Source organism: Peromyscus maniculatus, chromosome 16, assembly GCF_049852395.1.
Source record: "Peromyscus maniculatus bairdii isolate BWxNUB_F1_BW_parent chromosome 16, HU_Pman_BW_mat_3.1, whole genome shotgun sequence".
In the NCBI taxonomy this organism is placed as follows: Eukaryota; Metazoa; Chordata; class Mammalia; order Rodentia; family Cricetidae; genus Peromyscus; species Peromyscus maniculatus.
In genome coordinates, this window is record NC_134867.1 from 44,459,375 (window position 1) to 44,603,553 (window position 144,179).

The following is a 144,179-nucleotide window of genomic DNA, read 5'->3' on the forward strand; positions in this document are numbered from 1 at the left end:
ATGATAAGTACTTCCTCATGTGTTTTGCCTTCTATTAAGGTTCAAATTCCTTATGCATTGGATGGAAATTAGAATGATGTCTCCTTTCAAGAGCTGACATAATGATCCTTATAAAGGACACAGTACTAGCTGTCATAGTAAATGTGCAATAAATTTTATTATCATGCCACTGGGTGATAGGAGTCAATTTTCAAGTATGCTAAACAGTACCTTCAGTGAATATTTACTGTTATGCCAGGCGTTGCCTGACAACCTTACATCATATATTTAATCTTTGTGATGTCACTAATCCATCTTATGTGCAGGAGATAGTTATAAAGATAGGACCTAGCCCCAAGCATATGAAAGGGTAATATTTTTATTTCTTTCACATTTCCTGTTTTAAGGAGGATACTTTAACAATAAGACATATCCCATAAGCTTATTAAAAGTGAGAATATTCACTCTACTTCTGCCTGCTTTGAAGCCTTCACTTGGTTTGCTATTGTTCTGTGCACTTCCTGGACAAACTTAGGGCTAATTTACTTCATTATCATGATTTCTTAATAAGAACTGTCTTTGTTTATTTTTGCTGGATAGGTTGTTTAACTTGTAAATAATAGAAGGTTAACTGGTTCACAGTTCCAGAACAGATAAGTTTAAGACCCATGGCAACATCTGGAGACTCTTATTGCCACATCATGAACAGCAGAAAATGTCACAAATTAGAGCCTGTGAGCAATGGAGAGGGAAGGAAGTGGACATCCTTTATAAAGATGCCACTCCTGTGTAAATGAACTCATTCTCCTGATTAAGACATTAATGTATTCCTTAAGACAGAGCCCTCATTCTCTACTCATCTCTTAAAAGATTGTGCCTCTTAACACTATTGAACTGGGATTAAGTTTCCAACCAGGAACTTTGGAAGCACATTCAACCATAGAAAGAGCTATGAAATAATAGTCCAACACCCAGGAACAAGCACAGGTGCTCCTTAGCCACAAAGGGGTGATCTAATAAGTCTGTGTGACAAATCCATTGTATATTGAAAATATCAAACCAACAATGTATTTAAGGCCAGGCATGGTTGTTTATGTATTTAACACCAGTACTCAAGAGGCAGAGCCAGGTGAATCTCTGTGAGTTCAAGGCTAGTGTTCTAGGCCAACCAACACTATGCAGCCAGCCCCTGTCCCCACAAAATTACACCTACCCTCCCAAACATTGTAGGCTATATTAAACATGTTTAGAATACTTACATTTGCCTAGAGTTAGGAAATAAACATTTAATTTAGGCTTAATAAAAAGTTTTTTTTTATCACATATGACTTATTCAGTACAATACACTATAGATTATTGTCTTTTACCCCTGTGATCAAATGGATACAGACCTCTAGTTTGCTGCTCTTGTCTGGCATCAAGACATAGGGTGATGCCTCCAATTCAGCAAAAGCTCAAATTTTAATAAATATTTTCTACATAATGCATATAAACTTTACACAACTGTAAAGTAGGAAAATCGTATGTCTAACTATCACAAATCAGACCATCAACAAGTACCTATATACTAAGCATACAAAATCCAACAAGTAAAAAGAATTCCAACTCTAAATTTGAAATGAATACAATCTCACTTGTTCAAGTGTGGCTTTATGTATGCAATGGAAAAAATATTGTTTTGTCAACCATTTGATAAATATAACAGCTGTTATCATCTTTATCATTATAAAATATATACTAATGTAACTCTCCATGTCTAAGCCAAAAAAAAAAGAGAATTTTTGAGGGGCTGGAAAAATAGCTCAGTTGTTTAAAAAAAAAAAAAAAAGAAAGAAACTCTTACTCCTCTTGCAGGGGGCACAGTCTTGGTTCCCAGTGCCCACATGTGGCTCACAACCCATCTGTAACTGCAGTTCCAGGCAATCCAGTGCCTTCTTCTGACCTCCACAGGCACCAAGCACACACTAGGGCACATACATGCATGGAAGCAAAACCTCATACACATAAAATAAAAATAAATTTATTTAAAATTTAAATGCAGCCAAACTGTGATACTGTATTCAGAACTGTGCTCATTGTTAATAAACTTTCTAGTAAAAAGAAGATATAAATTTGCATTGCCATCATATGACATTGGTAACTTACAGAACAATGTTTTAGTAAAATGTTTAGGGAAAATTTTTTTGAAAGAATTTCATCAATAAATGCTTTCCATCCTTACAAATTGCCTGATTGTTATATCATAATTGTATTCTCTTTAACTCTAAATTATTAGGAATTCATGGATAATGTTATATACATGTCCCTTTAGTTTTAAGGTCATGAAAATACATTACAAGATATATGCTTCTGTTTTTATAATATTTCATTTATTTCTATACATATAATTCATATGTAGATGACTCATACAATCTTTCCTTTGTGTCAATTATCTTCTTAAAATCCTTAATGAGAAATATTCTGCATTGACCAGGGATTTTTAATTCCTAGGCCTTGATTCTACAAATTACAGTAAATGGGCATTAAATGATTTTTAAGATGATCAAAATTAATGTAAACTTTGTGCACACTGTGTGATTTCATAGTAAGTAGATTTGCAGCTTGCCTGGAAGTTGAGATCAGTGGTTGAAAGCCACAGCTGAATGTCAGTGGAGTAGTGGAGCTCACACTTTATGGTGTATCTGGTTTTCTATTCTAAGTTGTCTACATGGCAGGATAATCTTCCTTAAGTCACTAAATATAGCTGAGCATCAATTTCCCAACCGATAAAATAAAGAAACCAAGACCTACTTCACATGTGATCTTTCCATAAAGTTAATGAAGGCTAAAGACCAAATTTCTGACAATGTACTGAGGTTCTCATTGGATTTGTAAAATTGTGTTATCTTTTAAATAAAGATGCCCCACAATTTGGGCATCTTTATAACCTAGAAAATTGGATCCTTCTTTCATTCATTAAGAGTTTATACATAAGAAAAAAATTAAAATTACATATGCATAATTAAAATTAAGTATAAAGCTCTGGTAATAAGCTAGAAAATAGTAAACACTTAATAAGTGTTCATTATCATTCCTATTATCATATGCTATAGATAATTTGCTTTCATTTATTTTTCAATTGCTGTGTCCAAATGATTGTTTCATATCTTCAGTAGTGTGGGTTAGGAATATTTAAAGGGAAGCTTAATGTGCCAGCAAAGTCACCTTAATGTGTTTAGAATTCAACTTGGTATGAAGAACTCAAGAATTAAATATTTGGTATGGGCTGAAGAAAAGAGTGGCTTTTGGGATTTAATAAAGACAATGTTTATATTTTGCTGAAAATATCAAGATGTTTATTCAGAGAAAACTGTGATATCATGCAGAGAAAAGTGTCTGAGATCCCATAGACTTGTCAGTTGGCAGATGCAAGAACAAATGAGAACTTACCAGAATTATACAAATCTTATTACCTACACAGAAGCAGCCAAATGTCAAGAATTTAAGTGTTTACAAAAATGGTCATGCAAACATCTGAGTCATAGTATTGGAATTCGGAGCATCTGATACCTGTTTTACATATACAAATTCACATATTAACTTACAATTCATAATCAACTGTTATCACACTTTCCAATACTATATCTAGAACTTACAAACATTTCTATAAATTATAATTATATAAGGAACCATAAATATTAATGAACTATGATTAAGCTCCATTTTGGACTTATTTCAAGTTAATACATATATATACATATATACTCGCAATAAATAAAATCTACTCATCAGAATGATGTAATTTATATTTCAAATAATAGGTGTTTGAATTACCGAATTACTGACTCATTATGGAAATGTTCTCTATGATTTAGGATAAAAGGAATTTGAAGTAAATATGGCACAATCGCTTGTTGCAATGCCTTAAATCCTGAGGGAATTTGTAAATCAATGTTAGCAGAAGATATATGTGAGTTATGTGTGTTTAATATAGATGTCCATGGTGTAATGTAAAATTCTATTCAGAGAAAAATATTTGTCTTGTACTTGACTCCCCTGTCATGAAGTCATGAAGTCCCCTGACGAATTAGCTGGGGAACAGTATGAATGTGGAAATTATTTAGTTCTACTTTTGCTCAATAATAATAACAACAAAGTTTGTAAGGAATGTTTTTAAGAGTGGGTTGAGTGGCCTCCAATCACAGTGCTATTTCCTGCTTCAAGCTATGTCCATTTAGCAGGACAGAACTCGTCACCACGTTCTTTGTGTTGCTCTTCAGAGAAGTCATTCTCACAGCTGAAGAGCTGAGAAGGTAGCTGGTTGACCTCTCAGCATAGGCCTTCCCCCGGCAGCAGAGCTGACTGTTGAAGCGCTTCCGGAAGCTTTCGCTGAGCAGGTAGAGGGCAAAGGGATTGACGCAGGAATTGCTGAAACTCAGAACCCGGGCCACTAGGGTGACAATCATGTGACCCAGAGAAGGGTCGATCTCCTTGTAGTTGAAAGACCTGTACAAGTAGAGGACATGGTTGGGAAACCAACAGAAGACGAAGCAGGCCACGAAGACGAGCACAATCTTAGCCAGGCGTTTCCGGGTCTCCATCTGTAAAAGCAGCAGAGATGGCCGTGGGTCCATGGGAAGCAGAGAGAGCCGTGGCCCAAACTCACCTCCCAGAAGCAAGGAAGCTTATCAGGGCATGTGGTGACTCCCAAATACACAAACTGTTGCTTTACCTCATCAAAGTGTTTGCTCTAACAGCTTGACCAAGACTATTTTGTCCACCACATTATTTTCTTTTAAGGATATTTAAGATTTATAAAACGTCAGATGATAAATTACACATGACAGTCTTCATGTCAAAACAATAGCATTAATGAATACCTTAAAATGCTTATCTTTTACTTACAGTAGGGCCATGTTAGTAAAAATGCAAATTATTTTGCTTATAATAAATAAACTAAATTACTTAAACATAGAATACACACAAGTGGACATATTTTCCAAATATCATGGTATTTTAAACAAGAAAAAAAAATGACCTATTGAAACAGGACTTGACTTTTTTTATAATTCTCACTATTTCTTCTCTCTTCTTTGTTTCTCTCTCTCTCTCTCTCTCTCTCTCTCTCTCTCTCACACACACACACACACACACACACACACACACACAAGTAAATAATAAAAAATGAACAAACAAATAAACATTGATATTTAGGCCCCTGGCTCATATAATAATGAAAATTTTCTGGGATTGGAAAAAGAGCTCAGTGGCTAAAGTCATATGCTGTTAAGCCTAGTAAACTCAGGACTTCCATGGTAGAAGAAGAGCAATAACACCAGGAAGTTTTCCTCAAATTGTCACACACTCACTATGGCATGCCCATGTATGCACACATTATAAATAGATAAATAGATGATAGATAAATGATAGATATGTAGAAGGATAGATGGAGATGATAGATAGATAGATAGATAGATAGATAGATAGATAGATAGATAGATAGATAGAGGTAAAATAATTTTTAAACTTCTGTAATAACTATCAACCCTAGTAACATTATTAAACTGGATTATATTTTAGGGTATTTTTCATAGAATTCATGCTATGCTTACTGTTTTATAAGAAAATCTTCAGGTCTGTAATCAATAGAACTCAAAGTCAGACATTTATTATTTTAACTTAAGAATGCTTTGGTAGAAATCTAGAGTACAAAATTTAGATCTTATTTCCCAATTTTCCTAAATGCTTAAGTACAACAATGTAAGTAGGGACACAGTTTATCAGTAGATACTAACAGCAATCTTCACATTTTCTAAGATGGAGACATTGGTCAGCAGCTAGAGTACTTAAGAAAGAACTAGAAAGTCTGAACGCCCAAGTATAGCTGACCTGGAGAAATAGAATGCAGTGGTACTAATGATACATCTTGGTGCCCTAAGTTAGACAACCCAACCATGTTAGAAAGTATGAATATGGAATGTAGAGCACTCCCTGTGTCCTCCCTGGATGACATGGCATGGGCGTAAAACTATCATGGCAGTCTTAAACTGAAGATCCAAGTCCATTAAGTTGGGCTTTGAGATGATGTCCTGGAAAATGTTAAGAATTGGTTATCCAATCAGGGCGTATAAATCTACAATTGGAAATTTAAAGAAAGTAAGGCAGAACTGACAGCACTAAAAAAACAAGCTGTGGGTATTGAAAAACTCAATTTAAAGGAAATCAAAAACCAAAACTCAAACATGCAATTATGATACAAGTTGGATTACAAAATACCGAGTAAAGTGTCTAGTTATGTAAAGGGTACAATGAGCTTGTGGCATAGATGTTTTGCTTCCCTGATTCCAGATACTTAGACAACAAATGATTCATTTGTCTGAGACATTGGTTCACTATCTGAATCTCTAAAATGAATGTCAACTCTTCATGTTGATAGTCATTAATTAATGAAGACTACTCTGCACCATGGAAACCTCGGCCAGCTCCTGCTGCTGACTGGTGGCTCAAAGCTCCATTCTCTCGCTCCATCTACACCTGCCACTAACTCTAGTAATCTCAGATTAAGTTTGTTTGCCTTCACACTGGCAACAAGCATCCATTGCCTCCCTGTAAGATTTGTCATTATAGAAGTTCTAGCCCATTAGAGTATTTTTTTTCTCTAGGACTATAGAAAGACACAACTGGAAAAACAATTCTTTCACTTTCACAAGAATAACTTTAATTGAAATTTTTATTGCATGCTTTTTAACAAAAAAAAAATTGTAGCTACTCTACATGTTACCAATTTTTATTTTTTTTGTTTGTTTATTTGTTTGTTTTTCTTTTTTTAACCCTGGCCTGGGAATTGAACCTGGGCCCTCAGGTCATCAGTCAGTGCTCTCTAACCACTGAGCTACCTCCCTCCTCTCTGTTACCAACTTTCCACTAATGTGTGCTGTCTATGGGGAAGGTTGTACAGTTGCAAAAGGCCAACAGTCCCAACCACCAGCCCCCTTGGGCATCACATTCATTCCCTCTGCATCTCTGAAGTTCCTAGAGCCTCCCATTCTGCTACCCACTCAAACCCCATGCCCAGCCCTAGGCAGTGCCCTATTCTCTTTACAGAGACATCCTCCTTTGCATTTCCAGTTACCCTTACAGGGATACCAGGAAAAGATAGTAGTCAATTTACGCTTAAAATGTGAAATTTTCAGATTGATGATCTTCATCTTTGTGAAAGTATATTCATATAAAATATTTTAAGAAACAAATAAACATCAATTTTTATTTATTATCCATTCATGTGTATATGTGTGTGCATCTGTATATGTGTGTGCATATGCACTTGTGTGTGGAAGCCAGAGGCCAACTTAGTGTATCCACTATCACTCTCTACTTAATCTTTTGGACCTGGTTCTCTCTCTGAAACTTTTGTGCAGATAGTAGTGTCACTGGCCAGCAAGCGCCAAGGAATTTCCTGTCTGTACACGCCCCCCTCATGCTGTTAGTTACAGCCCATACCCGACATTTTTACATGGCTCAGGGGATCTGAACTCAGTCCTCACACTGCTATGCAGGCTCTTTACCAACATAACTGTCACCAAGCACAAAGACATTAGTTTCTACTGATAATATTCCAGTTCTTGTCAGAGGCTCAGATGCCTGATAAATGGGATCAAAGTAGATCCCATTTATATGGGACATAAACACATATAAGAAATTCCCCAGGAATCCTTTCAGTTCAGGCAAGTGAAAGCCCAAAGGCTGCCTTTGTATGTCTTGGGATTAACAACCCATAAAATAACACACACACACACACACACACCCTGACCCAGCTTACCTGCTTTTTGGTATGTTCATTGTATTCTCCCGGAAGATTGTGTGCACTTTTAATTAAAGTCTTTGCAATGTGGTAATAATAAATGCTGATAATAACAAGAGGTATGAGGAAATAGACAAGAAAAATGAGTATGGAGTGAATCTTTGGATGTAACTCATCTGTTTGCGGGTAGGGTATGCATGCTGTGAAACTGTTGTTTTCCAAGCTACCAATTCTTGCTATTTCCGAAAACACAGCTTCAGGGACAGCCAACAACATGGAGACTACCCAGATGCCCACAGCCTTCACACTGGTCCACAGCACCACGCCAGAAGTCTGCATGTCCATGGGGTTCACGATAGCTCTGTACCTAGAACAAGAGGCTCAAGTTACTCTTTAGGAAGGAAGGAGGAAGGAAGGAGGAAGAAGGGAATGGGGGATAAATGAAAGATAGAAAGGAAGGAGAGAGAGAGAAGGAGAGAGGGAGGAAAGAAGGAAATAAATCTCGCTGGCAGTAGAAATACCAACATTTCTTTCTTCCCTGGCTGTTTCCTAATGTATGGAAGACACAAATTCCCTGGCATCTCAGTGTCTCCAATTCATTCCAGGGCTTATTGGCACAGAGCACAAGCAGAGAGAGGAAAATATTTTAAAGTAGAATCTCCTAAGCAGTGGTGGTTGGCTCTTCCACAATGATTTTTATCTTCAATCAATGTACAGTATATGTATCATTTTTCAATTGAATTTGATCAGCTATTAGATTTTTTTTATTTAAATTCTTTCATTTCCAATCTATCATTATACTTGCTATCAAAGGAAAATAACTGAGTTGTTAATGGTCTGCAAAGCAATGCAGTTAAATTTTACCTTGATTCTGGTCTTATAGCTTCCGAGTTTGAGACTCGCAACATTTTTCCTTAACAGTTTCCTAAACAATAAACCCTAGATACTAGTCCAGAGTGGGATTTTTTCCTCCACAATCCAATTGAAAAACTGAAAATTGAAGAGTCCTCTGGTTTTATAGATCTATTTCACTTTGTTGGACCAGATAGAAGCCCTACCCTCTCAACTCTTGTATATTAGCGGCAATGTATAGGATTGACAGGGAGTCACATTCTGAGACGCAGTGTCTTCATCCTTAACTTTTCACAGCCAACTCCAAACTTTAAATGAAGTAATGATAATGCAAACAAACCAAATTATATATAAGCATGCTGTATTTGTCTTTAAAGGATCTGAAGATATAATATATCTAAGAGATAAATAAGAAAATGTAATAAAAAGTGATTTCAGTCAGACTAATTCGTCATTGTCTATATTATTTAGAAAAGTCACTTAAGGTCTTTTTTATTTTCACTCTAAAGTAAAGATAAGAATATCTCCCTTCCAAAATTTACATATTTATTGACTTATAATGGTTATCAGATATCTGATAAGGGCAAATTACCAATAAATAAATAAATAAATAAATAAATAAATAAATAAATAAATAAATAAATCTGCTGATTGTAATTTTTTGATGGAAGAGGATGGATAACACAGATAATAAAGATCCATAACAAACCTTCTTTTAGGTAACCAAGAACCACAAAGGACATTCTAAATATCCTTGATATTTATAAAAAATAAAAGGAAGATGTCCCTCTCCACGCCATCTAGTACATACTGTTGCAGAGACATAGTCTTAGGTAATTTGAAATACTAAATCAAAGTAACCTAGACTGGGTGATTTATAAACCCTAGAAAGTTATTTTACAGTCCCAAAGAGGAGGAAGACCAGGATGAAGACTTTGACAGATTCAGTGTCCAGTGAGAGTACCCTTCCTGGATGGCGTGTGTTAGGTACAAAGCAGGCTCCCAAAACATCAGTGCTGATGACAGTGTCCTAAACAGAAGGACTCTGCCTGTGTAAACAGGACTTTCTTGGGTAAACAGAAATCTAAACTCAGCATTTCTCAGGAGTTACCAGGAAAGCCACTGCCTCCCTTATCCATCCCAGCAGTCAACTACCTCAACTGCCTGGGCAAGGACATCTAGTTTCAGAATGGTCTGAACAGCCTGCTCAGCTCTAAGACCCCCATCCTGATGACTATCATATAACACCCATTTGCTTTCTCAACCAGCCACTAGCCTCTATTCTCCAAGGCAGCCTGGAAGTTTGTTCCTCCAAACGTTTTTCTTTCTGTTCAGAGTGCTCCAGTTAGTGGTTTCACTGTGCCTTTGTTTATAAGCAGTGTCTTCTACTGGGCCCTTCTGGAGTTGTTTCCACCATGACCCTACTCTAAAGACCTGATCACCTCACAATGTTTCCACTACCTGTTACCATTGTTTTGTGCGAAAAGATTTCAATTTATGAATTTTAGGAGGATAACAAACCTCCAGATTATAATGGGTATTATGCCCCTAAAAAGAAGACAGAGAAACTTAAAGGGTTAGAAAATGAATGAACTTTTCATTGTGTTAAGATTACTAGCAATAGGTCAAATTCATTTAAGAAAATAAACCTAGCTGGAGAGTATGGTAAAGATGAAGAAGACCTTTTCAGCAGGGATGATTCTTGTCACCTTCTGCAAGAAAAGAGGGCTGTATCTCAGGGGAAGGGGGGGGGTCTCTAAATAATACACGACTGAATGAAAAGACAACAGTACAAATTTGATACACAAAGAATTATACTAGAAAAACTACAGATTACCAAAGCTGTCAGTACTGTAACATAGTTTACAACTATAAATGAGTATTTGTTTGTTTGTTTGTTTGCTTGCTTGTTTGTTTGTTTGTTTGTTTGTTTTGTGGAGGAGAAGGGAGTACTAGGAAATAAACTCAGGGCATTATGCATGCAAGGCAAACACTTTACCACTGAGCCATAGACCCAGCTCTGAGAGAATATTAATGCTGCAAGTATATCTTTGGAAGAATATAAAGCAATAAGTAAAGTCTTCTAATGCATATTAAAGTGGGCCTGCTTTATCATGCCTTCTTCAAATATTTACATAAAACATGAGAAAGATGTCCCTCAGCATAAAACCTATTTAATTAAACTCAGCAGCATAGCAGAAATGTGTAAAATGTTACATTTTCCCTTACAAATAGTCTCAGAGAGATATTCCTAATTGAAAACTGAATTAAGGAATAACCAATCAGAAGACAGACATAGAGAATTATATTCACCATCCATATATTAAGCATCAATGAACAGATTTCTACATCAACTTGAATCTCATTTATGATATCTATATGTAGTATAAATTTGGTGTAAATATAAAACTGAATTTAATCATACTATAAAATAAACAGAAAATTAGATCATTTTTATTTCTTGCAAAAAATCATCAGAACGTCTCAAAAATCTCTTTCTTTAAGCATGTCTGGTTAAACTAGCATCTCTTTTCTTATCAAGCTTTATGGTGCAGAAAGGATGCCAACAAGGAGTCCAGGTGTGAACCACAGATTAACAGAAGCAAAGCTATTGCTCATTGTTGCTTCACTAGTACCCAGTATAACGTCCAGAGCACACAGTGTGTTCTCAGTAAATGGTTATTGGTCTGAGTATTAAGGATATCATTAATTAAAATCAATTGTGGTGAGTGGAGCTGCGAAATAGTGGGCGGAAATAGGCATGGTGGTGTACAATGGCGATTATCTAGTGACGTCGGAGTGCATCAAGCTTCAGAATCATCTGAAGAACTGGGGGTGGGGCAAGAAGGACGAATTGAGTTTTTCCAAAAATTGAGTGACAGAGTGAGTCTCTAGGATGTGAATTGAGAGACTCTGCCTTTATTCGACTATTATGTTTTCAAGGCTGCATGTAGGTAGGTCATGATTAGAAACAATTAGCAGTGGGTATCATTGCCTCAGGTTTCCTGCAAGCTTACTGGAGTAATGGGTACAGAGCAGCAGGGATTTCTGGGATCAACCGAAGTCTGGTGTTTAGAGAATCAGATGCCTTCTCTGCAGGTTTTCGTCTTGTTTTTCATATTAGGTAAACACTACCTTAGGGGCATAAGTTTTGTGTTATGTTGTCACCCTTCTCTAGGTAAAATATGTGCTTATAAGGGCTTTCAATGAGGACCCAGCTGCCACAAAATCCAGCCTGGCGATTCCCATCTCACCATGTGTGTCACAATTAGACAAATAATCACATAGCTCTAACTGAATTGTGGAAACAGTATTAATACTCAAGAATAACACAGTGCATTTTAAGTCAATGATGCTACTTCTAATGAGAAGGAAAATGGAAGCGATCTAGCAGTGATTGAAATCAATTGAGTAAAAGACATAATTTACTGCAGTCAAATATAATATAACACACTTTATTTAATACAGATGTAATGAATTAGGTGCAGAAATAACCATTCATTCTGTGATAATGGTTCTGTAGAAATCACAGCTGGGTTCTTACTATAAAAGGCAACTTTTCTTTTGAGATGACAACTCAGAAGCTCTCAGAAAAATTATTACCTTTTGTGAAAGTATGGGTCATCCTATATTTTTCAACTTTTCATTTTCCCTACACTTGTTCTCCTCCCTTTTTATCCCTGTTATGTTATTGACATTTCTATTTAAGCTTTGTTAATTGGACCAAACTGAAAACAGCCAGGGTACTCAATGGTCCAAGAGAGGCGATGCACCAGTCTTTGTCTTTATAATGTGAGTATCATGCTGACTCCATAATTGCTATGGTATGCATATGATGCACCCCCCCCCAAAAGTCCTAAATACAGGAGGCTCTTCAGTTTTCTGCCTCTGGTCAGGGCAAACGTACTTGCTTCCATGACAATAGATTGGAAATAAACTTGTGTGAGTTAAACTCAAGTTCTGAGTCTTGCTATTATTGCCATGCTTTAGAAATGAATGCTTGGTGTCAGTTTCACCTACTGTAGTGGCTAATCATCGTGTTTGGCTCTAATTAAGCTTATTTCTTTAGCAGTCTGATTAGAGTAGCTCGCTTGAAGAAGAGCAGTCAAGATCAAACGTCATATTTTAGATTTGAAGTTCAAATAAAACTTTTTTTAAACAATAGTAGAACTGGTGCTGAGAAGACAAAATAAAGTTCGTAAGTTCTTTAAAATTTTAATCACCTTTCCACGGGTGATTTAAAATAGTGTATTATATAAACTAAGTATCTATTTAACAACAGCATCAAAAACTCACCCCTGAATATTGTCTTACTCCCAGTATATATTAACTCTGTGACTCCAAATTAGTGTAAGTGAATATAAGACAGTAGAGAGAGCTCCTGGAAACTCAGATCCAGACTCATTAATAATTTAATACAAAAAATTAATAAGGAGGCCAAATACCATTTTTATATCCAAGTTAAACTGTTTAGCTAAATAACTTCTGTCAGTCCTTCATTCCCAAGAGAATGAGAGCATAGGTCCAATAATGATGCCTAATTATAAACATTGTCCCCCACCCCCCAGCCAACAACCCAGACATTTCCTCCTGCATAAGAGACCTGATAGCATGATGCAGACAGCCTGGGATCAGCCTCCATTCAGGAAGCCTGGATTTTCTGCCCAGCAGTCACAGGAGGGCTTACATTTTCTGAGCTTCAGGATCCACACATGGAAAATGACGAAGTTGAACCAATTGATCTGCCAAGTCAAATAATGGATACTTCACACTGCTAGAGTATGTGAAAGTGGATTTGATAGTGAAGACTGTGCCCACAGTATTGTTTTAAGACATTAAAATTTAGCATTATCGGGGGGGGGGTCACTTGATTTCAACAAGAACTAGAAGAACTTAAGATTTTCAAACAAGAAGATGTGAGAGCCTAGTTTTGAAGAACACGTATAGTTCTAATTGCTTTCACTTAGAGGAATAGTATCTATTTCACATTGTAAATGGTGCACAGTCTAAACTAAACAGTTTCCTCAACTTAAACTTAGTGTTCTAACATACCAGAATGCCACCCTACTGAATCAGGAAAGAGCCTGCTCAAGTTCAGACACACACAGAAAAAATAAAATAAAATCCCAATTGAACTTTAATTTGTTTCCAAAGTGTGTGGGGAAATGCAGGCACCAGAGTGTGCAAGTTTAAAATTAGTGCAATTTTAAGTATTATTTAAATAGTTTTTTATATGTTTTTAAACTTCTGTTCTCATGTTTCAGCTCGAGTTACTAGGTTTCCATTTTATACATATACTTTCCTTTCCCCATCTCCATTCCCCAACCTATCCCAACATCCTTTCCTTGGCTAATGCATCCCAATTCCCAACCATCCTAGCCCCCTGTCCCTATCCATCACTTTTCCAGTCTATCCCTTTGCTACCTGTTTACTCTTACCTGTCTGCGCTGAGGGCGGTGAGGGTGAATACAGAAACCCCCACAGAGGTGAGCTGGATGGCGGGGATGAGTTTGCAGCCCAGCTTGCCAAACACCCACTCATCAAAAAAGTAGCGGGAGGCGTCCACTGGAACGCAGGTCAGCAGCAGCAGCAGGTCCCCAGCCGCCAGGTTAGAGATGAAGATGTTGGGGACGCTCCTCATGGCGCTGTTGGTGAGGAATATCTTCACCAGCATGATGTTGCCCAGCAAGCCCACCGTAATGATGATTAGGTAGAGGGATGGGATCACACAGCGGATCACCAACTCCGCAGTGGTCCCATCCGAGCCAGGCAGGAAATCTTTTTCCCACACCTCAGGAACCGCCTCGCTCTCGTTCGCCTCCAAGGGCAAGGAGAGGTTGGCAAGAGACCTGGGGGGCATGATCTCTTTTCCCAGAGAACCCGCAGGAGTTTTCATTCACTCGAACCTCTCGAAAAGTACAATGAGCACGACGTGGATTTAGTTGATGTCTCTCTAATCCTGGCAAGTTTGTGGCTCCTGGGACTGAACCACCGCGCTGGTCCCGCAGAGAAGTCTGCGCGGCGCGCTCGGGAGCTTCGCCCTGGGAGAGGTTCCCTTCACTACTGCAGGTTTGCAATTTAAATCAAACAAACAAAAAAAAAAGCAAAGCCGTTGAAGCTTTTCCCCGTCTTTAAGACTTAGTTCCCGCTCTTAGCAAGCGGGAGAATAGAGGTCAGTCCCTGTGGGACCAAGAACCCTACCTGTCCTACTGGTCCACCCCAGGAACGGAAGTCATCCAGGAGCTGTCCAGCCAGCGGCAGCTGAAACGCTGGCACTAGCGCGGGTCCTTTTGTGTTCACCCCACAGCTTTGCTCTTCTCTCTGCCTTTCCTGTTGTACTGCTGTGTGGAACTGAAGGGGAGCTGAGTCCTTTTTATTTTTTTCATTCTGCGTCCCCATATACATCCATCCTCAACCGCCTCCGAGCAGGAGGAGCCCACGCAGGAAGTTTGTGAGCCTCTGAGGATTGAAGATTTGAGCTGGCAAGTCCCCAGTGTTTGAAACACTGAATTTAGCAAGCCAGCCAGGGACAAAGGACAAAGTCAATGGAAATGGCTCTGCACTTTATTCTATCATCCTCTGGCCACCCCACCACCACCACCCCAAATCTGGAAATTCTTTCCTACAGTTGATGTATTGTTAACGTATTTTATTGGGATATAGCGTGCATAAAGTGCACATCTCTTAGATGTGAGCTTTGCTATCAGAACAAGCAGTCTGGTAGAAAGTACCACTGTGCATCCCTTCACCTCAGCTGGCTCTCTCTTGAAGATCGCAGGAATAGAACTTTTCAGAACACAAACATCTAACTTCTTCCCTTCTTGTCTGTAGGAGCTATACAAGCTTTGTGAGGAGTGTATGTGTTGTTGCCTCTTGTAAACACACAACTCTTACCCATCCATTCTCATGTTCACTAACATTTGGAAGTTTCACAACTTTAGCTGATTTAAATAAAGCTTCTATGAACATTTTTGCACATGGCTTCTGGTGCACACACTTGGATAAATTCCAGACTTGAATTTGCTAGTCTCAGAGCGTATGTTCACATGTGGTAAAACTTAAGTGGTTTTTTTTTTTTTTTAGTGAATTACCAACTTGTTTTTCTTTTTATATTAGTGTGATATTAACACTATGTATCTGTTTATGCATGTATATATATGCCTATAGCTGATAATGCCACTCATAAATTTAAACACTTAAAATTCAATATATCCATTTTCTGAAGCATGATGTTATATGTCACTCAGAGTAGTCTTGAGTTCTTGGGCTCCAGTGACTCTGTTGCTTCAATTTCCCAAGAATCTGGAACTATTGGACCTAACTTTGCACCCAATTCACAATCTGTCAATAGGAAAAAAAAATAATTTCCTGAATCATCACCACCATCAGAATTTTGCAAAGACTGCTCAGGGCCAATGAGTTGGCTCAACATAGAAAGTAGCTGTAGAATAAGACTGGCAGCCTGAATTCATCCCTGGAGGCCACATATAGTGTGGAAGGATAGAAGCAAGTGGAATGTGCTGTCTCAGATTTCCTCGTGCAAACCACATTACACCCATACATAATAATAATAAACACAATATTTTTAAAGCTTTCCAGATATAATGGCTCCAAAGTTAGATAAATAACACTCTTGTCGTTGGAGAAAATGTGTGTCTTGGTTTGAGCATTAGAAGATAAAATTTAACAACTGGAAGTCAGTCAAGGATCACCTTTAATGATCTAGCCATGAGCTGATAAAATGTGAGTTAGGTGCAAAGCCATTTGTTGATTAAGCAGCTTTTCAGACATCACCTACCAAAGGACATTTCACACAGCAAGGTGGATATTGGGATTATAGTCAATTTTTTTCCAACTAAATTTCAAGTCTGTGTTGTACTCTTGAATTTCACTGTAAGTCCATTGCAAAGTTTAGATTAGCTAAGTGAGATTTTCATGTACATTTCTTTGAATAAACAAATATTCTTGCTATTTTTGCCCATTATACTTTGGCAAGATAACTAATATTACTTATCAATCAGAATATGTCTTTAGAAATTTTATCTTCAAGGTTAAGTTTCTCTTATAACATTCAATCTCATTATGCAAAATTATTTTGTTTTGTTTTTTTGAGACAGGGTTTCTCTGTGTTGCAGCTCTTGCTGTCCTGGAACTCACTTTGTAGACCAGGATGGACTTGAACCCACAGAGATCTGCCTGCCTTTCCTGAGTGCTGGGATTAAAGGCATGCACCACCAAGCCTGGAGCCAAGAAAAGTTGTTTTTTTTTTTTAAGTCTAAATCCTGAAAGGTCTCAAACTTTCCAGCTCAAAGTATTCTATTTTATTGATTCTGACTTTTTCATGTTTTCCCTTACAATAAAACTGTGTCACTGCCTCCCGCTAGTTGCTCCCATGCCTCTCTCTGGTTGATAGGCTCTTTTGCTGTGGGGTAATGCCTTTGCACACTGGTTCAATAAAATGCTGATTGGCCAGTAACCAGGTAGAAAGTATAGGCAGGATAAGCAAACAAGGAGAATTCTGGGAAGAGGAAGGCTGAGTCAGGAGATGCCAGTGAGCCACCCAAGAAGCAACATGTAATGGGATGCAGGTAAAGCCAGGGAATATGTGGCAATACATAGATTAATAGTTATGGACTAATTTAAGATATAAGAGCTAGCTAGTAAAAGGCTTGAGCCATGGCCATACAATTTGTAAACAATATAAGCCTCTGTGTGTTTATTTGGGTCTGAGAGGCTGTGAATTGGGCAGGACATGGAAAAACTTCCAACTACACTCTTTTTATTCTATTATATTTGTTACATATGTGTCTGTGCATGTGTAAATATGTATCACTTGCTGAATCTGTCTTTGTTGTTTGTGTGTACATAATTTCAAGACTGACCATTCTGTGTTGGAAAACCAATAAGGAGGGGCTCAACCCTGAAAGAAACTAATTATGCCTGTCCCAGTAATCATTGGTTACCTGTAGTTCTTTGTCTAGGGGTAAGACCCTGTGAGGTATTTCCCTCTTCCACTAATCTTAGCAGGTCTATTGGTACTGCCATTGTTCTAGTACTATTTATGCAGCCATTTTTAGGAAAGACTACTTCACAGAAGACACTCTGATATTCTGGTTCTTACAATATTTCTGTCACTCCTTCCTTGATGTTCCCTATGCCACAGGGAACTATGATACAGGAGCTGTGATGTAGATGTATCCACTGGGACTGCACTCCCCATGATCTCTGCATTGTGTCCAGTTGTAGTTTTTTGAGGCTTCCATTTGCTATGAGAAACTTCCTTGATAAGGGGTTGTAGCTACACTTGTCTGTGAATATAATGATAAGATTTAGAATACAATATGGAATTAGTGCTGATCTATCAAAGTGATTGTAATAGATTCTTTCCTAAGTCCATGACCTTACAACCCCTGAGAAGCTGCCTGTTAGTACCAGGCATGAGTTCTCTCTATTGAGTGGGCCTTAAATCCAATTAGACAGATGTTTGTTTCCACATACATGTGAGAGCTACTTCTTACACCTTACAACTTACCATGCTGGTAATTGCCATGGTTCATAGGCACTACAGCTGGATGAGACTATTTAACTGATTTAGTCTCTTCTCAGCTTACATAGTATTTTCTGGAATCAAGGAATATATACTATAGGAAAGTGGCTATAAGGTCAGATCCAGCTTAAATTATCTGAGTTGTGTATCATAACTATATGGTATCTTCAGCAATAGAGGCCCATGCTCAAATCTCAACCCCTAAGAGGCAACCTAGGGCTACACCAATAATCTATATTTTTTTGGAAATCATATGGACTACCCTGACCAAACCATCAAAAGGTTTCTTGTGCCTGGTACAATGTTATTCTATAGTTATCATAGTTCAATGTATGTATATGAATGTATGTGTAAAGCTAAAGTATAACCTTCTTCTGATTGCCTGTATGTTCATAACCATTTAGATGAGAAAAGTGTTTAGTCCAAAAACTGTGTTAGCAAATATTCAAGTGATGAGACTCATAGAAAGAAGGAATTTATATTGGATGTTTTTTTTGTTTTTGAATAAATCTCTATGTATATTTATTTAGAGGTTAAGATTCATGGTAAAGGTGATTTTAGAGAATATATCAATAAAGACTATTATGAAATTCTATTAAATGATTATGGCTATGTAACAACTATTAGACACAACACAAAATTCAAAGTAGAATATGAATGTTATTTTACTTTTTAACACACATCAGAAACAGGCATGCACTGAAGGAACAAATTGTTTATTTTATTCATGTACCATCCATCTGCTGATATTCATATCTCACTAATAGCTATAAATATTCTTTGATGGGAGTACTTAAGTCTTACATTTTACATCAGAGAACTAAATGATTGAGGTAAGATGGCTTACTTAATTCTACAAAGAACTCAATAAAACTGTATTCTGAAGCTTATTTTATGAGTCTAATGTCTGTTGCATCTCTTTGTTCCCAAAGGAAAACAAATACATGAATTGTGAATTGAAGTGTTTTGCTTTATAAGCATGGGGACCAGAATTCAGAACACCAGCACTATGCAAAACCTGGGCATAAAGGCACATATCTGTAATACCAGCAGTGGAATGACAGGGATAGGCAGATCCTGGGACCTTTCTGAAGGAATAGTTTGGTCAAAATGGAATACTCTAGTTTCAATGAGAGATCTGTCTCAAAAATTGGTAGAGAGTGATGAAGTAAGATAACTGAAATCATTGCAGCTTCCACATATTTATACACAAGAGTGAAGACACACACACCACATGTAAATACAACACACAAATGATGGATAAAGATTAAATAAGATTAAAAAATAAAATGTATGAATAAATGTAATTCTAATTTAAGTAAAGGGTGAGTTTATAACTGTGAGATATTGAATTCTTATAAAATATGCATTGTAGATTTTATGTTCCTAATAAAAAAATAAAGAACCATGTCCTTGTCTCAAATTTGTTAATATCATTATTCTATAAGTGAATTGGAACAATTTGAAGTTCATAGTACTCTGATAATCTTTATCTCTCACAATGTATTTCCCTTCAAAGTATTATGAAGAAGTCAAATTATATATATATATATATATATATATATATATATATATATATATTACAGCATTTTACAGTTTCACATTGAAGAGCACTGGAAACAAATGTATCTATAATTATCATTGCTATTTGATAATTTTAGGCCTTTGCAACCAATGTTATGATAACAGAAAGGAAAATGTATAAAGTTTGAGAAATGAGAGAGCAATACAATGTAAAAGCCTGAAAGAGTAGTGAAACTATCAGACTAAGAATTAAAGTCAATGGAAGACAAAAGAAGGTTCAAAAACAGTTTTGTCTCTATGAAAATATGTATTTAAAAGTATGTTGCAACAAATGAACACAGAGAAGTACAGACTACTTAATAGGCAATGCTTGGAAAACCAGTTCACATTATGAGAATGAGTCTCTACATAACACTAAATATGTTAGAATTCCAGTGAATTAAAGTCAATACGGTCTGAGAAAGACAAGAGAAAATAACTTAAAAGTATGTTCATTTCCATTGGAGGAGTGAGTGCTTTATACTTAATCAAACGTATGAAATAACTATCCAAAAATAATAAGTTAACAACTCATGGGACAATATGTACTTTAAGTAAATTACATTCTTAGCCGTTTACAGTATAAAAAGCTTTTGAAAAATCAGAGCATCTGGTATATTACTCTGCAAAGTATTGTGTCCAATGTTGGAAGAATTAATGAGACATTTGGTGGTTTGAAAGAAAATGGCTCCCAAAGGAAGTGGCACTATTAGAAGGTATGACTTTGTTGGAGTAGGTGCGACCTTGTTGGAGGAAGTGTGTCACTGTGGGGGTAGGATTTGAGGTCTCCTATGCTCAAGCTACTCCTAGTGCCACAGTTCACTCCCTGTTGCCTTCTGATCAAGATGTAGCCAGCACCATGTCTGCCTACACTCTGCCATGTCCTGCCACGGTGATAATGGACTGAACCTCTGAAACTGCAAGCTGCCACCTCAATTAAATGTTTTCCTTTGTAGGTTTTGCCAAGGTCATGGTGTTTCTTCATAGCAATAGAAATCCTAACTAAGATAAAACACTATGTATAGGCTTTTCTTATCTATCCTTCCAACCAGAAAACTGTTAATAATGGTCTAAAATTCAGCTCATTGAAATTAAACCAATAATTATACAGCTGATATAATATTAGATTAATAATAATGAAAATGAATTGTGTTTCATTTGGTCAGAAAAGGAAAATGCATTCTAAGGAAAGACATAAAAATAAAACATAGATGTATATTGATTTCAGAAAAAAATTTCTATTGTAAAAAATAAACTTTATACAATTAGCAGTAGAAAAAAATTGCAAGAGATAACCCATAGTAAATTTCAATACAGAAATATATACTACCTAAAATGAAATGCAAACAGGAAATTTAATCAAGTGTTAATGTACCATAGGATATTTAGTTAACCTAATATCACTTTCATGGAGTGCCATAAGGTGAATGAAAATGAAAGAGAAGAAATATTACTGAAGAAATACTGCCCCCAGTTTTGTGTATTTATTAAAAGCTTAAATCTCTGGTAATACAGGAAGCTCAATAAATCCCAGATAGAACAAAGGAAGACAGTATGAACTGTCGTTTTCTCACTAAGATCAGTAATGAAGGAATGAAGTTCCTCCTTTCACTATTCCTTTTAAACACTGTTTTAAATGTCCTCAGTAAAGCAATAAGACAAGAAAAGGAAATAAAGTAAAATGGGAAGGAAGAAATAAAACTGCTTTTGTTCATGGGTGATATATAAGTTGATGTACAAAACCCAGGATAATGAAAACTAACAAGAAAAAAAATGCTTCTAGCAAATAATAAAGAATTACAGCAGGATTTAAGACTTAAAATTAATGCTACAGATGCCAATTGTTTTCCTATGTACTATCAATACTTAGTGGGTTTTAAATTCAAAACACTAAAGCTTTTGTATTGAGTCTCTAAAAATAAATACATAGATGTAAATCTAATAAAATATGTACAATATCTATTTGTGGAAAACTGCAAAAATATAGCAAGTGAAATCAGAGAATTAAATAAATGGAAACAATTGTTGATATTCATAGATAGGAAGAACAACATGATATATTCATTATTGTACCTTCATCTATAGATTCAATACAACCCAAATAATAGCCTAGTAATGTAATATGTGAGTGTCAACAAAATGACAATAAGGATTCCATGGATTTCCTGAAGACCAATAATAGTGAAAATAGAATTGGAAGAAAAAATAAAATCAGAGAATTGATTCTACCTGAAGACGTATTACAAATCTGTAGTAGTAAAAATAGTGTGGTGGTGGTAAAAGAATGAAAAGTTCATTGGTGGAATAAAAGATAAGTCCTGAAAGTATTCCCACAGAAATACAAACAACTGTTCTTTAACAAAGAACTAAAGGTAAATGAAAGAAAAAAATAGTAGAATCATTGTATCTAGGGTAAACATTAGAATGAAATAGTTGTTTTCACTGTAACTAGGGTAAGCATCAGAATGAATAGTTGTTTTCTAGAAGTACTTAGACCTTGAAGAAATTGCTATGGAAAACAGTGATTGTTTTCTGTTATCTATAGAGTTGTTTTTCTGAAGGAGCGTTATAGCCTAAATAACTAAATAACATGACTGTGTTCGCAAGATGGTCCTGGGCCACCTGGAGCGTCTTGCATTATTGGGTACATACAAACAGTGCACAGTAAGGATTAAAGTTTCAGGGATGTGATGATTTCCTTCAGAAAACATATAGATCAGTGACATTGGTATGAAGAATTTGTTTTACCCAAAACACAACTTTAGTGTAACGATCAATAAATACCCCTTTGCACAGCTACTCCAGGTTCAGTTCTTCAAAACTGTTCCTCCCTGCTGACAGAGAGCCTAAATTACACTCTGTAAAGACCTTCTTTCTTTGGTCATCCTGCACAACACAGAAAACCTGACATTTGGCACCCAATGTGGGGCTCAAAGAAAAGAGAATCTGGACACTCCAGGAATGGAGGTAATATTCGCTCATGGTAAGCAAGACTCGAGTATTTGGCAGGGACATATCCATCTCAGGAGTGACAATATGTTCAGTTATTAAATACAAAAGCTCCAAAGACAAAGAGTAAAGAAAGGAAAGGGCTTTTTCTGATAGAAAAGGGGAAAGGAAAGGGGACCTCCCCTGTAGAAAAGGGGGAAATATTTATGTTCAGATTAATTGGAAACCTACAAAGATGACAGATCTGAAACTACTTAAAGAAGTAGTGGAGACATATGAAATGCATCCTCCCTATGTGAGATAGATTTTAAATACTGGCCTACCCAGAACAGAATTATTTCAAAAGGTTAAAAAAAATTAATGGCAGCTGGAACTCAGAGCTTTTGGCTGTGAGATACCTGTCACCACTTTCTGCCAAGGGCCCTCCAGCACAGAGCAGTCACACCTGAGTTCCAAGGATTAAATGGCAGCGGGGAGATCTTCTGCTACAACCTGAACTAGAGCTAGCCTGTCCTAGAGCTCATGTTGTTTGTTTGCTTACTTGTTTTTTGATTAAATGTTTTTGTTTGTTTGTTTGTTTGCTTGCTTGCTTGCTTTTCCCTCATAGTGGGAATAACTCAATATTAAAGGTCCCTTTATAGGAGAAAAAAATTAAAACAAGCCCAACTTCTAGTACAGAAACAATCACAACCAAGGCATAAAATACCAAGTCAATACTGTTTAAATTTCCAGAGGTATTAGTCATTCACTATATGGAGTATGTTCTCTTCTTTTGATCATCTAATTAATGCTTAAATGAAAGTCCAATTTTCATGGTAAATAAATTTTAAAAGTAAATTTTGTAATTTTGAACTATATCATTGGGTACGCTCTTATTTGTTTATCATTACTGAGGATTTGGCTCTGTTCTTTAAGTTACTTTCTGAAAACTCTTGGTTAAATTCTATTTTAAAAAATGTAATGCCTGACACAGAGAAAGTTATTAGCTTATTAAGCAATGTGGCTGCTAAAGCAGTAGCTCATACAAATAATCTCTTACTGATAAAGAGCCTACAAAAATTATTTTTCCACTAAATAAAATGCAGGAAAAATATTTGTTCCACACTGTTAATAACTGGCAAGTCACATTAACGTGCTACTTGGGATCTATAAAAATGAAAAAGGATCCTCTTTTTAAGATTTTATAAAAATACTCCCTGGGTATTGCCTAAAGTTACTTCTTAAAATTCTATAGAGATTGTTTTTAATGCTTTTATAGATAGTTCTTGACAAATACAAAGAGCATGTTTACACAAAAATTCCACATGCTCCATAAAAAGATTGTACCCACTCTGGGTTATACAGCTCAAAAGTCTAAGCTTGCTGTAATCAATCAGCTTTTATTAGATGTTCCCAGCCATTAAATATTTTAACTAACTCTTCTGTTTATTTAAATTTGGATAATAGCTTATTGGATGGACGAAGAAGAATCAGTCTCATGGTCACAATAGACAACTTGGGAGCCCCAGTTTGCACATCCTCACCCATGTGTGTACCCTTAAGGAAGGCTAAGGCTGAACATGAACTGCCATCCTATATAAATTAACACATGAAGGACAGAGATGCACTGAGACTAGAAAGCAATCTAACTTGAGAGAAAAAGAATACTGCAGGAAGACTGTGAATGGAGACAGGATATAGAGGAAGGAAACATTGGAACTGGGTACTTGAGAAGGAGTCCAATGAGCAGAAAGTTAACAAAAATGGGACACGAGTAGTTTGGAGATGAAAAATGAAAGACACAGAAATGGAAAAAAGAGGCTTAATGTGCTCCTTCAGCTTCATTTGTTTTAAACACGGGCGGGAACAACCTGCCTAGGAGGAAAAACCAAGAATGGCTGTGGCTGGTTTTTGATAAAAGGCAACATCCTAAAAAGTTTTCTTAGCCCTAACGAACCCTCTGCTTATTAATTTTTTTTTTTTGGATTAGAATGGATGTTTGTGTGATGATAAATACTTAAGGTTACAAAGGTAATACTTGGGTTGACAGAAATTGACTTGGAGATGCATGTCTAAAATTGCAAAATTTTAATCTTATAAAAGTTACTAACTTGTTATAAACTGTTAAAAGATAATTATGACATAGAAGTTTACAGCCAATCACCTTATAAATGATAAAATTCTTTAATGTGTTCAGAACTAAGTTTGCAGTTATGCTAAGTACAAATTTAATTCATTTACAAGGACAAGCTTTGGCCTTCTGTGAATGTTTTCAGATTTGGGCCTGGGGCCAGCAGCTAGACACAGGGTTTGTTTGGAATCAGGTATGCTTGGTGTGGATTGCCTGGTCAAATTTTTGAATTCTTATTTTTGTACAACACAAAAAAAAAAATTAAGGATGACCATGTAGATAGGCTTGGGATGGATTTGAAAGGGAGAATGGAGGTAAATTGAAATCAGGTAAAGTTTTAAAATATTCCTTCTGGAAAATATGGTGGTCAAAAAATATAAATATAATTACATTTTTTCTTAAATTTTCTTAGAGGCCAAAAGGAGTTAAACAAAAACTACAATCATCAATAAAAATTAGGTTATTTTAGCCGGGCGGTGGTGGTGCACGCCTTTAATCCTAGCACTCGGGAGGCAGAGGCAGGTGGATCTCTATGAGTTTCAGGCCAGCCTGGTCTACAGAGTGAGATCCAGGACAGGCTCCAAAGCTACACAGAGAAACCCTGTGTCAAAGAAACCAAAAAAATTAGGTTATTTTAATGGTTTCATCCAAAATTATTTTTGGTACAGCTTGAGAATCTGTTACATCAAACTGCCTATAGAATGTAGTAAAAACTAACGACTTCCAACAAGTTCTTCCTCCATGGAACTCTTGGGTTTGATGTTATTCACAGTTTAGTTTCATTTTCAGTAAAAAAAAAAAAATCAATTGTTTTTTACTTCAGGGTTTTCTATGATTATTTCTTAGGTATTTCTAAAAATTCTGTTACCTAGTTTAAAAAAAAAAACAAAAAACTAAGTCTTCTTAACCTCAGAATTAAGATTGTCCTGAATTTTAAAGATACCAAATCTTTAATTAAAATTCTTAAGTTTAAATCTTTAAAAGTTAATGACCATTGTTAATTGAATGGATTTGGTTTGTTTTTTAGTTTTATGCTTGCCCTTGGTCTGATAAAAGATATGACTCTAGAACTGGGCAGTGACGCACACCTTTAATCCCAACACTCAGGGTGGGGAGGTGCAGAGGTTCTCTGTGAGTTGGAGGCCAGCCTGGTCTACAGAGCAAATTCCAGCACAGGCTCCAAAGCAACAGAGCAACCCTGTCTCAAAAAAACAAAAACAAAAAGCAAAAAACAAACAACAACAAAAAACAAAAAATCAAACTCTGGCAAGAAAAATAGTAAAAAGAAGCTCATGAGAGCATGCCCTTTATTAATGGCATTATTTTATGCAGGATAAAGACTAATTTTATACAATACTCCAAGCTTCTAATACATCATTAGTAATAAATGGACACAGCTTGATATCTGACAATACAACTGTCTGTGTTTTGGACATTCTCTACTGTCAAATATGTAAAGATCTGTGCTCAAAGGGCACCTCGGGCATACACAGTGCCTCTCCCTAACTAGTCAGCTATGGAACACAGTGTCAGGCATGACCCAGGGCCCTGGAAACTCCACTAAAATACCATTGTATCTTATCTGAAACCTAACTTTGTCAAACAGCTCCTTATCTGTTTCCTTTCTAGGACCCTACAACTAAAAAAGGATAATGATCCTGCATGTGCTAACAAATGGATTAAAAAAAATTGAATCATGTTACTGAAGCCCCTTACTATCCACAGGAGGGGGGGTCAAACTATTGTGAAATGACACCGTCAAATACTTAATCGACAAATTAAAAAAAAAAGAAAATTTAAGGCGGGGGAGGTAGGTAAGAAGCTAAATCCTCACATACTATGTTAACTTTAAATTTAAAATTTTTGTTTTCGTTTTAAAGGATAATGGCTTTTCTGCTGCCCAAAAGCATTTGCCTTAAAGTAAACACAACCTAAAGTAAGTGTTAAATAAAAATAAAGAGCCTGATGTCCTAACACCGAGGTGAGGTTATGCTTGTGTCTTTTCAGAAAAAGAACAAAGTGCCAGATGGCTCCTGGTCTGATGCCTCTGTCCAGGACAACTAGAGTCCACCAGACAAATAAAACATTTAAAGACAGACAACAAATCCATCAGAAAGATATGTGCCAAGAGGAAGAGTAGGCTGATAACATGGGGAGACATTAGGACTTAGACATTAGACATTTTGTTCACAGCAAAAATATTAACAAAAATTCATGAGATTTCTTATTCTGGCTATTGTTATGCTTGTCTTTGCTGCCATATTTTTAGTGGCTTTAACAGTGTTGGAAGGTACAATGTAAGCTGCTGGGGAGAAAAGTTGGTTCACATAGCACTGGACCATAAATGCTACAATACCAACCCACCAGGCAAGTTGTGCCCACTGTAACAATAATGGCAAGATGGTTGTGGGTATAACCAACCACTTTCTGATTGGACTTGAAGCCTCCGTTCCACAGGAAGGATTTGATTTCCAGTATTGGAAAGCTGATCAAAAGCTTATGACTGGGGCTATGATACGACCCAACGGCAAATCTACTGGTGTTTCACTAAATGGTCATATTGTCCAATATGACTTCTTTATTAATAAATTTGACTATACTCCTATATTTGTACCACTCTAAACTTTGGTCAGAGAAGTTTATTTTTGCTGTGGGTAATGATTAAGGCAGACTCATAACTCATTAAAGTGATGAAAATAATGACAAATTGCTCAGCCATAAATGGTTCATCTATATCAACCTCCCCCCATCCAAGTTGAAAGGAATATCACTGAAGATGTTTAAAGAATTTAAGAGCTAGAGGATGAGGAGAAGAGCTGCCCAATGTTGTCTTCTTGACATGACTATTGGGCAACAGACTTTTCCTCAGGAGAAATAACACACATGTCTACACACCCTGTAAAGGAAACCCAGGACAAACAAAAGTAATGATTTGCTCCAAAATCCAAGTTGGTGAAGCCTGAGACTTCTTTGTTTGAGGTTGTTAACAACAGGAGTTTGGTTGAAGGGTGACCCACAGAAGATGGGATTACACTTCAACACTGGTGGTGACTCATAAAAGTTGCATCCCTGGAGCTTGCTGCCCAGTTTACAGGGGGCTCTACAGTTCCAAAAGACCTCATTTTAACAGGTTGACTGGTCAGTCTCCTTGTGACCCAAGCCCACCTGACCCGAACCTACAGTTGTTTACTGCTGCTATATAATGCTGAGAAGGGAGGAGCCTTTGAGAAGTTTCCAAGTTTCAGCTGTCCCAGATGTGAGCTGAATTACTTCCTGAGTCTCCTGAGTCTTTTCCTCCCTTCTGGAGTGACTATTTCAATTCAGATGAAATGGCTGTGCAAAATGGCATGGCTGGTGCACACATTAGTTGACAGCAGCTGTGGTTGCCTGCACTAGACCTTCACAAGATCAAGCCAGTAAAAATTCCAGCATGAATGGAGGAAAGCTCTCAAGGCTCTAATCCTGGATAAGGAGCTATTTCAGATGACAGCTGCTGAGGGAGGAGCAGTTACTTTGCCAATGTGGCCTCTGACACGTTGTTCATGCCCCCAGTGGATGGCACCATGCCTGTTTGCACATGGTCAGCACTAACCTGAACTCAGGCAGAGGTATGGTGATCTGAATAAGAATGGCCCCTATTGGCTCATAGATTTGAGTGCTTGCTCACCAAGAAATGGCACTATTAGAAGATGTGACTTTGTTGGAGTAGGTATGGCTTTATGGAAGGAAGTGTGTTATTGGGCATGAGCTTTGAGGTTTCAAAAGCCCAAGCCAGGCCCAGGGGCTCTCTTTCTTCCTGCTGCCTGCAGATCCAGATGCAGAACTCTCACCTCCTCTACAGCACCATGTCTACCTGTGTGCCACCATGCTGACAGCAGACTAAACCTCTGAAACTGTAAGCAAGCTCCAATTAAATGCTTCCCTTTATAAGAACTGCTGTGGTCATGGTGTCTCTTCACAGCAACAGAACAATGAATAGGACATAATGCTATTAATAATGGTGATAATCTTTTACAAAGGGTGTGAGTGTAAGATGGAATGTTGAGTCCTAGGAACAGTTGGCACGTGGTAGAGAGGAGTAAATCAGACTAAAATACCTTGTATTCATGTAGGACATTTTCAAATGGTAAATTAAACATTATTTACAAAAATTAAAAGAAGATAAACAGATAAAAATGCCACATGTAAAGATATCCTACATCATAATATTTTAATGTATAGCAAATTATTTTGTAGCATGATATTTTAAGATATAGCAAATTAAAATAACAATGATTTATTCTATACACATATTAGAATGGCTATAATCCAAAAAACTGGTAGCACTAAATAATGAAAATTTGGGACAACATGAACCCTCATTCAAGGATGGCAGGAGTGCAAAAATATAGAACACAGCTTGGCAGTTAACTTGCAAAACTGAACATATTTTTAGCATATGGTCCAAGTACTGTCTTTGGTGCTTATCCAAAGGAGTTGAAAACATGTGCTCTATGGATTCTGCTTGACCTGACTGCTGCTATCTTGACTTGTAACTGCCATGATTGCCCCAGAATAACCCTACCTAGTTTTCCCTGAATAGTTTTCCAACAAACCATATAAACAAACTGTTAGAACAGGATAGTGAGCATTATAACCCAGACTGCTCATGCAGAGTGGTGCCTCATTCTTTGAGACAACACATCATGTACCTACACGCAAGCTAAGATAACATTACTTTTGTTCTAACCCAAATATATATGCCTCTTTCTCACCCACCCAAAATATGGAAACTCAGCTGGTCTTACTAATACTTAGGACCACACTTCCACCAATTGGTCTCCCAATAAGTTATATTCGATGCTCTCTTTATTCCAGTTTACAGCACCTCAATGCCAGTCCTTATCAACTAGAATGAGCGCATCCAGAACACACACACACACACACACACACACACACACACACACACACACACACACATGTGCGCACATGCACACGCACACACACATACACACAGACACAAACAAATCAGCCTGTGGATGCCTACATCAGGCTTACTATTGTAAAATTTTAGAAACAAGATGTCTTTCTGCAAGTCAACAAAACAAAAGCAAACTATGATAGATCAAACAATGGATATTATTCAACTCTGAAAACAAGTTCTAAACTGTGAAAAGAGTCAGAAAAAAATGGGTATATATAACTAGGTGAACAAAGGCAATCTGAAAAGGATGCACACTGAATTATTCCAAGTATAGGGCAGAGCTACAGACAATAAGGAAACCAGTGGCTGCCAGTTGCTGAGTGAGGGGAAATCTGAATACTCAAAGTACAGAGGATTTGGGGTTAGTAAAAAATACTCTGTATGATACCATAATTATGTGTCCAATGCATATAACATACACCACTAAGGGTGACTCCTAATGTAAAGTGGTCTTTTTGCGACTTATAACATTTCAAGGTAGGTTCATTAATTGTAACAAATATACCACTCTGGCTGAGTGTTGTGGGATGGTCTGTATGTCAAATTGCTCTGATTGGTCAATAAATAAAACATTGATTGGCCAGTGGCCAGGTAGGGAGTATAGGCAGGACTAACAGAGAGGAGAATTGAGAGAACAGGAAGGTGGAGGGAGACACTGCCAGCCGACGCCATGACAAGCAGCATGTGAAGATGCCGGTAAGCCACGAGCCACGTGGCAAGGTATAGATTTATGGAAATGGATTAATTTAAGCTATAAGAACAGTTAGCAAGAAGCCTGCCATGGCCATACAGTTTGTAAGCAATATAAGTCTCTGTGTTTACTTGGTTGGGCTTGTGCGGCTATGGGACTGGCAGGTGACAGAGATTTGTCCTGACTGTGGGCAAGGCCGGAAAACTGTAGTTACAGCTGAGTATACTAATAAACTGTGTAATATTAATATATTGGGGGGGTATATGTGTTGAATCAGTACATCTTTTAAGTTGTGCTTTGTCAACAGTCTCTAAATACATTAGACAGTTTGGGATATGATAACAAAATACCATACACTGGATTATTTCTCTGTATTCTCACAGGGTATAAGAGACTGCCAAGCTTCCTTGGCCATCTTCAATAAGGGCACTATTCCTTCTTTTCTAGTGACCTAATCACCATTTCAAGCCCCTATCTATACTACTTCATAGGTTTCCACATATGAATTTTTGAGGCATACAAACATTCAGGCAATAACACATACAAAATATTTTTTTCCTTTTAGAAAATGATGTGGTGGACTGGAGAGATGACTCAGAGGTAAAGAACATGGACTGTTCTTCCAGAGGTCCTGATTTCAATTCCCAGCAACCATCTATAATGAGATCTGGTGCTCTCTTCTGGCATGCAGGCATATATGCAGGCAGAATACTGTATATATAATAAATAAATAAATCTTTAAAAAAGAAAGAGAGAGAGAAGGAGGGAAGGGAGGAGGGAGGGAGAGAGAGAGAGAGAGAGAGAGAGAGAGAGAGAGAGAGAAAGGAAGGAAGGAAGGAAGGAAGGAAGGAAGGAAGGAAGGAAGGAAGGAAGGAAGGAAGGAAGGAAGAAAGAAAGAAAGAAAGAAAGAAAGAAAGAAAGAAAGAAAGAAAGAAAGAGAAAATGATGTGGTAGTAACTGAAGCCAGAGTATTCCTGGGGATCACTTACAAACTCATGTACTAGAGATAGTATCTGTAGTCTAGGTGATCTATGAGAAACACTCCAATACACATAGATAATAGTGCAGTCAAGGTTAACCACTATCTAATGATTTTTGTCTTTAGAAACACATTTCTTGTGTATAATTGCTTCCAAATTTGAAGAAGTTATCACACAATGGACATAACATATATATTAGATCAAATTAAAAAAATCTGCTACTAGATTGAAGACAACCTTAGTGTAAACAGTATCTAGCACAGAAAAATTACAGCTAGTAGAATTTGCCTCTGTGAAGAGATACATTCAGGGAAAGAACAGGGCTTGTGAGAACAGGATACCCCATGGTTATGTTGTTCTAAAATGAATGGAAGTGATTGTAAGCTCTTGGTTCTGATAAATGCCTTTTTTTCCCAAATGGAAAAAAGTGTTCAGATAAAGATGTAGCTCATCAGTATACCACTTGCCTAGCAGTGTGCATGGTGCCTTAGGTTGAACCTCAGTGCCCCATAAAAAGAAGAAAAAATAGAGGTGTTAATGCTATGTAGATTATTACAAGAATTGGAAGAAGGGAATCCTTCAGACAAATGGTTAGATAGATGCAGAAGTAGCCTTCTATGAGAGCACAAAAAGAAAAATGCTAACAAGAGCTCTATAGACCTATTATCCCCAGGGGAGAACAGAACTGGTAAGCATTATTAATTCACATAAACATTAATAACTTTTGACATTATCCATAGGGAAAAAAAAAGAAGAGGAAGAGATTGTCTAAACTACCTGAAAAATCTAAGTAAAACCAGAATAAGCCTATGGCATTTGAGAATCAACCCACCTCCTCTAGTCCTCATGACACCCAGTTATCATAGTAGCTTCCTACTCTGTGTGAGAAGCCACAACAGAAGACACCATACAGTTTCTTCCCAGGAGGATCAGAGTACCACTGGTTATCAATTCCCACATATGTGAGCTCTAGTCCAGCTAGGAGCAGCTGGGTAGTCCAGAGCAATCTTACTTCATGATCAACTACTAGCATGTCAGAAGTTATGCTCCAGGTGTAGCAATCTACAAATACTGTGGCCCTACCATACTCACCTTCACTCTGGTTACCTTGAAGAGGGAGGGGCAAAGTGAAGAAAATTAGAATACCTGCCTTGCCCATTGCTCTGTCTGTAAAGCAGCAGTAGTGGTATTACTCAGATAAAACCAAGCCATATGCCCTGCTTTTAGAGCTGAAACAGTAGTTTTTGATAAGTGTGAGTGTTGAAGAAAGAAAAGAAAGAAAGAAAGAAAGAAAGAAAGAAAGAAAGAAAGAAAGAAAGAAAGAAGGAAGGAAGGAAGGAAGGAAGGAAGGAAGGAAGGAAGGAAGGAAAGGAAGGAAGGAAGGAAGGAAGGAAGGAAGGAAGGAAGGAAGGAAGGAAGGAAGGAAGGAAGAAAGAAAGAAAATGAAAGAAAAAAATCAATAGCTCCACTCAAGGAAACTAACACTGGAACAAGACTTAGGAAATTTTAAGATGAAGGACATTGTTCAAATCCGTGAAGATTATAATGCCCTGTAGCTTCTAAGAACAATAAGCTAAATCATAAACCACCTACTTACTTAAAAAAGAGAGAACCAAAGAAACAGGACAGAACAAAGCTGAAATACTGACCTCAGAGTCTATCTTTCACAAAGGGTTCTGAATTTAATTGAATCATACTGTGAAGCATTTAACGCCCCCAAGGTACTATTAAAAACAATAGAGCATCAGTCAGCAATTAGTCGAAGCTAACAGCTGGATATGATGTTTACTGAGGCAGACAGATTAATAAAGAGTTCATGGAGGTGCTGGAGAGATGGCCCAGAGCTTCCGAGTGCTTATTACTCTTGCTGAGGACTAGAGTTTGGTTTCCAGGACTCAAAACCACCCATCATCCCATTGCAAAAGGGGTCTAACACCTCTAGCCTCTGCAAACACCTGAACTCATGTGAATATATCCATACACATACATATAATTTTTAAAATAAAATATAAATTTTGAAGCGTTCAGGGACAAAGAATAGCAAAAGAACACTGCTCAAACACTTCCCAATATATCATGCACGCTAATAAACTTATCTGGGGTCAGAGAACAGAACAGCCACTAGACAGACATAGAGGCCAGAAAATGGTGGCACTCACACCTTTAATCCTATCACTTGGGAGGCAGAGATCCATCTGGATCTCTGTGAGTTTAAAGCCACACTGGAAACAGCCAGGCATGGTGACTCACGCCTTTAATCCCAGGAAGTGAGCCTTTAATCCCAGGAAGTGATTTCAGAAAGCAGAAATGTATATAAGACATGAGGACCAGGAACTAGTGCTGGTTAAGATGTTAGGTTTTTGAGCAGCAGTTCAGCTGAGATTCATTCTGGATGAGGACTCAGAGGCTTCCAGTCTGAGGAAACAGAATCAGCTGAGGAGTTGGCAAAGAGAGATGGCTGTGGCTTGTTCTGCTTCTCTGATCTTCCAGCATTCGCCTCAATAACCAGCTCCAGGTTTGTTTTTATTAATTAGACCTGTTAAGATTCCTGTTACACAAACCACTTCATATTAGCCTGACTATCCACATGCACAGCTTCCATCTCTAAGGAGTGACATCAGAGACTGCACACTGTGAAGAATAGAGACATTGCCCAAATAGTTCAACCTAGTTAACAAATAGAGACAAGCCAATAGATTTGAAGGAGGTCGGAATACAGAATGGATACAATGTATTATCTAAACTGTGTAGCTTTCAATGAAAGAGTGTGAGATGTGAAAAGAAACAAGACATACTTATAGGAAAGAGCATAGGAGAGAAGTGAAACATCAAATGTAACACATGAAAAGTTCATGTTAATAGTTTCATAGAGTTTGTCTATACTAGGTGAATATAACACTCAATATATTTAAATAACTAAACAACCTATGGTTTAAAAATAGAAGGTATGGGATGTCTCATCCAATATAGGATGTTGAAAAGGAGGTAATTCTTTCAAAAAAAAAAAACCCTTGTGAATTCCAGAGATGAAAAGAGAAACAATTATCATAACGTATTCATTGTTGTCCTCAGCACTGGGTTTGAACTGGCAAGAAGTCAGTAACACTAGAACAGACTGTAGTGAATATATAATCTGGAAACAAGAGAAGGCAAAATGAAAGTGAACAGACTTGGAGAATTTGTGGCATATCATTAAGTAGACTACAGTATACACATATCACAATAGCAGACAGATAAAAGGAAGCATAAAATATTCGAAGAAATAGTGCATGAACATTTCTTAAATTTGGTGAAACATATTTAAAACACATTTTAAAAAAAAACCCAATAGCCTTCCAACTGGACAGCACAAAAACATTTATACCCTGGCATTTTAAGGATATAAAAATATTCAAAGATAAAATAGTGAAAGCAGCAAAAGAAAAAATGGCTTGTCAAAGACAAGGGAACATCTGTAGGGTAACAGCTCATTTTTTCTCTTGAAAGGATGGAGGTCTACGCTCCAATGGGATGTCATATTCACAATAATGAATGAACACCTGCCAGACAAGAATCTTATAATCAGCCAAGCTATCCTTTCAAATGAAGGCAAATACATTCAAAGACAAAAACAGTATTTTGTGGCAGCAGTATCAGTGCAAAGGAACACTAAGGACATTTCAGTGGTGATTTCTGCTGCAAAAAGAAGCTGCTTATTTGATAAGGACGAGAGCTACACCTATCTGTGTGTATAATAATAGGTTTTTAGGATATATTCAGGAAGTACAATGGCTTAAGAAAGAGGCAATAGTAGGTTCTCTCTAGAGTACATGAACTAACGAGTCACAGTAAGTAGGATTGGTTAACAGTACTGGGCATAAATTTCCTCTTATTGAGTGGGCCACAAGTCTAATTAAATGGCTACTATTTACCTTCAAAATATAAGTGCCATCCCCAAATGATACAAAGACAGCATAACCCCTTAATTCACCTAAGGCTCACCAAATATTGAAGATAAAGGGACAGAAAGATTGTATGAGACAGAGGGCCAGGGTGTCTGCTACAATATAGTAGGGAAGCCACACCCACGAAATAGTAACAATATTGTCACCTAAAAAAAAGACCTGTAGCCGGGCGGTGGTGGCGCACGCCTTTAATCCCAGCACTCGGGAGGCAGAGTCAGGCAGATCTCTGTGAGTTCGAGGCCAGCCTGGGCTACCAAGTGAGTTCCAGGAAAGGCGCAAAGCTACACAGAGAAACCCTGTCTCGAAAAACCAAAAAAAAAAAAAAAAAAACAACCTGTACAATGACAGTACCAGTTGTATTCCCATTATGGAAGTGGGGTGTCTTACAGAGCCCCAGCCACAAATAAGAAGCAATAGGAAGTTAATTGGCTGGTAAAAGTGGAAGAAGCAGTCTTCTCAAAGGATGGATCCACTGATAAATTATCTTTAAACACATATGCATATGAGTAATGCTAAGTGGACTCGGTAGATTGTATTTAAACATATAAGTGGAGTGGGGTGTGGGAGTGTAGCAATAATAATGGAGCGATCATATATTTGAGATGGAATTCCGAGGACAAAGGAGAAGCTGGAGAAGGGACAGTGGAGTGGAAATAGTGGAAATACAGTACTCACGCATGAAATTCTCAAATCAAAATGAAATATAAAACAGGAAATATATGTCTTAGATTTTTAATTACATTTACTCCTTAATCTTAATAGGTAATTTTATTTTCATTGTAAGTGTTTTTGTTTATCATATAATTATGCACATTTCTAATTATATAATAATTTTGTTAAATAAATACTTTGAATATGAAAAAAACTAAGGGAATTTCTTCAGTCAGGAATCAATTGACAGCAATCCAAATCCACGCGAATTAACATAACAAACTCTATAATTATGTAGTTATCCTGACTCCTACCACTTTTGTTTAAAAAAAAATTACACAACATAAAAATTCCAACAATGTATTATTGGGCTGGTAACATATGCAAATGAAATGTCTTTGATAATATTATCACCAAAACCAGGAGCTATATATGACTAGTGTTTGGGGGCCTGTGAGGTAGCTCAGATTGTACAGTGACTTACGGCCCAGCCTGTCAACTTGAATTTGATTCCTGGGACTCACAGGTAGAACAGACTCCCGTGGATTATCTTCTGACCACTCATGTGCCTTTTGGCGCATGCGTGTGTGCATGCATACACACACACACACACACACACACACACACACACACACACACACACGAGATGTAATTTGAAATTAAACAGTAATAATTTATAACTTGCCAAAACTGTTCATATGAATCTGAAGTGGATCTAATGACATGCATATGATTATCCATAAAGCAAACACTAAGGCTATAGAACAAAAATTAAAGAAATTGAACATCTTAAAACAGATAATAAATCAGTTTCTCGGGACCAGAGAAATTAAGAAGAAATGCAAGGAAATGGGAGAAGTGGTAATGACGCAAGGTTCCTTTGGGGTAAGAGAAAAATATTTCTACGTTGATTGTGGTGATAGTTGCAAACTCCTGGGACTGCAGTACAAACTAATAAATTGTACACTTTAAGGGTCTGAATGGCATAATATATGGCCCATGTCACTGTAAGGTTTCTAAGACACAAACAAGGAGGAAGTAGAGGAGGGAGAGAACTTCCCAGGCCCTTTAGCCCATCATGTTTACTTCCAAAACCGTTTATAGAAAATCTATTGGACCCTTTAAATTATGGAAGTTTCTAAGTGGGGAATAGATTTTATATTAATCTCCTTGACAGCTCTGAACCCATAGGTTCAAAATAATACATGACTAACTATGAAACATACAGAAATAGGAAACACATAAATTGTTTCTCAGGTAACCCCCCATAAGAAGTGGGTGGGTTACCTTGGAAGACTTTTCCCTTTGGGAAAATATTTTCAATTTAATTCTATAAAACAATGAAAGATATGTCTGTACCAAGACTTATAAAATTCTGGGGTCTTGAACTCACTGGGGCAATGGCCTTTGGTTTGTGTTAATACATACGATTAAAACACACACTTGAGAAGAAATCATTTCTGTTAGAAAGAGGCAAGGAGTTCAACAGCCAAATTTTTTATTTATGGCTAAAAATCACATTGAATGTTTCTTAATGAGAAAAGTTGCTTTGGCTATATGAGGTTTCTATGTGTTTTTAAATATAAATATTACTTGTGAAAATTAATCAGATTGTTACTTAAGGATTGGTAATACTAGGGAACCACTTTAAAATAGTTTCATCCAACCACTTGTTTCAAACAGTTGCAAAAAAAGTGAAATGGGTAGATTTATTCAAATCAGAGCATAGAACAGGATGAGATTGACTTACATCCAAAGAACAGTGAAAATCTTAGAATAAGAGAAATGTCCGTGTTGATGAAATCCACGTGGAAGTGTAACTTCAGATAACACATACTCGATAAATGACTCTCGCTCTCCATTTAAAAACAACTCTTTCTGTTGCAATAGTTCTCAGCTTTCTTGGGAATAGTATAGTACCTTCCAGCACAAAGCCAAAGCTGTTTTTGAAGTTTAATTCTAAAATAGACAACATAAGCAAATACCTCAATCCATTAGCATTAACTAGTATTTGCTTGCTTTAGTAAGTACACTAAATTGTCACTCTGTATCCAGTTTCTGTCCTGAATGTACGATAGAATTGAGAAAGAGTCATTTTCCAACTTGGAGCACTTAGCCTAGACAGGCAACCTTCTAGATATGCCTCAAAGATGAACAAGGTAATAATTTCATTATTGTAGCTGTCATGGCTCTCATGTGAATCCTATGCAAATATTTAGTGGAATCATCAGTATAGTCCAGTTTTCCCCCCTTGTAGTGTGTGATTACCAAGTTCTACTCATAGGTTAAAAAAACACTCACCCTGATTTTCAGCAAAATAAAACGGTTGTTGTTTTATTTTCAACAAACATGAAGGGGGCACAAAGAACAGGCATCATCTTGAAATTCCATATATATCAGGAATTGGACAAATCACTGAAATCCCTTGGTATCTCATAAGCATTCCCCAAATGAGAGACAACGTGACCAATCTGTCTTCACCCTCAGTATCCTTATTACTGAACTTCATACTTTAACTGGCAAACAGATTGCTGGCTGCAGCCTTTGACAGTTAAATGGTGTGTGTCTCGTTAGCGCCACCTACTGAGTGCTGGTTTCATTTCCTAACTCTCAGAAGACAAGCATAAAGGCAAAACATAACCAAACCAGAGGAACAAAAGAAGGACAAAGGGGCGGTTCTGTGGCCAGTACATTTCATCCACTCTTCCTAAGTATAGGTATAGTCATCAAAGGAGTGATGTCACATCACAAAAGGAGCGAGCTTGACATTTCACACACACACAAATCTCTTTTACCATCCTTCTGTAAACCTTGCTTAATTATTACAAAACAGTGTGAAAAAAGTGTAATGAAATAACTCTGAGTGTCTTATTAACCACACACTTATATTACAAGCAGAACATCAGTTTGAAGAGTCAAACAATAGCCACACTGTAATTTTTCTCACCTGCCAGATTTGGGAGCATAAAAATACATGTGACTGGATGAATTACCACAAACATAAAAAGATTACCATTTCGCATAGAGGCTTTGATACTTGCAAATTTAAACACGGCCAAATTACTGTTTTCGAACCCTGTCTCCATTGTGTGTGCGTTCTTGTTTAGTGGAGATCATCCTGCGGTAAAATCCCGCTGCATTCTCTCTCCCAGGCCATCCCCCATGATTCTCCAGAGGTTTGTTAGCATGGAGATCTCCATTATGAAATAGGAAAAGTTCCCCCTCAAAGCCAATATGCTCGGTCACAAAGTATTCTGCAGAGGTTAAAAGACTGTTATGAATTTGGTCCACTGCATATAACCTGCATGGTATTGCCAGAGAAGACAAGAATTTGAATGAGCCCAAGTGGGAAAATAAATTGTCTTGTTCCATGAAGACAATCTCCACTGGTTAAGGCCAAGACCTTTTCCTTTGGAATTGTAACCATCTCTCTCATCCTTTTTCCCCCTCTCTTTGCTGATATATACTTTGTTTGGACATTTTAGTTAGTAACCTAATATTTTATCAAAAATTGTCTTTCAAACAATGGAAATTGTTCTCAATAGAACAGGAATGACAAATCATACAGATAAATATCTTTCTTAAAATCCATCATAACCAGCTCAAACTCAGATTACTAATCAGAGTGCTGCCTTCATCCTTCATTCTAGTTACTTCTACCCTCTGGGTTCATTGAGTGCAGGGTGACATTTCAATTTCCTGATATTTCAGCACCTATATAGAAAAGTGTAGTGATCAGGTACATGTCTTGTTGCTGTCAGCAACAAAAGAAAATGACATAATAGTTGAGAAATTGTAGTCTGAGTGGCATTCCCTTTAAAGGTACCAAGTTGATAAATGAGTATCAGTAAACATTAAATTCAAAAGTATAACTGCCTATAAATATGTTGAATTACATGTCAAGGATTTCAGGGATTAGAAACAGACTAGTCTTGAGAATAAGAAGCAAAATAAAGGACAATCATAACAGTACATACAAGTAAATGATTCACAGGCTGCAACCTCCAGAGCTGTGAACCAAAATAAGCATTTTTCGCTAAGTTGCTCACCTGCAGGAATTTAGTTTTAGTGGCAGAAAGTGAACATAATATGATCATTACACTTTGTATACAAGTACTAAAATATCACATTGCTGAAGTCCTATTGTCAAACAAAAATTATACACATCTATTTTAAATTTTTTTCATATTTTAAAAGATAAAATTTTTTTCTGATCCATTCATAGATGTTTGCTCACTAAGCTGTGTGTCTTTTGGATTTTTCTATCAACTGAAGTGTTCTGGCTTTTATTTTCCTAATTTATACAAAGGTGTAATATATAATATCATGTAATTATCATGGGTATTGCCAAATGTTCCAAACATTCAGAAGAAATGTTTACTTTTAACTCAAATGATCGAGTGATCAATAATAAAGTTAGTCATGGAGATAGCAGTCTACATTTATTGACTGATTGATTTACTCTGTATGAGGGTGTGTGTGTGTGTGTGTGTGTGTGTGTGTGTGTGTGTCTGTGTGTGTGCGTGCGCGCGCGCACATATATGTATGTAGGTATTTACATGGAAAGAAGTGTATCCACCTTCCGTGTGTGTTTTGGGGACCTAACTCAGGCTATCAAGCTTGATACCTCTACCTGCTAAGCCACTTTGCTGGTCAGGAAATAACTTTGATAATTCCCTCCACACCTTCAGTCTTACAAAAAAAAAATATACATCTGATTCAAGCACACATTTACACAGAAGCGCTTATTGAATTTAGTCACAAGCAGCTGCGTGCAGAACATTTGGCTCTAAGGGCATATGTAGTTACTAAAGTCTCATTAGAACACAGACTAGGTCTTGGAAGTAGTCCTATATTCCAACTCTTTTAAGAAAGATAAATCACCAGAACCATTCATCACATGAGAAACAGGATTCAAAGCTTAAAAGTTTGATGCTGCACTTGAATTCCTGAAATGTTACTACTCTAGGGAAATCCTCCACGCTATACCTGAGACAGCATTTGATTCCAGATTGTTCTGGTACCAATTCAAAGTAGTTCATTCCACTAGGATCTCACTTTTTGTCAAGGTCTTCCTACATAAGTTGACAATTAATGAGAAAATTTTTAGACAAGCAACATTAGAAGACATTCTTTTTTGTTTCCTGCCCATTCACATTTTCATGAAGAGTTTAGAGTTATATTTTAACTCAATGAATTAATTAGCATAAATAATCTTTCAGCTTACTATTATCATAAATTTTATCTCAATAGAGTCTGTTGGTTATCATTGTATTTCACATAATGGCCTTTAACTTGTTATTAACTTCTACTACCATTGCTATTATTAACATCATTAGCAACCTGCCTCCTCATAAATGAATAAATCACATAAGCATGTGTACATTTTATATAGTAACATTGCTATTAGAAATTTGCTTCACATAAACTCATATACTAAATTGTATGGATCCCCAGTTACAGGCATAAATACTGGAGTTGGCCTTTACTCATTCTATGTACAACAACATTTGTTATGAATAAGTCACTATAGGATACTTATAGAACCTTTCATTGCACCTTGAGAAGTATCATTGGCATATAAATCTAGGAAAACTGTTCACTCTAAAACTGTGAGAGAATATGAGATGCTTTTAATTTGTTTAGTTTATATGACTCAGAAACCTCAAACAATTAAGTAAGTAGGTAGGATATTAATATAACCATCTCACATATGGCTTCATATCCTATCAGCTCCTGTGCATCTATATCAGAAGATCTCTATTAATATTATAAAGAAAACTGAGCACATTCCAGTGCATAATGTGTAGAAATGAGTAGAAAATTTGACACTAAATTTTCCTTACAAAAGAGGACAAAAATATTTTATAAATTAGGTGTTCATAACAGGGAAAGGCTTTAATCAGCTTTTGAAAGCTAAATGTGTCTCAGGTTCATTATTATTCAAAGGAGTGAATTCTCCCTAGTAACATGTCACAAAGGAACAAGGAACAGCTCTAATGATAGCCCAACAATTTAGTATGAGATTTTTAATCCTGAAATCTGAAGCTTGTGCACATGAGACTACTTGCATAAACCAAAGTTCAATTCCAGAAGCATTTCATTAATTAATTGCATCTCAGACATTCAAAATATGATTCCAGATTTCAAAATACTAAGCCATTACAGGGTGTTTGGTTAAACTAGAAGCATTCTTTAATTTTCCCCACATTAAAGCATGCAATATAAGTATTTACAAATGCCAATTATGTGCAACATTTAAAAATGACAACAGTTTGATGGCATAATGACAACCAATTAATGGTATGTAGGATTTATATTGATGAAAAATAAAATTGAAATTAAGTCAAACACAAGCACCAACAAAGAGGACATTTCAGTTTGACTTGTAGTAAATAATTTTACAACATTGGCCATTAGACATATACAGCTCTATAGCTATCTGGTTTACCAAACAAAGAAAATTTTCAATTTTCACGTATTTAAATTTTTATTATTTATCACAAGGAAAATATGATTTTATTATCAATGAATCTATACAATCCAGTTAGGGCACCATAACCTCAGTACTCTTTGGTTATTACAATGATTTGAAGTGATATGAAAAAAAATCTAATCATATCTAAAGGAATACTTAACACACCAATTCTAATGTCTTTTCAGCTGTCACTTGCAATCATTACTAACTTATTTCTATGAATACTATTCATTAACCACAACTTACCTTAGGATCAAAATACTTCATTTGCCAATGGTAACTTGGGATTGCTTAAGATAAAGCCCTCCAAAGCCATGTTTATTTACAGGACAGATATCTCAGAATAAATAACAAAAATGGAAGATTTTCTTCTTATGTCCCTTCAGGCTTAAGTAGTTCCAGGTAAAAACATGTCCACTTTTGAATTATGGAAACTCTTCTCAGTGATCAGAGTCATAGAAGATGATGTGGATCTGAGAGACTAGAAATAGTCCATCTTCTGGCCAACCTAAAGGGTGAACACCTCAGCATCCCAGAACTGTTAGCTTATGATTTCTGAACATAATGTCCTCATACCTGCCTCCCTCTCTACACTTCCTTTATGGCCTTTCTTCATCTAATATCTCTGATTCCGCAGACATAGATGTATTCAGGAACATCTGTAGTAAAAGTATCTTTTGAAGTAAAAGTACACATTTCCAAACTCATTAGGGTGTTAGAGGTTGTAGTTAAAGCAACAGGGATACAACCACGACAATAACAATTGTCTTAACAATTGATTGACAACTGTTGTTCTAAATGGAAAGACTGTATCAAGTCTCATGGAAAAGCAAGCAGAGGATGAGTGCATTCCGATGGTAGCATTTCCTCTCCTTTGAACATGTCACACCTGTGCTCCTCGGTAATATGATTTGGGTCTGAAGTGTCTGTCCTGAAAAGGCGGGGTCCCCTGTGTGGCACTGAAAGGAAGGGGTAGACACTTAAATAATTGGGACCTACTGGCAGGTCATCAAGTCATTAGCAGCATGGCCTTGAAGGGGATAGCAGGACTCCTCCCACCTGCCTCTTGCCCACGTAATTCCTCCAGAATGTGCTGCCTCACCTGTCATGCAGAACAACAGAACTATCTGTCATGGGCTGAAACTGATGAACCAGGAATCTAAATAAACATTATAGACTTACTTTCACAGATATTTGTAACAGTGAAGGAAAACTGACCAATCTAAAAAAAAAAAATGTCTTAAATTTGTTTCCATATGAACAGATTCTGAGATGGAAGGTGTATGTGCAGGATATTTTTTGAAGAGTACTCTCAAGAATTGGCTGGAGAAGAAAATGGAAAAGTCTGGTCAAATGAAGAAACATCTATGATATGGTTGTCACTGGAGTCTTGGTCAATGCCAGGGAGAACTCTGGAGTTGGGATCGCCCTTGAGTATTGCTCTGAACTAGGATTGGAATAGGACTCCATTAGCCCATTACTGGCACAAGTCACCACTGGCGAAGGATCTAAACTAGCATAACAATTCCTGGAAAGGACAATGCTCAAGAAAGTATGCAGCTGTCTCTGTTGGCAACCAATATTCCCAGCAGTCAAGGATAGTATGGGAGTGGAGGACCTTTACCATCCACCACACTTGGACCAAGTTACCCTCATCACACAGGATTATCTTATTAGGTTTCAGTGATTGGTTGGTTACTGTTGCCTGATGCCCTGAGAGATGATCCAGAGGTTGTTGACCAGATAAATGGTTCTAGTTTTGCCCAACATAAAGCCAAAGACTCCAGACATAACAGGCAAATAAGAGCTTTAAGCTCAGTGCCACATTGACAAATGACCAACTTTCAAGTAGTGATCACATGAAATCAACATTTCTTTGCTAATCTGGTACTTATGTTCACATATGATGCTAAACACTTTACACAGGCTATCTCATTGAATTCTAACAGAAGCCCTAGGAGGTATATCATACAATTTTTCCTGTTGCAGATGGCATATTGAAAACAAGTAACAAGTAGAATATGTATTTTTTTGGTATAACTGGGAAATAGTGGTATAGTGAAATATAGAAGACTTTGACTGTCATGGATGTCAGCTTAGCATTCCATTAGTGAGGGTTTAGTTTTACCTAATACAAAGAAAAACATACTAAGAGTAACCTGTGCTCAATCTCCAGGACCCACATGGTGGGAGGATTGAATCAACTTCTGGAAACTGTCCTCTGACCTCCATACATATGCTGTGGCACACCCATGCCCGACCCCTGTAAAAACAGCAAGGGCACTGAAATAAATAGAATAAAATTGAAATTGAAAATTAACTGAAGTATCTGTGTGCTGGTCCTCCAATAAAAATTCTCCATTCTTAAAGAAAAAAAAAAGTAGGACATCCAAGAACAGACAATCACACACTCAGAACTAGAAACAATTTGGTCATCTAAAATAAGTAAATAAATAAATAAAATTTAAAAAATACCTCCACACCTTAGTGTAATACTGACTATATACCATTTGACACTTCCATGGACCTATGTTGAATTCTAGCTCTAAGTCACATGTGCCATATTACACATATTTTTTTATTTGCATTACATTTTCCCAGTGGTCATATGTCTAGCAATCTTGGAATACTACTGAAAACCGAAAAATCACTCTGAGAGAGTTTCTGTTTGGGGAGAAAACTGTAGTGCGACGGGTTGGGTGTCTTGCTTTCAAAACTAGAAAATCACACCAATAACAGCAGCCCTTTGCTATAACTGCTACCAAAGGTTTGACCTCCTGATAAGTAAAGAGTGCAGAACTTCACCATCAAAGAAGAAACAAACAAGCAACCTGAATACATCGGCTTATGTCCATATGTTTCCGGGCTCTTTCAGAACAGGAAACCCTATCAGAGCCTAGGTATCTCCATGAACTGAGAGTGTAGAAGTTTGTTCAAGGAGATGGAAAGGAACCCAGTTTGCCAAAATTAGTACAATAGAGGTGGAAATTAAGAAGAAAGCACTCTAAAGACATGCTGGGAGGTCTGCTGGAAGCTTCTACTGAAGACTGAACTCATAAATGACAAGAAGCTACCCAAAGCCTGAGAAAGAAACACTGTAGCTTCTATCCCCGACACCCAACACAGATCTAACAATGGTACATGCCTATTTCCCTCCACTCAGGATAGCCACAGGAAGACCATAAACTCAAGGATGCCATGTTGCTGAATAGGAACATCCTTTCATAATAACAAACGAACAAATAATTTGAAACAAAAAGAACTAAAAGTGGTTTATGTCAGAATGGAGAGACTTCATAATGCAGGATGTAATCTGTAAAATCCAGCCATTCACTGAAAACTACATTTAGGTCAGTCATGGGCCATTCATATAACAGCACCCCCATAACATGAAGTCATCCTGTGATACAGTCGTCTTGGCTGGTACAGTAAATACGCACTATGCTATTTGAGCAATGACTAAAATGTACTGGTTGTGTATTAATCAGAATGCATCCAGCTTTTACTTGGGAGAATCTTACTTTAGTTGGGAGTCTAAATTTTCCTACACTAAAAGCAAATCTAAATCTAACTTTACAGTGTTTAAGCCTCCAAAGTATTCATCAGAATCTAATAAGATAGCTGCATGAACAGCTATCTAACACAGAACACATTCTAAACGTATTTAAAAGAAGACTCTAACGTTCAACAGCCAACAAAATAAAATTCAGGTAAAAATTACCAGGTTTATTAAAAGCTAGCACATAATTAATAATGAGAAAAATCAATCACAAGAAACAGACCTAGAAACAAAAAACATGAATCAGAAAATATATTAAACAGCCTCTGACATATATTTTGTATGTTTAAGCAAGTACAGAAAAATATTAACATAATTACTTAAAAAAAAGAAAAAAAGAAAGAAAGGAAGGAAGGAAGGAAGAAAGAAAGAAAGGAAGGAAGGAAGGAAGGAAGGAAGGAAGGAAGGAAGAAAGAAAGAAAGAAAGAAAGAAAGAAAGAAAGAAAGAAAGAAAGAAAGAAAGAAAGAAAGAAAGAAAGAGGTGGTTTTTTGTTGTTGTTGTTGTTGTTGTTGTTTTAAGTCCTGAATTGAACTTTTAGAGCAGGATTGACATAGTGCTGGCAAGCATTTGCTTCATGGACCATACGGTAACTACTTTAACTTCATGAACTACATTATTGCTGTCGCAACCATTCAGCTCTGATTTTATACCAAAGAGCCACCAGAGCCAATATATAATTGTGTGGATATAACAATGCTGCAATAAAACCCCTTTCACAAAGGACGTAGCAGCTACACTGTTGACCTCTTCCTAGAGATAAAATATGTCCGAAATGAAAAATTCCAACTCCTGAGCCTATACATTAACTATTTTAAGATAAAACTTACAAGAAAGAAGCTATGGATCAGTTAAGGTCCTTGTTTTCTGCTGCTATGACGGAAAACATTCCTTCTGCTTGGGGCCTTTATGTGCCACAGTTTCTGTTACCTTTGGTTAAACACTGCCCCAAACTATTACATGGAAAACTTCAAAAGGAAACAATTCGTTAAGTTTTAAACTGTGAACACTCAGGGTCACATGATGAAATCTCTCTTGCCTCAGTCCTTTCTGCTCTGTTAGTCAATCATCCCTCTGTTGGTTTATCTTATCTGCATATGCAATCTTTACATTAGTCACTTAGCGGCTGTCTCTGCTGCCAGATCAACTATGGTGTCAGTATCATAGAACTTATGCTCAGAATAACTCTAACATAGACACCTAACACTGAGCCACATGCCTGATCATTTACCTCAACTCATCCTATCACCTAAGTGCTATGTTATCTTATGTAAAGAGGGATGAGTAGTCTACAACGTTTTGAGAGAAAGAATGACTGCATTCACAGAACTTTTATCAGAAGGTATTGTTAGATTTTCTATTCAGTTAGAAAATATTATGAATTCTAACTTTGCCTAAATCATAAGGTAAATTTCTTCATAGACACTGTGTTTAGATACTATGTCTAAGAAATACACAGTCCGCAAGTGTTAGAACATGGTCCAAGAATGGAGTTGGTGAGAATTCTGAGTGCTTGTGAAAAAAGGCTCCAAGAAAACGAAAGTCTTATGACCTTAGTTTCTTCAAACCTAGGAATTGTTCTTGGAATGTGTTTCCGTGCCCATCCCAGGTGTGGTAGACAGGAGTGGGTTTACTTCGGATTATTCATCACAACTGGATATTGTTATGTGTTTCTATGCCTCCATGGAAAACACATTTTTGTCATGTGAGTCTTGCCTGTTACATATGACTTATCATTGTGATTGCATGTTTGAGTCATGTGACTCTTCTTAACCCTCAGAGCATAAAATTGTCTGATGCTCTAAATAAAGTTGTCTGTTGCATGCGACTTTAGTCGGCCTCATTTATCAGCTCCATTCTCCCAGGTCCCAGCTTCTGTAGAGCAATAAACATATAAGGAATTAGGCTTAGGTACTATCTGTTGTTTGGGGGCTCTGGAGTGGATAAAGTGGACTGATGTGCCACAAATTACATAAATTACAATGTATCTGGCTCATAATGCTGAAAAGCTTGTTAGTCTAAAAGTCTGATGAATCTGGCATCAGGCAAGGGCCTTCATCCTATGCCATAACATGATGGAAAGCCAAGCAAGTATGCCTGAGACAGAAAGAGGAAATTGGGCAGAGATGTGTCCTTGTCATCCAGACCCACTCTCAAAAGAGCTAACCTACTCCCACTCCCACGATAGGCATCAATCCATTTTCAAGGAGAGAGGTCTCATAACTAAATCACCTATTTAAAGTACTGCCCCTTAACACTGTCACTAGCAATAAAATTTCAACATGAGCTTTGCAGGGTGCGCTCAACTTGTAGAACTTACCACTGGAAACAAACCAAGCAGTTTCTCATATACGTAACTACAGTCCCAAGGATGGAAAAGAGGAATGGAACAAACATTTGAGGAAATAATAGTTGATGTTTTGTCAGTACTCACGAAGAAACCAATCCACAGATCGACACTGTTCAATAAGCCTCACACAAATGAGGAGATCCAGGCTCGGAGGTTTTAGGAACTTTTTCCATGGCTTTTTCAGTGCAAGCGATGATTCAATATCATGTTTGTTGATCCAATTATTCACAGTTTTGCCTACTTGGCATAATTCCAGCTAAGTTGATAGAATGAAGAATCATCCTTAAAACAGGAGTTAAAATGCTGTTTATTGAGAAACCTCTTGGTCTGTTCTTACATATCTACCACGCACTGCTCAAGGCAGTGTGTCATTTACTATTCCAAACAGAGCATCTCAGTGAAGAGTTGTCTTCCCCATTTTAAAGATGGAGACACTGAAACTATAGATTCAACATAGACGCTTAAATAACAGCAATAGTGGGAAACAGAACTGGACCCAGGTCTTTTGGATTTATATGCCATGTTCTCCTTGGAGTTAAATCGTATTTATGATATGTCCATAAAGGAAGAGTCACATGTGTTATGAAGCTAGAAATTGGGCAGTGTAGGAATGTTCAAAATACAAACTCCCTGGAATGATGGGAAACAGAGTCTAATATTCCACTCTTAAAACAAGAAATAGCTGGCACCAAACGAATAACTGTCAATAAATCTCAAAAGTAGAGCAATCATTGCAAGTATGGTAATAAATACTTAGACTCATAAAACCACAGAATTGTGAAATTACTTACATATTGTAGTATCCAGTCCCATCTTTTTGGAAAAATAGAGGTATACTTCAGAAGGTTAAATCATTTACCCAAAATAACATTGCTGGTTATTGACCTTTCTATTAAACCATCCCAAATTCTGTTCCAGAAAATATAAATTATTCATGTAGAAAGACAAACCCAATTTTGGCAGGTCAGAGATTTCAGTGAGATATGAATTGGTTAAGGACCGTGATTTATGAATCTAGGCAGCCATCCAGATTGCCTTATCTCGGCTGTCCTTCTGGGAAGCACACTATTGTGACTACCTAAATTGATCTCTGCTTTACTCCATTCAACAGTCAGTGGCTATCACATGAAGGGAAGGGTAAATTACTAAGACACAGTGCAAATACTGAAAGTCAAAAGATGTTAAAGAGGAAATTTATATTGAGATCATCTCCCCTTGTTTGATAGAAACAAAATTAGACCAGATAGTTCATAATGATACTCTGAAAGATAAATACAAATCATGTCCCATTTTAAGCAAACCCTCAGCACCACATTTTTACACACACACACAGCTATATATACATATCCATATATTCTCATTCAAGATTTATCTATCTATCTATCTATCTATCTATCTATCTATTTTGGTTTTTCGAGACAGGATTTCTCTGTGTAATTATGGTGCTTGTCCTGGATTTCACTTTGTAGACCAGGCTGGCCTCGAACTTACAGAGACCTGCCCGGCTGTGACTCCTAAATGCTGGGATTAAAGGCGTGCGCCGCCGCCGCCGCCAACACCACCACCACTCAGCTTTTAAGATTTTTTTTTAATGTATTTGAGTGTTTTGCCTGTATGTGTATATGTGCACCACATGAATGCAATGCCCATAAAGACCATAAGAGGGTATCAGATACCCTGGAGCTTGAGTTTGGGTGCTAAGAATTAAAATGGGGTCCTCTGCAAGAGCAGCAAGTTGTTCTTAACCACTTAGCCATCTCTTCATGCCTGATCCACACAAGCTTTTATCCTTATAAGTTCTTTGAATTCAAGGACTACCAGATTCTCATACATTCCAGACACCTGGCAATTCAGCTGATACTATAAGTGCTCCATGTTTATTGAGTGAATGAATGAAAAAATGCTGAATAAGCAACTTGTGTTACTTAATGTCACTTTAGCAAACATGCCCTCGGTAGATGCCAAAGCACTACTTAACCTGTGTTTGTAAGAACCTGCATGTAAAGAAACCCAGATGATGACCCAAGAAATCACCCTAGCAATTGTTGCATGTGTGAGGCCCCTCTCCCAAGAAGTGCTCTTACTTGGTGAGTTTACCATACCTTTGGAAGGTAAGAGTGAATATGTAACATTTATTGACCAAGACTTTCTCCTTGTAAGCAAGTAGCCCACAGAAGGATGCTATGATTCACTGTATATTTTTTAACTAAGCATTATTTATTATTGCACACAGAATCCAAAATATGATTCCTTTCACATAAGTAATTGTAAGAGCTTTTACACTTCTCTTTCTAGGAAGGAATTAAAGTATATCTATATTCTGTTTCTGAAGAGATAAGAATAAAAGCTAATTTTTAAGAGAGTATTAAATTGTTCATTTTGGTTGTTCCTATTAAAACAGCACTCTTATTCAAGAATGTCACTGCCTTTGCCCAATGGTTACAATTATATATAACACTATTACTTCTTTACTGTTGAAAAAAACCAGTCTGGAGTTAGTCTTCAAGATATCACAAGAGAAAGAAAGATGAGTAAAGGAAATAGATATAATCTTCCATTCTCTGTGTGCTATAAATGGTCTATAGAAAATAGTACCAATTGGTTTAGGTAGAGAAGTTATTTACCTTTCTAGATCCATTGGGCCTCAGTACCCATAACAATATCTAGTGGATAATTTATCTACTAAGGAAGAAAGGAAAAGATAGACTGTTATGATTCATGCTAGACGCTAGTCTTATCTTGATTATCGTCCCTCATATGTATCCTTAGTACACCTAATTGTATCTTTTCCCACATCTGTTGCAAGTATTCAGCAAAGAGATACATATCACAACACACCAATAATATTCAGTGTTGGAATACTCATCATACACCCACGTATATAACTTCTTAGACCTCTTAGAAATTAGCAATAGGTTATGGAAGGATATCAGAAAATATCAGCAATGTTTCCATGTACTTTAGGACATGCCAAATAACACTGCAGAGTACACAGTGTTCCGATTTATATCTAAGCAATTCTCAAGAGATTGCAGGGCCCCTGGGTGCTCAGAGAATCTGTCTGCTGGCCTGCTTTGCTGGCACTCCTGGCTGACTGGCTGGCTTTGCTGATCTTGCAAGCCAAGGGATTATTAGATTGACCACATGCCCTCTGCTTTTGTTTCTTTGTTTTTTGTTTTGTTTTGAGATGGAGAGAGGAAAGTTGACTAGGGCCCCAGAGATCTATGAGGAAAAAAGAAAGGAAAAGGAGGAGGGGAGAGAAATTTGCAGCGATAGGTGGTTTCTGTTGTGCAAGTCAAGAGAGTATGTAAGAGTTTGATTCTAGTAGAAGCAAACTGAGAACATAGTTTAACAATAGCCCACAGGGATGCCAAGATAACATCTCCTGAAAGATGTCTCTAAACTACATCAAGAACTTCTACGAAGGATGTGTAAGTAGCAAACAAGAACATCGATTGCGTAAATTTTTGTCTGTGTATTTTTTAACTTCGTTGGCATGTGTGTTGATAGGCACAATTATTGTACACTTACAAAGAAAAATAACATATATAACAATCATGTGCTGTAAAATAGTCTGAATTTAAAATTATTGATAGATTAATTCTGGAGGTAATTTCATCCATTGATGCTTTAAAGTAGGTCACACTCTTAATTCAATGTTAAGCATGGGAAAAAATTTGCCAACACTAAATAAATACTGTTCTGTCCTTTTGATAATACTTGTCCTAAGCTTAATAAATGTTGCATTTGTCATCTAATCTTCCAAAAGAGTCAAACAGACATTCTAAGATATTTATGACTTTATGTCAAAGAGATTACATGAGAAAGAAATATGGAATTCAAAGCTGTTCAAAGTATTTCCAAACTTACCCATTTGATTGGCAATAGATATCAGTTTGATGACTGACTGCATTCTATAAAGAGTAAAGTGGCACAACACTCTTGCAGGGTTTACAGTGAATATGATATTTCTTCAAAACTTCTCAAATCTTAACATGTTTAAATCTTGTTTGAATGTGATCATAAAAACATCCTTCAAAGTGTCCTTTCTAAATGTTCCTTTCCGACCCAATTTCCCCCTCCCCTCCAAAAACCAACAGGTGAAACCTCCAACCGTGATCGGCCAGTTCCACACCCTCTTCTTCGGGTCTGTGAGGATGTTCTTTCTTGGAGTGCTGGGCTTTGCGGTTTATGGGAATGAGGCTTTGCATTTCAGCTGTGACCCAGACAAAAGGGAGATAAATCTGTTCTGTTACAATCAGTTCAGGCCAATAACTCCCCAAGTAAGTTTCCGGTGTGTATGCAAACACTGACTCCCCAACACGAGTAGTTTTTTTCTTTTCTCCTATAATTTTGAGAACTGTATTTCTCTTTAATTGGCTGAATATTGCAGAAATTATAACTTGAGTTCCTCAAAAATTTCTTTCAAATCCACTATTCTATTATCTATTGGTATATTTAGCATAGAGACATTAGGCAGCTATTAAAATCAAGTAATTTATCATTATCATTAGCGGACAGGCAGTGATAGTAAGTTATGATTGTGTTTTCCAACTGCCATATGTTTACAGTTCTAAAATCTTAGAAAATAAATGACATATGTCAGCACGTCTACACTTGTTCATCATATTTTCATATCTTTAAGGCATTTGTGAAACTTAGAATTCTTAAGTTGCCCTTGCTGAATCCATGAATTTTTCATGTTTTTTTTTTTTTTTTTTTTTTTTGGTGACATGTTGTTTATTTGACTTGACTAAAATAGTTCTGATATACTCTAGGTGTTCTGGGCATTACAACTCGTGGTTGTCCTGCTTCCTGGAGCAATATTCCATCTTTATGCTGCATGTAAAAGCATCAACCAAGAATGCATTCTTCAAAAGCCCATGTATACTGTGATTTACATCCTCTCTGTCTTGTTAAGAATCAGCTTGGAGGTGGCAGCATTTTGGCTTCAGATTCATCTCTTTGGCTTCCAGGTGAAACCTCTATACTTGTGTGATGCCGAATCCCTTGGTAAAAAAATGAATGTTCTAAAATGCATGGTTCCAGAACATTTTGAAAAGACTATTTTTCTCATTGCAATGTACACTTTTACTGTAATCACCATGGTATTATGTGTTGCTGAGATTTTTGAGATAATATTTAGAAGGTCATGTTTCCTCTTTAAACAATGACAGGGTTGATTATCTATTGTCATGATATAGTTCCTATCAATCATTTATGTTTAGTTTTTTGATCAAATACTTCAATTCCATATGTTCTTTAAATTTTGGTGTGTCTGTAATTTATGTATATTAGAAAATAGGATACCAAGTTTTAAACTAATTGTTTTTGAGCAAATATTTCCTCCTATTTTTATTTTACCACTTATTCTATGATAATGTACACATAAGACTAATGATAACTCATTTTTTAAAATAGTAAATTTTAGGTGTCTCTAATATACAACACTTTAGGTTACCACATTATTTTGTGACCAGAGAAACTTACCACTGTTAGACACTAGGAAATTGATGTTCAGAGACGTTATGTTATGTGCAGTAAGTCACACAACCAAACCAGAATCTGGGTCTTTCCTATCCACTGAACCATGTAGCTTTAACTTTGAGGACATAATTATCTTTGCCTTTGTGTAAAATATAATGGTAAACACAAAACATAAATTAACTAAAAGTCATTATATAATTTTATCACTAACTCAGAGAAAATGAGCAATTGCATCTTTAATATTAAGTCCATATTGTTTTCCCGAAATTTCAATATTAAGTAATCCTGGAAATAGTTAAGAAATAAATTAGAATTGCTATGAATAACACTGTGAGTGGCTTCCTTGTCTTTTTTATTTTTTTGTGCCTATATAAGCTCTGTTTTTGCATAACTTCCACATTTAAAATTATTTGAATGGAAAATTTGGTTTACATTAAGCTAAAATTCCTCAATAATTTTGAAACCATCCCATAGGTAATCTTATAGAAAATCAGTGCACTTATTTCTATTTGTACTTTCAACAATCATCCTCATTTATGCCATTTAAAATTATTTATGTCCTACTGTTTTATGCCGGTATTTTAGTAGAGAACCACACATAGTAAAATACTGAAATTTTGGAATTTTCTTAAGCCTATATTTGATATTATAAATTCTGTACTAGGATTTTAACTCATGGATCTTGCCCAACATAAAAGCAACGAAGAAAATCCAACTTAGTTTCACTCAGTAAATAGCTTCTGAGGACCTATTATTTAATATATACTATACTGCTAGGTCAAATTTAGAAACAAAAAAACTCAGCACCAAAAGGAGATCCCATTCTGTTGAATGATCAAGTGATAAGTCAAGAGAGTGGTGATTTATGAAAGTAAACTGTAAATAAAATAAAAATAAGACATTGAGCAAATGTCCAAATACTTGAAAAAAATCACTTATGAATTTCTATTAATTCATGCACTTAGGAAGAAGTGGCATCAGAAATTAAAATGTACTATAAATCAAATGATAATTAAAGAAATTTATTGAAATTTGTTGAAAGAATTAAAACATTGTTTGGCTGTCTATAGAAGTTGTATGTTATGTCATGAAAATTATAAATTTATCTTCACACTTCAAGAAATTAGCAAAATAACTAGATAAAATCATTAAATAGGATAAGAATAAAATAATATAAAATTGAGAGTTAAATGAAAATGCATTAAACAAATGGTGATTACTTCAGTTACACAGTTTTAGATGATAAAGAAAAAAAGGACATCACCTTTATGATAAATGAAAAGTGACATTAAGATGATCATAGGGATACTTGAACAATGTAACAAAAAGTTTGATGGAATGAAGAAATTCTTTGAAACCCATATTACTAAGACAAGAGAAACTGATAAAATACACAGCAAACATAAATATTCTTAAATCTGTTAGATGAATTAAAATTCAAACCCTTTTCTTAAAGAAAACTCCATATCCAGATGGCCTCTCTGGTCAAATTCACCAAATATTTAAGGAAGAGATAACATTACAAAATCTCTTTAGGAAGAAAGACAAAAGAAGCTCCCAGTTTTCTAGGCAAGATCGTGTTGGAACAAGAAGAAAATATTTCCCATTTTGTTTAAAGAGAGAACCATAGCATAATTTTGTTATTGAAGCTTTCTAGAAAAAGATATTAGCAAATATAATCCAGCGATGATTGCACAGGTAGAAGATGTCCAGGTTGGATTTTTCCTGGCAGTTTCAGATTTTTTTTAAACACTTAAAAGACAATTAATGTAATTGAACTATATTGAAAGAAGAAATCACATAGTCATCATAACAGATGCAAATAAAAGTATTTGGTTAAATTTAATAGTCATTTTTGATGAAATAAACAAAAACAAACTTTTCACTTAATGAGGGAATTATCTAAATTTGATGAAAAAAAAAGGATATAAAGTAATCTTGGAAAATACCCTGTAATATTGAAAAGAAAGAACAATTTTCTCTATGATCTGGACAAAGAGAAGCATTTCCACTTTAACTGTTTTGGCTTAATTTGAACTGCAATTCATTTAGAGAGCAAACAAAAAAGTATTAATGCTGAATGATCTCTTCAGTAAATTCAATAAAACCAAATAAAAGATAGGCAGATTGGAAAAGAAGAAATGCCATCTGCACTCATACAAAAGTACACAGAAAATTCTAAAACATAAAAGAAAACCTAAAAGAATAATGAAATTCATCAAAAAACATAGCTTTAAAGCAATAAAATATTTAAATTTGTGAAAGTATTGTCATTTACAACAGACTAAAAAAAATCAGGAAATACATAGAAAAAATTCACACAATATTTGCTAGACAAGTACAATAAAAATAATGTCCTGAAAAATAAATAAAGCATGTCTTAGCCATAACTGTGTTGGTAGTCTTAATCACTTAGAACTTCTGGTACCTCACATAGATCTATAAATTCAATGTAATCTCAGCAAATTTTTTTGTAAATATCTGCAGGTGGCATCTAAACGTTATAAGGAACACAAAAGAAAACACATGACTGCATAAATTTCACAAAAGGAAAAATTCCATTATTTAAATACAGTAATCCAAAAACAAACAAACAAACAAACAAAACCCTATTTCTAATATGGGGGGAAGAAAATAAAAAATAGCCTAACTAACAGGAAAAATGATAAACAAAAACATAGAAGTTAGCAAATCCTCATCAACAAACTGAAACACAACTGACCTCAACTCATTTAAAAAGGTGAGACTAGCTGCCTGGACTAAAGAATAAAATCGAAGATTTGCCAAGACCACTCAGTAGTTACAAGTAGGTATTGCTCTTCCAGAAGATCTGAGTTTAGTTCCAAGCACAAGTTTCAGGCAGTTTACAGCTACCTGTATCTCTAATTCCAGGGGATCCAATGCACTCTGCACTCTTCTCACCTCCGTGGTCAAAACACACACACACACACACACACACACACACACACACACACACACACACGCATGCACGCACTCACACACACTCTGACTTACTGAACAAACACACATACACAGACTTCTTTTTAAAATTTTTTTTTAAAAAAAGAGCTCTAATAACTATATAGTCCGTCTAAGAAGCATATGTCTGGCAAAGTCGCACAGAAATTGAGACTGAGCCTCAAAGAATCAGAGTCTAACTATCAAATCGAAACAAACGAGGCTGGTGTAGCTATTCTGATATCTAATAGACATCAGACCATAATTAATAAAGAAGACCACTATAATATACTAGTCGAGTGACATAGTCAATATGATATAACAAATGTAAATGTATCAAGGCATTTCAATGAATACTTGGGTACCTAATTTCATAAATTAAACAGTAATGTACATTAAGGGTCAGACATGTGCAATACCCCAGATATCAATACCCTGTTTTTATCCTCAGAAAAGTCATGCAAAGTAAACATTAACAAAGAAAATTCACAGTTAAACCACATCACAGACCAGTTGGCCTTAAGAGACATCTACAAAAAATTTTATCTAATGCCGTATCTATCATAGAACATATTATAGGCCCTAAAGCAAGTCTAAATAAAATTAGAGAAATGAAATAATTCATTGTATCTAGTAAGACAATAATAGAATAAAACTACAAACAACAGCAAAAGAAACCATAGAAATAGCATAAATATTTAAAGACTGAACAATACACTTGAGAAGAAGCAGTGGATCATTATACAAACCAAGGAAAAAATTTTAAAATTACTGGAATGAAATGAAAATTAAAGCACAGCTTATCAGAACTAAGGGATATAACAAAGACAATTGTTACTGGGAAATGTAAAGCTTATAAGTGGCTTCATTAAAAAAAAATCAAGGAGATTGCTAATAATAATAATAATTAAAAAAAAAAAAGCCAGCAGTATCCTTCAAACATTTTGGGGAAAACAGAAACCTGCCAAACCCCAAAGAAGTAGGCAGCAAGAACTAATGAAGGACAAGGCAGAAGGTTGTGAACCAGAGGCTAAAGGAATACCATCAGTATCAACCCCCAAAAAAACATGGTTCTTCGAAAAGATGCGCAAGACTGAGAAACTCCTAGTAAAACTAATGAGAGAGAGAGAGAGAGAGAGAGAGAGAGAGAGAGAGAGAGAGAGAGAGAGAGAGAAGAGAGAGAGAACTAGAATTAATAAAAATTGAGATGCAGAAAAGGTTGTTATAGAAGATTCCAGTGAAACCCACAGAATCATTAGAGAATACGTCAAAAACTTATATTAAAAGAAAACGACTAGAAAAATCTAAGGGAAAGAATTTCCTAGACATACATAATTTACCAAAATTAAATAAAAAGGATATAAACAACTTAAAAGGACTCATAGCTAGGAATAAAAATGAAGCAATCGTTTTTTTTTTAAAGTTTCTCCACAAAGCAAAAATAAGTAAATGAACAAATAAAGATAAAGGACTGGTCATATTCACTATTCAATCCCCCCCGCCCCAAGACAGGGTTTCTCTGTGTAGAGCCAGAACTCCCTCTGTGGACAGATTATCCCTGAACTCAGAGGTCCACTTACCTCTGCTTCCGGAATTCTGAGATTAATGGTGTGCACCACTGTGCCTGGCATTGTTGAATTCTAATGACACTTTACAGAAGAGCCAGCAACAATACTCAAACTCTTCCATGTATAAGAAGAGAAGCAACACTACCAAACCCGTTCTGGGGCAGCACTGTTACCCCAGTACAAAATGAGGTTAGGCTAAAGAACACTATGTATCAATATTGGCAACAGACATAGCTACAAAAATTCTAATAAAAATACTTTCAACCACAATTCAAGATCACATGAAGAAGATCATAAACAATGGCCAAGATGATTTTATCCCCCAAAAAAAGAATGTTGGTTCAACATGTGCAAATCAATAAAAGCTATATACCATATAAATATACTTAAGGACAGAAATCACAAGATCATCTCAATAGATGCAGAAAAGACTTTTGACAAAGTCTAACATTGCTTTATTACATACATACATATCATTACATTATTTATATATGATTCATATATATGTATCGTATATATATATATGAAAATGCCATGACAAATCCCTAAGGCCCTTACTTTATATATTAACTTTAAATTTATTAAATTATATAAAAATAAATATAAGCACAAAGTGTAGAAAACACACATAAAGTATCTAGAGAGGTCTACTACAATGTCATTGGGAGGAGAATGATCACAAAATTTTAGGTTTAGGAAATTCTATAGCTTCAGATTTTAGTTCTCGGCAGTACTGGGATTTCAATTAAAAAAATAATTAAGATAAAGCCTCGCCGGGTGGTGGTGGCACATGCCTTTAATCCCAGCACTCTTGGAAAGCAGAGGCAGGAGGATCTCTGTGAGTTCGAGGCCAGCCTGGACTACAGAATGAGTCCTAGGAAAGGTGCCAAAGTTACACAGAGATACCTTCTCTCGGGAAAAAAAAAAAAAAAAAAGTAAAACCTCAAAAATGAGAACTAGTGCAAGCAGCGGGGACGGGGGAAGAGATTACTGAACGGGACAAATGAAATGTAATTCCTTAAGGATGCTACCATGGAATGGAAAGGAGGCACAAAAAAACATCAACTTGTAGAAAGAAAAGGTGAGGTATGCTGAAAAACGACCTGAGTCAAAAGTGTTGAATAAATATCCAGGACTCTATCTTGATAAGTATTAAAATAGGATAAAACTTCCCAAATGTTCATCATCTTCCATGAATAATAAACTTACATAATATTAGTTCAATTTTCATTAATTTCCACATATTTAGCTTTCAAGTTTGAAAAGGGCTGACTGTTTAGTCCAGTATGTGAACTTGCAAATTTTTAATTTAAGACTTAAACATAGCACTTCTCTAGCAAGAATTTAAAGCCTCTAAGCCAAAAAGTAATGGCTCTTTACAGTTCAGACTTCCTCCACATACGTGTTTCCACTCTCTCTACAGTTTCTAGAAGGGCTGCAACGTGTACTTTTGTGTGTGTGAGTGCTTATAAAATTTTATTTTGTGATCATTTGTTTGATTAAAATTATTTAACCCCCCCTCCAAAAAAAAAAAAAAAGCTCTGTGAGCTATCAGCAAGCATACGGCTGTCATCTCTACTAACTGGAAAGCTCTAGGTAATGGATATTAAGTCCAAAGCCTGCTTTGGCAACTTAGTCACACACACACACACACACACACACACACACACACACACACACACGGAGTGGGGGCAGGGAAAATGGGAGAGAGTTGAAAGCTGAGAATCTAGCTTAGTGGTAAACAATGCTTGCCTAGAATGTCCCCAACAAAGGACACACACACAGGACAGGGACAGGCAGAAATGGGGGGCGTGTTTGGGAGTGCTAGATGAAATAGTTAATATAATTCAAATATAATTCAATTCAAAATTAAGATTGGGGAACTGAGAGTTATATTTTCCTTTCGCCCAGTCCATGAACTCTACTTTCTTATTTTTTCCCCTTTCTTCTCCTTCCTTTTGTTCCATACCAAAAAAAAAAAAAGAAAGAAAAGAAAAGCAAAAAGTTAAATAAAGACGCTTCTCCTTTTCTTACCAGCAGAGAGCGCTGGTGCCGCGTGCGACGCGGGGAGCCTTCACGTGATCTGCGTTCCCCACCGCCTGGACCCAGGCAGCTAAGTCTGACTCCTCCCGGCATCCGTCGCCGCCGCCAAGCCGACCAAGCGGCTGAGCAACGGAAGCGCGGGCGGGCGTGGCCGCGCTCGGAGGCGGAAGCGGAAGCGTGTTTGTGGCCGGCGAGTAGGAAGTGGTGGTGCTTCCGCGAGGGGAGATGGCCGCGCTGGCCCCGCTGCCGCCGCTGCCCGCGCAGTTTAAGAGCATACAGCATCACTTGCGAACGGCGCAGGAGCACGACAAGCGGGACCCCGTGGTGGCCTACTACTGTGAGTCCCTCCGAGCCGCCGCCCGCCCCCCGTGCCCGAGCCCACGCCCCGCCCCGCCCCCTGGCTTTAAACCCCCGAGCCTTGCTTGACCTCTGGCCCTCCCCGGGAAGCACCCGAGGGCCCCCCACCTCTGCCAAGCCTCGGAACTGACCCCCTGAGTGGTCTGCACACTCCTCCCGGGTCTTCTGGGTAGCCACGAAAGCTGCCTGGGGAGTCAGTCGAGCCTTAGAGATGGGGTGGGTGTCCGTCCGTCCCCCGCGCCCCCCGCGATGGGAAGGAAGGTGGACTTCGCGGTGTATCGGCTGCTCAGCACTTGCGTTCGACTGCTCTTGACGTCAGGGTTCCATGCCCCTCTCTTCCTTTGTCGTCCGGAGCGGACGAAAAGTTGAGAAGTTTCGTTGACAGTTGTCGCGGTTTGCGATTGTCTATGTGCCCCACCGCCAAAGGGAAAACGGGTCTGACTTGGTTCGGGCTTTTAGAGCTGGTAAAGCGGGTGAGGGCTAGTAGTAGTTTTATGGAAAGTGTGTTTTGAATTTTATGCTCGTATCTTTGTTGCAAGAAATGACTGTACTACTCGGAGCCCCTGAAGAACTTGCAGAATAGAGAAACTCAGTATGATTCGTCCTCTGCTGAGAACATTGCAGGGACGTTGTTAGCAAAAGTCTGCACCAGCTCATCCCTTCCCTTTCTCTCCGTGTGCCTCCTTTCTCCAGTGTGCACGGGTGTCATCACACACCTCGCCCCATCGCTGCCAAACTCCGCGTGATTTAAGATTTGAAATGCAACCTCTCCCGCAAGCCATGAGATGACTGCACTTCATCTTTGTCAAAACTGAAGAGTATTGTTTTCATCGTGCTTGCTCTTTTAACTTCCTCAACCAAGCCCTAATAATCACCCGTGCAGCATGTAATCATTGAGCCTTTTTACCTGGTGCCGGGCTTTCCTAGGTACTGCCAAAAGCCGTTCGTAGTACTAATGAGAGGAGGTTGCTGAGACAGTACTCATGCAAAATCTATAAAGTAAATCGGGAAAGGGAACAGAAGTACCAGAACAGGGTAGAGGGGGTTTCATTTTCCTTTGTTCAGAGGGTACTTGGCTGAATTGACAGTCGAAGCCATTAGTTCATGCATATTTGGGGAGGAATATACCTTCAGATGGAATAAAAGTCTGAAGGTCCAGAAGCAAGTTTAAAAGAGGAGCTGGGATACTGGGTGTAGAGCCAGAGAGAAGCTGGTACATGAACAAAGAAGCAATGTCTCGGAACTGAAATAGGGCCCTTTGTTCCCCCTCTGAGCGAATCTTTATTCATGCACCTAGTAACTGTGCACCTTTGTGACTACCCAGGATCCGTTCCTTCCCTTTGTGTCTAAAATTGTCCCCATTTCCTTTGTTTAAACATACAAAATTAAAAAGAAAAAAAAAAAAACTAAGAGAAGTGTTTCCCATGACAGACCCCTAAAATTGAGCCTCATCACTCCACCTTTGAGGTGAACTTGAAGTGGGAGTCCACTCTTGTCCTCACCCTTCACCTTTGACCCTGCTGCCATCTGGTTTTCACGCCTATTTCAATTTAAGTGGAATCCTTCTCCCTCGAGTCATGAATAGGCATTTTATGACAAGTCCATTTGGCTGTAATAGTTTTTTGTTATGAGACCTGTATATAATATTGTAAATGATGTCCATACAGAGTTTAAGGAATGATGGGAACATACTAATGTACTCACATTTGGTGTTACTAAAGTTTTTAGTTTTTGCTAATTTGGTGACTGTGGATGCTGTCTCTTTGAAGTGATAGTTGCAGTTCTCTGAGTTTTAATGAAGGTCAACAGCTATTCATATGTTAATTAAACATGTGGTTTCCTTTTGAACTGACCTTTTGTTGTTTTGCCCATGCCTCTATTGAACTGTCTTTTTTCTAATAATATATACTAATCCTTTGTTACATGTATTGCAGGTATTTTCTCCAGTTCATGGTCTGTCTTTTCTTCAAGAAGTTCTTTTTCCAAACTGCTTAATGTAAATTGTCTTTCAGTTTCTAGGATACATTCTAGTTTTCTAGGCCTTGATTTCTTCTGTGTCCTCACTTGGGATTTGGTTTTAATTTGGGATTATGACTGTAAATGAGTCTTTTTTTTTTTTTTTTTTTTTGTTTTTTTCAAGACAGGGTTTCTCTTGTGTAGCTTTGCGCCTTTCCTGGAACTCACTTGGTAGCCCAGGCTGGCCTCGAACTCACAGAGACCCGCCTGCCTCTGCCTCCCGAGTGCTGAGATTAAAGGCGTGCACCACCACAGCCCGGCTGTAAATGAGTCTTTTATCAATTATAGAAAATTACCTTGTTGCTGCTTCCTTGTTATAGCTATTGTGAAGTTTTTGTTACGTATATGTTATTCTTTTCCCTTTAGCTTTCTTCTCTTAATTCTTTCAGCTATCTTATCTCTGTTATGTTGTGTAACTCCATAAGGCCTGTCTTAGCCTCCAGGTGTTCCGTTGCTTAACACATCCATTGAGTCGACTTCAACTTTTATTTCTTATTTCTGGTATTGTTTGTTTTTAATTCTGCCTGACCATTTCTGGTAGTTTCTTATTACTGAGTTTATCTTTAAACATTTTAAATTAGATTTATTACCCCCCCCACACACACACACCCTGTATGCTGTATAATTCAAAAGGCTTTTACTGCCATCATGATGGCAGGAGTAGAAAATTTCATACTGAGAAACATTGTTTCGTGCTTCAAGCTGTTGGAATATATAAATTTATGTCCAGGCTGGAGAGATGAGTGCTGGAGAGATCACTCAGTGGGTGACACGCGTGCTCTCCAGACAGGAAAATTGAGTTCACAGCGCCCACAAGAAAGAGAGGTCACAATAGCACGAGTCTGGAGAGGTCAGACAGGTAGATACCAGCAGCTTACTGCCAGCCAGCCTAGCCAGTGGGGATGAACTTCAGGTTCAATGAGAGACCTTGTCTCAGAAAATAAGGTGGAAAGCAACAGAGGAAAACACCCAACATTGATCCCTGCTTCCATACATGACTGCATAGAGAAGCAGATATGTGCACAAAAAAAAAAAAAAAAAAGATTATCTGTGGTCTCTGTGTACAAAATATTTATTAAACGAAACTCTCTGTCTTTACCTGGATCCAATCCCTAGTACAGATATCATTGTAGGTAGGAGTTTCTAAGAATATGAAATCCAAAGTATATTATTTTTTAATGTAAAAATTGAATTTAGTATAGATGAGTGTACCAAAATCTTGACTGACACAGCTGAGAGATTTGGCACAAAGTTTTAGAAAGCACTTTGGGAAAATGTTTATATATATATATATATATGTATGTATATATATATGTATATATATATAGGAGTGGTTCCAGTTTGGGGAAACTTGTGTTTAGGAAATAATCACAAATATTGTAAGAGCTTTAAGCAGAATTCCATGAAGTATGTATGATGTAGTTTTTTTTTCTTTAATAAAGACAGAAAATATGTAAGTCCCTATAAATAACAGACACTGTGTGAAGTATTCTGGACACTGCTAGCTCTGGTCCTGTAGTTAATGCAAAATGCAGGAAGATCTTTCCATTCTCAAGTTTGCTGAGCATCATGGCATACATCTGTAATCCTAGTATTCAGGAAGTAGAGGCAAGAGGATCAAGAGTCCAAGGCCAACCTGGGCTACATGAGAACCTGTCTCAGAAATAGTGCTAGGGAAATACCTCATGTTAGAGTACTTGCCTAGCATGTATGGGGCCCAAATACTACACACATTTTGCTATAAATGAGAGATATAAAATTTCAAAGCACAAATTTTGTGTGTGTGTATGTAAATGTATCACAAATATACAAATAGATACTATGAAAATGGTAAGTGTCTTCACTGGTAGAAAATTATATAATTGTTCAAAAATTACAAAGTGCATTTTATAAGCTGAATAATTATACAAAAATGTAGGACTATCTTGAACCAGTCAGTGGTGGTGCACACCTTTAATCCCAGCACTTGGGAGGCAAAGCAGGCAGATGTCTGTGAGTTTGAGGTCAGCCTGGTCTACAGAGCGAGTTCCAGGACAGTCTGGGCTACACAGAGAAACCCTGTCTCAGAAAAAAACAATTTTGTATGTATTCATAAGCAACGAAGTGTTTGAATGTGTGTGGTATTTTTCCTTTTGATTGCTTTTCCCCTTTGTGTAAGTTGGGTTTTTTTAGTATTATAACAAATAAAGCCATTGAAAACAAAAAACAAAAACAAAAGGCACATGGAGTTCAAATGTTATTCAGAGAAAATAGCAGTGTCTTCAATGGCATGGTGTCTCCAGATTGGATTTTGAGTCATATTTTGTAGTTCTGATGAAACTGAGTTGCCTTCGCCTCCTGGAGCTTAACTGACTTGCTCTCGTCTCTATGCCTTGCAGCCTCTGTTCTGCTCCATGACTTCTTCTCTCATCACACACTCCATTTTTTTGTTGTTGTTTTGTTGTGGGGTTTTTTGTTTTTTGTTTGTTTGGTTGTTTGTTTTTGTTGTTGTTGTTTGATACAGGGTTTCTCTGTGTAGCTTTGTGCCTTTCCTGGAACTCACTCTGTAGCCCAGGCTGACCTTGAACTCACAGAGATCTGCCTGGCTCTGCCTCCCAGTGCTCACCACCCAGCCACACTCCATTCTTATCCTTAAGGTCGTAGCTTAAATGTCAGTGTTGTTCCTGGTAGCCATTGGGCCCTTGGTTTTAGGTTCATCTTCTTAGTCCTCCTTGTGTTTTCTGTGGCTTTCTTCTGGCTACCTGCTCATTTGCCTGTCTTCTCTTCTAGACTGTGGACTCGGGGAGGCTTGCTTTTCTTCATTCAGTTACTGTGCCACCAGAGATAATTTGATACCAAAAGAGCATTTACTGGATTGACTTGAATATTAAGGTAACAGTGGTCCTTAGAGGAGAACTATGACCACACAGTTAATCACAGAAATTGACAGACAACTAAAGCTTATGTAACTCTTGGCATTTACAATAATCTTTCTTTAGGGGCATTTGCTCTTGTAGCCATTTGTGGTCCTCTGTTGCTAGAACCAACACCTGAATGACAGGTGGAGAGGAGAAATGTTGAATGAAAAAGTTGTCAGTGATAAGTAATTAACAAAAAGGTAAGGACATAATCTGGGGAGAGACTTAAGTAGGAAGGAAATGAAGGTTAGGCTTTCTGCTCCTAACCCTGTAGTTCTAAGCTCCTCCCCTGTTTGGGGATGTTTGGAGATATTAGTACACTGTGTGAAGATGTGTTATTGTGGTTGGTGTAATAAAGAGCTGAACAACCCATAGCTAGGCAGGAGAGAATAGGCGTGACTTCCTGCTAGAGAGGACTCTGGGGAGAAGAAAGGTGGATTCGCCAGTGAGACACAGGGGTAGCGGGACATACAGTATGGAGATGAGGTAACCGGCCACGCAGAAGAATGTAGATTAAAAATATGGGTTGATTTAAGTTATAAGAGCTAGTTGGAAAGAAACCTAAGCTAAAGGCCAAGCTTTCGTCATTAATAAGTCTCCATGTCATTATTTGCAGACTGGCAGTCCCAATGAGCAAGTCTGACTACATTCCCCCTTTTCTTTAATAAAGCCAGAAAATATTTGAGTTCCCTCTAACAAAACTATATGATAACAATTTTTGACAGTGCCAGATTTGGTGCTGTAGGCTAAATTCAGAAAGATCTTTTTTTTTTTTTTTTTAAGTTCACTGTAACTGAAGTATAAACTTTCTAATTTGGCTTTTAAAGATTCCTCTAGGGGGTGGCATTGTAAAGCCATAGACCTTTAGTGACCATGAAAACATGTTCTTGAGACCTTGTTTGTTTATGTGATCACAGAAAGATTAAGTAGTTCCTCAGGAAGTTGTGAATACATATAACTGTTTCTGTCAGATATGATATAGCACATAAAAGCAGAAATGTTTAACTTAAATACCAAAAATGTTGGTTTTCTTTGCTAATGATGATAAAGTACCTGGAAATTAGCATTAAAGATACATTGCCTACTATTAATTTGTTCTTAATCACACAGAAAAAGGGATTTTTAGTTAGATAAGTTTAAACCAGTGGGAAGAATATTGTTATCTTTATGGTTTCAGAACTTAAATGATAAATTGGGGGCATGGTTTTGTCTGAATTTTTTATTATTATTATTATAGGCCAACTCAGGATACTGTACTGACATGACAGGTTAGCAGTAATACACAGAATGATCACTTTTTACTTTATGCATTAGAATCCCATTATTTTTGTTTGTGAAAGTATATGGACATCCATATTTTGTTTTATTAATATAGTCATTTGAATGCTCTTCTTTGGTTATATAGAACTCTTCAGAAAACAACAACAACAACAACAAAAAAGAACCTGTGATCTCTTGAATGGAGCTGTGCAACCAAATAGCACCCCTTACCTTTCACTTCCTTCTTTGCTAGCCCAGATAATTTAAGCCTCTTTGTTAAGCTTGCTTTTCAAAATAGTTACATTTGACTGCTCAAAGGTGAAAGCCCGAATCCTTTTTTAATAGAACAGTATTATATATAATAGTTCTCCATAGCATGTTTGCGAAGTTCCTGCCTTCACTCAAAAGCTTCATTTAGCTGTTAGGATTACTTTTGTTTTTTATCCTAAGCCTTAACAGGTGTTTTTGTTGTTTAGTTTTTTTGTTTGTTTGTTTTTTGGAGGGGAAGCTTTGTTTATTAAGACTCTGTTATTGTTTCCTTTTGGAAACAGTGCTGGAAATCATGGAAGGGCAAATCTTTGTTGTCAGGACTGTGCAGGGCATTTTAGAAAAGCATTGTTGTAAGTGGCAACAGTTCCCCCAGACACTGCATCAACAAATACAAATTTTTAGAGTAAAACTGATGTTGGGAAGATGGCTCAGTCATCAAGTGCTTATTACCATCAAACATGACCACCTGATTTTGATTCCAAACACCTATGTAAAAGTCAGACATGACACCATTCCTCTGTAATCCCCGCTCTCAGAATGCAGCAACAGGTTGTTCTCTGAAGCTGGTTGGCTAGCCAGTCTAGCTAATCAGCAAGTTCCAGGTTCAGTTAGAGACACTGGCTCTAAAGTGAGGAAGACACCCAGTATTGCCCTCTGGTGTTCATGTGCACATGCATTCACAATAACCCCACACCCATTTTTCCTGCTCCCTCTGGAAGCAGTACAGTATTGTTTTGTCACCTTTGAGAAACATTAGTCAGAATAATGGCATGTTTATGTTAGACAATTTGGAAAACATACGAAAGAATAAAGAATCACATGGCTTCCCACTTATACTAATTATAGGTAACATCTGCCTGAAGTAACTAAAATGTAAAGCTGTGTTCTGATTCACACCTGCTATCTTCTGTAGCTTGCCACCTTACCTTTTTAGGCTTCAGTTCTTTTGAGGGGAAAATGCTTGATTATGCCTATGATGATGATGATGATCCATGATATATCAAGGATTCCTACCAGATTAAGATTTTATAGTGAAATAGTCACTATGTGAAGAGAACAAATAATACATTTTTAACATGGTAGTCCAGTTGAGTAAAATGTGCATAAAGGAGACAATGGTAGTATAAAAGTGTCCAACATAAAGCTATTTTTAGCAGTGATTTTTATGATATGCTCAAAGGATAAATCTAGAATTTATCATTTAAGTCCTTTATGGTGGGCTGATAGAATGTTATATCACTGTGGAAATGATAGTTACATTTATTACAGAAAATACCTACAACATACTATAAAAAAGAAGTAAGTATGAAGAAATATATACTCTAGTATATATAATTTGTGGTTGCATATACATAGCACATATACAATGATGTGTACCTGTGTGCTGTGAGAGCTAGAGAGATTCAAGGTTAGGAGACTCCAGCCGGACTGTACCTAAGTAAAATCCTAACCTGTTATTTGGTTACATGACCTTGGACAAATTGCTTCACTTGTAAAATTTATTTTTAATGTTGTATGAATAGTGGGCTGTTGTGATGTTTGCATGCATCATGTAGTTGATGGTACCCACCCCATCACCTTTCCTTCCCTCTTCTCCCTCCTCCCCTTTCTCTTTCACAGTAGTCTCCTTTCCCCTTTAATGTTGTTTTTCTCATTTTCCCCCGGCTTCCACAGAGAAAATGTGCTATTTGCCCTTCTGAGTTGGCTTGCTTCACTGGCTTTCCATTTTTCTTTCAATGATATGATTTCCTTCTTTATGGATGGATAAAACTCCATTTTGTGTGTGTATGACACATTTTACCTACTTGTTGATGATACCTGTTCGTCATATAACTTGCCTATTGTGAATAGTGTCTAAATACACATATACAGGTATCTCTCTACTAAGCTGGTCTTATTGCTTGAGTGTGTAGTTGAGAATGGTGTAGGTAGATCACATGGTAGTTCTGGGTTTTGAGGAAGCTCCATCCTGATTTTTATGATGGTTATACTAATTTACATACCCACTCAACAATGTATGAATGTGCCTCTCATACATACCAGCATTTATTGATTTTTGTTTTAGCCATTCTGATTGGTTTAAGATGAAATCTCAATGTAGTTTGGATTTGCATTTCCATAATGGCTAAACATGCTGAAATTTTTTTTCATGTATTCATTGACTCGTGTTATTTTGAATAATACATATTTGTTCATTTATTTCTTAGATTATTATTTTGTTTTGTAGTAATAATCTGTATATCCTGAATATTAATTCCCTGGATATATAGATAGCAAAGATTATCTCATGTTCTGCAAAGTCCTGAAGACAGTATATTCTTGAGTCCTATATTTTTACTCAGACAACAATCTTAGCCTTTTAATTGGAGTAAATTGTTTGTTTAATGTGATTATTAATGTGCTTAAATTTAAGTTAATCTTTTTTTTTCTCCTTTTTTTTTCTTTTTTTTTGGGGGGGGTGTCCGTCACAAAGAATATAGCTCAAGTTACTCTTTTTGTTTGAATTAATACAATTTTTTCATTTATTTTACATCCCGACCACAGTTCCCTTCCCTCCTTTCCTCCAGTTCACTCTCTCTGCTTACCCTCCCCCCCACCCCCATCCACTCCTCCTCATGTTTCATAAAGGAGCAGGGTATCAACAAAGCATGGCATGTCAAGTTGAGTAAAACTGCGTATTAAGGCTGGGCCAGGCAACCCAGTATGAGGAATAGTTTCCCAAAAGCCAGCTCAGGCATTTAGGGGCAGGCTCTGATCCCACTGCTAGGAGTTCCTTAAATAGACCAAGCTGCACAACTGTCACACATATGTAGATGGCCTAGGTTGGTCCCATGCAGGCTCCCTAATTGTCAGTCCAGAATCTGTGAGCTCCTATGAGCCCAGGTTAGTTGGTTTTGTGGGTTCCCTTGTGCATTGATCCCCCTGGCTTGTACAGTCCTTCCTCCCTCTTGTCAACAGGATTCCCCACGCTTGGCCCAGTGCGTGGCTGTGGATCTTTCATTTGTTTCCACCAGTTACTGGATGAAAGCTCTCTAGTGATACTTAAGGTATTCACCAATCTGATTACAGGGGAAAGCCAGTTCAGACACCCTCTCCACTATTGCTAGGCATCTTAGCTGGGGTCATCCTTCTGGATTCCTGGCACCAGGTTTCTCCCTAACCCTGGAAATACTCCCACCCCTGCAGACTTGTCTTTCATTACTCTCCTGCTCTGTCTCACCCCCAACCTGCCTAACCAGATCCCTCATTTCCCATCCCCCCACCCCCACCTCTAGTTTACCCAGATCTCTTGTATTTCCCCTTCCCAGAGAAATCCATACTATGAGTGTTGTATTTGATTTTTCTGGTTTTTGTTTCCTTTTCTGCCTCTTTGGTAGATAATTGGAGTGTGTGTGTGTGTGTGTGTGTGTGTGTGTGTGTGTGTGTGTGTGTGTGTCTGTCTGTCTGTCTGTCTGTCTGTCTGTCTGAGTGTTTTTTTACCTGCATATTTGTCTGTGCACCATATGCATGCAGTCCCTGCAGAGGCCAGAAGAGGGCATTGATTCACTTGAAATGGGAATGACAGAGAATTGTGATCTTCCATGTAGGTGCTGGTCTAGAACCCAGATGCTCTGCAAGAACAGCTAGAGTGCTCTCGACCACTAAGCCATCTCCTAGTGCCCTCAAGAATTTGTTTTTGTGTATTTGTTTGTTTAAGGGTTCTGTCATTCTTCCAATGTTTCCAATGTGAGATTAATATTTCTCTAATTTATTATTGTTATTGTAAAGTTTGCATTAAGGCATCAAAATCTGCTGTCATAGATATAAAACTTTACACATGAAGTATTTATTGTTTTTTCCTGCCTTTTGCCTATAGTTGGTATGTATTGTGTTCGTATATAAGTCATATACCCTCTAATATATTTTTACTTTTTAATTATTCTGTTTTAAATTTTTATAAAATGAGAAACTAATCTCTCATATATTTGACCACATGAATATCATTTTCATAATTTTTCTTTCCTTTGTAGCCTAAGCTTTAAATCTGATGGTGTTGTCTTTTCTCTCTGAGAACTCTGTCATTTCTTCCTCAGTTTGATGCTGAGATTGTCTCAGCCTCTGCTGTGAGGAGATGGGCTTTTATCCTGGGCTTTCCTTTTGAAAGATGCATTTGCACTTGCTGTACACTGAACTTGACAGTTTGTTTTTTTCTTCACCTTGTTTTTTGACACCTTTTTGGCTAGCTCCTTTCATTTGGAAATCTGGTCACATGTAAGCTAGACGCTTGACATTTTCCTGGACCTCTAGAGGCTGGTTTTTAAGTTGTTTATTTTTCTTCTTTTCTTGAGATTGTTTTCCCCCAGGTTTATTTTGAGTGGTTTCTATGGCTATTTCTGAAGCTCACTAACCATTTCTTCTTCATCTTCTTCTTCTCCTCCTCCTCCTCCTCCTCCTTCTTCTTCTATGTTTATACTGTACTATTATTCATCAAGTGAATTTTTCACTTTGGATGATTATTTCTAGGTGTTACATTTGAGTTCCTTTAGGTACATTTTTCCTTTCTCTTTTTACCCAGTTTTCTGTAAATACTTTTATATTAATTAGTTTCCTGGTATTTGACTGTCATCTGATATTCACATCCTTTTATCATTGCTTGATCTGCTTGAATTGTTGGCTTATTGCTTTATGCATCACACTTTCACACCAACATGGTTAGTAACTTTTGCTTGGACATAGGACACTTTGAAAAGATTTAATCTGGACAGCATTCAAGGTATTAGTGGTTCTTTGGATCCCTTTGTGCTTTGTTCTTTGGTTTGTTTTCCGGTGTTGTTTGTCGCCATTATTACTTCTAGCTCTTTGGGGAGCGTGGATAAAATAGCCTTTGGAGAGTATGCTTAAAAGAGCCTTTCTCTAGGAACAGGTTAGTCTCACTGCTAAAGTATGGTTTGGGAGTCTACTGAATATCCTGCGTAAATAGCCAGGACTCTCCATGTTCTTTTTGGAACATGAATGTATTCTAGCACTGTGTGTATGCTTAGGAAGAGGTAGACACATAGCCCTTGTGCATTCTTTGGCCTTGTGGAGTTTTCCCATGCACATACCTGTAGTAGTGTTTGATCAAACTTCAGCTGTGTTTACCTGTGCAGATCAGTGGACTTCTTTCTCTTAGCTTCCTCCCAGTCATGACTCTAGCCTTCACCTTATAACTGCCTTGTTCTCCCTGAGGAGAGATAATAAGTAAAAACAAATAATAGATAAATAAATAAAATGATAAAAAAATAATTAAAAAAACTTTTATTTTCCTAATCAACCAGAGAACATATTGTCCTTGCTCGGAACTGTTGTCCTTCCCCTGAGTTTAGAGTGTGTTTCCATGCAGAATGCTGGGCTGATCTTAGGTGTTCCATGCTTGGGTCTTTTCTCTAGATATCATGGAGGAAACTTGCTTCATGTACTCTGTTCAAGATTTTTTCCTAAATTGCCTAAGAAGGCCTTGAAATCACTGTTTCAGAGGCCAGCCTTGGACCTGACAGTCCTCTTGCTCCAGCTTTAAAAGTATCATAGAGTACTGACCTGCTCCACCTGGCTCAGCTTATGGTTCATTTTAACAATCAGTTGTCATGTAGTGTCTGCTGTGTATCAACACAATACTAGTGTCCATAATGGAAGTGGGAGTATTGACTGACTTATAAATATTAAAAAACCTAGAGATACTGATTCGTAGGTCAATTTTCATTTCATCTTTTAGTAGGAAGTAAGAGTAATTTTTTCTTAAAGTAGTTGTATCATGACAGGAGCTCCAGAATGCTTGTTTGATAAAGGGTGAATGCATACCTTTTAGTAGACATTCATTTATTCTGCCTTCCTTGTTCCTTGTTTTGTTTTGATTTGATCTGTGGTCAACCTGTGTATAGTGGCAGGGGAGGAGATTGTTACTGTTATTTTACTTTGGAAAGTAGTAAAATATACCTGCTATAAAACTGTGCAGTGTAATTCAGTGTTTGACTCAGAAGTTGCTTCACAAAGGATAATACTGACCATATAGCAGGTATTTATAACATACTTAAAACAGTGTAGTATTTTCAGTTTTATCTTTTGAAATAAGTTTTACTTTTAAACATCAATGTATACATAGTATTTCAATGCTGTGCTCTTTTAATATAATAAAACCTCTGGTGTGTGTGTGTGTGTGTGTGTGTGTGTGTGTGTGTGTGTGTATGTGTGTGTGTAAAATTTTGTATTTACATGTTAGACATTTTTACATTTCTCTTGGATAAGCAAGATCTGTTAAAAACATTTATTTTCATAGTCTGTGGAACTTTGAATAATGCATACCTTCATGATTAGTGAATGTTTGTTTCCTGAATGCCTCACATTAAATTCAAGTTGGTTTGGAAAGTACTTAATCCTTTTACAAATATACCTCATTACTCATCATCAAATAATATTTATTCATAAAAACAAACAAAAAAAGACCATGAATTTGAAAAAGAGTTGGGGTGGAGGTGTACATGGAAGTGGGAAAATGGTGTAATTATATTATAATCTTAAAAAAATTAAAAACTATCCATTCCATTCCTAAAACAAATTCCAATATGAAATAAATATTTTCTTGTAGGTAACTTTAGCTACACATGCATTTGTTTAATAGATCTCAATAGACATTTGCTGTGTTACGTACTAATTTTCATCATATTTCTGTTTCTATAATGAATTGCTTGTCTCAGAAAGCTCTGTATGAAAGTGATCCTTTTTTTTCCATCCATATGACAAAAGGTATTTTCTAATTTTCATAAAGAGATTTAAGGTCTTATTTTTATTAGTATTAGAGAATGTATCTCCTATTACACTTTCCAAACTTGAAATTGTAAACCACATAACTGTTGTTTTATCACCAGCACTGTGGCTGCTCCTGAATCTACTGCTGTTTCAGCCAGTAGCTGCAGCTCCGCAGCTATTGGCTGGCTTCTCAGGCAGTAGCTGGGCAGGGCTTCTATCCCTGCTGCCTCCACCAAATGTAGTTTTTAACTAAATCTCTATCATTCTGTTTACCAGTAAAGACTCAGGAGTCAGAGGCTGGGGTGAAAACCTGTTAGCTCAGAGAAGTTGAGGAGCAGCTATCTGACCTTCCCTCTTTGCTGGTGTCTCAGAAAGAGAGCATCTCTTCTATCTCCAAACCAAAAAGGACCTCCCTACTACTTCCTGTGCATCTCTCTATCTGTTTTCTGGACTCCCAATGACTCTTTATGATTACTTTCTGTCAGCTAGTTGCTGGTTCCACTTCCTGACCCAAGGTTGATTTTATTTAATTAATGCAAATGCAAACTCTGGGATCACAGTGTAATCATAATCTCCCAACACATAACCAATACATAAATGTCAAATCAGAATCTGAGAAGATCTAATTCTTGTTAAGGATCTTATTATATAATAATGTCTTTCTAATATAGAGTAATTTATATACAAATGAAGGAGACAGAATTTAGGTCATGCCCATGAACATTATTACACTGTATTTCAAGTGTTTCTGAAGAATGAGGATGATAGTGGTTGTGGCTACACTGAAGTGTAAACAATTTTACCTTTGCTTCAGAGAAAATAGATATACATTTATCTATACATTGTAAACAGCAGAAGCTGAAGAAACTCATAAGGGGCTAAAATGTTTTACATGACAAGAAATCACATATGGTAGCAAGAAAGTGCTGGTTTAATTTTCCAGTAGTTGCTCTGAGGCTGTTATAGAAGACAAAGTAAGTCTAGCAATCAACCTCACTCCTTCTCTACCTGGGCTTTTAACTATGTCAAATAGCCACTTGTCCCCCAAGTTGGTCTTCTAAATAGCTAACTGTTCTTGAATGGTAGACCTAAGATAATGTCCACTGTCCATTACTGTGAGAGAAGATAAGAAAAGGCAAACAGAAATGTGTCTTGCCTCACATTATCATGTTGTATTGCCCAGTGTTTCCATAGTGATCAGTTAATTAATGTGTGCTAATTTTTGTGTATACTTGTAGATAGACTTGTTGTAAAGAGATTGAAGTATGTTTAAAATAAAACTTGGCATTTTGGGAAAATACATATTAAGTTTATTTGAGACTAATAATTGTATTCATAATTATGACAGTTTGCCAGCAGTCTGTGCTGCTTAGATGCAGACATAGAGAAAAAGGGTAGTTAAATTTATATCTGAGGGCTATAATAAAACGACTTACAGGTAGAAGTACAGTCACATAGAATAATATATTATAGACAGTAGATCTGAGTTACTGTTCTATTGCTGTGAAGAGATACTACGACAAAGCAACTTAGAAAGCATTTAATTGAGAGCTTACTTAACAGTTTCAGAAGGTAAATCCATGAACACCAGCATGGTGGTGGGGGGGGTCAGAAGGGGGTGCAGCAGACATGTAAGCATGGTGATGAAGTAGTAGCTGAGAGCTTACATCTTATTAGCAAGTTGGAGGCAGAGAGAAAAATTGGGAATGGTGTTAGCTTTTGAAACCTTAAAGCCTGCCCCCGGTGACATACTTTCTCCAACAAGGCCACAACTTCTCCAACAACGTTACACCTCTTCATCCTTCCCAAACAGTCCACCAACTGAGAACCACATATTAAAATACTTTAGCCTATGGAAACATTCTCATTCAAACCACAACAGACATGGTGATACAGCTAGCTGTCTAGCCCCAGCAGTTGGGAGGCTGAAACATAGCAGATACTTGCAAGCATAAAGCTAGCATTAGGCTACATAGTGAGTCCCAGGCCAGCCTGAGATTCATAGCAATACTCTTATCTCAAAAAGCAAAAAGAAAATACATTGTAAAATAAATCTGGTTATAGGGATAGCTGAAAGATGACATTATAATTTATGACCTAGAAGCTTGGAGTTGTGCATATGGTTAAATGTTAGAAGAACAGACTGTTGCATTCACAGAGTTAGTGCTTAATCGACTTACTTCCGCTGTACATTAGCTTGCACTGGTGATTCATTTGTAGAATGGCAGTGTGTGAGCAGAACACATAACATTATAGAGGTCAGTAAACTTGTCACTTTATTTACATTAGATTTAGATTCGCTTGCTTATTGCCGAAAATCCAAACTAATAATCCAGGATTTGCTCCCCTGTTTAAAAGAAAGGCTTGTTAGCAGTACACATGTCAGTGAACATCTCTCTGAAATTACAGGACCCCAAGCGCATGGAGTTTCAGAGCTAGCAACCAGCACACCACAAAGGTTGCATATAGTCCAAGGTGAATTCTAGAGTTGAGTTACTGAGTAGCAGTGTTCTAGATGGCAAGGACGAGATGAAGAAGGTGAGATCTTTCCCTGCCACTGATGGTTGTAAGGAGACTTTACTAAAGTCTCTCCCAGCAGTTTCTGGTTCTGCAAAGTTAGTGTTAGTTATTATGCAAGGCCATTCTTTGGTTTTGAATGTTGCAAAAATGTAATCTTTGTACACATATCTGGATAGCAAAAAGATGGAAAACAGGCATATGAGAAGGCCCCTAGCATTCGCTGCTACAGTACTATTCATGTAACCAAGAGAGTTTCAGAAGTATGAGAGATAGACAAGGAAAGACCCTGAGATCCACAGGCCATTGCAGGTACTATGACATTGGGTGGCAGAGGACACGAGCAGCCTGAGAGCATTGGGAAGATGCTGGAAAACCGTTACAGTTAGATAACAGCAGAACTCATCAAGGTGACTTGTAAATCCCAAGATAGGTGGGCTGTGAGGAAATCAAACAAAAGATTCCCTGAGGACTGCAGTCCTGACCTCCTGAAGTGAGGGCAGGTTTGGGTTAGGACACAGCAGGAAGGGAACACTGGGTAGGTGCTGCTTATGAAGCAGCATGTGGAGAAGAGCTTGTCTAGATGGGGGCAGGAAATATTTGATAGCTGAAAGAATTGGAGTTCAGTTTGATGCTTTTTTCCTCTGTCCTTGTGAACTAAAACTATGTGTTGAACACCAATCTCCAATATATTAAGTCTATAATTTATTAACTACATATTGTTGTGCTAATTTTATGTAAACTATATAAAGGTAGATATTTTAGAAGATTGAGATTAAAATGTCATTAGATATGCTTATATTATCTTCCACAGTCCATCCAGCTGTTTTGCTGACCCATGCTCACGTTCGTATGAAATGCTTCCATTTTAGTATAGCTGAGGGTGGTGACTGTTGGGAGAGGTGTGAGCAGCCTGGTGTGGGCCCTTGCGTGGAACCGCTTTCTTCCCTTTCGGAAGCCTTCCTCTTAAAAATAAGAGCAAGAATACTTAATGTACTTTGGGAAAGCTTGGAAATAATGTAAAACACAGACTAAATTTAAGAGACAAAAAAACAGATGTCATTTGAAGATATTATCATGTAATATTTACCTTGGCATTTCATTCAAGATTTCAACAAAGTCAAATAGGCAGAAAGTATACAAAGTAAAGTATATTTAAAAAAAAAAATCACAAAACACTAGAAAAAGAAAAGATGATGTGTTAAGTGATTTTTAAGTATGTTACTTGAAGATGGGATACAAGACATACAAGACAGAGTTAAATCTGGAAAATTAAGCCATAAGAAAACCAGAATAATCATCTAGGTGAATTTTGAGTGTTTATAGATAAAAATTTCCCATGCCTGCTGGGCGGTGGTGGCGCACGCCTTTAATCCCAGCACTCGGGAGGCAGAGCCAGGCGGATCTCTGTGAGTTCAAGGCCAGCCTGGGCTACCAAGTGAGCTCCAGGAAAGGCGCAAAGCTACACAGAGAAACCCTGTCTCGAAAAACCAAAAAAAAAAAAAAAAAAAAAAATTTCCCATGCTTAGGTTCATTTGGTGGGGAAATGTCAACAAATATAAGTATTTTTCACTTCTATTTTGAAACATTCCAAAAATTTAAAAGTGCCCATAGTATTTGTAGCTAACATATTTCTATCTGAAGAGCTTGTGTCATAGACTTTTAAGAAGAAATGTAAGCAAACCCTGGAAGAAGATATGGACTAGCTCATCAAAGAAGTGGTCATAATTCTTTCAAGTTCATCCTGGATAAAGTCCTGGACAAGTTTCTAAAGAATACGGCTGATTCAGGGGGAGGGAATATTGGGTCTTTGGGTGAGAAAGAATTCTGTCTATCTGATCTCAAGTAAAGAACTATATAGACTGGGATTATAGTTCATTGACACCATGTTCATCTAACATGATATCTTGGTTTTAGTCTCAAACACTTCCTCCCCACCCTGAAGAAAAACCAAAAACAATAGTTCTTTAAGCCAGTTTGTTACAAAGAAAATCAGTTTAGTAGAAGATTTTAATTTTGATAGCGGTCCTAATTCATAAAGTAGAGTACCAAGATACCTAGGAAATTGTAATGTCTTTAGGAAATGCAGTGAGATGCCACTTTCAGTCCCCAGATTGACACAGGTTAATGTTTAATATCAGCTTTTGTGAAATCCAAGCTATTGCATAGATTATAAGTGCAGAAGTAACTGTATAATGATACTTGGTTTTAAAGCATACCTTAAAATAGCTCTCCAAGTGAAAATGGCACTAGGAAATGATACCTCTCGGTTTCCCAACCCAGCTTGTAAATATGTCCACTAGGAGGTGCCACAAGAACAAGTATAACGGTGAAATTTGAGAATTACCCCAGTGCGCCTTTGCTAGAAGAACCCATGTGTACTGGGAAACTCCAGTGCTGCCCTTTCCAGGACCTGCCGAGTTTCAGAAGGGAATTACAGACATGTGTGTATGTTCATTCTGTCAAGTCACCACCGTAAACATTTCTAGTCCTCAGCATTGGAAAACTGGGGAGCTAGGGTGTGTGTTAGAGGGCTCTTCAGCTTTGGCCTTATCTCAGATGTTTTATTAGTTTTTGAAGAGGTTTATTTATTTAAAGGAAGCGTGTCTATTGAAATGCCTGGAGCAGTTCTCCCTATAATCTTCATCTCAAGCCCATGTTGGCACCATCCTAGCCCGAGTTGTCTCTCAGCACCACTAAGCTGGCACTTGTTGGGCACTCTTTACATGGGGTTGTATTTTGTCTTGTCTTGTCTTGTCTTTTAATGCTTGTCTCATCGGTTAAATTGTACATCCTTTGACAACAAAGGGCCTACCTAGGTTTTGATTTGTTTTTAACATGTCAGCAAAAGAAGGTCTTACTTGTAAAAATGTGCTAGCGTGGTGGCTCTCTTGCATTGTTTAAGTGAGATTTTTGTGGTTTTTATAAATAAAATCCATAATAAATCTAATTTGTATAAATTTATATAAATTCTTAATTTCTTACTAGGTAAAATATTTTAAATATTCAGTCACTTAAAAGAAAAATTTAAAGTATAAAAGGTCATCTGCTTCCCAGCTCATAAGATGATGCTTAAAAAGCCAGGAAGTTAGACCAAAGGTGAAGCCTAGAGCCAAGACAGCAGTGGTAGAACATTTCATCAGGGTCAGCATAAGACAGAAACTCAGGAATGGGAAACCTTGTCTTGTTTAGAGAATTGACAGATGTTCCTCAACTTTCTGGGTGTTCTAGAAAAGACATGGTAGGAGAAGACATGCTCAGCTGTTAAGTCCAAGGTTGTGAAGAATAAGACTGTTCACAAACCACTCGATGGGAACAAGAATAGTGCTTCCTTAGTTTGTATCTTAGCAGAATGATGAGGAGATGTTCTACTCAAGATACGATGTAAAAGCTCTTGAGCCTCAGGGGAAAGACCTACAATGAGCACACACACCTGGTGTCTAGTCAGCAGTGCTTACCTCAAGAGCAGCAACCGTGGAAGCCTGTACATAAGGCCAATGAGATCAACGTCATGGAAAAAGGAAAATACCAGATTATAGAACAGCTAAGGTTGATTAGACCCCCCGCTCCAGGTCTGCATGCCTTTCAGTTTCATCCTAACAAGTGGAATTTATCTTCACAAATGGGTGCTATAAAGTTCTTAACCATGAACGTAGTTAAATAACTGATGGGCATTTTTTAAATGTATAGAAATTTAAAACCAACATATTTTTCTTTTCTGTGTAGGTCGTTTATATGCTATGCAAACTGGAATGAAGATTGATAGTAAAACTCCCGAGTGTCGTAAATTTTTATCAAAGCTAATGGACCAGTTAGAAGCGGTAAGTTAACCACCATTAACTTACTATCTGACTGTTTTATATGGCATTTCATTTTGTGTGTTTGTACCTGTGCTTTCGGTCATTTCAGTTCTTCCCCTAGCCACACTTAGCAATGTCATTACACCTGAAGAAAAAGGAGGAGTCTTAAAAACCCACACTTCAGCCAGGGGAGTTTCAAGTGTAAAGTAGGCTCTGTTATTGTTGCATCCTTTACAGCTGTAGGCTTACTTTCTGTCTGTTTAGGTATTTGTTAATTGCATCGCTTGCATTATTTGTCTTAAAAAACCAAAAGTAATACATACCGAAGTAAACAATTTATGTTATCCCAGAACCTTTTAAGGTTTTTATTGTTTTGCTTTATTATTCCAGAGTTACTATTCAGATCAAAGGACCAGTCCACCGTAGAACTTAGAGCCTAGTTGTAATTGGCAACCATAGATAAAGTGTCCTCTGTGACTTCTTGTCCCTGTCTACTGACCCAAAGTCCCCGGTTTCTAATGTTGCTTTCATGGATATAAGATGAACTATAGTGCCATTGCATGAGATGCCGCTGGGGAAGATGGACAGTGCCTTTCACACATCGCAGTGAACTTGGAAAGTCTTACCTTTCACTGACATACAGATTTATGGTCTTTCACATTGGTAATAACAGCTAAGGTAAAGCTTCAGACTGAGCAGAACTCAGTTCTTTGCAATGTGTACAATCACAAACAGTGAGGTAAGTTCATTCACATGAGTGCTTATCTCTATAATACAGTGTTTGCATTAGACTTTAAAGCATTCTAAATGTCTTGATTTTATCAGATATTTTTGCATGAACATAAGATGAAGTGACATTTTCACTAATTTTTTAGGATTAAATCTGCTTTTACAAATCAGTTTGCAGGTTAAACACAGTAAATTGTGTTATATGGGGATTTGAGTGGTTAGAATAAGGCTAGGAAAATTACCTTAAATGTCGACATTACATACATCTCTTCTAGAGATTAAATTATTCTGTTTTAATTTTTAGAGTTTTTACTTGAGCTGACTTTTTAGGCAATCCTGAGATATTTTTTGCATGTGTGCGTGTTTGTCTGAATGTATACAAGTGTTCCCCACATGTTCAGTACCTGCAGAAGCCAGCAGAGGCCATCAGATTTTCCCTGGTACTTGAATGACAGGATTTTTGTAAACCACTATGTGGGTGCTGAACACTGAACCCATGTCCTCTGCAAGTGCTCCTGAGCTCTTTCCAGCCAGCCTCTAGTAAAAGCAATTATAGTTGCCTAAATATGATGCTCCTGAAAATTATTTTCAGTTAATGGTCCTAGACAAGCAAAACAGGAACTGCTTTGGTTTTAAAATATTTCAAGTTACTGTATGTGTAGTGGAGGGATATGCAAACTGAAAATCTGCATAGTTGTAAGTTGTGTTGACTTGGGCTATATGTGTCTAAGTTTGAAATAATCTGGAAATGAATTTATCACTTTACACCTCTCATAGTTTAGTGTGAGCTCTCCTTTAAACTGTGTTCTAGAGGCACTATTTTAGGACACAGTGATGCTTCTAGTCTTATTCTTTTATATTTGATGCAAACTGAATAGGTCAAAGTTAAATTTTAAATTATGTGCTTGAGAAATTTCTAGTTCCATTTTAGGGTAGTTGTTAGTGGCTGGGTAATATTTAGCAGGATTTGGTTCTTCAACACTTGGTAATGTTATCTTTTATTTTGGGTTGTTTTCATCCATAAAGCTCCATTATACCTCTACATTTTCATCCCTATGAAAGAGTCGGGGGGCTTTTGTTTGAATACAAACAAATGGCTGGGGTAGAGCCATTTTAGAAGATTTGCTGTTGCAGTTTTTATTGAAATGAATGTAGTTTACTTAAAGTAATTATTAGATTACTTGTGCTTTAGCAGACCCTTCTGAGAATACAGAATCATGAGCTATGTGTCTGATTTTATTTTAGCTTAAGAAACAGTTGGGGGATAATGAAGCTGTTACTCAAGAAATAGTTGGTTGTGCCCATTTGGAAAATTATGCTTTGAAAATGTTCTTGTATGCAGACAATGAAGATCGAGCTGGACGATTTCACAAGTAAGTGAGGAAGGAAAATAAAAACTTTTAAAGCCTGGCTTCTTTCTGACCAGAATTACCTAGTGTCCATTTGAATACTTTCTGACCACCTGAGTAATGGTTTATATATTTTGGAATTGTAATCCACAGTGATTTCTTGGTTACAAATATGAGCTTTTCTATTTGAAGAGAGTAGCTTTAGAAATGATTTATGTCCAACTCATTTCTCAGTAAATTTATCCCAATTAGCCAGTCTTTACATTTAGTAAAAATCTGAGTTGATTTTAGTCAAAACAAATTTGTTCTGATGGTGTCAATTTTAAAAGGATACCAGCCAAGCTGGGTGTGGTGGCACAGAGTTATTTCGAGATAAGAAAACATTCAAGGCCAACAGAGGCTACATGCAAGACACTGTCTCAAAAAACAAATGATACAAAAACAAGGAAGAATACCAGCCAGTAGAGGACTGATCGGTCATTATTATAGTATTTAAAACCACGGGATGTAGTGTTCTTTGATAAAGATCCAGGTAGTAGTTAGCATTGCTAAACCAAACTCCGTGATAAAACCTTGTAGCATTTACTTACAGTTTCTTCTGATGACGCTAGCAATGGACTCCCATTTGTGTTCTTGGAATAGATTTTATTTCAAGCATTAATTTCAGTGTTTTTAAACGTTTTTTTTCTTATAAGTACATGACTACATTTCAATGTTTGTTTGTTTGTTTGTTTAATTCAATCCCCTTTTCTCTTCCAGAAACATGATCAAGTCCTTCTACACTGCAAGCCTCTTAATAGATGTCATAACAGTGTTTGGTGAGCTGACAGATGAAGTGAGTGTGTACCTTACTGTCTCACAGCTGAAGATGAATAATGGTGCTTTTTATTAGGTTTCTATTGCATTATTTACTCAGACCATGTCTGTCCAAAGTATAATGGAAGCAAAAATGATAATTTTTTTTCTGGCTACATTTTTTGAAAGTCAAATGAAACAACACTTTACACACAGGATAGCAATGCTTTGGAAGATATTTGATTTCTCATTTAAAAAAAAGAAAAGATAAAGAAGCTAGAAAGTTATGTGATTGTAAATACAAGTGCTTAATAAAGAAGAATAGGGGGGAAAAGCAGAAATAAAAAGTTGTTTATCAGAATCCTGTTGATAACAATATTCACTTGAAAAAGATGAAGATGGGGCAGGGAGACAGCTCAGCAGTTAGGAGCACTAGAAAAAGACATTCATGTCAGAGACTAAGTCGCCAAAAGCCAAGGAGCAATGGCAAGCCAAGTAAGCTTTTAGAACATATTATTGTCTCATATTACATGAGACATTTCATAGTGGTCAGGAGTCAGGTCATGAAGAAAATGGTACATTTTCAAATGTCAGTATACCCCATAACAAGATTTTCAAATATGAAATACTTAGCACAAAATCTTTAAAAATTTATAATTATAGTTAGAGATTTTAAAGAACTACTCAGTCACTGATGAAAAAAAAGAAAAATCACAAAAAAAACCAGTAGCTTTAACATTCAGTAAAATTAACCAAGCAAATAAAGACTGGCCCCTGAAATGTTTAGAATGAAGAAAAACCAGACCTTTTTTTGGGGAAAATGTTAGATGTTATAACTACTGAGTGGAAAGAATTGGCAAGTTTTATAAAATTAAACATACTCACACCTTTTTTACCCAGCACTTCCTTTTCTGGTACTTACCCAAGAGAAACAAAAACATATGTCTAGAAAAAGAGCTTGCTTGTTGGAAATTTATTCATAACAGCCAAAATCTGGAAACAACCCAGATATGTACATCTGAGCAATTGATAAACAAGATTGTGGTGTTATTCAGTATCATATGGAATTGACAAATGATGTAGCCTAGAATATGGGTGAATTTTGTAGAAATGCTGATCAAAAGAAGAATCTAATGGTACACTGTTCATGTTTGCCTGTAAATAATGTAGACAAATTCATTCTAATACAAAAAAATGAAAAATACTTTGAAGGGTTTTTTATGGGGGCAAGGGGAAATGGATCTGAAAGTGCTATAAAGAAATATTTCGATTAGTTAGAAATTACATATATTGTATATTTACACCAACATCTATTTATCAAAATAATAATTTATATATTTAATGTTTATACATCTCAAATGATATCAGTTTTATTGAAAAAAATGTCAGTATTGCACTATTTCTAGGCTTCTTTGGGGTGAGCTGACAGTTATAAAGTGGCTTACTCTGGGATAAGGTGGATAGGCAAATACAGAGGGCAGCACTTTGGTAGGAACTAAGTACAAGGAGAGAGAGAGATGTAGAGATGTACATTGTGTTGCAAAATTAGAGGATCTTAATTCATGCTTCTGAAGACATTGGTTTATATATACACACTTATGCATATGGATATGTGCTATTTTAATGTGTATAATGTGCATGTTTTCATGAATATGTACTTACAGTGTGTATGTAATATCTGTAAAAAGCATATACAGCCTAGTTACTGTTTCTCTATACCAAGACAATCTAAAAACAATGGAGCCCAGCAACAGAGAGCAGCCTGGGTACCTGATTTGATTCTCAGCACCTGTCTTTTGTAACAGGAACTCTTGTAAAAAAAAAAAAAAAAAAAAAAACTGCATTGTAGTTCGGGTCAGGAAAGCAGTGCATTAGGTTGGACCTTCTTGTGCCAGAAAATCATAGTATGGTATTTTACACTTGGAAAATTGAGATAGGAAGATTTAAGTTGAAGGCCAGCCTAAGCTATGTTGAGACCCTACCTCTAGGTAGGTGGGTGGGTGGGTGGATGGATGGATGGATGGATGGATGGATGGATGGATGGATGGATGGATGGATGGATGGATGGATGGATGAGTAAGTAAGTAAGTAAATAAGGGGGTGGAAGGAAAAGAGGAAAAATTTGAGCATCAGTACAAGTCTGATAACAGTTGACAATAACCTAAGTTTATAAATCAGTGGGGCCATAGTGTTAAATGTAATAAAATGAGTAAGTGATGGAAGAACAGAAAAACTCTTTATAGCATTTGAAGCCTATTAACTATCTCCCCTCACATTACTTAATAGCTTCAATGAGAGAAACCATGAATTTATAAGGGAAAAACATGGACCTCTTTAAGCAGGTTGGGAAACCTGGCATCACTAGTATTGGAGAAAGCCAACATCACCATTACCTATTCAATATTAAGTAGTCTGTGGCAGTGCTGTTCAAAATATATAATGTGAACCAAACATGAAGAAACATCCAACAGATCTAATCAATAGACATTTTATAACTATGCTAGCATTTTTTTATGTCAGGGTCAGGAGAAACAGTCTTTATCAGATTGAAATTAAATAGCCATGATTACTCAGTATGACTAAATAATGCATGCGTCTCTTAGACTAGCTCTCTGCCTTGGGAGAAGGAAATGCAGAGGACATTACTGGCGCAGTTGACAGAATGTTACGGTTGTGAAGCAGATAGTACTCCTGTGTGTGAATATTCCTGATCTTGATTCTGTTGTGTATGAGATTGTCTTCCCTCTGAGAAAAATGATTGCAAGATGTGGGGAATAGCTTGACCAGATGTAATATATCTACCTATATGTAATATAATATATACTGTTGTAGCTAGAGTTTTCCTGCCTGGCCCATAGTCAGGACAAATCTCTCTCATCCACCAGTCCCACAGCTGCTCAGACCCAACCAAGTAAACACAGAGACTTACATTGCTTACAAACTGCATGTCCGTGACAGGCTTCTTGCTAACTGTTCTTATAGCTTAAATTAATCCATTTCCATAAATCTATACCTTGCCACCCACGTGGCTCGTGGCTTACCGGCATCTTCACATGCTGCTTGTCCTGGCGGCAGCTGGCAGTGACTCCTTCTGCCTTCCTGTTCTTTCTTTTCTCCTCTCTGTTAGTCCCGCCTATACTTCCTGCCTAGTCGCTGGCCAATCAGTGTTTTATTTATTGACCAATCAGAGCAACACATTTGCCATACAGAACATCCCACAGCATACTGTTGTTAAAACTTCCCCATAAGTTTAATGAAACTATATTATTAAATATTTGAACATACATACCAATGTTATGATAATAGAATAGATAAATTTTAATATGTGGATTTAATTTTAATTTTTGAAGTAAAAGTTTGCTCTCCTCTTTAAAATCTTGTTTTGTGAGATTATGGTTGCTTTGAAAATTATGCACCTATAAAACTCTTGTCTAAACCTGTCAGAAAGTGTATGTAATAAGTAATTACAAGTACTTCAGTATATAGTCACTATTATAACAATTTTTATTGCTTGTTTCTCAAGTATTCCTTACTATATTTCATTGCTCCAGGCACTATATAGACCATCATTTGTTTATATGATATATTTTAGGGACCAGAAGTAAATGTGCTGTAAGCACTAAGAGATTGCTAGCCTTTTTTTTTTTGTTTTGTTTTTTTGGTTTTGTTTTTTTTTTTTTTTTTTGTTTTTGTTTTTTGGTTTTTTTTTGGTTGCTTTAAAATTTTTCCAAAAGCTGTAAATTCCCTCTCAGGAATTTTTTTTCCACTTCTTTTTATAACTTGGGGATTTTATCAATATCCTCAACATTATCCACTGAACCCCAAGTCATTGTATATTCAAGTTTAACAAAAAAAAAAAAGTTTATTGCTACATTTCAATAGCTGTAATTGACAAATCAAAGGTAGAAATAAGAATTTGTAAGTAAGTTGATTTGGAAAGGCCTTGCTGAGAATCAGGCAACATTTTAGCAAAACCTTAAAGATGATGAGGGAAAAAAAGCACAAAGATAGTCCAGGAGGAGGCAGTTTTATATGGAATTCATACTGTTTATCAAGTACCATCATGATTCTGAAGCTAATATGAACTACTCATCCAAGACTGGGTAGCAAGGGGAATTCTGTGACTGAATGGAAAATAGCAGGGAGAAGAATAGAGATTAAGATGAGGAGGGAGAATTCAAGCATAGTGGCTAAGAATTGTCTTTATCTAAACAGTCACTATTTTCAGGGCAGTAGACAGGGATTGACTAGGAAAAGCAGACATTAAATAATCAATATGAGAGATATTGCTTGTTCAGACCTGACTTTGCAGTGGAGGTCATGATGACAAGTAGTTGGATTCTGAGTGTGTGTCTGTCATAGCACTGATAGAAGTAGATGATAAGAGTATGACTGAGAGCATGGCCTTGAGCAGCTGTTGAGAATGGTGTTGCAAGCCATATATGGTAGCGTACTGTAATCCCAGCACTCAGGAGGCAAAGACCACAGAGGGTCATGAGTTCCAGGCCAACCTAGTTTAAGCCTAGCCTAGTTAGTACCTCAGAGCAATAGCAAATAACAAAAAAGAGAACTGCCATTCAGACATGTCAGAATTGACATAAAAAGGAAGAAGTTTGGTGAAGGGATCAATGGAGCTGAACTTTGAGAAGATTCTATTGTAGTAGTTGCTTATTGTCAGTTGAAATATAACACTGAGGTCTAAAAGATCATTATACGTTTATTAGGAATTTATTTCTTCTACTAGGAAAATATTTCCTAATAAAAAGAATATTTCCCCCACATCTGATGCTTTTTACTAGGTTTTAAAATGTGGCTATCCCTCATATATTGCCTCTAAGTAAGAAAATTATATGGAGGATGGGGCAGGGGGAGGCTACCAAGCCTAGAAGTGAAGTGTTTAATTAGATGTGTTAGTTTTGAGGTTTGAAAGAGTCTAAAAGAAGGCGTAAATTTGAGACTTTTTTATATGTTGTTGTTTAAAGCCAACATGACCAAGGCAATTTTTATAAAAGAAAGTACTTCAATGGGGGCTTGCTCAATTTCAGAGGGATAGTCCATTATTATGATGGCTGGAAGCAGACAAGCATGGTGCTGGAGCTCAGAGCTTTGCATCATGATCCACAGAGTGCAAAATTGGGCCTGGCCTGGGCTTTTAAAACCTCAAAGCCCACCTCCAGCTACCCACCTCCTCCAACAAGGGCACACCTAATCCAAGCAGTTCATCAACTAGGAACTAAGCAAGCATATGAGTCTATGGGTACCATTCTGATTCAAACCATCACCCTGGAACAGAATCATGGTTAAGTGGGGAAGAAGAGGTATCTAAGGACTAATTGGTAGAAGTCCAGGCCGTGTATAACAAGAACAAGCCCGTATAAAGGATTGATTGCAATGTCATCAAGGAAAAAAGAAAATCACGAGACCTGCAGAGCCCGTAAACCAAATAGAAATGGAGATTAAAGCAATGGGAGTGATACAAGGTCTCAGGGTCCAGAAAGTGCAGAATGAGTAGAAAGTGCCATGTAGTATAGGGTGAATACAGAAGTGTTCAGAAATACTAACATTGATGAACGCAGGCAACGTGAGTGATGAGGATATTTGTGATGTTGAATCTAGGTAGTTTAAGACAAAAAGTCAGGGAGGAAGAACTAAAGGTCACTGGGGCTCTCCTGAAAGTGAAGTCTGTGTGTGCCAGAAACTGGTTATATTGGCTTTTCTAAGTACACAAGCTTGGGGCGAATTTGTTTTTTGTTTGTAATTAAATCTCCTTTCATTCCTGTGTGCACTTAGTTAGAGAACACCTGATCCAGCTTTGTGTTCTCCTGCCAGTCGAGCAGCTCTGAGGGCTAGGCCAGGCAGTGCATTGAGAATTCAGTGGAGAGCTTCATATCCCCTGCTGACTCTACCAGGTGAAATTTGCCATCGTCAGTGATTTTCATCAGTTTAGTTACAAAACAGGAACTTGGGGCCAGGGACAGAAGTAAAAGCTCCTTTAACAATTCCTGTTTCCCAGAAAGGATGTCTTAATCAGCCAAAAGAGTGAATGGATTTTACAAATATTGACATCTTGAAATTTTCCTCTTAAAATACTGTGCATCATCAAACAGTCTCTATTTTTACACCAGCATTCAAATGTCTGTTAACTCAAGTTAAAACTGTCAGAAATTTCTGCTATATATTATTCATGCAGGGTTTTGGAAAATAGGGACTAAAAACAAAGTTTTCTTTGTTGTTGGAAATATTTTTTTCATATGTTTACTAATATAGACCCTCTAACTTAAACTACTACTCTCCTAAAACTTTACATGCTTAGTAACGGTGCTGAGGGTGCTTTAAACTTCTCACAGTGTGAAACCAGGAGTGGATCTTAGGCAGTCAATCTGCGGACGAGGTTAACTTACATAAAGATGCAGTTCATTTGTGTACAGAAGTATCCTCTTTTTACTAGATACATCCTAAATACACATTAAGTAATTGACCTTCTAAGTTATTCCCCCTTGGTTCGTATATTTCCATCTGAATTACAAGTTGTATCATGATCGTTGCAGCTTGCCAAAGTGTGCCTGGTTTATTACTAAAATATGACCATTGATAGCTAAGTAATAATGAGATTGATCAGCTCTAAGTGAAGAGAATGAAGAAGTAATATCTTACTGCTGTGGTTTGAATATGGTCTCTCCAAATAGCTGGGTGTTAGATGCTTATTTCCTTGGATCCCCTGCATGGAAATGGTAGGACCTTGTAGAAATCTCTGACCATTGACAACATGCCCACCAGGGATACCGTGAGACCCAGGCCTTTTTCTCTTATTTCTTGGAAGTAAAGTGTGTGTTTTCTTCTCCAGCAGAAGCTGAGAGCAGAACTTTGGATGAAAGGGCTCACATTTAGAGATGGCAGTTACTGGTGGGCCTTCATGTTGGACTGTATGGAATGTTTGTGCTGTCTCCTTCATCCTGTCTCCCTCAGCAGTTAGCGTAGTGTCTGCCTTAAGGAAATAACAAATAATTACTAACTTCCTGCAAGCCCAGGGGGCTATTTGGGAATAAATATTTGAGCTGAGCCTTGAAGAAGAGGAGACATTTGACCACAAGCTGACCATGGTAGAAAAGGGAGAATAGCGTGAGGAAATAGCATGCAGGAAATGGCATGACTGGGACTAAAGCAGAATCATTAATGTGGAAGGCTTTGAATGCCAGATCAAAGTGGGGTTTTGTTCACCTGTAAAGGAAGTAAAATATAACTTGCTTACACTTCAAGATGATTGTGGAGGGCCAAATAGGAAAGTGTATAAAAGTGCTTTATAACCTGGAGGGTGATAAAAAGTTGTTGACTAAAACTTGAATCTTGTTTTGGATTTCTCTTATCCAACTCACCCATAATCTTCTTACCCATCCAGATTGAGTTTCCATTCATTTTAACTTCTCTTTATTTCCGCCTTTCTGACTGCATAGACCTTTCTTTCTCTCTAGCCTGGCCTTGCCCTTCCCTCCTCCTTTTCACATCATGTTTGTCTTAAAAAGACCAAACCAAAAATACCATTTCTCCTCCCAGGGATCGTTAGCATACTTTTTTCTTTCTGAATTTGTGGTGATTTGAAAGAATGGTCCCCAAAAGAAGTGGCACTACTAGAACATGGCTTGTTGAAGTAGGTGTGGCTTTGATGAAGGAAGTATCTCACTGTGGGGACAGGCTTTGAGGTCTCTTTTGCTCAAGCTTCCCTCAGTGTGACTGTTAGTCGATTTCCTGTCACCTGCAAGATGTAGCACTTCAACTCCAATACCGCATCTGCCATGCTCCCCAACATGATGGTAATGGACTGAACCTCTGAAACTGTAAGCTAGCCACCCCAGTTAAGTGTTTTCTTTGTAAGAGTTGCCATGGTCATGGATTCTCTTACAGCAATAGAAACCCTAACTAAGACAGAAATATTTAAACACTTACCACAAGAGACAAGTTTAATGTTCCCTACTTGTAGCTGATGTAATATGTTTCCTGTGTTCGTAGTTGGATGATTAGCTCCAAGGGGCAAATAGAACACAGGCTTACTTTATATTTCTTTCTTGCTAATTTAAAGTCTTAATAGCAAATGTTTATTAAACTACAAAAATATCCATAGTAACTGCATATTTAAAATAAGTAATAACTTCAATTTTACAACTGGAGGATAGGATAATGAGCATTTTAAAATAATGTCATTTGTAGATATGGGATTCAAGTGTACATGTAAACCCAGAAACTCTTGAGTTAGATAATTTAGTGTTTGTACACCATCAGTCCCAGTTTGTATGGGATTTTGAAAACAAAACTAGTAGAAACTCAGTGCTTTGACATTTTTGTTTGGTTTTATTTTGTTTTTATTAAAGGCAGTGAAAGAGAAGGGAAAAAAACAGCAACCCATATGCTAATGCTGTTTCTGTAGGTCAGAAACTACTAGTGTGGTGTGGTGCCTGGTGCTATAATCCCAGCACTTGGGAGGCTGAAGCAAGAGAATTGCCCCAAGTTTAAGACCAGCCTGGATTATATAGTACTCACAAGCCTAGACAGCCAGCCTAGGCCTTGGAATGATACCCTGTTTCAGAAGTCCTCCAAATCCAAACAAGTTCAGCAGTCAAACTTCGGAAATTTCAAATTGTCCTATATAACTATATAATCAATTCAGTTGAAGTTCCTAACCTGAATAATGCATACATAGCCAAGCAATTCCGTTACTGGAGAAAGTGATAATTTCTGTTAGCACACATTCATCTGATAGGAGATGTTGTTATGCAGCTGCTGTGTACTAGAACAAAACCAGAGACATGTACAGAAGGCGAACGGTAGACTGCCTTTGGTGATGTAAGTGTTTTTATAGATGAGAAAATGTTTTATAAATATAAATAGGTAATTATAAATTATGGCAATTGTTAAAAAATTAATTACTTAGTTTAGATTGGGTAGGTCAGGAAAACCTTTGTGAGGAATTAATATTTGATGCACCCCATAAGGAATGAGTAGGTAGTAAGTAAATATACCTTATGAGAAAAAGTAGAAACAGCATATGTGGACCTGGACATGTTTAGAGATAGAAACTGTCCAGAAAGCTGCATGATAGAGTGAAGAGGATATGGAAGACTGAGGAGCTTAGACAGTTATGAACCAAGTAGGAAAGACTTTTATATATAGCCCAAGTGCATGGGGAAGCCACTGAAAAGATTGATATGAATGGGTTTATGTTTTAGAAGATTGATCTGAGCACTTGATGGGGAAAATACAGAGGAAGATAGGTTAAAAATATAGAGACATATTAGGAGGTTAAGGGAATCTTAGAAATGTGGAGATAAAGAACATTATGATTTTCAAAAGCAAAATCAGGTGAATTAGATGGAAGTGGGCAGAGATAAGGTAGGGGTGCTAAAAATGTCTCTCACAGATACCTGTCTTCAATGAAGGAAGTTAACTGAGAGAAGAAGAGACTGGGGAGAATCAAGAAAGCAATTTGGGGCAGATTAATTTTAGTTGTATATGTGACTTCATAGTAGAAATAACCGCATTATCAGATACTTGTCAGAAGCAAATTTAGGCTAGTTACATACGTTTAAGATGAATAAAGACAACAGAAGCCATATAAATCAGTATGTAGATATACAAACAAGTTGAATGACGGCCGTCCTGATGCTTGTGGGAATTGTGTAAGCAGTATAGGGAAGAAAGATGGGCTGCTATGAGTTAACCCAGTGTACCTGAGAATAAATGCTAAGATGGTGTGAAGCGGGGAATGCAGGGACAGGGCAGTGGAAGAGCAGGTGAGAGATGTCGTGTTAATGGATCTGCATGAATGCATCCTTTGAAGGAACTGCCACCCAGCTCAGATACACTGCCAAATAAAGGTAATCCCAGTGGTCCAAAGCCTCCATGTTTAAAGAAGTTAGAAATAATGGGTTTCTGTAACTTTGCTGATACTGTGGCAAACATAAGCGATGTTTAAAGTCCTATATGAGTCTCATTGACTGCTCCACTAGTTTTCAGTCTCTGCTAGAATAGGAGGAGCCTTCAGACTATTTGGAACCTGGATAGGGGCTTAGGTAGCAAAAAATGGAGGAAGGAAAAAAATAGTCCCAAAATGGGACTGACTGTTTCACAAACAGAAATGGCCCAGGGTTTAATATGTTGCTGTCAGGTTTGACAAGGGAAGGCTAGAAATGTCCACTGGGCTTGCCCAAGAGAAATAGGTTATTGGTGACATTAGCAAGAGAAGCTCCTCTTCGGTGATATACAGACCCGTGCCACTAAAGAGGTGGGTACATTCAAGTTGTCTGACTTAGTGTGTGACCCGAGTGAACTGAAAGGAAATAAAACAAGCACACGTGCCAATGAGCTGAACAGTAAAACCAGGAAGACCCAAGTGTGGACAGTTGTTTTGAGAACTTGTTGAAATGGAACAAAATACAGTCAAACCTGAATGAGGGGACAGGAAGGAGGCCTTGGGGCTGACCCAGGAAAGTTCAGGCTCCTTAGTGAAAGACATTTGCAGTTCCTCTTTAGACAACAGAATAAAACCCTCCCTCCCCGCTTGAGAACTCAGGTGGTCAGATCAAGCATTTAGGTAGCAGTATATGACAACTTAGAAGTGAAAATTAACCACATATCACTTTTATCATCTTAGTTTTATTTTCATGGATTTGTATGTATCTTTATAGAAAAAAGTTATTTATTGTCTCTGTCTTGTTTATTTTAGCTTAAAATTCCATTTAACCTATTTCTCTAGGAACCCAAGAGATAGGAATTTTGGTGGCAAGACACACAAACACTTCCCTTGTGGCCTTTTTTTGTGATGTGATGCCATAGTGTTCTAATGAAAAGACCTCGTGGAGTCTACCAGCCCTGACCACTGGAAGAATCAGCAGTAGAATGTAGAGATGGTCAGACTCTCAGCACTGCACCCCACAAATAGAGACTGCATCTCAGGAATGTGACTTAGCCCATGTTAGTACTTCTCGTTTGTATTTTATCCTGCTCTGATGGTGCTACAAATATATTCCCTTTTAGAATGTGAAACACAGAAAGTATGCAAGGTGGAAGGCGACGTATATCCATAACTGCTTAAAGAATGGGGAGACTCCTCAAGCAGGCCCTGTTGGAATAGACGAAGATAACGGTATGTACTTATGAGTCCTAAGTAGAAATGTTCCTGTAGAATCTTGAGTTTTCAGATTTCAAGGTTTTCAGATGATACTGGTGACTACTTCATCTACAGTAATTATAAAACCAGGAACATAGGGACATTTAAGATTAAAGCCATACAGGTGCTGTCTGTCCATTTCAGCCAAGTGTCTTCACTGTCTCCTATATCTGCCCAGACTTCATCTCTGCATAGGAAAGTCAGTCCACTTTCAGTGTGACCTAGAAATGTTCCCAAACCCCAGTGAATATTGTATTAGTGCTGTGATGTTTTTGTGTGTTATTTTTAGTTGTTCTGTATTGGCCGGGAACAGGGTAATACTTTACATGGCTCCAAAAATTACAGATCATACAAAAGTGGGAAGTGAATTTTTAATTTCCATATACTCATCTTCCTAGATCCTACCAAAGCTCAGATAGTAAATACTTTACAGAGATTATTTTTTATAGAAGGAAGGAAGGGTACTCATATATAGATAGTCTCTTTTCCACACAATTTATAATACAGTGTTTTGCCCTTGACTTACAAAAGAAAATCTTTGTACAGGAGAATTTTGATATTATTACATAGTAAGTGGGTTTATACAATTTAATCATGAAAAATATGAAAATCTTATTATTTCTATCTGACCTGTAGTTAATATGGAAGGGAAAAATGTTTTTCCCTTTTTTTAAAAACAGATACTAGAAATGTAGTTAATATACCATTTTCGCTGAACTGAGAATAATCCAGATGATGCTTCCATTTTATGAGATGATTTGGGGGCATCTGTGGAGGTGATTATTTACAGCAGGAGTCACTAAGCTTTCTTAGTGGATCAGGAAGTATATATAAAGGATATAAGTGTATATATAAGTGTATAAGGATATGAACCACATATCTGTAGCAGAAATCTTAGATGGTCTTAGTAATAAAATCAAACCTGAGCCAGGTATTGGGGTGAACTGGAAGATCAGAGAACCAGAGCAAGCCACAGCTACCTCACCTCGCCGGATCCTCAGCTGGTCTTGTTTCCTCAGACTGGAGGCCTCTGAGTCCTCATCCAGAATGGGTCTCAGCTGAACTGCTTCTCAAAAGCCCGAATGGTTAACCGGACCAAATGCTTCTAGTTTCTGGTCCTCACGCCTTATATATCTTTCTGCTCTCTGCCTTACTTCCTGGGATTAAAGGCTCACTTTCTGAGATTAAAGGCGTGTGTCACCATGCCTGGCCTTTTCCAATGTGGCCTTGAACTCACAGAGATCCAGAGAGATTTCTACCTCTGGAGTGCTAGGATTAAAGGTGTGAGTGCCACCATTTTCTAGCCTTTGTATCTAGTGGCTCTTCTGTCTCTGACCCAAGATAAGTTTATTAGGGTGCACAATATTTGGGGTAACACAATACCACCACACATAGCCTTAGTACAGATGTTCAGTTCTGCTGTTACAATGAAGAAATGACTGTGGGCAGTGGGCAGACAGGTGTACATAGTTATGTTCAGTTTTCTGTTTGTCAGAGTTGGCCAACTACAGTCTAACTCGTTTTCTTATTGTGTTGAATAAAGTGACGAGAGTGTCCAACTTTGAAATAACTTTACATTGTGAATAAACCTCACTTGGCCATGATGTGTTATTTTTTTCTTACACAGATGAATTCCATTCATTGCTACTATGGTGATGAGAATTTTTGTGTTGATGATATTCATAACTCAAATTGTTCTAGAATTTTTTTGGGGGGGAGGATTAAATTGTTATACTCACGGGGCAGCTCATAAATACCTGTGTCTCCTTCAGGGGACCCAGCTACCAGCTTCTATGGGTATCTGCACTCACTTGGACATATCTGACAAGATACACATAAAAAATGTTATACTTCATAAATAAAATTTGAAAATTTCTGGTCCATTTCTGTTCCTTGTTTTAAATAGGTTGAAAGTTATCTGCTCTTTTAATACTTAGTAGAAATATTCTATGTATAGGTCTATGCCTATAATTCTAGCCCACAAGAAGACTGAGGCAGAAGGATTTCTCTGAGCAGAAAGACAACCAGGTTTATGTAACCAGACATTACCTGAAGAAAATTAGAAGAACGAACGGGGGAGGGAGGGCCGCGGAGGAGGAGTCAGCTGTTGTGAAACACTCTTTGGCATAATTCTTAATCTGTGTCCACCCACTAAATGAATTTATACTAATGAGGCAAGTACTTCTCTCAACCCATTTTAGTAACCTCTAGGTGTGAATATGGTCCTTCCCATTAGCTCTAAGTTACAGTTTGATATAGACCTATATACAAGATTGCATGCATCCACTGTCAAATGTAACAATGATGCTGAGTATCTGGCTCAGGGACCATTGTGGAAAAGGGGGTGGAAATATTGTATGAGCCAGAATACTAGGAAGTGTTCTATGAAACAGTCTCTCCTAGAAATGGCTCTGTAAAGAAGACCATGGCAATATCAGGGAACATGTTAATAAGGAAAAAGGAAAACTTTGCAGGGTCTCACCCCAAGACAAAGAACTACAGAAACAGACTCAGCAGGTTGCACACACACACACACACACACACACACACACACACACACACACATATATATATATGTGTGTGTGTGTATGTATGTATATATATTTGTGTGTGTATGTGTATATATATATATATGTCCACACATGTGCATACATCTGTGTGTGCATGCACACACGTGAGTGTGAGACTAATCGAACAGAGATTATCAGCTTGAGGATCCTGAGGTATATGGAAAGGACTCAAGTGAGGCTAGCTGAGAGGGGCTGGAGGTAAGAAGGAGGAAGTGATATAATTCTATTTCAGTTAAAAACATTTAAAAAAATAAAAGAAGAGTTAACAGGTGCCACATAAGCACTAGGAAGAATGCTGAAATCATTAATTAGTGGGACAAAACAAACCAAAAGATAACTGTGTACTTACTAAAAGCTAGAGCTCTGATTTACTGAATGACCTGTTAGTGCTGTCAAGGATGCTGATCAGCTGTAACTCATAGATGACTTACTGGAAAAGGAAAGCAAAGGTGTTAAATTGCGAATACGCTTAACATGAAGCCTAGCAGTCTAGTTATTTCCCCTAGAGCAGGTGTTCTCAACCTGTGAGTCAGACCCCTATGGGGTCAAATGACTCTTTCAACGGGTTGCCTAAGAAATATCAGAAAAATAACAGATATTTACATTACAGTTCATATCAGTAGCAAAATTATAGTTGTGAAGTGTAGCAACAAAATCATTTTATGCTTGAGGGGTTACCACAACATAAGGAACTGTATTAAACCCGCTGCCCAAAAGAAAGACAGATATATTTACACAAAGGACTGTATGTGAATGTTTGTAAGAACTTTATAATTACCTAAAATCTAGAAATAACTCAATAATACTAGTTTTTGAACACATTGGCTGTGGAACGTCCTTGTAGTTGTATACCACTGCTTTTTTAACTTTCATTAGTTGTTTTCTTTGACAGTTTCATACATGTACATAGTGATCTGATGCTCATAATGTCTCCTGATGCTTTATTATTGCCCATACTCTCTAAACACCTCCAGATCCCTTTTGCCTTTATTCTCTCTACAAATCTCTTCCACATTGGTCTGTTTTTGTTTGTTTTGTGACTGGCTAATTTGAACAAGGGCCATTTGTGTAACCATGGATTTGGAACCAGTCATCAGGACGCAGTCAGCTCATCAGTGAGAATGTGTCTTCTCCCCAGAATCTATCATCAGTAGTCCGTCATTCGGAAGGATGGTGGGAGCCCCTTCTCCCCCGTGATTAACTCTGGACAGGCCCAGTCATCTCCAGGCCCGTTGTTGGTGGCTCTGGTGCTGTGAGATTGTGATCGCATTAGCTGTGTCATTCTCTGAAGTTAGCATTTCCCAGACCTCCTCCCCATTTTCCTGATGTTAGTCTTCTTCTGCTCTTCATGATGGTCCCTGAGTTTTCAGGGGGTGATATAAATGTCCTATTTGGGGCCAACCACTCAGTTAGCACCTTGAGTAGCAATGAGTCTCATATTCACCACCATTCATTGTAAGGAGAACCATCTTTGAGCTAGGCTGAGAGTAATATTTTTCTTTGAGTGTCTCTATTTCATTTCTGTAGTGTAGGAAAAGTTGTATTTCTGCAATAGTCCATCATTGAGGAAAATCAGGAGCTCAACAGGAGCTTGAAAGCAGAAGCCATGGAAGAACACTGCTTGCTGGGTTACTTGGAAACTTATACTTTGCTTGCTTTTTTATCTAGCCCAGGGCCCCTTGCCCAGGGAATAATGCTGCCTGCCCACAGTGGGCTGGACTCCTACATAAATAATAATCAAGGCAATCCTTTGTAGACATGCTCATAGGCCAATCTGATTTGAGCAAACTTTCAATTGAGACCCTCAAGTGACTCTAGGCTATATCAAGTTGACAATAAAGGCTAACTAAGACACATATAAATATAGATATTTAGAAGGAGGCCTTGTACCATGACAGTTAAGTTAATCAGCAGTAGTAAGTTCTCCCCAGGGCCTGAAATTGAGCCATGTGTTTCTGGGGTTGGTTTTCCATTACCAGGCCTGGGTTCCCTGCTGTGGAGCTGACTTCATATCCAGGTAGAGATCAGGTAGTTACTCCCATAACTCTCATGCAATTATTGTACCACTTGATACATCTTGATTGCCTTTTTGTTTTTGTTTATGATATTGTAGTTTGTAGGGCTTAGAGCCAAGTAAAACCATTGGTGCTAACAGCCTGTTTTTCAGCTTTCAGGAGGTACTATAAAGGTTATTTATAGTTAGTTATAGTTTATGTTAGAAAGAAACATCCAATTCAGTTCTAGCTTGATTTATCTGTATCTTGGAATCAACATGTATAATGTCTTTAGTAATGGAGTCTTCTCCTCGGGGTCTGGTAGCAAGATTGTGTATTGATTTGGTAGTCTTTAGGGATTCCTTGACAAACAGTTCATTGGGGGTATCCCACACCTGACATTGGTGTTTATATTGAATAGCCCATTATCTTTAGGAGCAGCATTATCCCACTGGCAAGGTATCTCTCTTTTGGAGTTTCTCCCTCTTCCCCCAGCCTTGACTTCCTGCCCCATCCCCTTCTGTTTACAAAGTAGTAGATGTCCATATGGCTTTTTTACATGCCCCTCCATTAGCTTAACCCTTTCTCCCTCACTCATCTTCCCCATCCTTGCCTAATTTTCTACTTCTAGTGTTCCTCGTCTGTTTTCATATTACCTGTTCTCTGTTACCCATCCCCTCCCTTAAAGCATCCCTCACCCCAGGTGCACTTTTCTACTTTCCTGACTTCCAGATACTGCAAGTGAAACACACAGACCTAAGGATTTGAAGCTAGGATCTACATAGGAAAATGAACATTCAACATTTGTCTTTCTGGGGCTGAGTTACTTCACTCCATGTAACCTTTTCAGTTTCATCTATTTACCTATAAATGTAATAATTATGCTTTTCTTTACAGCTAAATGAGATTTCATTGTGCATATGTACCACATTGTCACTAGCTATCTATCCATTGATGGACGTCTAGGCTAATTCTGTTTCCTAGTTACTGTGAACAGAATGGCAGTGAATGGATGAACAAGTGTCTCAGGAGTAGAATATAAAAGTCCCTGGGTGGTATCAGCTTAAGGCTTTCCCTGGATCTGGGTGTTGCCTCAGTAAGCCTGTCACAGAAGCTGTGTCTAGGCCCCTAAGCCTGTCATGGCTGCTGTGTGGTCAAGCTAGTTTGGTGCCCCTTCACATGTTCCACTACTGCCTGGCCTCTATACTTAATCTAGTGGCTTGTTCTGTCCTCTGATCTTCAGGCAGATTTTATTAGGGTACACAGTATATCACCACAGTCGAATAATCTTCCATGTGTTAATGTACTACACTTTCATTATCTATTCATCAGTTGGTGGACATCTAGTCTGTTTCCAATTTGTGATTATTAAGAATAGAGCAGAAATGTACATAGCTGAGTAAGAATCTCTATAGTAAGATGTACAGTCCTTTGGGTATGTGCCCAAGCTGGGTCTTGAAGTTAGATTGAATTTCAACTTTTTGAGGAACCTCCATGCTAGTTTCCTTAGTGGCTGTACCAATTCCTCCTATTCCTCACTTTTTCTTCTATTATATTCTGGGTATCTAGTCTTACGTTGAGGTCCTTGATCCATTTGGAGTTGGTTGAGTTTGATACAGGGTGATAAATACGGATCTATCTTCATTCTATGTGCAGCAATCCAGTTTATTGGCACCATTTGCTGAAGAAGCTGTCTTTTCTCTAGTGCATATTGTCAGCATCTTTGTTAAAAAAAATCAGGTGTCTTTGGGTATTTGGGCATGTATCTGGGTCCCCCCCCCCCATATGATGTTTTATTACTATAGCTCTATAATACAACTTGAAATGTGGGATGGTGGTACACAGTTTATTATTCAAAATAATTTTAACTATCCTGAGGTTTTTGTGTTTCCATATGAAGTTGAATATTGTTTTCAGCAGTTTCTATGAAACATTATGTTAGAATTTTGATGAGGATTATCTTGAATGTGTAGATTGCATTTGGTAGGATGGTCATATTCATAATATTAATCTTACTGATTCTTGAGTATATTGCAGATCTTTCCATCTTCTGGTGTCTTCTTCAATTTCTTTCTTCAGTACCTTAAAGTTTTTCTTATATGAGTCTTTTACTTGCTTAGAGAGTTCCCAGTACATTTTGGGGTGTTGTTGTGAAAGATACATTACCTTTATTTTTTTCTTATCCTCTTTGTCATTTGTATATAAGAAGGCGTTTTTTTGTTTTTTGTTTTTTGGTGTGTGTGTGTGTGTGTGTGTGTGTGTGTGTGTGTGTGTGTGTGTGTGTGTGTTTAATACTGTTACTTTTACTGAAAATGTTCATCAGCTTTGGGAGTTTCCCATTGGAGTCTTTAGCATCTTTTATGTATAAAATCATATCATCTGCAAATAAGGATCCTTTGCCTTCTTCCCTATTTGCATCCTCTTGATCTCCTTCATTTGTCTTCGAATGGGAATGGAGGGAATATCCTCGTTTTATCCTTGATTTTAGTGAAAATGCTTTAAGTTTCTCTTCATTTAAGTTGTTGTTGGCTGTGGACTTGCAGTAAATTGCCTTTATTATGTTGAGGAATGTCCCTTGTATCCCTAGCCTCACTGGAGCTTTTATAATAAAGGGATGTTGCATTTTGTGAAAGATCTTTTTTTTATATAATGAAATGATCATGTATATTTTTGTCTGTCTTAGTTGGGGTTTCTATTGCTGTAAAGAGACACCATGACCCTCTTATAAAGGAAAACATTTAATTAGAGCTGACTTACAGTTTCAGAGGTTTAGTCCATTACCATCATGGCAGGAAGCATGGCTGTGTGCAAGCAGACATGGTGTTGGAGAAGGAGCTGAGAGTTCTACATCTGGATCTGCAGGCAACAGGAAAAGACTGTGACACACTGGCCAGGCTTGAGCATCTGAGACCTCAAAGTCTGCCTCTGCAGTGTTACACTTCCTCCAACAAGGCCAGTGGTCTCCTCATAGTGCCAATCCCTAACTGGATGGGCACTTGCCCTGAGGTCACCACTCCTTCTATTCCATCTAATATCAGGCATTTCTTTAATCTGTTTATCTCTTTGAACACGGGATTTAGCTCTATTCTACTTCCTAGTGCCCCTTTGCTCCTTGAACTGTACATTTTGTATTTGCTCTTGCTCAACTTGCTCTTTTTCATTATAGTTCTTCATAAGAGTGAACACTAATAGCCACAGGACAGAATCAATACTAGGCTGTTTTGAAATTTCCTCTGCAGTGTTATTAAACTAAAACTCTTCAGTTTAGCTTCAGACAGACTTTTTGGACAAGGGCAAAAAACCAACCACATTCTTAGCCAAAATATCACAAGAATGGTCTCTAGGCCATATCTGGAACCTCTTGAGTCAGGCCCCAACAGTTCAAATCCCCTCAGCACCACTGTCTTCCATGTTGCTAATAGGATGGCCCATTAAGCTCTACTTAAGTCATTCTACTGCTTTTCTAACCCAGAAGTTCACATTTCTCCAAACACCTATTATGATATACATATCTGAATATGAAATTTCTTTTTTAATTTTTATTAATCTTTGAGGAATAGTAATAATCATTTAGTAGTCTGCACATAGCAAACATTAAATAAAAGACAACTGTCAAAAAACGGTCCATTTTGGACAACACAGATGTGACCTATTTTCCCAAAAATGTCCTTATTTTTCATTTGAAGTTTGTTTTAAAGAAAGAAATGTCATGTGTAAAGAATGTGTAGCCAGGCAGTGGTGGCTCACGCCTTTAATCCCAGCACTCAGAAGACAGAGCCAGGCAGATACCTGTGAGTTTGATGCCAGCCTGGTCTACAGAGCAAGATTCAGGACAGGCACCAAAACTACACAGAGAAACCCTGTCTTGGAAAAAAAAGAAGAAGAAAGTGTAGACCTGGTGGGTACTGTCCTAAAGAAGTGATATTCACTGTCATCAAAAACTTTTTAAGAAAATTAAAAAAAAAAAATGTATAGCAATGATTTCAAGAAGTAGCCTGCTCATTAGATGCATTAGATGGAATTTTGTTTGTAGGTTTTGTTTGTCATGTGAGTGGAGGAAAATAAAAATACTTAGCAATTGTATTTCCAAATGCCTGCTTCAAGATTGTATATGTATTATATACAGATGTTGAAGAAAATGAAGATGTTGGTGCCACCTCTCTGCCCACTCAGCCACCTCAGCCATCATCATCTTCAACATATGACCCAAGCAACTTGGCACCAGGCAGCTACAGTGGGATACAGATTCCTCCAGGTGCACATGCTCCAGCTAATACGCCCGCAGAAGTGCCACACAGCACAGGTATGAACTCAGTACTGTGTCCCCATTTTCATAAAACCTAGAGTTCTGAAACTGGAGGTAGCTCGGTGGGTAAGAGCAAGCTGCACAAACCTGAGGACCTTCGTTCAGATCTCAGCACCCACAGAAAAAGTCGGCCATGGCCACATACACAGCTATAACCCAATATTAAAGAGTGGAGACAAGAGGATATCTAGGGCTTGCTACTAGCTTAGCTCCAGGTGTTTTTAAGAGACCCTACCTTCAAGGAAGGCAGAGAGGAGTAGAGCAGAGGATACCCAGTGTCCTCTGTCCTCAGCACACTCATTTGCATGCACATACACATACACCACACAGGGACCACACATACATAGGCACCGTGCACTTGCACCACACCCTCACACGTACATATGTTCCACACACAACACACGTGCACCACACACTCAGAAATGCATATGCCCACACGCAACACACATTCATGCATGCACATACACCACACTCAGGCATACACACACAAAATGTTTTTTAGAAATAACAGCACTCATATTTGGTCCACTTAATGATTTTAATAAAGTTTGATCCTTAAATTCTGTTTACTTTTGTTTTAGTATTTATTGCAGCCTAAATTTTGGAGCAGTGACAGGTGCTTATATGTATTGATTACTGTTTGCTTCTTATTTACTAATAATGTTTTCTGTACATTATAGAAATGGCTCTTTTCTTTTTGTCTTCTTCCCTGTCTGTCCCCCGCACTGTAGCTTGAGAATACGGATGACAATAGAATCACAAGTGAACATAACAAAAATATGACTTAGAAATGACAAGAAGAGATATCTACTATCTTTGAATTCATCAGTGCATTATAAGTGTTTTATAAATAAAGATGTAACAAACTTCTGTCCAGTGATGTCAGTGTCGGTAGATGAAGACTGTTGCACATAGGCACAGGCACGCTTCCTTCCACTTGTATCATTGACAGAACATCTCCAATAGAGAGCCATTTACAACTAATATTTAAGCTCTGGTATAATTTGGGTTTGTTTATTGATTTTTTTTCCTAAAAATTGTTCATAAAATTTTGCTTTTATCTCAGCACCAGAATAACCTGTGGTGTTGATCTGTACAGTATCTCTCCAGTTTTAGTTAATGGAATGAGAGTCAACACAAGAGCCCGGATTATACTATTTCTGGGACCCTGTACTGCTTACTTCATGGGCTTTTCTTTGTCAGCCTCATTTTATCTGTACCACTTAGGTCATCTTGCATGGGTTTCATAATAGTTAAAATTTATTTTCCCCATTAAAATAGCAATTATATTTTTCTTCCTATTTTGAAACCTCATGTTTTCTGTTTATATTGCCAATACATTGACTTTATTATTGAAGAAGTTGATCATTTGTTATCACTGGTCTCTCTTATGTCCCCACTTAGCATAGTTCACCCAGCTTTCAAGGCTTGATGGTGTGTATCGTGATATAGCTAGTGCAGCCCGTGTGAATTTGTTTTGTACGTACACTTCATGAACAAACACTGTTTTAAATACATCATTCTAACCTAGAGTGCTTATTCAAAATCATCTACCCCAGTGTATCCGCCATAGGTGAATGCTGGTCAGACTGTACCTGAAAGAGTAGACACGGCGTTCTTACAGAAGCATGCCGTGCATTTGAAGTCATATCAATCACTATGTCTGTTTTTTCCCTCTAAACCATAAACTTGAAATAGCTCTACTGGCATCTACTTCTCTCACCCTGTGTTTTTCTTCTTTCTAAGATGAAATTAGTATCATACTTATTCCTCGTGTTTATTTTAATTATTAACAGGGGAAAAGCATAAAATTGACTAATACTTATCCATAACACATAAATAAGCATTCTACAAATCAGCTTCTTTTCCATTTCTTTTTTCTTCTTCCTTCTTTCTCTATGCTAAGGAGATGGAACTCTCAATAGCAAGTTAATGGGTATTGAAAATCATTTTGTAAATCAAGACAAAAGTCATATGTCAGTGTAGGATGTACAGAAAGATTACCTGAAAAGTACTACTGTAGAAACAGGTCTGAGGACAGCACTGTAGTAAAGTCACTCACCCTGGGTAAAATATAGACTTGCTTTGTGTGTGAAACAACAAACCATACATTTTGTAGGAGGACTGCTTAATTGACCTATATATAATTGCCATATTTGTACAATGAAAACATTCCATTCTTGATAGCTTCATATGGTCCTACTAATAGTCAGCATTTATTGTTGGGAACATTCATGACAATAATATTAGGAGATGAAATGTAGGAAATATTCTAGTGTTGTGGGTTATTTTTCACTCTTTGACTCTCTGGGGGACTCAAATAATCACACACAGATACTTTTTCTCACTTATAAATGCCCGGCCTTAACCTGGTTTGTTTCTTGCCAGCTTTTCTTAAATTGTCCTATCTGGGCTTTTATCTTTCTGTATACCTCCCTTTACTTCTTATTCCGTGGCTTTCTGTGTAGCTGGGTGGCTGACCCCTGGAGTTCTCTCTCTCCTCTGCGCCTCAGTCTCTTCCCTGATTTCTCCTCCTATTTATTCTCTTTGTCTGCCAGCCCCTCCTATCCTTTCTCTGCTTAGCTATTGGCCATTCAACTCTTTATTAGACCATCAGGTGTTTTAGATAGGCAAAGTAAGACAGCTTCACGGAGTTAAACAAATGCAACATAAAAGAATGCAACGCATCCTTGCATTCTTTAACAAATGTTCCACAGAATAAGCGAATGTAACACACGTTAAAATAGTATTCTACAATATTCTAATGTTCACAGTACATTTTAGTCTGGTTAACAAAGGCGTGTGGTGGTTGTGTGTTCTCGCTTCCTCTTTCCATGTGCATACATACAAATGTACATAAAAAATATAGCATTTTATATATCCTAATTACCCTTTCCCCATCCTCCTCTTTCATTCATCAGAGAAAGAAATGAAAGTAAAACTTTGGAGAAACATACTCAGTGAAGAACGAGAATTTGAACTAAAGACTCTGGCTTCATTTAGTTAGTTGCTACCTCCTTTCTGTCCTTTGTGATCCTTGGTAGACAATGATCTAAAAGCTATTAAAATCCAAAGCTGCTTTCTCATTGACGTGCCTCTATTTAGTTATTAAGTTTAGATGTTGGATCTCCTCTTAACTCCAGGGTTTTTTCTGTGGCATTTAATTCAGTTCATAACTGTCAAATAAAAGAAAGCAATAATGTTTTTAGTTTATAAACATAACAGATGTTTCCCCTCTTGCTCACTTTAAGAGTGATTTACCTTCTCTCATGAAATGGGTCCAGGATGCACTTTTATGGAAGGGAAATCCTTCAGATAGCTGAGAAGAATAGTATGTACTCATTTACAAGTCTTAGTTCTTCCACAAGAAAGCAGTGGGTGCAAGGAGGGCAGGAATAGAGGTTGGTTAGCAAGCGGTGTTGCCTCTGTGCCCAAGCCACTGAGCAGACATCACCTGGGGACACTAATAATGTTCACTTTATCTCTCAAAACCTGTGTTTCTGCAGTCTGTGTTACAGAAGGCCTTAGCAGAAAGTCAAACTACATAAGTATGATAGAATTGTGTTAATGCTGCTAACTTTTTTTTTCTTTCTGAAACAGGGTCTCACTATGTAGCCCTGACTGGCCTGGAGCTCTCTATGTAGATAAGCTGGCCTCTAGCTCACATAGGTCCTCCTGCCTCTGTCTCAGGAGTAGTAGGGTTAAAGGTGTGCTCCACCACATACAGCCAGTGACAGCCTTGTCTCAGGAGTAGTAGGATTAAAGGTGTGTTCCACCACATGCAGCCAGTGCTAGCCTTTTTGCCTCTTACCAAGTTACACTGCAGACCTGAGCTCTGTCAGGAGTTGTGGAGGGAGAAGTTACGCTCTTGGGTTCTGTGATGTGTCATTTGCTTGTTGACATCCTGGCCTGGGGTTTTCTCTCAGGGCCATTTCCCCTGGTTACATGGAGGGTCTGTTCCATCTGGTCTCCTACTTCCTTACCTTTGCTTCTCTTATTCATAGGTTAGAGCAGCAGTGTCTTCCTCCCTTTGCAGTACATTGCAAGGCTCTATTTAAATTTGGGCATCTATCTTCTTTAGCTTCCTAACCACCTCTCATGTCTCCCTTCTCAAGAGTTTCTTTCTGTGCCATTTAGTCTATAAAACAAGTCAGTTAACTAAAAATGCTACAATATTCTTGAACATGTATGGATACTTTTTAATATGCTGCTTAAGCATAACTTAGAAGTTACTTTCTGGCATAATACTTGCATTTTATTGAGTAGCAGAAAAGAGTAAATACCCAAGCTCACTGCTTTCCAATGGGAGTAGATTTTAAAAGGATCACCTCACTCCAGCATATTGCAATCTAAAAGTTGCAACCATTGTGCATATTTCAAGAGGGACTTATCCAAATCCAAAACAGAAAAAAAATAGCAGACTACAGCATGCAGTGAATAAATAGTAACCTGAAAACATTACCAACCTACCAGGTATTTTTGAGCTTACGTCAATCCAGTATCTGGTGGCGGCAAAAGGGCAGACCTGCCTCTGCTTCAAGGCAGACAGGAAGAGACCTGTTCAGACTGTTGTGCCTCGGGCATGTGCAGCTGAATGACTGACCAAAAACTTAGTAAAGTTCACACTGCCTTTTCAAATATTCACATGAAATAATCCTGCATAACTAAGCAGTCTCTACGAACCCTACTGTGTTCTTACTACAGCTTGTTACATACACATCATTATTTGAAAGTTATCCTAGGATGCCGGCCAGAGAGTGTGGGCTTCCATGAAGGAGTTGATTGAAAGATTTAATCTGTGGAAGAGTATGAGTTGCTTGGGAAGGGATGTCTTACCTGCTTAAAGGATGTGGACAGCCATTGCACTTCATCTATGGCTGCTGCAAAGCACTAGACTTGACAAACAGCCTCTCAGAACTCCTAGCTTTCTGACAGTCACTGTGTCGCCCGGGCTGGCCTAGAACTCAGAGATCTGCCTGCCTCTGCCTCCTAAGTCCTGGAATTAAAGGCATGCACCACCATGTTCAGCTTTCTAACATTCTTTTTATTGTTAACTCTATATGTGCCTTTAAATATTTGTGGGAAAAATATGTCACGTTATTAGCTTAATATTCTTTGTTAGCACTCACCAAAATTAAACAAAATGTCACTGAATTGTTCACTGAAAATTTCATGTGTCTCCTGGCTTTGCAGTGATAGGTCCATCCACTGTAGTACTGTGTGTAGTAGGAAAAGTGTAAAAGCATGATTTTGTTAGTAATGAGTTGTTTTGTAAATCATGATCTATGCATTGAAAAGGAGCATTGTAGGACCATTAAAAAGAAAGCAAGGATTGTATGTATTTATCTGGAATTACACCTGCTAAACCGTATGAACTACAAAGCACACCGAGCAGTATGCTATGCAGAACTAATTACTATTTGCAAGACACATGCTATACAGAATTGCTTTTTCAGAGATCACTTGGCTTCTGGGATTAATCAGCTTGTCTTTGTTTACTTTCCCTGCTGACTGAATCATTGTAGTCTTCTTTTGTAAAATTTCAGTGCATTCTGCTAATTTTTTAGATGAGTAATAGGCTACATCTAGAGTACAGTGCTAGTTATTCATTCACTATGACAGCGTTGACAAGCGTTATTGACAGCGTTAATAGGAAGTCAAGACAATCACTCATTTACCTATAAGAAATACCATCTTTAAAACATTAACTGGAGAATTGCAGTGTTCCATTTCACACAGTTATGAACTGTACTCTTCTGCCAACTTAAAATAAATCATAATTATGTCTCACTTTTTCCTCAAGGCTACTTATCAGGCTAAGAGATTAAAAGGTGGGAAGGGAGTCTCTTCCTTTAAAGATATGTGGCAAGCTTTAATTAAGAAGCAATGTGACCACTTGGTCATATACATATAAGTATTATGATATGGGATGAGCAGGTCACTGTTCTATGTTTATGAATACATACATATATAATGTATAACAACAATTAAAGAAAATGAGGCATTGAATTTGAGAGAGAGAAGAGGGGTACATAAAACTGGTTGGAGGGGGGAAAGAGAAGGGGGAAATGGTGTGATTATATCTTAATTTCAAAGAATAAAAAACAATTTGAAGCACTAGTCATGAAGGTCAACACTCATATTTTCCTGCATATTTTCTGTTCCAGTTTGTAAAATAAGTTCATATTAATGGCTCAGAATGAAGAAAATATTGAAATAGTGAAATAATGCCCAACCCTTGGCTTCTTTCCTAATACTTTATTAGGGGATGAAGCACTTTCTCCCTATCTCTGGTTTTGATTCACAGGTGTAACGAGTAATACAGTGCAACCTAGTCCACAGACTGTTCCAGCCATCGATCCTGACCTGTATGCAGCTTCCCAAGGTGAGTTATCTGGCTTTCTGTAGGCTGCATTGTGTCTCTCCTTATTCGGAGTGGTGTTTGTAACTGTTCCTTGGGTGTACCGTAGAAATTTAAGTATAGAGGATATTCAAAAGAATCTCTTCACTGTCTGCTAGATTGTCAAGTGAACCAGCATCCTATAAGGTGGTCAGAGAAACAACATCCAACGATACTCTGTTTTCTTTTCTTTGCTGTTCTTTTCTCTTTGGTCTGTACTAGATATAATGACACAGATGTCTAGCCACAACTACAGTGAAAGTTTATGCTCAGTTACTTTCCTTCATTTCAAAATCACTATGTATTGTCATTTTGATTTGCCTTATCTGCACTACATTATTACATTATCCAAAAAGGAAAGAGCTAACCATGATGAAAATCAGCCGTCTGTGACTCAGTGGTTCAGTATTTGATTGACTCATGATAGGTTGATGTAATCTTCTTTACTTTTCTGACTTCTCTCTACTTTTTGCCTCTAGTTAGATTTGAGGCATATTTTGATTTCTCACTCAGAGTTCAAGTTCTTCTTATTGCTCATGGAAAACCAGAGCATGGTACTGGCATAAACCATATACCAGAGTAACAGAATGGATGTCAGGGAATGAACTTAGACCTGTGCATCTCCAGTTAACCTGTTCTTGACAAAGGGGCGAAAGACAGCCTCTTGAGTAAATGGTGATGGGAAATTGGATATCTCCATGCAGAAGGTTAATGTTATCCTCTTCCAACTCTTGAACAGAAATCAAGCAAAAATCTTTTGAAGACAAGACCTCACACTTTGAAATTACTGGAGAAAAGCAGAGATGAAATACTAGTAGACATTGGTGGGCCAGTGACTTGATGCGTATATGACTCTTAAAGGACAGGAAATGAAGGCAGAAGTTGACAAATGGTATTAACCCCAAAGTAAATCAGGGAACTGTGAAGAGACAGCCCATAGAATGGAGACGTATTTCCTAATTCATCAACTGACGAAAGACTAATGTGTAGAATAGTTAAGTAAACTAAGAACTGTAACCAATAATAGGCTCATTTCAAAATTAGCAAGTTGTAGGGCAGTGGTGGCAAATGCCTGTAATCCCAGCACTCAGGAGGCAGAGGCAGGTGAATCTCTGAGTTCAAGGCCAGTCTGGTCTACAGAATGAGTTCCAAGACAGCCAGGGCTACACACAGAAACCCTGTCTCAGGAAAAAAAAAAAAAAAATTAAGTGATCTAAACAAACACTTGCAAGAAGTTAAAATGGCCAACAAATATATATAAATGATTAATATCCTTAGCTATCTGTGAAATGCAAATCAAAACTACATAAATAGTAATGATATGGAGATTAAGGAACTTTTGTACACTATTATAGGAGATTGGTTAAGACAGTCATTGTGGGTTGTGAATAATAGTCCAGAGGTGACACTAGAACAGATCTAGCATTGGATCCCGCTATCCTACTTCCAGGTTTCCAGCTATATTTTCAAAGGAAATAAATCCATAAACTAAAAAGGGAATTGTACACTGTATTCACATATTGCTATTCACAGTAGCTAAGATAGAATCATCCTGGATGGCCATCGGCAAAGTAGCGAGTAAAGAAAATCTGGTATTTGTGTCTTGGTTAGGTTCCTGTTGCTGTGCTAAAACATCATAACCAAATCAAACTGGGGAGGAAACTGTTCTTTTCGTACTACACTTATCTATCGCCCATCGCCAAGGGAAGTCAGGGAAGGGACCTAGAGGCAAGAACTGAAGCTAAAGCCCTGGAGGAATTCTGCTTACTGGACTTCTCCTCATGACTTACTCAGCTTACTTTCTGAGAGCACCCAGGACCACTTGGCAGCCCAGAAGTAGTGCCGCTCACAGTGAGCTGGGCCCTCCCCCATCTGTCAAGAAGATGTACCACAGGCTTGCCAATGGCCCAGTCTGGTGGGAGCAGTTTTTTAGTTGAGGTTTCTTCTTCCATAATGACACTGTTGTGTCAAGTTATCATAAAACTAGCCAGCACAGTATGTAAATTGTAAGCACAAAGTGTGAGCTATTGAATCATGAAGATGAGTGAAATCCTATGGTTTGCTCCCAAATGAATGGAACCAATTGAACTATAGGACATGAGCCAAAAGAAGCCAGGATAGGAAGACAAGCACTGTATTATCTCATACATAAAGCTGAACATTTAAGTGGCAGGTGATGTTCTGTGCATGCTATTTGCATGTGTTCAGATAGCATATGAACCCTATTAGTAGATGCACCTAGCACCTGATAATCAAAATTTAAATTAAGTTAGGATAAAACAGGGGTTAAGTCATTGAAATTGAAAATAAAAACTTAAAAAAAAATTACCCAAAACAGACCACATGCCTAAAAGTAGAATACCCCTTGGTGCTTTTCCAAAGTAGAGAACCTGTCCACCCAGAACACTGCATCCAAGTGTTGGTGCTATCTTTATTCATTTTTACCAAAACTGAGAAGCAACTAAGATCTCTATCCTTGATAAAGGGATAAAGTGTAGAATACACAGATGATACATCATCCTGTGTTAAATACAAATGAGTTGTCTAGCCTTTTAACAGAAGGAAAGGAAAGGAAACTTCAATGTCTACTACTAAGTGGAATATATTACTAAGTGAAAAACCAGTCCACTGGCTCACTAGTCACTTGTTTTATTAGGCTAAAAGCTCCACGCTAGTGTACTTAGGTGAGCCCACATTGTCAGGAGCTGGGACGTGTCTTACTAAAGACAGGTCAAAGTTTAGTGAATGAGCAGATGGCCGAAACTAGAACTTGCTCTGTGGTGAAATTTGTCATTGCACCTTCTCCCTGGTGGCTTTCATATTAAATAAAATGCTTGCTTCCAGTCCCAGAGAACAAAAGAACACAATAAACACAAAAGGACTCCATACTGTGTGATCCCAACTATGACACAGAAGAGGCAAGAGAGTGGAGGCAGTGAAGAGGTCGATATTTGTCAGTCATGGAGAGGAAAACAGGCATGGATAGGATAGAGAACAAGAATCTCCCTGCTGCGAGGAAGGATTCTGTTAGTAACAGGTGTTGTATATATTGGTTCAAGCTCACTGAATGTACAAAACCAAGAGGGAACCACACAGTAGCCTCAGGATGATCACAGTGTGTCAGTGAAGGTTTAATCACTTTGATCACTACTACTGATGCTGCAAATGGAAGAGCTTTGCATGTTTGCAACAGGGATTATGAGAAAGTCTGCCTGCCTCTCAATTTTGCTGTGAACTTAGAACTACTCTAAAAATTGTCTATGTTCAGAAAAGCAATACAGATTTCTATACTGGCTCCTCATGCCATCACCACCATCTGTATTTCCTGTGCCCTTTCCCCTTACATATCCCCTTAGTAGTGTTTAATAACTATCATGTTTCAGAAGCATACCTGTTGTGCTAATGTGTAAATGCATTGATACTGATGTATATAAAATACTGTTGTAATGAATTTGTGACTGCTCCCAATGGGGGGAAAAATGGAAAGGAAAAATTTCAAAGTCAAGTATTTTTTACCCTGTATATTATTAGAATATGAATAAAAACTTACCTCTGTTGTTTGAGTCTTAAAATGTTACAATATCTGAAAAATATTTAATGTTGTTATTACCTAAAACAACAAAACTGCCTGTATCCATTATTGCTCATGCCGTAATTGGCATCTTTGGCAGTGACTTTTTATAAAGATTCAGATCTGTGCTTCTGTTTGCCTGTGTCTTGAGTGATCTGTTCAAATCAATAATGGAGTATGTTCCAGTGATATTAGCCAAAGCCTTCTAATTTCTAGAACTATTTACATCAGTTGGAAAGACCCAATCTTGGAAATATTTCCAGTTATGCATCCTATCCTCTGTAGTGACATTAGATAAATGAATCCTGGGAACAGAAGGATGCTTTTGTCAATGTAGTATTCAGTGATTTCGCTTTCCCTCTGAAAATGTCTTTGATGCCATGCTTGACCCACTGTCCTTACCACAGCAGCAGAGACTGGCAGCTAAGCAGCTGTCCTCTGCCTGTTCTGGCCCTGCTCTGAAGAGTGGAAGCCTCATATAAGATGGTTTTGGTCCAAAGCCGTCTTCACCGAGTCCCAGACTGCCTGAGAGAGATGCCAGGTTAGACATCACTACCTGGACCATGTGGCGCTTTCTCACCTGTGCTCCGTAGAGAAAACCACTTTTACTTGGTTCAGTAAGACTGTTTGTATGACACTGAGTATAAGATTAGGTACACTGAATTAAGCTGCCTCCTTTCTTCTTTCTTCTACCTTCGCTATTGAAGTTTTATGTTTTCATAGAATCCTAAGTAGGGGACAGAGTTTATTTTTAATTCATAATAAAAGGTAAGTTCTTATATTTCATTATGGGTGACTTAATTATATTTCTTAAATGAAGGAAAGCCTGGTGTGTTACAAAAGTTAATATTTTGCATGGTTCAGTTAAGTTCTTTAAAGTGTTGAAAATAAGCCTAACAGCTCTATATGTCTAGAAATTACATTTTAAGTATGACTACATATTCATTATCATCCAATTACTATCTTTTATATATGAATTATGTGTGTCCATAAGCTTTATATGTCATTTTTGGTAGTGATATTTCATTTATACTTTATTAATATTGAGATGACTTCGTAAAAACCTAAGATGTTTATACTTTAAAATAGTTTCATTATTAGTGATTAAGTTTAGTTTATGAAAATAAAATAATATCAGCTTTGCTATTATGCACCTTTTCTCCTACTAATGAGTAAGTGATGCATCAGAAAACAGAACTAACTTTAACGTAGAAAAGATGAGGTTCTGGGCATCAAAGCTTCTTTCCCAACATGTATGGTGTATATCAGGTACTTGCCTTTGCATTAACATTGACTACAATGGAAGGAGAAAGAGACTGTCCTAGCCCAAGTAGCCTAAGTGCACTCGGTCTACACAGCATTCTGCTCTAAGGATGTCTATCCAAGTGGGCAGAGCCTCGGTTATTTTGAAAAACCATTGAGAATCTAGGAGATGTTTTTAGGCAAAGCGTAACAGTGAAGTGCATGTGACAAAATTGTGAACAGAAGTGAAGTTGGTGTCTTTAAGTTTGGTTGATGTGGTAAATAACAACTTACTAAACTACTAGAAGATGGTAATGAATTATGCTTGAATATTTCATATACAATTGTAGTTTTACTCATTTGTTGATTTGTGTTACTTGTAAAGCAAGAGAAATTCAAGGAAATTAAAAAACTTTGTTAAGTGAGAATGTCTAATTACTTTAATGTAGCTAGAGAGCTTTTTTCCAGGTCCCACCAAGCCCCGGCAGTCCGACAGCCCACTTATAAAATAAACACACAGACGCTTATATTATTTACAAACTGTATGGCTGTGGCAGGCTTCTTGCTAACTGTTCTTATATCTTAACCCATTTTTATAAATCTATACCTTGCCATGTGGCTCGTGGATTACCAGCATCTTCACATGTAGCTTGTCATGGCGGCGGCTGGCAGTGTCTCCCTGACTCAGCCTTCCACTTCCCAGAATTCTCCTGTCTCCTTGTCCTGCCTATACTTCCTGCCTGGCCACTGGCCAATCACAGTTTTATTTATACAGAACAATATCCACAGCACTTTAATCTTGTACTAATTCAATGATTATTTGAAGGCTTACTCCATGTAGCACCCTGCATGTTTACTGTATGTAAATTTGTAAACACACTATCTTAAAATCTGGGGCTTAATTAGTGTTTAACTGTTCGTGAACTGTATTGAGAATTTGGAAATAAAGGCTCTGCCACTGAGGGCAGCCTTTGCCAACTTACTCAGTGAGCCACTGAGCTGCACACCACTAGGAGTCTTGCACAAGGTTCACACTAAAATCACACATGTAGTATATCAGTGCTTGCTTTGGAAGATGATAAGATTCTTAGGATTTAGTATCAGCCTACCTACAGTTGCCACTTCTTTACAAGATAATGTCATATTTTGCTATTTCCATCAATGGCAAAAAGCAAAAATTAAAGACCACTTAAAAGGAATCGATGTGTATCAGTATAGCCTTAAAAATAATTTGAGTGTGCTGCCTGCTCATTTTCCTGTGCTTCTGCCTTCTAGTCAGGCTGCCATTCTCAACATTTTCCACAGTAAAATAATAAGTGAATAAACGCCCATTTGTTTATCTCTTTTCCAAAGACAAAACACTGTGTTTTCTTACCATAGAAATACGCATATACAAAGATGTTGTATCTTAGATTAAGTGAATAACGTATTTTTTTTTTGTTGTTTTTGTTTTTTTTTTTTGTTTTTCGAGACAGGGTTTCTCTGTGTAGCTTTGCGCCTTTCCTGGAACTCACTTGGTAGCCCAGGCTGGCCTCGAACTCACAGAGATCCGCCTGGCTCTGCCTCCCGAGTGCTGGGATTAAAGGCGTGCGCCACCACCGCCCGGCTAAAATGTTAAACGTTTTTTTTTTTTGTTGTTTTTTTTTTTTTTTTTTTTTAATTCATTATGTATACAGTGTTCTGCCTGCATGCCAGAAGAGGGCACCAGATCTCATTATAGATGGTTGTGAGCCACCATGTGGTTGCTGGGAATTGAACTCAGGACCTCTGGAAGAGCAGCCAGTGCTCTTAACCTCTTGAGCCATCTCTCCAGCCCCAGATTAAGTGAATAACGTATTTTTACCAAAATTATTTAGTTGGATTCTTGCATATTACTCATCTGTAAGTAGGAAACTGCTGGAAATAAATTTTGGAGTATGATTTTGTAATGACTATTTTCATGTTTAGTTGTGTGTTTTAATGATAAGAATTTTGGGGGGATAGCCTAAAGGTTTTTTTATATGACTGAAGCAAAATGTAGAATATTTTAATGCTTAAAAAATGATAATGTTCTTCTCAGAGTATGCTATCCCACCCCCTCCTTTTATTGGAGGATGTATTTGTATTCCAGCTCAAATGAGGGCTAAAGGGTTTAGTCTGTCTGTGGTGTTCCATGAAGAGAACCTCAGCAGTGTAGTATAAACACTAAGCTGCCTTTCTTGTTTCACACAGCCAGTCTCTCTCCCCCTCACAGTTAATTTGCTAAAATACAGACTTCTGGTTTGTTATTTATTGATGGAAAATTGTATGCATGTGAATTATTTTTATTACCATCTATCTGGTTTATATAAGTAGCAAAATGAAGCTTGGCCTTTCTACATAAGCATGAATATGTTGTTCACCGTGAGTGTGAATAGGTACCTACTTAGGTAAGCACAGTATGATGTAATCTGTGGTGTGTCTGGATGTGCTTCTTGTAGGGGATGTCCGCCTGACCCCAGAGGATTTCGCTAGAGCTCAGAAGTACTGCAAATACGCTGGCAGTGCCCTGCAGTATGAAGATGTGGGCACTGCGGTGCAGAACCTCCAGAAGGCTCTCAGGCTGCTGACCACGGGCAGGGAGTAAAGCCTCTGCGTGTGCAAGCATGTGCTGTCAACATCTAGAACTAACAGTCCATCGCACTTTCCTCAGCCTTCCAGGAGCATGGATTGACAGAAGACTGCAGTTCCACTGAGTAAGACAATGAATGACTCCTCTGTGCTTCCGATTCCTAGGGAAGCATTCTTCAGCTGCCTCAGCCAGTTGTCATTGTCCACTTAGTGGGTCCAGTAATCTCCGAGTATATAAGAGCTGATGTTAGCATTGAACCCTGCTTCAAAAAATGAAAATGTCCCTGTAGAAAATCATGTCGGGTATAAGCTTTCTTAATTTATATACACTAAAGGAAGTTTTTGAAAAATCTGTAATATTTGGACAAACCATATTATGTTGCTATAATATTCTAAATTAAACTTTTAATAAAGATTGCCAGAATATTCTGGATTGGAGATCCTGGCTTTTTTTACTCCCTTCGAATTTGTAAGGCAAATGTGAACATCCACAAATGGTAAATGATAACAGAGATGAAATGCAGCTTATATTCATGTTTAGCTATAATTGGGCAAAAACCAAGGTCATTGAAGTAAATACAAGGTGGAGAGATAGAAAAATAACTTGATTACTGAAAAGTGACACTGGCTTCCTCTGACTTCCTCCTACCCAATGACACGTACAGTGGATTAGTATCCTTCAGTAGCACTTGATTCATGTATTAGGAAATGAAGAAAGGAATTTTCTCCAAATGCTTGCAAACTGGACAGTGCTTTAAAGATGCTCTTCTGCTCTTGTGGAATTGTAGAGAGGGGATAAAGCAGGCCAGAGGACTTGGGGGTCCTGGTTAAGTTGATAAGTTTTTTAGGGGTATTGCACCACCTGCAGGTGCGTTGTGTGAACATTGATACAAGGGTTCTTTTCACTTTTTTCAGTGTGCTGCAGAGGCAACCATGTTGTGAATTTGCACCATAGAAATATCTTTTTTATTACGTTATTAATTAAAAGGTGAATTTGATTCACCTGAAATTTGTCCAGTCTGTTTCAATTTTGCTATTTGGATTAGAATTCTGTAGAGTAGGGGACATAGACTCATTTATCACAGGGGAGGGCAGGACATGGCCCATAGACTCTGCTAACAGAGGGACATCAGGACATGGCCCATAGACTCTCTTAACAGAGGGACATCAGGACATGGCACATAATATGTGTTTAACACAGGACAACAGGCTATATAACCCTGTCATATAGGCTCTTACTTGAATAACACCATACCCATTCATTTATATTTTGTCTTGATGGCTTTCACAATTGCGAGTTATATAGCTTGTAAGTCTGAATGTTTACTGTCTAGCCCTTTAAGGAAAAAAATGGACTGAAAATCTCTTCTAACTTGCTTGAGAGAAGAAGAATCACCAACTCGTTCTTGTTGGTGTCAGTTTTCCTCCACAGTAGTACATACTGTGCACAGTTTGTAGAATGGATAGACACAGTGACTCAACTGTCAACATCATCACAAAGAATCCACGAAATACATCTCTCATGAAGTAAACATTACTCTGGCTCAGCATTTATGTCTGGTAATCCAGAGCTCTGTTATGGTTCTATAGAACATCAGAATTAAAAAATTCTGGGATGATTGGTCTTCTCAACAGGCATAAATATAATGTGGCAAATTTTAATGAAAACATAGACATGTTTGCACATTGGAAGTAAAACTGTCACTTCCTGTTTCACTCCCAGGTGACAGAAGGACACTGGTACAAGCCAGAGCCCCTCTCTGTAAGATGGAAAGGGCACCACTAGAGTTTGGTTGTAGAATTATATGAAATGCCGTGTTCAAGGTGCTTAGCACACAGTAGCATTCTTTATACATGTCAATTATTCATTTGGATGCTTTAAAATGATGCAAAATACTAATGGTAATTTATTTTTCAAATAATCAGGAAATGCTTGCTTGCAGGGGAGGGGTTGAACTATATTTAATGTCTTTGTATGTATTTCTCCCTATAAGTTTTTCACTTATTTAACATGTTTTGATTAAGCTGCTGCTTTGTTTCTGGTATTCTTTCAAGAGCAGATGGCAGAATGTAAAGTATCAGTTTACATTCTAAGGGAGAGGAAATGGCCATCTTTAATAAAAGTTATCACATGTTATATTTGATTAGTGTTTCTCAAGGATGCTTGTTAGAAATGTAGTTCTCAGGTCCTTTCTCGGCTGTATCAGTCAGACACTCCAGCAGTGGGACTCAACTTTCTGTGCTTTCAGAGATACTTTGTCTAGTGACCTTAAAGCTTGAGTGGGCTAGCCCTGTCCATATAAAAAAGAGTGGGAGACACAGGTGAGATTGTCAAAGCAGTACTTCTCTAAGGTGCAGGCATCACTAACACGTGGGCACTAGTGAGCAACTTCAGTGACTGCATTGGGGCATTCCCATGTTGGAGAGTAGATCCTATGGAGAAACTAAAGCATGGACTAGGAGACTCGGGCTGTGTGCAGGTGTGTGCATATTTGAGTTGGTCATTCAAATGATCCTCACAGAGAACAGAACAAAAGAGGTAGCTTGCAGCTAGAACTGGTGTGTGCTTGGTCACAGAGTGTATGTGGGAAGAAGATTGGTTGGCCAGAAGGTGGCCTAGAGAATACAGGGCTACTATAAGAGACTTGACTTCGAAGAAAATGAAGAGCTGTGTAGCTGGAGAGCTTCTTTCTGCGTCCCACCAAGCCCTGGCAGTCCTTCAGCCCACTTATAAAATAAACACACAGACACTTATATTATTTAAACTGTTTGGCCTAATGACTCAGGCTTCTTGCTAACTTTTCTTACATCTTAAATTAACCCATTTCTATTAGTCTATAAGTTGCCACGTCGCTCATGGCTTACCTATACCTTACATCTCACTTGTCATGGCGGTGGCTGGCAGCATCTCTCTGACTCAGTTTTCATGTTCCCAGAATTCTCTTCTCTGCTTGTCCTGCCTATGCTTCCTGCCTGGCTACTGGCCAGTCGGCATTTTATTTATACAGAGCAATATCCACAGTAGAGCTGCAGGTAGGTGTTGAACAGAAGAATGGCTTGGTATGATAATAGCAACCTTTAAAGGGATCATATAGCTGTGCATGTGAAGAGAGGCTAGGAAAAGAAGGATTGGGAGTAAGAGGCCATTTAAGAGTATTGCATTGATTACAGTGTAAGAGGTTGACTTAAGCCACTGTAACCTTAGAGAGTATAAGATCCAATTAAATAGATCCAAGGGATTTCTGTAACCAGGCATGAGGAAGAAGGTAAAAGTCACAAATGACCCAAGTCTCTAACTTGAAATGTAATCTCAGCTTGAAGTATTGCAGAATTTATTTTCATTGAAGCATAGTGTTCCTAAGTTCTTGTGACCATCCCAAATAAAACTGATAACACTGTTTTACCAGTGTGACCGAAAGGGATGAAAAAATAAGATAAATTTCTGTCTGCAGTGATTGTTGCAAATATCTCACTAAGCCACTGCTTAGCTGAATCCGGAGCCAAGAAAAGTTCCCATGGTCAGCCTGACCAAATAGGCTTACTGGCCTCAAGACTGCACCAAGAAAACATTCCTCCACTTCGACCTGTAGAAATTTAATATCTTGAAGTGCTAACTACTGAGTGGATGACTTGAACTTCTGGAAACGTGAGGCTTCTCTGTCTTCCTTAAAGGAAGAAACAAACTGTGAAAAAGATCTTCCGTTCTGAAAGAAGAGGGCTGAAGAGTTGTGTTTATCTGCATGGCTTCCTCTTCACCCATCCATCCCCCTCTTTTTTTTAAGCAACTCATTTTGTGCAGCAAAGCAATCTTGTCGAAAGTTTCTAGTTTGGGGCCCTAAGCAAAATTTCATCATCCATAGAAAAGATGTGTTTTGAAAGAGGTCACAGAATTCAAGAATTTTTATAGAGGAATATTGGGAGTATTTACTAAATGCCAAACACCACTTCTGAGTGGTTTTACATGCATTAACTCACTTCCTCTTGCCACCTGTCCTGATAGATGGACCCTGTCATCTGCTTGCAAAGTGACACGATGAAATCACTTCTAAACTGTCTATTTTAGACAAGAGGTATCCTTGGAGGCAAACCCCCAGAGCAATGTTATGAGTGAACTCCGCAGTTTGGGAGTCTGCGGACAGTTTCTGTTGGGGGTGGGGAGTAAGAGCAACTAGATTTTTCTGCTGTCTTGAGCCATATTACCTGGTGGACAAGGCAAGTGAAGAGAAAGGATCAAGCACGAACTTAGAAGTCCTTTTACACCTTTGTATTTGGGGTACACACTGGAATATGGCCTGAAGTCAGTGACTCCAGGAGACAGAAGTGGGGTTTAAGTAACTGGTCCAGTAGGCTAGTGTGTTGTCTTGAAGGCACACCCCCTCATAAGGGAATCCTGAGTCTCGATCTGACAGTTTTATCTGATGTTAACTAGCGTCACTGCTTCTCCTCCTTAGCCTTCAACTGTGGATCAGACTGTTATTAGCTAGTCCTTCTATTAAGATCCCAACCAATAGACCAAGGCTAAGTTCAGATCCAAAGTTTGGAAGGGAAGAAAAATGAATGTGTAGTAGTATCCCATGTCTGTCATTATATGGAAAATTAGTTTCTAACACGATAACTCTGCTGTAGATGTCAGGTACAGGACATAGAGATGCTACATTGGACATTAGGTGCAAGACATAGTAATGGTGTGTTAGAGATTGGGAATGGGCATGATAATGCTGTATTGGAAGTTGTATATGGGGCATGGTAATGCTGCATTGGTGATTGAATATGGGGCATGGTAATGCTACATTGGGGATTGGATATGGGGCATGATAATGCTGCATTGAGGGTTGGGTATGGAGCATGGTAATGCTGCATTGGGAATGAGGTATGGGAAACAATAATGCTGCATGGGAGGTGAGGCATGCAGCACCATCTTCTTGCCTGAGGAAGTCAGGAAAGATTTCCACAACAGGTTGATCCGAAAGCTTGCAGAGAAACAAGGACTAGCCAAAGAGGTTATGAATAGAGGAGAAAAATGGAAAATTGATTATTTGGTGGTGTTATGCAGAGACCAGGAGCTGGATATGTTGCAGGAGTAGCAAAATGTTAGGGGTTCACTTGTATCCCTTCAGAATTGATCCTTGGAAGGCCTAACTCCCAGTATGACTATTTGGATATATGTCTTTTAGGAGACTAATTATGGTTCCCCAAGATCAATAAGACCCTAATCCTATGGAGTTCATGTCCCCATATAAACACCAGATCCCTCTCTGCACAAGCACTGGGAAGCTGTATGAGGAAACAGCACTGCTATTAGCCACAAGGGTTTCCTGATTGATTAGTAACCAGTAGACTTTTCTTCATGCCACAGCCGTGCCATATCCCTCAATTACATGCTGAGCCTCTTGATTTTCCAAGCTATTTACACATGTGTGACCATTAGTAATTCACATGTAGCCTGGTGCATAGTGAGTGTCTGAAGCATGAATGACTGAAAGAATTACAGAGAAATCACAAAATAAAAAATGAATATTCTAAAATCTATGCTCAGTAGTATGAGGTAAATTATAGTGATAATTGCATATACCTGGGTGGCAAAGCACTTGCTTAGCATGTGCAAGGGTATGACTTTGATCCCCAGCACTGGGATTAGTAGAAATATTCTAAAAGTACACAATCATACATAAATACATACATATTCATATGTATACATATATATTCAAGCCCATTGGAGTTACGAACAAAACTGTGTGTGATTAAAAAAACAGATTACAATGAAAATTGACCACAGTTATAACATCTAAGAAAACTAGTAACACTTTTATAGATGAATGGGCAAATCATTTAAGAATGTAGTAACTACCACAGAGATTTGAAGATAAGAGAATACAGAAGTCATTTGATTATTTCTCCCTAAGTGTATAATAGACTGCTGACAAGCTCAAAGCCAAGTGTTTGAAAACAAGGTGTGAAGATTATCAAGCCGTGGAGGAAAGTAATGTGATACAGGCTGAGTATCCGGAAATGTGTTTGCTTTCCCTCATTGCCTCAGTCTGTTCTGTCCCATGAAAGAAAATTTGTCTGTGACCCTCCTATGAAAGTTTTCTGTTAGCTTTCCCACATATAAAATGATCCCGCAGAGTTAGATTGATTAGCATCTCTGGAAGATCAGAAATTCAAGTCCGAATACTTGGGCTTCAGCATATGAAACTCAGATGAGGCTATGGCCCTTCATTGTAACCTGAAACATAGCATGTTTTGAAAACCCAAATTCTGGCATCAGTCCTAGTGAGTAAGTAAATAGTCTTGAATGTCCGTATGATAATATGCCAAGAATTCAGTCAATAAATGCCTTTGAGGGAAATTGAAAGCATAGACCTGAAAGACAAAGATTTGTTATTTGGGTGGCAGGGAGGTTTCTCTGCCAAGGCCAAAACTACTAGAAAGTAAGCTTGGTGGAGATGTTAGAGGAAAAAAAAAATATATTGCCAGGGATAAAGAGTTACTTCATAATGATTAAGTAGTTAATCAATCAAATTAACCAAAGGAACACAATCCCCTTGTTCTTTCCAAGAGTTTCAAAATATATAAAGCAAATACTATTCAGGTCAAACATTCCTGTTGACAGAATACCCAAAATCAAATGTTTAAGTAGGATTACCTATGTAACTCTCAATAAGTTTTGGATTTTGGAGCATTTTAGATGTGAACTTCTTATGTTAGAAATGTTCATCCAGTGAAGTGTGTAGAAGTACCCCCTCCCAAGTTCTGAAAGCACATACGATCCCAAGTATCTCAGATAAGAAATGCTCAACCTGTGCTCAAGAGTGCAAGGAGGTAAATTTTCCAAACCATCTCAATGGATGCAGAAGAGTTGAAATGTATCAACCGTAAGGAGTACCCTATACTTCAGAAACTCAAACTCAGTCACCGCCTTTTGTTTTTGCAGTGGGCATGTTCCCTTTTCTGCATGTGACTTTTGTGTCTGATAGTATGACAAGGTTTTTTTTTCTCTTGTAGATTTTATTTTTACACATGCAAAGGTTGTAAATAGCCATAAACTTGGAAACCTGATGTGTCCAGTTATTTACAAACACATACATTTACTTATTGAGCTTAAATACTTTTCAGTCCTCTTCAGTCCTCTCCAAATATTTTTATAACATTCCCTGATACGAAGTATATCTCAAAGACTATCTAGCAGCTTTGACAGAGAAATTTATTGCAAGTCTCACTATAACAATAGTTCCCAGACTCTTCATTGTGTTCGGTTATCATTTTCTTCATTATTTTCTGATACCATTTATGAGAAAAGAATCGTAGTATTGCAGGTAGAAAATCAGAGAGCCCTGTTAATTTGTTTGCATAAGTGCAAATGTCAGTATGTGTATCAGAAAACAAATACACAGATGAGATTACAATCCTTCGGAAAATATTTAATCAAATAGAAAAGCAAAGAGTGTGATTAATTTGCTCTCCTAGTCATGTCTCTAAAATCAGAGATGCATATGTTTTGTCCCTGTCCTCCTGCCCACAGGAGTGAGTGACAAAGGCAAGGACATCTCCGGTGAGTGATGTTAGAGCTGTCACAGGTACTTAGTCAACTTCAGATCACCAAGCTTCGGGGAAGAGGTTGTAAAGTGCCAAGCACTGTGTGCACCTAAGGACACAAAATTCCAACTAGACGTTTCTGGTCATTGAAAGACTGATACACAAATAAACCTAACTGTGGCCTCGTTTCAGTGCTATTGAGGCAGCACTAGTGTGCTGTTGGAACAATTACTATTTCCCAAACCTGGATAACTGCTAGAGGACATAAAAGTATTTCTAAGAAAAAGTGAAGAAAGTCAAAACACAAAACAACAGATACATTCCAATCTAAATCTTCCCATGGTTTTATTCCTCCTTGTGATATTGTGTCCCCCAATATATTGTGCACCCTAATAAACTTATCTGGGGTCGGAACAGAACAGCCACTAGATAGAGAGGCCAGAAAATGGTGGCACACACGCCTTTAATCCTATCACTTGGGAGACAGAGATCGATCCAGATGTCTGAGTTCAAAGCCACGCTGGAAATTACCAGGCATGGTGACTCACGCCTTTTTTTTTTTTCTTTTTTTTTTAATTTAATTTTATTTTATTTTACAATACCATTCAGTTCTACATAACAGCCACAGATTCCCTTGTTCTCCCCCTTCCTGCCCCCCTCCCCTTCCTCCCAGCCCACCTCCGATTCCCACCTCCTCCAGGGCAAAGCCTCCCCCGAGGACTGAGATCAACCAATCCCAGGAAGTAATGGCAGAAAACAGAAAGGTATATAAGGTGTGAAAACCAGGAACTAGAGCTGGTTAAGCTTTTAGGATTTTGAGCAGCAGTTCAGCTGAAATCCATTTGGATGAGGACTCAGATGCTTCCAGTCAGAGGAAACAGGATCATCTGAGGAATTGGCAACGTGAGGTGGCTGTGGCTTGTTCTGCTTCTCTGATCTTCCAGCATTCACCCCAGTACCTGGCTCCAGGTTTGTTTTTATTAATAGACCTTTAAGATTCATGCTACACCTCCCAAATCTAAGCTGCATATTCCAATGCTGTGTACCTTATAAAGTGAGCAGTGTTATCATAGAGCAAATTTGATGACAGTTAACAATGACAGGGAAGCAGGGAGTGGTAGTGCACGCTTTTAATCCCAGCGCTCGGGAGGCAGAGCCAGGCGGATCTCTGTGAGTTCAAGGCCAGCCTGGTCTACAGAGCGAGATCCAGGAAAGGCACTAAAACTACACAGAGCAACCCTGTCTGGCGGGGGGGGGGGGGGGGGGGATGACAGGGAAGTGTAAGAGGAAAATGAAATTCTAGGAAGTTATGTCAATTTACACCTGCAGCAAAGTGTTCATTTAGTCGTAAGGCAAAACTTCCTAGCAGAACAGGTACAATGAATCCCACCATTCCCAGTGAGGTAGGTTCCAATCTAATCTCAGTGTACTTGTTAGTTTATAGATCTACTCAATATATCACCAAACAACTTTCTGAAGGAAAACCCCTTACTTTTTAACATGGTTTACTTGTTTGAGTGTTAAAGTTCACCTACTGCCTTCTCATAGACTGTACCAGTTGCCACATCAGAATAATTATATGCAGTAGAAATAGCAATAGCTCTGGATACCAGGAAGTCCTAGATCAAAACAGCAGCACACTGAGTGTCTAGTAAGGGCCCATTCTCTTGCTGTGTCTTCACATGGAAAAGAAGTAACAAATTCCATGGGACCTGCTTGACAAAATCCCTAATCCTGAAGGCGCAAGCCTCAATACTGCTGCCCCAAGGATCCATTTAATGTGCAACTTTGAGAAATAGTTTCCCACCATAACATGCCTACAGTGCACTCTGTACATAAATGTGAATTCTTTGAGGATCAGGTAATGTGTCTATCTTCATAGCAGTGCTCTCTATTATGTCAGTAAAAATTAATGTTGTACTTAAAAATAGATGCACAGCAAAACATTCTTAGCAAACATCAAGAAAGGCAAAAGAAAACAACAAAATAGATACATTCAGCTCTGTTCCTTTCTCCCTGGAGCTGAATTGCTTATTCCAATATTGCGTAGGCTCTGGCCTCCTAGTGATCTTCACCCTGCCTGGTTTATGTCTCTCAGGCATCTTGACTGTCAAAGTGAGCACTGGGTTCCCCTAAAGGCAGGGCCTGTGAAGCAGACCGAAGAGCTGGGAGAAGGGCAAAGGTGAATGGAGGGCTGAAATACTGTACACAGGACTGTAGAAGACAAGAGTTAAGTGTGCAGTTCAATCTCCATGGTATCTAGGAAAGAAATCCCAAGGACTTTCCCAGCTAAACCAGCTTTTTACCTTTTTGGATGAAACACAGAGGTAGCATAACTTTCCAGATGAGGTTTTTGACAACAATAAATGTGTATTTTATTACTGTTGTCTGCTGGGTTGGTTGCTGGTGTGGTTTTTGAGATAGTCTTAATCATAGAATCTTCCTGCCTGCAACCACAGACCTGTGCCACCAAAGCTCAAGCAAAAGGGATGAATCTTAATAGAGGTGCGTTTGATATAGTCACAAATGACCTTCTCAGGAAATTCCTAGTTTTTAAGCACTTCCAAAATTAAATTACCCAGAGTAGTTCAGTAATCCCGGAAATTTTTATTCAGTCCTAATGAAGTGTAACAGTGATGTTTGACACTGATTCACAAATGCTTCAGGATGGAGTGACCTTAGAAATTAATTAATTAAGGACTTATTTAATAAGGAATGGAACTGACAGAATGCATGCAGTTACTTGCTCAGTACCACAGAGCTGTTGAGGAGGGAGAAGAGAAGAAGAGACAGGATTAGGAACACACCCCTGACCCATGAACCACCTTGAATGGTGGCACTAACTATCAAAACATAGGGGCAGCAGTATTAGAAGTTCAAGGCCAGCACCTCATCCATAGGTAGTTTGAGACCAACCTGGACTAGATGAGGCCCTACTTCAAGAAAAAAAAAAAAAGTAAGTTTTGAAATTTTGCTATTGTTGCTAATGTGCATATAAATTCAGTGGAGTTCTTTAATTGGTTGATTTTTTTTAATCACTTCATGAATATTCACTCACTGTTTTAAAGTGCCCTCAACTATGGGAAAGACAAAGGGCATATCGGATATCATCACTTCTGCTTACAAATCTCCCAACCTCATTGGGAAAGGAATAATTCACAAGAATGGGTACCTCGCTTTCCCAGGCACTGTCTGATAAAACACCAAACTAAGAGGAGAAAAAACAAAGCTTGAGGTCACCATGGTCCCTTACAAAAGCTCATGGAAGCAGCAAAAGGTCTTGAATGTAATTGGATTTTTCTGCGATTATGGAAATTCACTCACTTGCTGTTCAGGAGGACATTGCTGTAGCATCTCTTGAGGGCTCCTTGGAGCATAATAGCAGAGCTCTACAAGGAAGTCTCTGGTATTGGATGAGGACAAACATGAATCTTAAATGTTTTATATCTTTATGTGAAGCTGCATTTCCTACAATTAAAAATAAAAACATCTAAGTGTTATTAGCCATTGCTCTGGCTGTCCTCATCAAATTATAGTCATGTAGTCAATGTAACAATCGCTAATGTGGTCTGGTTCTTCTGCTTCCACTCCTGAGTGCTGCTGGGATGCCAGCCCTGTTGGCTAATCATATGCATTCTTAAAAGCAGAGAACTTTTCCCAGACTTGAACAGAGCAGAGTGGGGTGTGTAGGAAGGACTGATCTGCCTTTGTAGACTTTGAAGATGGAAAAGGAGACAGAGAGCCAAGGAATATGGGTGGCCGCAGGAAGCTGGGAACCACAAGGAAACAGCGTCAATCATGCATCTTCCAAGAAGCAGAAAAGACCCAACCTTGTTGCACTTTAGTATTAGCCCCCTGAGATTTCTGTTAGACGCTGGCCTCCAGAACTGTCAGATAATAAATCTGGTCTGACTAACGCACCAAATCTTTGGGACCTTGTTACAGTGGCAACAGAACACTAGTACCCTATTAATTTTATTGTAGTCTGAGAAACTTCAAAAAAAAAAAAAAAAGCACAGGTCTTTTAAAAACATAAGAATGAAAACAAAACCTGCCTAGGAGTATCTGAAGTTACAGTTAAAAGTAAATTTGTACTAGTCTGACATTAACATACGGAAATATTTAGTAGTATCTAAGAGAGAGAGAGAGAGAGAGAGAGAGAGAGAGAGAGAGAGAGAGAGAGAGAGAGAGAGAGAGAGAGAATACTCGAAATTATCCAAATGTTTTGGGTAAAGCTTCTGTAGTAAAATCACAAGTATAATTTTCATCCAAGCCTGATCTTCCACTCTACTTTCTTAGTGATTCATATTTTTTTCTGGCTTCCATAGTTTCTGCATTTGGATTACATTTATATATGCAATTCATTCATGCAGGAATCAGGGCCAAGGGAAGAATGATTGTAATCCTTTGACTCGGCATTATCACTTTATGAGCTTCCAAATGAGCCCCTTGGGTTTTACAGTACCATTCTGGGTAATTGCTGTAGGAGGATGGAAACCCAATGAGAAGGCTGTGTGTCAAGAGGGGACATATTCCAGGGGTGACAGGGTCACTGGACATTTCGTGATTGGAATTCTTGGGACCATCCTAACCCTGCTCCACTACTGTCAAAATAAACTTTTAAAATAATTTTTATTCTTCTATGTGTTAAGTGTAAATAGTACCTTTTGAAGTATTTGGCTAATTAAAATTTGCAATCATGCCTGAATTCTTTAAATTTCTCAGGGAATTTCTTGTATAACTTAAAAGTACATTTTTTTTCCTTCCTGAGGTTATGTTTTATTTTAAACTTTTTCGTTTCTGTTGAGATAAGTATGGTTTTTGAATATATATAAATGTGTTTATCTTTCTAATGCAACAAAACACAACCCTTTTTAAAACTGAGAATATAGGACAGTGGTAGAGAGCTTGCATAGCATACATAAGGCCCTGGGTTCCATTCTCGGTGCTGAAAAAGAAAAAAGAAAGAAAGAAAAGAAAAGAAAAGGACTTAAACTGGCATTCTGCAAAGCAAGGAAAAGCTTATGACAGATATTCTAGTCATCATGGGAATCAAGTCTAGGAGTGGGTTCTTGGAATCCAAAAGAAATGTTCTTTCTCTACAAAGACCTATTACATGGTAGTCAGAAGCATCCTCCCTGTCTGCTGTAGACCCTTCCTGGAGGACCTTCCCAGCACAATTGCCACCTCCTCTGTTAGATGTCTTGTAGAAAGTAGACACATGGGTCATTAGAAACAACACAGACAAAATTAAAGCTGGCAATGCAAATACTGTACATCTAAAGGCTGTTGGTCAACTTGCTTTTGAAACCTTGTGTAGGGAGATATAGTTGTTCTTTCCAAGGATTTCTAAGGGAAGGCAAACATGCTACAGATGTCTGTAGCCAGGTCAAGAATATGCAGCCCACAATAAAGTGTGATATCTGGCCCTTGCACCAAAGAGATTCCCAACAGGAATGTTGCCAGCTTCCCACCATGGAAAAAAAAAAAGAATTCAGCAGAAAAGTCTCCCTTTCACACTTGAGGAACCTAAATATCTTAACAGGCATTCAAAACTAACATTTCTCGTTGCTTTGGACATGGTTACAATTTTTTATTAAATTGTACATGTGATACTTTCAGAATGTCTCATAGAAAGCGTTTTTTTGGTTTCGTTTTGTTTTTTGAAGCAAGAGAACAGTGGTGCTTAGAATTCAGTTTGAAAATCTTCAAAACATTAGGCTGTGCTTCCTAACGTTTTCAAATACTTTTTTGCCAAAGCAGTTCCCTATGCCAATACCTGGGGGTGGAAATCTCATGCCTTGGGTATCACCCCTCAATGAAGATGGTCTATTTGGTTTTGCTGGATGTAGATCAGTTCAAACTCTGGCAAGTTTGCTGCCACCAGACTCGCTCCCCAGCCTTTACTGTCTTTCATTTTCACTAAAATGCTTCCTGCAAGTGTGTGGACTATAGTGATAAATAATATAAAATAATAGATCAACCACCTATTTGTTGGTGACAGAGTTTACAAAAGCAGATGAGTTTTAATTGTAATCTAATAAAAGATATACAGTCTCATACTATTAAAGAAAATCTTCAGGAGTTCATCTTTGATAGGGTGAGTTATATTATTAGAGTATATATACATACATGCTTCAAAATGCATACCAGCACAAAGGTATTATCAGGATTTTCTTCTGTCTTTGAGGATCCAGAATGGGCATATCTGTTTAGATGGTGGCTTTTCTATAAATTGCAATTGATGGAGTCGGGGTTTTCTAGTTTGCAGTTCTACCACCACCTGAAGTATTTTTATTGTCTCCACATGGTTTGGAGAAGAGGAAAAAGGACTCCAAAAGAGGTCTACATCTCCTTCAAGCTTTTGTCCAGTAGCATTGACCACTCAGATTTCATTAAAATCGTCATATACTACACTTAACTGCAAAGAACATGAGAAACATCATAGCCTTATAAGCAACATATAGTTGAGTCATATTTTTTAAGTTCATTTCATCATTCCATGTCCTTCTCACGGGGGCAAGAGTATGAAACAGGACTTCACTATGTAACATTGGCTAGTCTGGAGTTCATGATCTTTTTCCTTAGCATAGGTGTATGGCCCAGAATGAAATGGATCATTTTTTGAGCAAGTTGTAACTAATATTGAAATTATTTTAGGTTGGTCTTCATGGTTACAAGATATATATCTTAGAAAAAATAATCCATTCTCACTGAGGAAAAAAAAGTATGTAACAGTAGTTCTCAACCTGTGGGTCACCACCCCTTTGGCAGATAGCAACTCTTTTGCAGGGGTCGCCTAAGACCATCCTGCTGTTTACATTATGATTCATAGCAATATCTGAATTAAAGTTACAAAGTAGCAAAGTATTATGATTCATAACTGTAGTAAAATTGCAGTTATGAAGTAGCAATGAGAATAATTTTATGGCTAAAGTCACCACAACATGGGGATTTGTATTAAAGAGTCACAGCATTAGGAAGGATGAGAAACACTGGTCTAGAGGAATGAACAAAGAAAATGAAAATTTCCTTAAAGCCCAGAGATAGTCACTGTACATATTTTGATGAAATCTCTCCTTTTATACATGTTTGTATAAAGACTTGTGTAAGAGTTTATTTCATTCAATACCACTCACTGCTCATGTGGACCTACATGCTAATCATTTTTATTTCTAAGTATCTGTCGCCTTTCATAGTAACACTCTACTGCTGTGGGATAATGCTTTTGTACATCGGTTTAATAAAAGATGATTGGCTAATAGCCAGGCAGGAAGTATAGGTGGGACAAGCAGACAAGGAGAATTCTGGGAAGAGGAATGCTGAGTCAGGAGACGTCAGTCTGCTGTCCAGGGAGCAGCATGTAATGGCACACAGGTAAAGCCACTGGAAACGTGGTGACATATAGATTAACAGAAATAGGCTGAGTTTAAGTGTAATAGCTAGTCAGTAGTTACCCTGAGCTAATGGCCGAGCAGTTTTAATTAATATAAGCCTCTGGGTGTTTTCTTGGGCCTGAGCAGCTGCAGGACTACAGGACCGCGGGAACCAAGTGGAACAAAAAAAAAAAAAAAAAACTGCAGCTACACTATACAACTAAACAATTTTCATGAAATTCATTATTTAGTTTTATATCCATGAGTAACATACTTTAATTAATCTTTTTCCTTCATGCTGTTACTGACAATTATTTAATTAACAAGTAGATGTAGTCTGTTACATTTTGGATTAGTTTTGGGGCTTTGTTGTTTTGATTTGTTTATTGTTTGTCTTGTCATGATGGCAAAAATAATTGAGGTCAACTTGCTGAAGGAAGAAATAGTTATTCTGGATCAAAGTGTCAGAGGTCTTGACTTATGGTTGGCTGGCTCTATTACTATGCTCATGAACTAAGGCAGAAGGTTATGGTGGCAGGAGCGTGTGACTGCTCACCTCATGACAACCAGGAAGAAGAGAGGCAGGGGTGGGTGGGGTGAGTGGGCTGTAGGCCAAAGTATACCCTTCAAGGGTGACCTCCTCCGTCTCTGTAAGCCCTGTCTCAGAATTTGTATCCTTTCCCAGCAACTCCATGAGATTTGTTTCCACTGGATGGTGGTAGCCTTTAATACCAACACTCAGCAGGCAGAGGCAGGAGGAGCTCTGTGAGTTCAAAGCCTGGTAAACAAAGCAAATTCCAGGACAGCCAGAGCTGTTACACAGAGAAACCCTGTCTCTGTGCAACCTAAAGCACCAACACCCCCACCCCCGACCTCTGAGCACTGCATTGGCGATTAAACTCCAACACAGGGTTGGGGATGCATTTTATACCCAAACCACAACAGCACTTGCTGTGGGTTGTTTTGGTTGTTTTAAGTTTTCAAATAATTTTTAAAGTAAAATAAATAAAAGAATTTGCACATTTTATGTTTTAAAGTATATTTTATATTTATTTCCCTGAAATGTTAAAAGTCATAGTCTTCTATTAGCTGTTGGGTTTTTTTTGTAGATGGCTTTTGTTGTTTTCACGTATTAATTATATACCTAATTTGTTCAATTTTATCACCAATAGATGTTGAATTTTATTAAGTGTCTCTTCTGCATCTATTGAGATGATCATATGGCTTGTGTTTTTCATTTTATGGATGTGACAAGGCACATTTGTTAGCTTGTATGTACTGAACTATACTTACATCCTTGAGTAACTTCTACTTGGTCATGGTAGACTATCTTTTTATTTTGTTGCTAGAATTGACTTACTTGTGTTTTGTTGGAGAGTTTTGCCTCTTAGTTCAAGATTAGTGTGTAGTTTTCCATATTATCATTTTAATGTCAGAATAATCTGGGTCTGTTAATTGGTTATGAAAGGATTGGAATTAATTCCTTAAATGTTGGCTAGTAGTCAGCTAAGAAACTGGTTCCTTGCCTTTGCTTGAGAAGGGATATTATTATTATTCAGTCACATTCCTTGTTAATGGTCAGTCCTATCTGTTCACGATTCTGTCTCAATACATTATATATTTCCAGGATTTTGTCCATTCTCCTAGATTATTGAACTGGGTGAGGTATAGTTGTTCAAAGTAACTCTTTATTATCTTTTGTGTTTATGGTGTCTGTGATTCCATCTCTGATTTTATTTGAATCTTTCTTTTTCTCTCTTAGTCTGGCTACAGCTTTGCCAATTTTAGTAATCTTTTGAAGAAACAATGCTTTATATTGTTTTAAAACCTCTACTTCATTTCTGCTCTGATCGTCACTATTTCTTCTACTGATTTTTATTTATTCTTATTTCTCTGCTTTCTTGAGATATAGTAATAGTTGGTAATATTTGAATATGATATATCTGTTGATTGCTATAAAACTCCTTCAGTACTGTTTACTTTATCCCCTAAATTTTCATTTGTTTTAAGAACTTTTATAATTTTCTTCCTGGCTTTCTCATAACCCAGCATTTGTACATGAATAAGTAGTTCAATTTCCATGATTTTCAGTTTTTCTTACTGATTTCTAGTTTTAGCTCATTATGGTTAGGAAAGATACTTTATGTGTTTTCAATTTTAATTTTAATTTGCTAAGGACTGTTTCATGATCTATCATACAATCTATCCTAGAGAATGTTCCATGTGCTAATGAGGAGAATGTGTATCCTGCAGCCATTAGCTGAAATGTTTTGTAAATATGTGTTATGCCCATTTGTTCTAGAGCACAGTTTAACTGTATTTCTTTGCTGGTTTTCCTCCAGATAATCTTTCCATTGCTAAAAGTAAGATACTAAATATCCTAAATTTTATTGTATTAGAGTCTATTTTCCTTTTTGTGCTCCAGAAATGTTTCATATATTAGGTATTAGGGGGGCTCTATATAAGTGCTATTTCCTCTTGTCATTCCCTTAATCATTATATAATGACTTCTGTCTTAGTTACTTTACTATCACTGTGATAAAACATCATAACCAAATAAATTTCAAATTGGCTTAAAGTTTCAAAGGGTTAGGGTTCATGATGGCTGAGCAGAAGAAACAGCTGAGAGCTGACATCTTGATTCACAACCATGAGGCAGAGAGGAGGGAAGAAGAGGAGAGGGGGGAGAGATTGCGCCAGCGAGCACTGGGAATCAGACTAGTCTTTGGAAACCTGAAAGCTTGTCCCCAGTGACATCCCTCTCCAACATCTCCTCATCCTTCCCAAACAGCTCCACCAACTGGGGACCAAGTATTCAAATACATGAGCCTATGGGAGTCATTCTCATTCCACTGCAATGACTTTTTTTTTTGTCTCTTTTTGTTGCTTTTGACTTAACACCTATTTTATCTAAGAATGGCTACTCTTATAGTCTTGTTGATTCCATTTTCGTGGAGCATCTTATCCCTTTATTTTTAGTTCATACATGGCCTTAGAAATGAGATAGGTTTTTTGTAAGAAGCATGGAGATGAATTATATTTTTTAAAATTAATTCAGTTTCTCTCAGCCTTTTTTGTTGGAGACAGAGGGGTTGAAACTATATAGCATACACAGGACAAGAGTTCATGATCCCTTTCTTTAGTCTTCTGTTTGATGGGATCACAAGTGTGCAGTGCTATGCCTGGTCCATTGTGTCTTTTAATTGGAGAGTGAATCCATTGGCATTTAGTGTACATACTGACAGATTAAAAATTGATGATAGCCATTCTGTAACATGTTTTCAGTTTTATCATGCTTCTCCTTTTCAGTCTCTCATAGTTAGTCTTGTGGTTACATAATTTACCCTAATAGCATTTTTTTTAAAGATTGTTCTTGGTGGTTACCAGGAAGTTAAGATAATGATCTTCTGAAATAATGACATTAAAATTCTCATAAAGGCAAGAAACAAAGCCAAAAAGAAAGAGGAAATGGATTCATTGAATACTCATACACATACTCCTTTTCCTTCTTGTCCCCTTTTATTTTTCCATATTATTTAGCCATTAAACTACTTGTATAGTCAGCATTATTTTAATTGTTTGCATTTTTAGCCTTCATATAAAAGATATGAATGGTTTCTATAGCATGTCAACAATATGACACCATTCTGAACTCATCTGCATAGCTGCTCCCAGTTGTCTTCTTATTTATTAACATCTCATTATTTCAACAGAGAACTCCCTTTCACAATGTTAGCATAAAAGTTCTGTTGGAGAAAGTCTATGCTTTCCATAATTCAATCTTCCTCAATCTTCCTCACTTAAAACCCCAGATGTTTAAATATTGTATTGCATACTTAAGTGTGTTTGGTTTAATGATAACTTGCAAATAGAAATCCTTTGGATGGCCGGGCGGTGGTGGCGCACGCCTTTAATCCCAGCACTCGGGAGGCAGAGGCAGGCGGATCTCTGTGAGTTCGAGGCCAGCCTGGGCTACCAAGTGAGTTCCAGGAAAGGCGCAAAGCTACACAGAGAAACCCTGTCTTGAAAAAACCAAAAAAAAAAAAAAAGAAAAAGAAATCCTTTGGTTTTTAAACAGAGTTATCTGAACAACTGCTAAAGAGAAGATGTTTTAAGAGTATTTCAGTGTTTGTGATGTTTACCACCTCTTACAATAAAATTAACACGGTACTATAAAAATTAAGAAGATTGACAGAGTAGTTGCTTGGCAAGGCTTTCTTTTGTAGATAAATTGATAAGGGCTGGTTTTGTCACTAGCTCTGGCAAAACAATGCAGAGCAGTTCTACCATCAGGAGGAAGTTTCAGGATTCTGTATCACATATATGACATGGAAAACTATGATTCGTGAATGAAATCTGACCTGTCTCCAACTTTCTTCAATAAAGTTTTGTTGAGACAGCCATATATTTTCACTAATGTATGGTCTGTTGTCCTTTAAGGCTACAGTGTGAGTACTTGTATAGTCATGCTAGTGACAGTGTCACCCATCAAGGAGCCTAAGAGAGATATTTCCTGCCCCTTTTCAGAAAAAGATTTCTGATTCATATCATAAAATGGCCAAGATTTTAACATAGAGAGGGCAATGTTAGACAGCCCTTGCAATCCTGAGAAACCTTCAGTATGAATCCGTTCAAATATCTGCTTTTAACTGCATTCTAGTCCAATAGGCCTGTCAGAGGTTATCTGCAAAATCTACAAAACTAAGAATAGCGATTGATTTATCTGAAGGTGACTCTGAAGAACAACGAAGGATTACTTTAAGCATCAGAAATAATGTGCATAAAATGCCTACCTCAGTTACAATGTTGATACTCAGTTCAATAGTTGGAACCACATTATCAGGTCTCATTTATTCATTCATTCAGTCAGTCATGTGTTCATTTTCTTATTTTGGTAAATGAGTTGTTATAGAGACAAAGTGTAAAGTTAATAGAATAATATTCTTGACATACAGTTAATTCATGTCTGTCTGCAAAAGTAGATTCCATTGCGCACTGGCACTATTAGTCCAGAACAGTCTGCACATTTGTTTGTTATAATACAAAACAGTGGGCTCTCCTTTCACTAGAATGAGTGAGCATATAGGTCTAACAGACAGTTCCTGGGCTTTCACTATGTGAAAAAAATTAGCACATCAGATAGCAATAGAATACAAAGAGCAGGGGTAAACTGAGGCTTAAACTACAAAGGAAGTAAAACATTCTGTTCATAATTTCTTCTCCTTCTCCTTCTTCTCCTTCTCTGCTCCTCCTCCTCCTCTTTTTTTATTTACTGTTCATAATTACTGCAGCTCACCTCTAAAGGGAATAAAACAGTAAGCGTGCAGAATCCCAGTGTGTTTGTTAAAGAAAAACCCAATGAATGTAGCTTCTAGGAATATGCTCATACAACTTATGAATAATGCATTCACATAATGGAATGCTTGCTAGCTGCAGGAAGTATCCTAATAAAAGTCAGCAATGTCATCTCCAAGAGGAGTTAGGGGACATGACAAGTAAATATAATGTAGAACCCTATGTAGGACAGAAAAAATGCCTGGTTAAAAATAAGAAACTGCGGGCGGTGGTGGCGCACGCCTTTAATCCCAGCACTCGGGAGGCAGAGCCAGGCGGATCTCCGTGAGTTCGAGGCCAGCCTGGGCTACCAAGTGAGCTCCAGGAAAGGCGCAAAGCTGCGCAGAGAAACCCTGTCTCGAAAAACCAAAAAAAAAAAAAAAAAAAAAAAATAAGAAACTGAGTGAGCAGTCGATCTTAGCAAGTAAAGAGGTATCAACGTTGACTTGTTTCTTGTGACAAGTATGCTTCACAAACCCAAAGGAAACTTGCTGTGCTATGTGACTTTTTCAATCTTCCACTTAAATATTCTAAAACTAAATTTTTATTTTAAAAAACTGAATTTTCATTTCGGCTTCCAGCATTTTCTCCTCTTACCTTCTCTGTTTTTGCTGTGTAATTACAATGGGATGTTGCCCTGATTATCTATACTCACAAAGCAAATAGATTTTGGTAAGTTGTATTAAATTGACATTGAAATACAATATCTGAGTTTAGCATCAAGAATAAATAATCAAAGCCAGGAGCTTCTGGGACCATAAATACAAATAAGATTTGAAGCAGTCTAGGGAGATGTCAAAATGAATCCTCAATGACTCTGACTCAAAACCTGTAAATGCATTTTCCTATAACTCAGCAGACTGTGTCATAAACATCAGCCCAAAGAGCCTTCCGTATTTCCACATACCACCTTAAGTCTATTATAGTCTTCCCAATTCATACCCTACACCACTTCCCTGGTTAAGAAAACTACCTTTTGAATACATGCCCAGGCCCTTTTCATCTTCTCCTTCCCACTTGTATTATTAGATGTAATTTGCTGCCTCAAGTACTTTATATGCTCAGTCTCATAGAGGGAAATTACAATATAGTCTGCCACCCTTCTCTGCCCGAGGGGCATTTGATGTGCTCCAGATGGGTCCTCTGGTCTCTAGTCCTGAGATGAGACTTGTAGTATGAGGCATAGCTGGATGTATCCTCCAGCATCCACACTTCCCATGCCGATATCCTGGCAATTCCCCACATGCAGCTCTGCATCTTGGTCTCTGGCCTTTTCCAGTTCTCTCTCCCCTTCCACATCATGTCCAGGAAGGATATGCAGAATGTTCTAGATTGCTTGCACTGCATACATAAGGAGTAGAAATGAAGAATGTAATGTAGACAAATTTCTAAATGGTCTTAATAAATAAAAAAACAGGGGGCCAGAAATTTGAGTTAAAGACTGAGAGAAAGATCAGAGGAATAGGACAAACCACAAGCTAACCTCACCTCACCAACTTCTCAGCTTCCAAAGAGCATGACTTCCTGTCTACCCAGGCTTATATGCCTTGCTGTTCTGCCATCTGATTTGCTCTCTGTCTAGCTACATCACTTCTTCTTCCTAGCCAGCTCTGTCACTTCCTGTCTGTACAGACCTCCAGAAATCTATGGTTGGCACTGGGATTAAAGGCGTGTGTCACTACACTTGGCTCTGTTCCCTAGTGTGGCCTTGAACACACAGAGATCCTGCCTGCTAAGTGATAGGATTAAGGGCGTCATGTGCTACCACTGCCTGACTTCTTTGTTTACTTAAAATGGCTTGCTATTTCCTCTCATCTCCAGGCAAACTTTATTTATTAAAGCACAAATAAAATATCACCACATTTCAGCACAAATAAAATATCACCACATTTCCCCTTTTTTGTCTAATAAAAATAAAAAGTAAAAAAGTTATAACTAATATAAGAAAAACTATATATAATAAATACAATAACTATATACAATATATACAAGCAATACATACATCAACAATGTCTAGTCCATTTGCATTTGACAAATTCAGAGAAAATATTCCATTATCTATCCTATTTTGGTAAGTCCAAAATGTACCTAGTTCACTTTCTATCCTAACTTATATTACCAACAGAAAACTATCTTATGATATCTTTTAAACTTATACACTTAACACCTCTTAGTGAGTTTTTTCTGAATTTCTTAACAAGGAAAACTGTAACTCTAACTATCTAATCTTCAACTCCCCCAGAGACTTGAGAAGGAAATAATATTACCTAATAAAACAGGAAGTGCAAACAAGTGACTTCCAAAAAATGAGTTATGACAGAAATAGCCAGCTTCCTGGACAGTCACCTGAGGTTTCTCTGCACATCACAGAGGGAAGTGACTGAGAGACTCTAGGCCTGTGGGCATAGATAATGCCCCAACATTGCAGAGGAACTTTGGATGACTGTCCAGGCAGGCAACTGTCTCTGTCATTCTAGATTTTGGGAAGTTGCTTACAATGCTCTTCCTGTTTACTTAGGTAATAATATATCCTTCTGGGGTCTTTGATGTAGTTGAAGACTGGATAGTTATAGTTTTCCTTAGTTACAAGAAAAGATAAGTTAGATATGAAAACTTAGACTCACAAATATAGGATAGATAGAATATTTCCTTTAATTTTATAAAATACAAATAGACTAGATATTATAACTGTAATTCTTGTTGATAACTGTTTTGTTATATGTAATTTTACTATGTTGAAGTTAAAAATCTTCCTTTTGAATACAAAAAAAAAAGGGAAATGATGGGGATGTCATTCTGTATGCTGTGAATATGTGTTGCTCTTGGTTGATAAATAAAGCTGTTTGGCCAATGGTGAGGCAGAATAAGTTTAGGTGGGACATTCTAACTAAAGAGAGAAGAAGAAGAAGACAGAACAGAGAATGCTGCCAGCGGCCACCAAGAGAAGCAAGATATAAAGCACTGATAAGCCATGAGCCACATGGCAAAGTATAGATTTATAGAAATGGGTTAATTTAAGATATAAGAGCTAGCTAGTGAGAAGCCTGCCATGGCCATGGTTTAAAAATAATATAAGCCTCTGTGTGTTTACTTGGGTCTGAACGGCTGCAGGACTGCAGGGCCCCAGACCGTGAGGGACACAGGAAAACTTTCAGCTACAATGTAATTTCAGACTGCATACCTCACTCCCTTCTTAACTTTGGTAATGACTGTTAGGTTCCCTGCTTCATTCCAAGAAGCCTTTTGTTCAAGAATTATACTGAGTAAAGGCTCTCTGGAAGGGAAATCCTCAGGCTTTAGGGTTATTCTAAAGCAGTTGGGGATTTCTACCCATATGCCCACCACCTATCCCTCTCTTTTTTTCACTTTGGTGGGTGGCAATAGAGTATGGATTAGACCCACCAATTGACTCACCATGTGTTTGGGGGGCGGGGGCAAACATGTGCACACGCACACATGCACACTGGCACTCCAGCACAGGTACTGTGTACGCATTTGTGGGTTGTGCTTCCCCATGATGCTCATGTAGAGGCCACAGAACAATGTTGGATGTCTTCCTCAGTCACTCTTGACCTTATGTTTTGAGATGTGTCTCACTGAACCTGGAGCTTACTGACTCACTAGACTGGTTAGCCAGGAAACTCCCAGAATCCTCCTGTCTCCACCTCCCCAGTGCTGGGATTACTGGTGCATGCCACCAGCACCCAGGCTTTTACATGGGTGCCAGGAATACAGAATGAGGTCTTCATACTTGCATGTAAGAATTTTACCAATTGAGTCATCTCCAGCCCGCCCCCCTCAAGATCCTTTTATTTCCTTTTCCTTCCTAGTGAAAACTTCTGGTGTCACCATCCCAGCTCAACATCAAAACTTTATTATGGTAATCTGTGTATGATTCAAGACTCAAAGCTGAGATTTGCAATTTTGAGAAAGCCTTTTTATAGCTCCCATTAATCAAGCATCTTCCAAATTAAAAAAAAAAAATCAGACCAGTAACACAGCACAGACTCCAAGAATCTCTATTTTGAGATTCAAAGTAAAGCATTGATTTCTGTTGTCTAGGTGGTGTCTGTCCTCTGCTGCCCTTGGGCAATACAATTAGGCTCAGTTCTAAGCTTTGAGACAAAGGGCTTTAGGGACAAAACTCAGTCAATCTGGGCTTGTGGGGGAATATGATAGACTGCACTTAAGACATTAACCCCAAGTATGCTTGTACTCTGCTTGGCTCAGATTCCAACAATGAAGGGCATGGCCACTAAGGATTGTAGCATTTTCCTGACTTCTTTCTCTGCCTTCCTGTCAATGAAACACCAAGTACAGCCAATTTTCTCACTGTGATATTTATACCATATGCTTCTCCTTCCAACTCTCATTCATTCAGCCTCCCAACTCCCATTCATTTACCCCTACATCCTACCCATGTTACTTCTGCAAACTCCTAATATTCTTCACTACCTGAAGCCTCTCCTCCCTGAGTTTCTTTTCAATACTCTTTGCTTAGACTAAGTACATGAACTTTGGAATGGTGTAAACCTGAAATTCTATTCTACTTCTTCATTGCCTACTTCTTGAATTTGAATAAGTTTCTAAATCCATTTTCTTAACCTTAAAAAGCAGTCCCACTGACAACATAAGGTGACACATACAGACTCTTTCCATGGGATCTGCCCACTGCATCAGTTATTACTGTAATTGAAAGTCTAAAATGTTTCATATAGCCCATGGTGACATGCATATTGAAGACAAATATGATGCTTAATAATGACTGTCAACCTGCTGGGACCTACAATCACGGAGAAAACAAGCTTCTAGGTATGCTTGTGAGGGATTATTTAGATTATATTCATCGAAGTAAGGAGACTCACTCCAAACATGGGTGCCATTCCATGGGCTGTCTAGAACTAAATGAAAAGGAGAACCCTGTCTGAGCATAAGCATCCATCACTCTCTGATTCCTGCCTACTGATGCAAGACTTCCAACCCCCTCAAACTCATTGTCATCCTTTCCCCATTAAATTGACTGTACCCTTAAATTGTGAGTTCAAATAAACCATTTCTCTCTTAAGTTGCTGTTTCCAGGATATTTTATCATCTCAAAAAAAAAAAAAAAAAAAATAAACGAAGCTAATGCAGAGCATGGGGCAGAGAAAAAAAAGATCATGAGAACCTCTGTGGAGACTGAAGTACAGAGACACAAGTAATTAGAACACGGCAGTACTTTAGAGAGATGGGGGAGAAATGTTGGAAAAATGGGTTACAGAAGGTCAACACCTGTAAGGTTTATGGTGAAGAACATTTATTTCTTCCAACAATGTTCTGTATGCGAGGGAAAGTCATGGGAATTCAAATATAAAAATAGACAATTCAAAGAGCAAAATGGATGACAGTACTAAACACATCCACATTTTCTGAATGTTTCATTTTAAAGATAAGTCCTTCCTTCTAAATGAAGTTTCGTTATCGTAATCTGCTAACCAAATATCCTGTTGAATTTGTAGGAAGGGACTCTTCAATATTTTGATATTTTTAAAACCTTACCTTTAACTTTATAGAAAGGTTATTCTGTATTTATTCTGCACATAAAGAAAGAAGTCAAGACAGAAGCCCACTGAGGTCTAAGAGAAGAATAAAAACAATGTCAATGGAATAAGATCTAGAAGAGCCCACTGGCAAACTCAAAGGCTATAGGTCACAGAAAGATACGGACCTTTAGCAAAATGTCAAAAAGGAAACTCACATACTATATTGGTCACTCTTCTCATCCCCACGGCAAAGTACCAGACAGAAAGAGTCTAAGTGGGGAAAGGACATATTGGCTCAGTTTCACAGGTTCAATCTGTCACAGTGGGGAGGGTATAACATAGCATAGCTCTTCACTTCCCAGCAGCCAAGAAGCAGGGGTGCTGATGAGCCTTCCCACCCTTTTCATTCTGTCAGGCCCCTAGCAGATCAGCCAGTGCCACTCAAATGCAGAGCTTCTGTCTTCCTCACCCAGCTAATTAGTCCTCTCTGGAATGCCCTCCCAGACACACCCACAAGGATGTTTCACAGATTCAGAATCCAAAGATAATTCTAAATCCATTCAGGGTGACTGACAATGAATACTAACCAACACACATAAAACCTGGGACTGCCCCTCTTCCTTCCACAAAGGACCCTGCAAGAGAAGGTGAAGATACTTGATGAGGCAAATAAGCTGAGTTCATTTTATCTTCAGAAGCAAAAGGCTCCACATGGACCTATATTAAGAGACGAGTTAGGAAGAAGGGCTCAACTCACCAGTTGTTCAGTTGCCAAGCACTAAGTAGGAAGAAACTCAGCCTCATTTTTTGTATTGGCTCCTATTCATATGTAATTAGCCTTCAGTAAACTTACTCAATTGAACCAGCCCAAATACCTGTGGGTTAGAGACTATGAATTTGTGATGTAATTGTACTAACTTCTCAATGACCATCACGTCTTCCCCAGGCTACATGATTTCTATATGATATACCTAGTTGAGGCAAATTCTACAAAATTTTACATTCTAGGTATAGAAATATTATGGGCTCTCCCTACCATTATGAACCTTCTGATCCAAAAGACTTTTAAAGAAAAATGTCAAGTATCTAATTGTTTCTATTTTCCTACCTGGATTATCAGAACTTTTACAGAATGGTCCAGTACCCCAGGTCACTGAGTTGTCTCAGAAGGACAAGAGTCATAAAGAATTCTGTTCATTGCTTTTCTTTCTTAAAAGATTTTCATTACGTTGGGCATGGTGGCACGTGCCTTTAATGCTAGCACTCCTAGGACAGAGGCAGGAGAATCTCTGAGTTCGAAGCTAGCCTAGTCTACATATTGAATTCCAGGACAGCCAGAGCTACATTGATAGCCCTTGTCTCAAGAATTAAAAAGATTA

General features: G+C 37.7%; 3 protein-coding genes across 11 annotated transcripts; 2 read left to right on the forward strand and 1 right to left on the reverse strand.

Annotated features, from left to right (window-relative positions):
• Window positions 1-3,064: 3,064 nt before the first annotated feature.
• Nmbr (neuromedin B receptor) lies at window positions 3,065-61,077 on the reverse strand. Of its 3 annotated transcripts, none has more exons than XM_006976665.4 (3): window positions 14,050-15,102; window positions 7,778-8,126; window positions 3,065-4,559 (listed from the first exon to the last, which is right to left on the reverse strand). In XM_006976665.4, the coding sequence occupies exons 1-3, from the start codon at window positions 14,505-14,507 to the stop codon at window positions 4,158-4,160; spliced, it is 1,209 nt and encodes a 402-aa protein (XP_006976727.1). In that variant the 5' UTR covers window positions 14,508-15,102; the 3' UTR covers window positions 3,065-4,157. The 3 variants fall into 3 exon arrangements, with proteins under 3 accessions (XP_006976727.1, XP_042118186.1, XP_042118189.1); XM_042262252.2 differs by lacking the exon at window positions 14,050-15,102 and adding an exon at window positions 60,939-61,077 and having other exon boundaries at window positions 3,066-4,559; XM_042262255.2 differs by having other exon boundaries at window positions 3,066-4,559; window positions 7,778-8,120; window positions 14,813-15,098.
• Window positions 51,489-54,122, forward strand: Gje1 (gap junction protein epsilon 1). 2 transcript variants are annotated; one of them, XM_076553006.1, is made up of 3 exons: window positions 51,489-51,825; window positions 52,495-52,692; window positions 53,173-54,122. In XM_076553006.1, exons 1-3 carry the CDS (start codon window positions 51,787-51,789, stop codon window positions 53,566-53,568), a joined length of 633 nt encoding a protein of 210 aa, XP_076409121.1. In that variant the 5' UTR covers window positions 51,489-51,786; the 3' UTR covers window positions 53,569-54,122. The 2 variants fall into 2 exon arrangements, with proteins under 2 accessions (XP_076409121.1, XP_006976728.2); XM_006976666.4 differs by lacking the exon at window positions 51,489-51,825 and having other exon boundaries at window positions 52,357-52,677.
• Window positions 60,595-117,472, forward strand: Vta1 (vesicle trafficking 1). 6 transcript variants are annotated; one of them, XM_076552711.1, is made up of 9 exons: window positions 60,649-60,787; window positions 61,501-61,734; window positions 80,256-80,350; window positions 82,304-82,431; window positions 83,167-83,242; window positions 94,228-94,336; window positions 103,051-103,227; window positions 109,538-109,615; window positions 116,903-117,472. In XM_076552711.1, the coding sequence occupies exons 3-9, from the start codon at window positions 80,270-80,272 to the stop codon at window positions 117,046-117,048; spliced, it is 795 nt and encodes a 264-aa protein (XP_076408826.1). In that variant the 5' UTR covers window positions 60,649-60,787; window positions 61,501-61,734; window positions 80,256-80,269; the 3' UTR covers window positions 117,049-117,472. The 6 variants fall into 6 exon arrangements, with proteins under 6 accessions (XP_006976729.1, XP_076408826.1, XP_015851065.1 ...); XM_015995579.3 differs by lacking the exon at window positions 61,501-61,734 and adding an exon at window positions 65,593-65,694 and having other exon boundaries at window positions 60,650-60,787; XM_076552709.1 differs by lacking the exon at window positions 60,649-60,787 and adding an exon at window positions 65,593-65,694 and having other exon boundaries at window positions 61,179-61,734.
• Window positions 117,473-144,179: the final 26,707 nt, after the last annotated feature.

Coding starts and splice junctions, on each gene's coding strand:
- Vta1 (XM_006976667.4), top strand. CDS start 60,676: ATGGCCGCGCTGGCCCCGCTGCCGCCGCTGCCCGCGCAGTTTAAGAGC. Junction 83,243..94,227: donor TTGGTGAGCTGACAGATGAA/GTGAGTGTGTAC, acceptor ATTCCCTTTTAG/AATGTGAAACACAGAAAGTA. Junction 103,228..109,537: donor AGAAGTGCCACACAGCACAG/GTATGAACTCAG, acceptor TTTGATTCACAG/GTGTAACGAGTAATACAGTG.
- Gje1 (XM_006976666.4), top strand. CDS start 52,357: ATGATATTTCTTCAAAACTTCTCAAATCTTAACATGTTTAAATCTTGT. Junction 52,678..53,172: donor TCAGGCCAATAACTCCCCAA/GTAAGTTTCCGG, acceptor GATATACTCTAG/GTGTTCTGGGCATTACAACT.
- Nmbr (XM_006976665.4), bottom strand. CDS start 14,507: ATGAAAACTCCTGCGGGTTCTCTGGGAAAAGAGATCATGCCCCCCAGG. Junction 8,127..14,049: donor ACCGCCCTCAGCGCAGACAG/GTAAGAGTAAAC, acceptor CTCTTGTTCTAG/GTACAGAGCTATCGTGAACC. Junction 4,560..7,777: donor ATGAACATACCAAAAAGCAG/GTAAGCTGGGTC, acceptor CTGCTTTTACAG/ATGGAGACCCGGAAACGCCT.